The sequence below is a fragment of the Diceros bicornis genome, chromosome 25, assembly GCF_020826845.1.
Source record: "Diceros bicornis minor isolate mBicDic1 chromosome 25, mDicBic1.mat.cur, whole genome shotgun sequence".
NCBI classification, from domain to species: domain Eukaryota; kingdom Metazoa; phylum Chordata; class Mammalia; order Perissodactyla; family Rhinocerotidae; genus Diceros; species Diceros bicornis.
Genome location: NC_080764.1, coordinates 8,484,862 through 8,597,372, shown reverse-complemented (window position 1 = coordinate 8,597,372; position 112,511 = coordinate 8,484,862). Strand labels below are relative to the sequence as shown.

General features: G+C 45.1%; 4 protein-coding genes across 8 annotated transcripts in view; 3 read left to right on the top strand and 1 right to left on the bottom strand.

The window, feature by feature from the left end:
- CENPM (centromere protein M) overlaps window positions 1-10,381 on the bottom strand; it is a 12,373-nt gene extending 1,992 nt beyond the window's left edge. Inside the window, exons 1-6 of one of the 4 annotated variants that reach the window (XR_009223903.1) lie at window positions 10,275-10,381; window positions 9,651-9,730; window positions 6,643-6,735; window positions 4,435-4,514; window positions 3,950-4,108; window positions 3,189-3,251 (exon numbers count right to left, since the gene is read on the bottom strand). Coding sequence is in view for 1 of the 4 variants with exons in the window: in XM_058568254.1 (XP_058424237.1) it covers window positions 3,160-3,251; window positions 4,435-4,514; window positions 6,643-6,735; window positions 9,651-9,730; window positions 10,275-10,331 (402 nt within the window). In the remaining 3 variants the exon portion in view is untranslated. The other 3 variants (XR_009223902.1, XR_009223904.1, XM_058568254.1) reach the window with 3 other exon arrangements.
- A 6,862-nt stretch (window positions 10,382-17,243) lies between these two features.
- SMIM45 (small integral membrane protein 45) lies at window positions 17,244-17,450 on the top strand. Its single transcript, XM_058568257.1, has one exon. The coding sequence runs from the start codon at window positions 17,244-17,246 to the stop codon at window positions 17,448-17,450; it is 207 nt and encodes a 68-aa protein (XP_058424240.1).
- A 15,096-nt stretch (window positions 17,451-32,546) lies between these two features.
- On the top strand, window positions 32,547-51,987 carry SEPTIN3 (septin 3). 2 transcript variants are annotated; one of them, XM_058568246.1, is made up of 11 exons: window positions 32,547-32,787; window positions 37,054-37,245; window positions 40,131-40,259; window positions 41,022-41,103; window positions 42,254-42,391; window positions 43,703-43,820; window positions 44,737-44,832; window positions 46,719-46,815; window positions 48,039-48,090; window positions 48,382-48,475; window positions 50,656-51,987. In XM_058568246.1, the coding sequence occupies exons 1-11, from the start codon at window positions 32,778-32,780 to the stop codon at window positions 50,719-50,721; spliced, it is 1,074 nt and encodes a 357-aa protein (XP_058424229.1). In that variant the 5' UTR covers window positions 32,547-32,777; the 3' UTR covers window positions 50,722-51,987. The 2 variants fall into 2 exon arrangements, with proteins under 2 accessions (XP_058424229.1, XP_058424228.1); XM_058568245.1 differs by having other exon boundaries at window positions 32,548-32,787; window positions 46,716-46,815.
- Window positions 51,988-53,853: 1,866 nt separating this feature from the next.
- On the top strand, window positions 53,854-94,425 carry WBP2NL (WBP2 N-terminal like). Its single transcript, XM_058568247.1, has 6 exons — window positions 53,854-53,915; window positions 68,549-68,657; window positions 68,918-69,059; window positions 69,256-69,348; window positions 73,534-73,644; window positions 94,049-94,425. The coding sequence occupies exons 1-6, from the start codon at window positions 53,854-53,856 to the stop codon at window positions 94,423-94,425; spliced, it is 894 nt and encodes a 297-aa protein (XP_058424230.1).
- Window positions 94,426-112,511: the final 18,086 nt, after the last annotated feature.

Sequence of the window (112,511 nt, the reverse complement as noted above, 5' to 3'; positions counted from 1 at the left end):
CAGAGCCGTCCTTGCCTCTTCCTTCTCTCCTGTCTCACCTCCAGGCCATCAGCGCATTCTGTTGGCTCCACCCTGGAAACACCCAGTAGTGTAAACCACTCCATCCCCTCTTCCCCGGGCACCACCGAGTCCGGGCCACTCTTAACTCTTCCAGAAATAGTCCCCGGCCCTGTCTCCTTATTTCTGCCCCTGCCTCCTTCAGTCTACTCTCATCCCAACACTGGAGGCACCCACTTAAACCCGAGTCAGGCGCATCCCTCCCCCGGCCCACATCCTCTGGCAGCTCGGGTTTTACTCCAAGTAAAAGCCACTGCTTTCACTGTGACCCACAAGGCCCTCCTGCCCTGGCCCCCATCACTCTGCCCATCTCCACCGCTCCGTCCTTTGCTCTGCTGTAGCCACCCAGGCCCCTGTGGGACCTTGAACTCACCAGGCAAGTTCCAAACTCAGGGCCTTTGCACTGCTCTTGCCAAGTGTGCCTTCTATCAGGAGTCTCCATGCTTGCCTTCTTACCTCCTTCAAGTCTTTACTTAAGCGTCACTTTTTTAGTGAGCACCTCCCCGGCCCCGACACCCTATCTAAATCTCACTGCTTACCACCACCTGACAGGTCACAACCCCACTCTCTAGTACGTTCCGCATTCTACTTCTTTACTTTGTTTCTTCCACTAGAATAGAGCTGGTGTTTTTTTTTTTTTTTTTACTGTTTTGTTTTATGCTGCATCCCTAGAGCCTAGAACAATGCTTGGCCCACTGTAGGGATATAAGAAGTATTAGTTGAGTAAATTCTCTTACTCTAAGTTTTGTGGCCTTTGCTCTAAAATATACCCCCAAGCTGCTGCTGCTCAGGCCCAGGCTCCACGGCCTGCCTCCCACAGCAGCCTCGTCCTGGGCCTCCTGCCTCTGGCCAGCCTCCTCCATCCACATATCACACTCCAGAGACGTGGCCCCAAAACCTGTCCGACCACATCACGACTGCCCCATCACCTACAGGAGGGAATGACTTATATCCACTGCCAGGCTTCCAGAGCCCTGCAGATCCTTCTGCTGCTACATGTATTACACGTCAAACTATCTCGCTAGATTCCGAGAGGGCAGGGCCAGTGACTCACTCATCTGTGTTCTCCAGGACCAGCATAGGGTCCTATCGGCAGATCTAGCAAAGAATTTCACTGGGCGATTCCCACACCTCCCTGGGCGTGTTTCCTCATCTGTAAAACAGGGTCAATAATTCCTGCCACGCAAAGGCCTCAAAATGCGGCAAAGCTCAAACTGGATTATGCAGAGGAGGAGTGTGCCCTGAAAAGGACAACATGGATCTGAGGAATGACACTGTCCAAACACTGGGTGCTGCACCCTGGGAATGCCAGGTCTGTGTTCTCAGCAGGACTGCTGCTGGCATAAATAAACCACTGCCACAGGCCTTTTTCTTGAGAGTTCTCAGGCTCCAGGAAGACCCAGGACCTGGTATGGCCTGCCACCTCCTGGCCACATACAGAACTGCACCACCCATCTCAAGGTTAGCGGGCACCACGGCCAGCGAGAGGGCCATCCATGCGCACCTGAGCTGTGGAGCAAAGATTATGATTTCCCTTTAGAGATAAGACTAGGGCTGTGCAGGGAGCAGGAAGTGACTTGTTTAATGCCACACAGTCAGCAGGCTATGATGGGCGTACCAACCTGCTGGCTCTCCCGCTTGCTCACTAGCTGCGTGACTGCAAGCAAGTCACCTCTTCTCTGAGTCTCGGTTTTCTCAGGGTTGTTGTGAGGAAAGCCTGGCAGAGGCCTGGCAGGGGCAGGCACCTCAGGCATGCCTCAGGCCTCAGCGGCCCACCTGAGATCAGAGCGTTGGTCTAGTCAGGGGCTCTTAAAATAGTCACCAAATATGAAACAACTTTGTGATAGAGTAGTACGGGCCTCTTTATGGACGCATGAATAAGGAGATGTAGGGCCAGTCTAGTGACCACTGCAACACTGGAGTGATGAGATAGCCCGAACCATCATGTAACATGGCAACACCTGCCCCTTCTATCGGTAACAGTCACAGATTTGGCTAACACTACTGACCTCTCTTGCCTACATTCATAATCTAAATCTTACCTAGAGATTAGTGAAAAAAAGAAGTAATTTTTTTTCTCATCCAAGTTCACAGATTCCTTGAATTCTACCCTCAGACCAGAGGGGTCCACAGACCCCACAACAAGAACCTCTGGTCTAGATGGTGGTGAGGGACTGTGCGCTGACTCGGTGCTCTCTGCTTTATGTCACTTTGCCTTTGGGAACAGGTACAAGACCCAGAACAGAGCAGAAATACAAATCTTCAAAACGAACCTCAAAACCAATAAACAGACCCCCAAACCAACTGAGCAGGCCTGGTGCACGGGTGGGGCAGCCCAGGCCATGGGAGCCCTCAGCAGACCTCCCAGAGGGAGCAGCAGCAACTCCTGCTGAGGACCCTTTAGCAAAAAGTCGTCAGGATTCATCCAGCAGAAAGAGAGGCTGAAGAGTAAAACTTATCAGCAAAACAGAAATCTGCTTTGCTATCCTCATACTTAGGGTTCACCTCATGAGAAACACCAACAGAAGTGAGCCAGGGCAGAACCAACACAGTATGTGTCCATCCAACCATCTACCCACACACCCACCATACCTGCTGCCTCAGGGACGCCTGGCCCCGGGCTGGGACTGGACAAGGTCTACAATCCAGGGAGGTAAGGGGGACGTCGGGCATTCTGACTGCCGGGGGACATGAGGATACACCAGTTAATGAGACAGACAAGAAGCCGGGGCCTCACAGCACTTACAGCCAGCGGGAGAGTGAGATATTAACATGGACCCACAAAGACATACACAGACTCAGTTACGAGCAGAGAGAAAACAAAGCAAAGGTAAGGCCACAAGTGACAGCGCCTGGCACATAAGAGGCAGAAGATGAAAGCACAGTATCACTCCACTTTACATCTGTGTCCCCCAAGGCTTAAGGGGACCCGCCCAAGGTCACAGCCAGTGAGCGGAAAAGCCAGGATTCAAACCAGGATCTTGTGTCTCCACCTCAGGTCCCCCTCCCCTGGGGACACGATGACCCTCCAAGAAGCATTCCTGTCACACCCACTGTGTGCTGACTGTCCTTTCCCTGCACCCGCATGATCAGTGTCCTCACCTCCAGGTCACAGAAGAGCAGGGGGCTTCGGTAGGTGTGGGCCAGCTTCGCCACGGTGTTCCGGTGAACACTGCAGTGGCTCTCCCGTCCGGCTGCAAAGAAGCGGGAGTGCGACGGGCTGAAATTCAAGAGGCCCTGGGCAAAGTAATCCACTTCCCCTCTTGGGGCCTCCGTCTCTTACTAGTCAGTGGGAGACAGTCCTGTTCACTTTCTTCTCAGGGGAGTCAAGATCATCAGATTAGAAAATAAGGCTGAAAGGGCTTTGAGAGAGTGCTCTATGAAAACATGAGTGTCCTCATCTATAAAATGAGCATCGTAACAAACCCTACCCCTGAGCTACTTAGAGATTCAGTGAATGAATATATAGAAATGACCTGTAATTCATTTATTCACTAAGACTTATAGAGTATAGTCTGTGGCAGGCCCTCCCCCAAGGAGCTCCCAGTTCAGCTGGGGGGCAGACAGGTCACACACACCACAGGTGTAGGTGGACAGGTAGGGTTCTCTGACAGAGGTATGCGTGGGATGAATACCCTGAGGGCCCAGACTGTAGGGTTGGTTGGCGGGCATCCCTCAGAAGGCAGAAAATAGGGGTTTGTTAGATAAAGAAGAGGAAAAGAGAATCTGCAAGAAGCCATATGGTATAATCATGAAGGGCACAGGCTGTGGACTATGACTCCCTAGGTATGGACATTAGCTCTCCCACTTTTTAGCTGTGGGGCCTCGGGCAAGTGACTTAACCTCAGGACTATAATTTCCTCAGCTACAAAACGGAGATAATAATACCCACCTCAAAGGGTTGTTTGTTGTGAAGATTAGGTGATACGGAAACAGCACTTAGGACAGTGTCTGGCGTACACTGAGTGCTCCCTAAGGGTGAGCTACTATGATTGTCACTGTGAAGATCACCAAGTCTCAGGAACAGCAGGGCTTGTTAGAGAACTATAAGCTGCACCAGAGAATGGGAGAGTAATAGACGAGACTGGACAGCAAGGCAGAAGCCAAATTGCAAATGCTTGTGCCTTTACAGGAGTTTGGAATTTACTCTGAAGCCACAGGGAACCACTAGGCAATTCTAAGTAATTATCTCAGCAGAATTAACTCAGCAGAATGATCTGCTCAGATTTGCTTTTAGAAAGACTGACAACAGGTCATATTCCAAAGTCCATGTTCTTTCCATCAGCCAGGCTGCCTTAGCAAGGAGGCCACTACAACGCCCAGCCACACACTGCCCTTGGTGCACGGTGGGCAGTGGCAGGTGGGGGATGCACTTACCGCCTGTGGCGAGGAAGCCCACCTTCCCCAGGAAGAAGGCAGCGTCCACATGGTGCAGGGACTCCTCCACGTTCCGGAGGCTAGGGTGGCCAGGCCAGGGCGAGAAAACAAACCAGAGGACAAACCTTACAACAGAGAAGGCAGAAGCCCTTGCTCCTCATTCCAGAGGCCAGAGAATGGAAACAGGAAACAGCCCTAGAGGAATATTTTGTCCTTTCCTTTTTCTTTTAACTACTTTTAATTACAAAGTGACTCAAGCCTGTAAAATAATCAAATAGTAAATATGGACGTGTAAGAAAAAAGTAAGTCCCCCTCTTCAGCACCACCCTTCGATCTCAACTCCCCAGAGGTAACTGCTGCCAACAATGCGGGGTGTAATTCTTCTAGAAATTTTCTTCATATGCAAATAGAGACAGTGATACATATAAGTATTGAGTTGGGTTTAGCTGGGTTTGATGTATCTGTTATATTCTTTGGAATGCCCACATAGCACCACAATCTGACTATTTTCCCAGTGATGCCACTGACGTGGTCTCCAATTTTTCCCCATGACAAAGAATGCTGCACGAATATTCTTTTACACATATCCTTCCACATCCAAGCAAGTGTTTCTGTTTCTATAGGACAGAGGCTAGAAGAATGGATGGGTAACAGTATGTGTCTTGTTTTTTTTTGGTGAGGAAGATTAGCCCTGAGCTAACATCTGTTGCCAATCCTCCTCTTTTCGCTGAAGAAGACTGGCCCTAAGCTAGCATCTGTGCCCATCTTCCTTTATTTTATGTGGGACACCTGCCACAGCACGGCTTGATGAGCAGGGCGTAGGTCCATGCCTGGGATCTGAACCCTCAAACCCCAGCCACCGAAGTGGAGCATGCAAACTTAACCACTACACCACTGGGCAGGCCCCAGTATGTGTCTTTTAGAAATGTGTACAGGTACTGTTAAATTGCTCTCCAATAAGGTTACAGTATTTACAGTCATATCAATTGTATGAAAACACTCTTTTCCTCTAAACAAGGGCACTTTGACCTTTCAGGCCAAAGCTTTCATTCACTGGTGTCCAGGGAGTGATGAAGGAATCTGTTGTTTCCTGGCCAAAAAGTCATCTTGGTCAGGGGGCCCAAGCCAAGGTTTCAGCATGAATGAACAAGGCCTGAGGCCAGTAGCAACAATGGCCTGCTCCTAAGTGTCCCTTTTGGTGAACACAGAGGTCTTACCCAAAGAGCAACAGACTTGCTGAGCCAGGACCCCCGGCAGTCATGGCAGATCTCAGATCTCAGCCCTTTCTCAGCCCCTCAGGGGCCTAAGTCACTGTTAACTAGTTCCAAGGGGTCAGGTAGCAAGTCTGGATGGAACCCTGATGCTATGGGTATTTGGTGTCTCTATGTCCCTGGTTCCCAGGTGTTTCCACCACAGCCATCCCTCATCCCCCAGAACATGACCAGGTGATTGCCTTGGTTCTTGTGCTGGACCCTGTGCCCTGCCCTCAGTCAGCCATCCCCCAGGAGGGAGAGGGTAGACCTTCCCTCTGTACTCCCTAGGCTGGCTGCAGTCCTGTCCCCAGGGTTTCCAGCATCAAATGGAGGCCAGGCCAGCCACAAGCATCACCACCACTCACGCTGCCACTGCCACGGCCCCATACTAGACAGGCTCCTGACCTTGCACAGGCCCTAACATCCCCCAAACACACTGCGCTCCTCTACCCCTTACATTAACCCTTCACCTGGAACATTCCGCTCACTCCCATCTTTACCTGGCTAACTAAACCTGGTCACCTACACCAGAAAGTGTACCCTGACCACAGTCCTGAAAGTCAGAGGTCTTGTTTAGGCTCTCACAGCCCAACGCTTCCTTCCTTTACAGCACACATCCCACGTACTGGAACTGTTCACAAGTCTAGCCCCCGCCCAACGGGACAGGAGCACCTTGAAGACAGGGGTCTGGTTCATTCATCTCTGTGCCTGCTATCAGTGATAAAGTTGGCCTCAGAGAGCATCAGCTAAATGACTGGTGACACTGCTGGGATTTGTCAGTGTCTTTTAAACATTGCGTACTGGCCACTGGCTCCCTCCTTCTCATCCCCTAAGTTAACCCCAGGCAGCCTCTCCCTGTTTCCTCTCCTTCTCATCACAAGTGAGGTCACCATCCCAGCACACCCCTACGCCAGCTCCTCTTGAGCCCTGACAATCCCCATCCCCTGGCTCTCACCTGTATTTGCTGTGAAGGTTGACCACGAACACAATCAGGTCAATTCGGGGCCGAGTCACATTGGAGGGGAGAGGGAGGGACTTTGCCAAGTGGCTGAAAAACAAGAAATTGCAGGACTAGATATCCGTACCCATATCACAGTGACCTTTCATAGGCTGCCCTTTCTAGGGGAAGAGGCTGTCAACGGCTCTTCACCTATTCACCTGATGCCCTTGTGGGCAAGGCTCCTAGGTGAGCACAGGGGCAAGGCAGAGCTAGTCCTGTCTACACCACTCCTGTCTGACGCCCTCTGCCAGGAAAGAGCTCTGGTTAGTAAGTGCCTTGGCAAGAGGGAGTTTTGGATATAAGATGGCATGGGGCTATGTGCTGGGAGGGAGACCAGGCTCAGAAGATGGGGTGTTGGACTGTAACATTTAGGGGTTAAGACTGAACCTCTCTGGAGTGTGACAAAGTGACCTCAAGTTCCAGTTCAGTGCCAGTTACCAGCTATGTGACCTTGGGCAAGTCACCCTCATCATCCTCGTCTGGACTTGGTCTCTGGTTGTCAAATACCCACCTGAAGGTTTTTCTTGAACCCTCTACTTCTGCCCATTTCCTCTTATTCCTATTACCCATCTCCTCTTACCCCCCAGCTTATAATTCAAGAAATACCAAAAAGTACAAAAAATACAAAAGTTAAACACACACACACACACACACACACTCCTAAAAGTCCAGTTACCTAGAAATTACTATTAACATTAGAACATTTTTCTAAACATCTCTTCATGTACATAATGTATACACATTCAGATACTTGGATATAATCTAAAACAGAATAGTATTAATTTAATTTTATTTGAATTTAATGGATAAAAAATAACTAAAGTAGAACTGGAAAAAAATAGATAAAAAAATGAGTAAGTTAGTATCATTTTTAAGTTAACATCATTTTAATATGTTTCAATTTTATCTATATTGGATTGAGTCTCTAGTATGAAAAGTGAGAAAGTTAACAATCCTATAATTTAGGGCACAACTTAGCATTTGGACATGACTTACAAATGTATGTTTACATTATTATCATATATATTTATATTTTGCTCTAACTATAACTTTGGATCCAGGCTGATGAAGCTGCCTCTCTGGAACACTGCTGATTGCCATGGGAGAGGCAAAGCGTGCTGAAAAGGGTCTCTCACTGGCAATTAAATGCTTCAGCAATAAAGAGACAATCAATTTTGCTCACAACTCATTGGTCAGAACTGGTCACATGGCTCTACACACCCACAAAAGGTCAAATGCTCCAAATGTGGAGAGCTGGAAAAATTTGGCAACAGAATGAACAGATGACCGTATGGGTGATTTGCTTTTCTTGCCTAAAAGACTGAAGAATTATTTATCCTTGAAGTTCAATAACTTAACTAGGATATAATGTGACATAAAGTGTTCTGTATCCATTTTCCTTCTTAATGGACAAATTCAACTCTTCATTCATGTCAGGGAAGTTTTCTTCTATTACATCTTTGAACACTTTTACTGTGATTTTCTCAACTCTTTCTTTTCTGTAAATAATTAAGTCTTCAACCACATCTACTCTGATCCTTGCTGTTTCTATGCATCTATTAGATAGATCTCATATGGTATTATTTTGGGCCCTTTTTGCCCTTAGCTCTGTAATCTCCTTTTCCCTCTCATTCTGTTGTTTTATCATTTGGTCTTTGAATGCTTCTTTTAAAAATTCATGTTCTGGGCCGGCCCGGTGGCACAAGGGGTTAAGTGCACACGTTCTGCTGTGGTGGCCCGGGGTTCGCTGGTTCGGATTCCGTTAGTGCACCGACGCACCGCTTGTCGAGCCATGCTGTGGCGGCGTCCCATGTGAAGTGGAGGAAGATGGGCACGGGTGTTAGCCCAGGGCCAGTCTTCCTCAGAAAAGAGAGGAGGATTGGCAGATGTTAGCTCAGGCCTGATCTTCCTCACACACGCACACAAAAATTCATGTTCTTATCAAATTTCTCAATGGCACAAAACACTGAACAGGAGCTTTCTTCTCCTTTTTCTGTATCTTTTTCCAGAGCGGGTACTTTATCAGATTTTTGCATGTCTTGTGACTAGCCCTTTTCTGACAACAGTTTCCATGACACTTCTTTCCATCTTGTTTATGCTCAACGCAGGCACTTTTGTCCACATTTTCCATTTACTCTGATGCTAATTAAACGAATTTTTTTTATCCTTTCCTATTTCTGAGCTAAGGTTTGAGATTGTTGGTTATTGTGTCTGATGTTCTGTAGCATAAGAGCCTGGCAAGACAGGTGGAGCACAGATGCATGTATGAACAATCTGTGTTTAGAGGGAAAAGGTTATGCTCATCAGAGATTCTATAAAGTGCTGTAACAGGGCTTATTCTACCTAGTAAAGGGCATTTCCAACTCACATGGGGGAAATACCCTCTAGATTTGGATCTTTCTCGTTCAACATGGACTCCTGGAGCTTATCTTTCCATCAGGGAGAATGACACCCACCTATATTCAGTGACTTGACTCCTGCCAGCAGCTGTTTCTACTCCCCATCAGTCAGAAAGAGGAAAACTAAATATACTTATTTGGTCACCTGTTCTCCAAATATGGGGTGTATCTGAACATCAACTCTGTGCCAGGGTATGCTCAAGGCACTGGGGACTCACCCGAGAACAAAAGTCAAGGTTCTTGCCCTCAGGGGCTGACCCTGGGGTCCGCGGGGATGGCAGACTGGAAACAAGTAAACAACAGGTGAACAAGGAAATTTCTTATGGTGACAAGTGCTAGAGGAAGACAGAACAAGTGTGTGACAGAGGGAGATGGAGGATGCCTAGGACGAGGTGCTGACATGTGAAGACAACGTGAAGGAGCCAGCTACCAGACGCCTGCAGGGTCAGAGAGGACCGACCACGCTAGGATGGAGACTCCGAGGGGCTGGCCTCTGGGGCGGCTCCTCCCCTCTCTTTCATGCCCACAGCCGAGAGATCGGACATCCCAGCCTCAGCTACTTACACCTTCAGGTCAGAGGCGCAGTCCTCCTTGAGCATCGCATCCGCCAGCTGCTGCAGAAGAGCATCCTCCGTGCCCACCAGCTGTCCAGAGAGAGAAGGCGGCCGACTGATACCTGGGCACAGCAGTCCCGCTGGAGGCCTGGGGACCAGGCAGCGACCGAGGGCGGCCGCGACTCCCAGGACTCTGGCTCCGGCTCCCGCCAGGCACGGGTTGAGGGCCCAAGGTCTGCACCTGCTCGGGTTCTCTCCGCACAGAACTTACTACCTCCCCAGACCCTCCCTCGGACAGCCTGGGCTCTCCCGGATGTCCGACCCTGCGACACGCGAGCACCAAGTCCCAGCCCTGAGCCGAACTCAGCCACCCCCTCCCCGCCCCGTCCGCGGTCTCCCAGCCCAGCCGCCCACCAATCAGAAACTGGGAGAGAGCCCGTCGCGCATCTATTGGTGGGGGCGTCCTTCAGCCTCAGAGGGCGGCTACTCCGATTGGCTCCGCGCGTGGCTCTCCCGCCCACCACACGCCGTCCTAATTGCCCGCGCCAGTACCTCAGAGAAAGCAGAACACAGCGCGACTGAGGCGCAGCCAAGGAAGAAGAGCGGGCGGGGGAAGCGGCGTACTGACGCTCACCAAGATGGTGGCCGTGTTCAGGCCAGGCAGCTTGTCCAGCGGCCGCAACACCGACATCCCAGCCGCAGGCCCAACCGCAGCTCTTGTGCCGGGCGCCCTGCTTTCAAACCGCTCTGAGGCCCGCCTCTAGTGCGCGACCGAGGGGCACGTGACCCTCTTTAGGCGGGGCTTTGTGGGGGTGGGGGTGGGGCCCTCTTAAAGGAACCGCTACCTCATTTTCTGAGGGGGAATTCCAGCGCTGGCCCCAGGCACTTAAGGTGCTGCCCATGAGACAGGCCTTTTATTTCAGGTCTTGGAGAAAGAAGATATTCAGTGATTCATGTGTTCATTTTCGTTCATTCATGGTCATTCACCATACTCTATTTTTTTAATAATTTTATTTATTTATTTATTTTTCCCCACAAAGCCCCAGTAGATAGTTGTATGTCATAGCTGCACATCCTTCTAGTTGCTGTATGTGGGATGCAGCCTCAGCATGGCCAGAGAAGCGGTGCATGGGTGCGCACCCGGGATCCGAAACCCGGCTCGGCAGGAACGGAGCCTGCACACTTAACAGCTAAGCCATGAGGCCGGCCCAAGTTATTCACCATACTCTTGATTCCTTCCAAACCTGCCCTTCCCACATCTTCTCCGTCTCAGTTGACTCCATCCTTGCAGCTGCTCAGAACAAAATCTTGGGGTTGTTCTTGGCTCCTTTTCTTCACACCTCGCATCCAATCCGAAAGCAAGTCTGTGGATTTTATTCTTAAAATACATCCAGAAGCTGACCACTTCTCACCACCTCCACTCCACTACCAGGACAAGCCACTGTCATCTCTCACTGGGACTATTCTAACAGCCTTCTCACTGGCTCCCTGCTTCCACCTGGTCCCCAGGGCTACCGCTACTTACCACACAGAAATAAGAGTCATCCTTTTAAAACAGAAATCAGAGCAGGCCACTTCTCTGATCAAAACCCACCAGAGTTCCCATCTCACTCAGAGTATGTTACAAACGCCTTCCATGGGCTTTGAGGCTCTGCGTGTTCTGGCCCCTGACAATCTCCCTGGTCTCATCTTCTGCTCTTCTCCCTCCAACACCCCTCTAGCCACATGGGCTTCTAGGCTGTTCTTCAAATATTCCAAGTATCCTCTGGCCTCAGGACCTTTGCCCCTGCGGTTTCCTCTGGCTGAAATGCTCTTCTCCCAAGTAGTCACATGGCTTGGTTCCTCACTGTATTCATGTTTCTGCCCCAATGTCATCTTCTCAGAGGGGCCTTTCTTAATGACCCTGTCTAAAATAGCAAGCCCTCTGTTATATACTATCTCCCCTTTTCTGCTCTATTTTCTCAATAGTACTAATCTCTAGTTCATATATTGTCAAGAAATGTGCAGCCTCCAAGATTTTACCTTACTTACAAACTAATAAACTGTTACTGTTTATTACTGTTTAGTAATATTCTGTTACTATTTCATGGATGCTGGCAGAAGACATGAAACTCCTGGTTCAGAGACAAAGGACTTCATTACTCATGGTAAAAGCAGTAGCCAGGTTTGTTTGTTTGTTTGTGTCAGGTCCCCTGAAACTCTGCAAAGGACCATTCATGGATGCCCGTACATGTCATGGATGGCATTACAGGAGAGGAGCACAGAGATTAGAGATTCACCTCTTCTATGGTGAGTGGTAGGCATGCCTGTTCTTTGTCTGGGGGGAGATGTTACTCCATCCTGCAAGGTTACTTGCTGCGAACACAACCCTGAGAAATGGCCCGGGGGTAAAGAGCTTTCAGGGCCTTGCTTTCTTGGCATACCCAGCAAGAACGTGCAGGGACGCTCAGAGCCCATGGCAGATTGCTTCTTCCGACAGTTACATAATTACTTGCTCATTGTCTGTCTCTCTAACTAGAGCATAAGATACATGAGGGCAGAGACTTTGTCAGTTTGCACGTCCAGCACTTTAAAAAGTGCGTGCTACATGGTAGTTGCTCAATAAATATTTGTGGAATGAATGAATTGATTTACATCCATTCATTCATTCTCAGCAGTGATTCATTCACCATTTCCTAGGGCAAACCCAATGCCCCACCCTGAGAACATGGATGAACCAGACATTATTGATCAACTCAGTGTGATGGGGGAGTCAGATGGTGATCACACAGTGTGCTCATTGCTGTGACATCTGGGAGAGCAGAGGCAAACTCCCTGTCTAACCGAAATCCTCACTGCAGACTAAACTAATTACATCTTGCTTAGAAAGAGCTGGAAGTAAATGGCTTCATGGAGCCCTTGCCCCAGCACAGATGGGGCTTTGATTCCTCACAACATGCGGTGTGGAGGGGGCTCCCTGAAAGTCAGGGAGCAGTGAGTACTATGACAATAAGGTAAGGTGGGTGGGGATAAACAGAGATGGGTAGGAAGAAGCTCCTTTGGGTCAGGGGAGGCCCCTCTAAGAAGGGGATGTTTGAGCGGATGCCTGAATTCACCACCACAATCAAGATAATGAATATATCCATTACCCCTAGAAGTTTCTCCATGCCTCTGTCATCCGTACCCCAACCCTTCTCGGCCTTCCCACTCCAAACTATTGAAAAGCACTTTGGCAGCTTTGCCATAATAGTCCCACACTGGAAACAACCCAAACATCCCTCGGTGGTGAACAGACAAACAGGTTGTGGTGTGCTGATACATGCAACACCATCAACGAATAGCAAAAGCATTGAGCTGAGCAACAGAGGCCAGACACAAAAGAGTATGTACCATATGATTCCATTTATATGAAATACAAATACAGGCAAGACTAATCTATGCTGATAGAAATCAGGTCAGGGGGAAGGGGGTGACTGGCAAGAGGCAGGAGGGCACTGTCTGGTGATGGAAATATTCTAGTCATTGATCAGGGTGGTGGTTGCACAGGCGTACAGACAGGTAAAAATTCATCACTTAAGATTTGTATTGTACTGTATGTACCTTATTTCTCAATAAAAATCCCTCTGTGAACTCAAACTCGCTCCCCTTGCCCCACATGTGCCGGAGAGGATTTACCACCTTTGCAGGGACCCAGATGGTCCTGGAGCTGGCAGGGTGTCTGTGGGGTGGGGGACCCAGAGTCCTGTAGCCATCTCACTCACAGCCTTTCCCACCTGCCCATCCTCAGGTTTCTGGGAATGGACTCCCGGGGAGGTGGTTCCTTGAAGCCTCTTTCCTGCCCGTGGGCCTCCAGGCCCACTCTCTCCTCCTGAGACAATGACCGCTGCTGTTTATGGAATGCTCACTGGGCGCCTGACGCTTTGCAGACACTCTGTCTATAGAACAGGAGGGAGGACTCAGGCTTCGGATGTGGGCCCCCCACCCCCACCCCCACCCCCACTCCCTGGCTTTGTCAGTTAGAAGCTGAGTGACCTAGACAGAGAGAGTAAGCAGCTTCACCTCTCTGAACTGTAGCTGCCTCATCCCAAAATGGGCTCTCAACACCAACCAAGCTGAAGAACTGGACGAAGTGATGTGGGGGCCATGCCTGGCACATGGGGGTGCCCAGTGCCTGGGAGCCACAACTATTTCAGGCTATATCCCAGCAGGGGGGCTCTGGGGCTGGTAAGGCAGAACTGGGAGGGGCCTGAAGGCCAGGCTAGGGCTCCGACCCTGGCATTGCGACTCTCTTGCCGTGTGACCTTGGATGATGCATAAATGAGTTAACGTAAGTAAAGCACTGAAAGCAGAGTCTGGCACGTAGTGATAAACACTACATTGGACCAATGCGTCCAGACTCTCAGTCTCAGTCTTGGTTCTTCCCTCTATAACCTCATATATATGACCCTCATTGGCTCTACTGGTCACTGTTTCTGTGTCCCCACCCACTTGCAAGGGACTCCAATTTCTCCCTACCCTCAAATGGCAACCCTCCAACCCCTCCAGCTATTTCAGCCAGGGCACCCCTCTGCTCTAGGCCCAGCAGCCTGCTGGGTGGCTCCCATCCTTCTCCAAATTCCACCAACCCTGCCCTGCCTGTCATCTCTGTACCACGTGCACAGTGCAAGGGATCCAGAAGAGAAGACTGGTTGCCAGGGGCAACGGAGGATAAAGCCCTTGCTCTGCGAGGCTGCTGATTGGCTGAGAGAGGTCCCGCCTCCTGCCATCCTGAGGGTTGGGGGCAGAGGAAAGGGTCTCCTCTGATGGGCAGGGAGAGGTACCAAGGTTCCAAGCCATCCCAGGACGGCCTCCTCCTGGCCCAGTCAGAGCCCCTGGGCCTGAGAAGCTCTGACTCCTGTGGAGGCCATTGGCTTCACCCTTTCACTGCCTCCAGTACCCAGGGCGGCCACAGATGGCAGTGTCTCTGGGGACAGAAGCTGTGACTGAATCCACGGGCTGACGCTGAGCTGCCCAGGCTGACGCGGTGCGCTCAGCGCAGAGCTCCCGGAACAGGCATCTGCAGGGTGTGGGGTGAGTTTGTGGGCTCGCGGGGGGCCACCGAGTGGTGTCAATGGCTTGGGAGGCAGGGAGAGGGGCTCTGCAACCCTCTCACTGTCCTGGACAGGACCTTGGCTTGAATGGGTTGAAAAATTCCTTATAGATCATCTGGTAACCCCCACCTCCACCTGTCACTGTGCATGGGGAACCCTGAAGTCCAGAGAGAGTGACCAGTGGCCCAAGGTCACACAGAACGCCAGTAAGTGTTTTGCTTCAGCTAGGCCAGTCCCCTGAGGAGCCAGGAAGAGGTCTAGGGGTCCTCAATCTGCCCTAGAATGCTTGGGATTTTGTTCACAGGGATGGAGAGGTTGGGGGACCCTGAACTCGGTTCCACAGATCCACAACACTGCAGCTGAAATGGCTTCTGCTCTGCCCGAGTACCCCATCCTCATGTTTAAGCTGCAAGGAGGCTGGGGTCCTGGCTGGGGCCGGGGGAGGGGCACGAATCACCTTGGCTTAAGTCAGGCTAGTTTGGAGCAGCCTTCCTGCTTGGGGTCCCCTTCCCCAGCTCCCCCAACCCAGGCAGCACCAGGCAATTCTGAACTCTCTCTTTGGTGCTCCAGAAAGGCAGCCGGTCAGGAGGGCACTGTGCCAGCCCTGACTTTGGGCCATTAACACATTCTTTATTTTATTCCTCCATGAATAGGGCATCTTGAGACACTGTGCTTCAGAGCAGCCAATGGGGACCCTGGGGGTCAGGGGAGGGGCTCCGGATGGATGCAGGACTGGGAAGCAGCATCTCTCCCTCCCCCAGATTACAACCCACTTCACAGACTCGCCTGGAAGCAGGGAGACAAGAGGAGCTGGAGTTTGCAGACAGAGGTCCGAGAAGCTGCGGCTTCTCTTCAGCCTGCCCTGGAGGTCACTCCATCTATCCCCCAGAGGCCAAGGTGGGCCCCTGCTCATTTCAGTCTGCTCAGGTGTCTTTCCTCACCCTGGAGGACTCACACCTCAGGACGTGGCTGGGGTTTGGGGTCTGGCTCTGTCACTTCCCAGCTGGGTAACCCCAGGCAAGTTAATGAACCTGTCTGGGCCTCAGTTTCCTCACCTGTAAAATGGGGCCAGGCCTGTTGTGAAGTTCTCTCCCTGCCGAGCGGGCTGAGGTGGGGATCCTCACCCTACCCCTTTCTCGCACCTCAGGGAGGGTTTGAGGGTGGGTTAAATGGGTCCTGCCTTATCCTATTTCTGGAAGAGATGATCTGTGATCTGGCTTTTGAAGTATGAATAGGAGTTTGCCATGTGAACACAATTAACATTCCAGGGAACATTCCAGGGAAAATGAAAGCATACGCAAAGATGGGGACTGCATAACGCGCAGGTGCACGTAGGTGACTGACAAGCAGTTCCATATGATGGCACGTAGGGTGGGAGATAAGCCTGGGGAGGTTGGCAGAGAGCAGATGTTGGCACTTTAGGGCTGTTCCGAGGAGTCTGGGTGTGTATAAGGTTTGTGAAGCACCTTCTACTTTCCTGATTTGCTTGCCTCTGGTTCACCGGAAATCACAATAGTTAATACTCAGAGTGCTGACTCTGTGCCAGGCAGCGTGGTGCTAAGTGCGTGGTAGGCATTGTCTTGCTAAACATTCACAGCAACCTTGAGAAGTGGGTCCTATTTCTATCCCCATTTTACACATGGGGAAACTGAGGCTCAGAGAATAAGAACGAACTACTATGTAGCACTGAATGTGTGCCGGGCACTGGTTCTGAGCATTTTACATAAATTAACTCATTTCTTAGTCACCACAGCCTTGTGACCTAGGTATTATTTTCATTCCCATTTTATAGATGTGGAAACCAAGGCCCAGGGTTTTTGGGTTGGCGCCTGCACCCATATTCTTATAATTATGAGGTTGGGCATGGGCCTGAATTTGGAGCCTCTGTGGACCCTGTTGATATCACCAGGTCCCTGGGGATGGGCATTTGTTAACTAGGCTTTCACTAAGCCACACCTGGCCAGGATGTGGGGGTGGCCGGGGACCTGCTCATCTGTGAAGGGCCTGGCCTGTGGCAGCCTCTGCACTGTCAGGGCCGGGAGGGGCGGCTCAGGGGAGGCATTGCTCAGGCTGTCCCTTACTGAGTGCTGTGAGGGATCAGTCAACTCATTGTATCCCCAGTGGGACCCGTGTGGAGATTCGGTTAGTGTCCTCTTCCACAGGAGATGACGCTGAGGCCCAGAGAGGTTAGGCAACTCGCCTGAGGGCACACGTGCGGGACAGGGACTGAGCCAGGGTGGGCTTTCGGCTATAAGCCTCCATCTCAAAGGGTGAGTAGGAGCTGGGCAGGCTCCCTGTGGTGGGGGCAGCTCTGTGCTTGGTCAGGGGGCCCGGCTGCTACGTCACCATGTGGTCTTGATCAGACACTGTTCCCCACTCTACTGGGCCTCAGTCTTCCCATCTATAAAGTGATGCTCAGACCTCCCGGCTCTGTGAAGGCTGCAGGTCCCTCTCTGGCGGGGAGGTGGGGGGCCAGACGAGGGGCACCTCTGCCGGCTCTCACTGCCCGTGTCTCGGCAGCCGGGGCCGCCGCGATGCCGCACTTCCTGGACTGGTTTGTGCCTGTCTACCTGGTCATCTCAGTCCTCATCCTGGTGGGCTTCGGCGCCTGCATCTACTACTTCGAGCCCGGACTGCAGGAGGCGCACAAGTGGCGCATGCAGCGCCCTCTAGTGGACCGTGACCTCCGCAAGACACTGATGGTCCGTGACAACCTGGCTTTCGGAGGACCCGAGGTCTGAGCTGACCGGCTCCAGTGGCCGAGCTGGGAGGTGGGCACTGGGCACCCTCCCCAACCCTGCCAAGCCTGGAGACCCTGAGGCAGAGGGAGGACGACGACCCCTGGTCCTCCAGGCCATCCCTCTGCAGCCTGGGTCCTCCCAGCAGAGGATCCTGAGTGCTCCGGGGCCCTGGCTTTGGAGAGATGGGGCACTTGAGTGCCTTGAGGTGTTGCTGCTTCTGGGCCAGGGCTTGCTTTCCATGTCAAGCCAGCTCATCCCATGCCCGCTGTCCCCAGCTCTGGGGACGTCCCCCACTGGGCCCCAGTGCCTTTGTGCTGCCCAGCACTCCTGCCTCTCCCTGGAGTCAGGCGCTGCTGCCCCTGCCTGTCCTGAGCCTCCAGATCCCCCATTTCGCCACCGAATCTGCAGTTACACTCAGCTCCCCCCTCATCCCAATGGCACTGACCCTGCTGCTTCACGTGGGGGTCTCCAAAGCTGACCCAGGGAAAGGGCCCCATTGGAGGGATGTCAGCTTGGTCCGGCCCAGCCCCAACCCTCTGGACTCAGGCTTGGCATGGGTGAGTGTGTGTGGTGGGGTGTGCAGAGGGGCAAGACCACAGGGGAAGGAGGTGTGTGTGCATGTGAGTGAGTTTGTGTGTGTGTGTGATGGGGGGAGAGAGAGAGAGAGAGTGTCTAGGGTGAGTGGGCAGGTATGGGGTGAGGAGGAGATGCATGTATGTGTGAGAGGGAGACTGGGGGCCCCAGGCAGGGTGGGAGGTGGTGGGGACGGGGTGAGTTCTGTGGGCAGCGTGCGGGTGCCAGCAGAAGTTCCCACCCCCCTCCTTCTGTTGGACTTCCCTATCCCTCCCCTTCCCCACGGCTGAGGTGGCTGGCAAGAGCCCCCCGCCCTCCCCTGCCCTCTCTGTCCTGTACTGAACCTCCAGGGCCTCTAGAATTCAGCCCCCCCGAGCCAGGCCCCCAAGGTCCCCAACCCCACCCTGGAGCCCCCGAACTGTGTGGAGCACCATTGCCTCATTTGGACATAGATTGAAAACCTGCTTCACTCTCCTCTGGGGCTTCCATCTTAATTTATTACGATAGTAAAGACTTCGTGACTATCTTGGCAGGGCTGTCTCCTTTCCTGAAAGTAGGATCATGTCTATCACCTCACTGGGTCCTCACAAAAAACATGATAGCTCCACATTCCCCATTGTAGGGGTAGGAACACCGAAGCTCAGAGAGGGTAGAGCAGAGTTTCTCAACGGCGGCACTAATGACATTTTGGATCAGATCATTCTTTGTGGAGGGGGCTGTCCTGTGCTCTGTAGGATGTTGAGCATCTCTGGTCTCTACCCACTAGAAACCAGTAGCACTCGCCTCCTCCCTGCGGCCGGACAACCAAAAATGCTAACTGGAATCCCTGGGTAGAGAACCAGTTAGCATATAAATTCAGGCACAGAGATGGAAAACAACAGGGCCTTAAACCAAATAGAATGTTCTTTCTTGCTCATGGTGCAGTCCATGGCGAGGCGTCCAGAGCTGGTCTGGTGGCCGGTTCGACGCAGTGTTCAGGGACTCGAGTTGCTCCTCTCTGGCTGCTTCGATGTTGCCCTGGTTGGTGGATCCCAGAGGGCTTGTCTGCATCCTGAGCAGCAGGGTGGAGGGAGGGTGGAAGGGGCTGCCCCCTCCTTTGGGGACACTTCCCGATGGCTGTACCCCTTACTTCCTCTTACATTCCACTGGTCCATACGTCGTCACATGGCTACTCCTAGCTGCAAGGGAGGCTGAGAAGTGTAGCCTTTAGCTGAGTGGCTGTGTGTCCGTTTAAAAAGCCCACCTCCTTGAGAGGGGGAGAACACGTGGAGACAGCTACCAGTCCATTTTTGTAGGGATTGGCTGAGGCCACAGGCCAGGGGGACCAGGACTCAGTCTTGCACATGCCCCATCTTAGGAGTCAGGGAGGGCAAAGCTGCCGTCTCTCACCTCGAGGGGCAGCGTTGCTCCTCCTCCTGGGCAAACCCGGGAATTGCAGGGGGCTGTCCTGCAGAGCCAGGTTGGAGCCAGGCAAGAGGCACGTCAGGGTCACACCCGAGTGCTCCTTCACTTCTGTGCCCTCAGCGCCTCTCTTGCCTCACCCTAGGCCCCGCCCTGCAGTTTCTGAGTCTCACAGCCCCGACCTCTCACCCAGCAGAGCATTTTGCAGTTCCTGGCGATTTTCCCACACCCCCTCCCACCCCAGGCGGCTTCCCCTCACTGCCCAGGACTCTTGCATGCACAAGAGACAAAACTGAAAACAGCTGAAATAAAAGAGTTTGGTTCCAGACTCAGGCTGGGCCCGAGGGCTCAAGGATGTCACCAGGACGCGCCATCTCTCCATCTCTCTCTCTGTCTCCTCAGTCCTGCTTTCCTCTGTGTGGGCTTCATCCTCAAGTCGACTTTCTCCATGTGGTGGTGAGGTGCCCCGGCAGTCCCAGGCTCACAAGGGCTCAGCGCCTTGATTTCAGGAGAGAGCATGTGTCCTGTTTCAGCTAAAAGTTCAGAGAGTGAAGGGCTAGCCCGGTGGTGTAGTGGTTGGGTTCGCGTGCTCCACTTTGGCGAAGTGGGGTTTGCAGGTTCAGATTCCAGGCACATACCTATGCACCACTTATCAAGCCATGCTGTGGCAGCATCCCATATATAAAGTAGAAGAAGATGGGCACAGATGTTAGCCCAGGGCCAATCTCCCTCAGCAAAAAGAGGAGGATTGGCAATAGATGTTAGCTCACTGCTAATCTTTCTCACAAAAAAAAAGAAAAAAAGTTCAGAGGGTGGACTCCCTTTGGTCCCAGGGTGCATGAGCTCAGGGGATGCGGTGCCCTGACTGCCAGGCAGCTCTTGCACCTGCCACTAGAGCCAGGGGCAAAGTCAGTTTACAGATCACGTGGTCTGAGGGGGTTGGGGGGGGTAGGTAGTGGCTGTTACCTAAAGGAAGGGAAGGGATCCTGGGTGAAAAATGAGAGGGATTGAGGACACTGTTTTATAGAGGAGGCAATAAGCTCAGAGAGAAGTGACCCCCCCCCGTGGTCACCCAGGGGGTTACTGCCACTCTGGGTTTGGGTCTGAGTTGGGGCCCTGAGTCTGGGCTGCCAGGGCAGGGAGGATGTGGCAGAGGTAGGTGGGCAGATGAGTGGGTTCTCTAAGGATTCATTGGAGGGTGGGGCCATTCCAGTGCCTTTCAGATCACCCTGCGCAATAATGGGGGAGGGGACTGGCACCACCCACTGGCCAGTCCCGCTCTGCCTCAGTTTCCCTTGCAGTGCCAGCCCCAATGTATTCTGGGCTCCCTTCCCTGAAGGGATAAACTTCTTACCTTAGGAGGCTTCACGAGTTCCTTCGATGCTAACCTAAGTGAGCAGAGGTGTGAGGCATGAGGCGAGCTGGGAGGCCAGCACCAGAAGCTCAGTGCTGCCCCTGTTTATCAGCAAACTGCTCCTCAGCCATGTCAGGGGCAGGACTGGAAAGGCCCAAGCAGAAGCCACGTGCATGTGCTGGGACTGATGACCGCAAGGGACAGAAACCCTGACTTGACTAGTTTGGGTAAGAAGGAGAATTATTGCCAGGATACGGCACTCCGGCCTGTAGGACAGGAAGGGGGCAGAAGGTCAGGGCTGCTAGAACCAGGCACTTAGACCCCCTTAGGATTCTTTCTCAAACCATGTTTTATTCCTGCTTCTGTGCACCCGCTTTGTTAGCCACCACCTCCACCCCCATCACGGGGGACGTAGCATCCACCTGCTGGCAAGTTACAGCTCCAGCCACTGGAAAGAGTCACCTGTCCTGCTTTCCGGCCTCGAGTGCAGATATCTCAGGGGAGGGATTCATTGGCCTATCCTAGGTCAGCTGCCCAATTTAAACCAGTCACCCAAGGCTGGGGCAGGGCCCCATGGATGGTCCAGCTGGTCAGGGTCCACCTGGACTGACACAACTTGGGCTCTGTCATCTCAGAACCAGGCAGCTCTCTTGGGATGTTGTGGGGGAAGGCTGGGTCAGAAATGATGTAAACTGTTCCCCGCCCCCACCCTGAACACACCAAACAGACCCTGTTGGAGGTGGATTGGGCTTGACTGGCTGAGCTGGGAGGGCCTCAGGCTAGATCTGGCCTGCAGCCAAGTTTGGTTTGTCCAACACGGTGTTTTGAAAAAATGCCAATTAATTGGTAACATTTATGAGTCAGGAGATTTCACATGAAAATCTCTTTTTCTGACTCCTCTTTAAAAATAAAAATTCTGGTCCCCCTGGGTCTGAAGTGTGAATGTGTTGAGGGTTACGAGCTTCATAGCCTCCGCAGAGAGGATGTTGACCATGACCCTGCCCAAGGCCTGGGTGGTGGCCAGTCCTCTTCACAGGAGAGCTGCCCCTCTCCAACGTCTGCAGCAGGGCATCCCACCCCCGGGCTGCCAAGGAGAAGCCTGAGGGTCAGAGAGGGTAGGAGATTTGCCCAAGCCTTCTGCTCTTAAACCTGACCCTTTCCCACTCTTCTCCTCAAGGCTTATTACATAAATGTTTATTTACACTTGCTTTTCCCATAAAGGACCCAAGAAGGTTTCAGCTGAAGGAGCCACATACATGGGAGTGGAAGGAAATATTCTGACTCTGACTCCTGCTGTAACACTCTTACTTGTCTCTGAGCTTCCTGGCAGCCAGAGGGAAAAGGGAAACACAAAGAGGTCATTTTATTCTTGTTATGTGATAGATGGGGGAGATTGACTCTTCATGAAAAATATATTTTCTGGTTCTAAACACTAAAAAGAAATGTCTCAAATGGGATGTTGAGAGCAATACAACAGACTGCATCTTTAGCATTTTTTACAAGCGGGAGGGTTGACCCAGAAGGCAGAGCCTACAGAAACAGGCTAGTGCCCATGAGGCTGATTTTTCCATCTGCCAGCGCATGCCAAAGGACTGTACTGGGAGCAACTTGAGGTCAGGGCCTGACAATCGCATAAAACTGTTCATTTAAACTTCATGCTCTTGGGCAAGTTTCCTTAGCTCTCAGACGCACAACCGAATTCACCAAACATTTCTATGTGCCAGGTACTGAGAATCACAGATCATTAAAGCCCAGATGAATGTCTCCTGCCAGTGCCTGGCATGGTGCTCAATGCATGTCAGGTCCTCTGCAGAGAGCCGGCTGTTTTCACACCACTCCTGCCCAGCCTGCCTCACGGGGTTGTGGCAAATGTCAAAGGAGATGGTGAGAAGAAATCACTGTGAAAATGCTGTGCCTCATACAGCTCTCCTTCCGATCCCTACAGATGCGTGTCATGTCCCTGCTCTGCCCCAGCACTGGGCCGGCCACCAAGAATGCAAAGACCAAGAAGTTAGTCCCTGAATCCAAACAGCTCACAAACTGGAGGGGCAGACATGTGTGTAAACAATTACAAAACCATAACTGCAGCACGAGAAGGATGTGTGAGAAACAGCAAACGGAACTGAAGAGGTGCCTACCTCCCAGGGCAGGGGTTTGTCAAGGAAGGTTTCCTGGAGGATATAACTACTGAGCTGTGTTTTGAAGGATGAATAAGAGTTTTCCCTGTGAAAGAGAGAGGAGCTGGCAAGTGCAAATCCACAGAGGCTAGAGAGAACCCAGGCCTTTCTGAGAACTGTTAGTGGTGTCATGTGTTGAAGCACAGAATGCCAGTGAGTAGGTGGTGGGAGGGGAGACTGAACAACCAGAAAGTGGGTTTTCAAGTAAAGCTTAGGTCCAGGGAGAGAACCTGATGACTTTCCAGCTGCCACTTCCTCCAGGAAGACTTTCCTGACTCCACCAGCAGCTTTCTCCATTATAGCCCTAATCTCGTGTTGTGATTTGGTTCACGTGTCTGTGGAAAGCAGCGATGGCATCTTTTCGTCTCAGCCCATAGCCTGGCTGGCACTGGGCAGGGCCTCCATGAAAGCGTCCTTGCTGGATGAATGGGGCTGGTCTCTTCAGAAGTCTTGCCGGGGGCTACCCGTCTTCCTAGAGACTAAGATTTTAGAGAGGCTTAGAGACTTCCTGGGGGCCAGGCTGTTGTGCAGGTTATTAAAATCCTGTGGGAGGTTTTGCAGAGTCCTGGGGACTTTCCTTTCCCACCATCTGGGAGCTGTCAGGATATGGTGGGTGTGTCTGGGCTGGGCCCAGAACAGGAGGACAGGAGGCGAGAATGTGCAGGCCCCCTGCGTAGGAATGGCTGCAATGTTCAGACTCCAGCCCCGAGGGCGGCACAGACGTCTCATTGTTCCACCCCCTCAGCTCTCCACTCTGGCTGAGCCAGAAGGGCCTCTAAAGGCTGTGAGATCAGCTTTGGGAGAAAAGTAGAGACTGCAGGCTCCCTCAAAAGACGGTCACCCTCTCAGTCAACTTACAGAGAACTCATCAGGTGGGAGGGGCTCAGAATGTGGAGCCTGGAGAGCCGGGTGTCCAGCTACTGATTCATTGTGTGAACCTTGGCAAGTCCATTTCCCTCTCTGTATCTGCAGCTGTAAACAGCTGGAATTGATGTGGAAGTCACAGGAAATCACAAGGGTAAATTAAAAAGGAAATCAGAATTACAAGGCAACAATGTTAATGGCTAACATGGATGAAGCTCACTGCACTTCTCACTGCATTCTCACAGCCATGCAGGTGGGTCAGCAGCGCTCGTCACCAAGCATTTCTGGCTCTTCAGCTCTCTCACATGGCAGTGTCGCCCCTCCCTACCTCTTTGTGATGGATGGGGCTGTGCGACTAGTTCTTGCCAATGAGTTGTGATCAGAGGTGAGTCCAGGCCAAAGCACTTAACAGTTAGAGCACGATTCCCCACTCTCTCCTTCCCTCTGCCACAAGGACCAGCAAGGCTCCAGAGGGTGGCTGTTCCATCAGCCTGGGTCCCAGAGTGAAGATGACATGGAGCAGAGCCTCACTGACCCCAAACCACAGTGGACATGACACACGCATGAGAAGAAAATCTTTGCTGTTATAAGCCACTGGGATTTTGGAATTGTTTGTTACTGCAGCGTAATTTAACCCATCCTGACTGATACGATCCTCATTTTACAGTTGAAGAAACTGGAGCTCAGAGAGATTATGACTTGTTCAAAATCACACAGCTGTAACAAACCCATATTTGAGACCCTAGAGCCTGTGCCACTTGTCTGGGAGGCCACCACAATGATTTTTTACTTTGGTGGAGGTCTGTCCTCTGCGGCCACTTCCAGGCCTATCAATCTTTTCTTCGGTGGGAAGGAGCTATGTGGTGGGAAACACGAGGAGGTCATTTCCACTTTCCACCACTAGAGGGCAGTTGAACCCAGGTAGTGTCCTCCAGGCCCCTCAACACGGGGAGAGAGCGGGACAGACAGGCAGGGGGAGTACAGAGATGAGGGAGACGCATTCCTTGCTCTCAAGACCCTAACAGCCCGGCAGGGAGTGAGATGGAGGAATTCTAGATCTTTAAGCTAGAAGAGACCGCCTGAAGGCATCTGGCCCCTATTTGAAAAGGCAACTGAGGCCCAGAAGGGCAAGCGATCCGATAGAAGTTGCACCATGAGTCGTTGGCCAAAGTAGGGAGATGAGCCAGGGCCCCTGACTGCAGCTCAGGGCTTCTTCATCACAGAGATAGTGCGATCCAGTGGGGGTGGCCAGGAAAGGCTCCCCCTCCTCAGTCTGTCCAGGCAGAACTGTGCCATCCCCTCCCCCAGCCACCTCCGTTCTCCCTCAATTCAGGCTGGTCCTCAGGCCTCAAAGCAGGGAGGGAAGGGGAAGAACTCCAGACAGCTCCCCTCCCCCATCCACCGGACTTCCAGCAGGTTGCCCTGGTAACCAGAGCACAGCCAAGTTTGAAAACCTAAAGCTGGAAGGGAGAGAATGGATAAAAGGAAGGGAATGTCCCAGGTCCACATATTCACCATTCATTTAATCATTTCATTCATTCATTCTATAGAAACTTATGAGGCTGATTCTTGCCAGGCCCTAAGACCCAGAGAAAATAAAACCCAAACCCTTCAGAACTATGCTGTCCAATACAATAGCCACAAATTAAAATAAAATCAAATAAAAAATTCAGTTTCTTGGTACTGTAGCCACATTTTAAGTGCTCAGTAACCGCCTGTGGCTAGTGGCTATCGCAATGGGTAGTGCAGATATAGAACATTTCCATTATCACGGAAAGTTCTATTGGCCAGTGTGGCTCTAGAAGCTCACTCGCTAAGGAGAGCAACACACAGAAAAATAGACCAGACCACACAGCATTGTGTGGACTGCGATGTCCTCATCAGCAAAATACAGGTGACAAGGTGAAGATTAATGGCGATGCCAGGAGAAGGCTTAGCCTAGTTCCTGGCTCAGGTTAGCGCTCGGAGGATGTGTCTACCGTCGATGCTGTATTATAGGTGCTGTGAGGATTTGTTTACATACCCATCTTCCTGAGGAGACTGCGATCTCCTTCCTAGCCCTGGCACAGTTCCCGGCACATAGTAAGAGCTCAGTAAATGGTAGCTAGTATTATCACCATCATTATTATTACTATTGGTATGATAAAGGCAGCCCAGGGTGCTGTGGGAACAGAGAAGAGGGCCCCCAGCCCGGGTGGGCAAGACAGCCTGAGGGTCACAGTCTAAATGGTGTGCAGGCAATGCAGAGGGAAAGCAGAAATGAGGTTGGCGCTGGGATCATCAGTGTGGCCATATTTGGAGTAGCCCTAGTCTTACTGGAGACATCTCTCCAGGGCTCAGAGTCTGTGGGGGACAGAGCAGATTTAGGGAGGGCAGGCAGCAGGGCACCACCCCCCAGGGGGCCTTGAGTCCAGGACAGCCCAGCTGGGTTGTTACAAGCCTCCCATGGCCCTTCAGGATTCCAGAGGCTCAGAGCAGCCATTCACTGACGCCCACTGCTGAGAAGCCAGCCCCTCCCTGCCCCAGAGCCCAGCCCAGCCAGGGATGTAGCCGGTGGGACAGGTCAGGAGAGGGATGGGCCCTAAGCCTGGGGACTGTGGCCTGGAGGCTGAGTGGAAGCCCATGAGGGGGCCAGAGGGACAAGGACCCTGAGCTGGTCACCGTGGCCAGACTCTGGGCACAGAGGAGGTGAGGGGCCCACATCAGTCTGAGGACTGAGGACTACTGGACTTTTCTTGTTTTCTGATCAAGGTAGGTGGGTATTTGTGTGGCGGGGAGGGATAGGACCAAGGGATGGATGGGGTGGGGGCTGTAGGCTCAGTGAGGGGATGGGGATTTGGTGACGTTAGGACAAATAGATCTCAGAGGTCCTGTCCTCTGGCCTGCTATCTGTGTGTGGGTGTGCACATCAAGGGTAGATGTTTGTGGTTAAGCGCAGGGTAAACGTGCACGTGCCCAGGTATGTGTGGTTGAGAATAAGGGCAGGAGGTCAGGGCTGCAGGGACATGTCAAGTGGGGAGGTGATGGAGGCTGGCACAGTCTTGGGTACAAGTATGTGGCTGGAGAGGGATGAGGGGCTGGGACGGCACTGTGAGGGATGATGCAGACCCCCTGCTCCAGACCTTAGGGACCTGGCTACAGGGTCATCTCCCCTCTCCCACGAATCCCTCCCGCTAGCCCTGGCCCGGCCCTCGAAGCATCATTTCCCAGCCTGCTATGTTGAAAGCAACAGAAACAACTTTGTTCCAACCAGTAAATTATATGGAGCCCAGGGTGCACACCAGCTGGTCATCTTGGGGCCCTGGAGCCCCTCTCGGGAATGGCTCATCCCCACAGACCACCAGCCAGAGTCCGCAGGCCGCTTCTCTCCTCAGCTCCAGGTGGCTCATTGTATCTACCCCAGTGCTGCGCCGCCTTCTCCAGGACCACCCCGGCCACAGAGTGTTTCAAGAGTGTCCGCACCACTCTCCTTGCTTCACTTCTGTGCCCCTCTGATCCTTCTTTCACACTGCCCCGGAGGACCGTTCCCACTTGCAGATGCAACCAGGTCATCTTCCAGGGCCTGAGCATCGTTGTGGCCTGGCCTGGGCTGCAGTGCACCTGTGGCCTTGTCTCCCCCTCACCCCTGATACAGCCTAGGAGCCCACGGTGGATTTTCAGAAGGATGCCACACTTCCTCACTTTTGGGCCTGCCATGTGAATTACCCCAGCCCCAGGCCCAGCCTCTCTCTCTTTTGACACCAAAGACTGAGTTAATGCTTCCCCTCAATGCTCCCTGCCCCCGGCGTAGTCCTGCCTGCTTCACCACCTGGCCGGGTCCCCAGGGGCAAGGACTGTGGTGTCCATTGGACAAGTCTCCTCCTGCGAACACTTGTTACTCCACTTCCCCAGCCTCCCCTTCTCCAGAGCCCTCTTCAGCTCTGGCCCTGATTCTGGCTCTCCTTCTGGCTCCAGCAGCAGGCCAGCCCAGGGCTCTTTCCTGGTTCTGGGTAGGAGCCCCAAACGCAGACCCTGTTCCCAAGCCAAACTGGTCATCCCTTAGCCTCCTACCTGGATGCCTGAACTCCTATTTTGGCTGCTGTGGGTGGGAACCCAGAGCCTTCTAGCCCCTTCTGGAAGAGACAGAGGCAGACAGGCTTCCAATAACCACCACCCTCCTCCAGGGTCCCTTGAACAAGGCCCCTTCAGACTTGGCAGTGCTTTTTTTTTTTGCACCTCTAGGCATTTGTGTTTTTGATAACTAGTATAAAACTCAAGCCATTGAGGATCCCACAATTTTATATCCTGATATATTGTCTGTTTTCTCATTGTTAAAAATTACATTTAGAAATTAAGCTTTTATATACATATATTTAGCAATTTTTAAAATTATCAAGTGAACCTCAATTTTAAAAACTATTTCATAACTTAGAGGCTTTATAATATTAAAATAATAAATTATGCCCTAATGAACAATTACTGTATAACATTTCATATGATTTAAATATTTTGCCTTTTAAAATAATGACTTATTTTACAAGACCCTGGCAAACACTGACAAGTAAAAATGAATTTGCTACTTAGCAAAGAAGTTGTCATGCTTTTTATTAACTAGGAATCAAAGAAATGCAAACTGAGCACCTCACCCCTGCGTGGGCCCTTCTCTGTTGATTCCTCAGGGGAAGACGAAAGACCTGGATGGACCACGATTTTGAGATGCAGCCTCACAGACCCTCCAGCCCTGGAAACTCCATCTCCCGCAACCACCTACTGGGGCGTCCTGCCCACCCCTCAAAGCTCCCTGGAGGGGTGTCCCCCCTCATCCCTGTCCTCAGGAAGACCATCCGTCTGGATGCCTTCCCCCAAAGCCACATCCCACAGACTTCCAGCCGACCGGGCCTTGGAGCCAGAGCCCGGAGTGTGTCCCCACAGGAGACTGGTAATAGCCTTGGGCCCAGGAAGCTCAGCTCCATCTCCTTAACGCTCCGTCAGAACAGCCAGGCATGGTCCCTGGGCCCCCTACCCTCTCACTGGGAAGAGTTGCCCACCCTGGGCAGGGAGGCTGCCACTCATGGAGGAGGGAGGCTGTCCACTCCAGGCTCACGGTCCGTGACCTTAGTGCCAGGGGGCAGAGTCCACTCTGAAGGCCCAGGGAACCCAGGTCTGGCCAAACCCAGTAGGATGCCCATAGTGGAGAAGCCCCTAGTGAGTTCCTACCTGGCCCTACCATTCCAATCCCGGTTAGCCCAGAATCCTCTAGGCCCTTCAGGGTCAGGCTCGGTGGTTCAGAGGCACCCTGTCCCAACAAGTGCCCATGTGCCTACCAGAGCTTCCCCAGGAAGAGGCAAGCCCCGGTCCAGGGGTATCCCGAGACCCCGGCTGCATCTCCAAAGGGCCACCCCCACCATGGGGCCTGCGACGGCCGTGGATTTGGCTACTCTGGACACAGTGAGGTCAGGCACAGCCAGACATTTAGCTACAATGGCCACCAACAGACCTAGCTTGGCTATCAATTTGGCCACACCAAACACATCCAGACTGGACACAGGCATGGAGTTCCCTGCTCTGGATACCAAACTGGGCACAGCCATCGCCTTGGCTACAGCAGGCACAACCAAGCCGGGCATGGTCACGGACTTGGTAACCCCAGAGCCAGGCAAGCTGGGCAAAGTCATAGCTACAGCAGGCACAGCCAAGCCAGATACAACCACAGGGGGCACAGCTGTGCATTTGGCAGCACCAGACCCAGTCAAGGTGGACACAGCCAGGCCAGACACAGCCATGGCTTTGGCTAGAGCAAATACAGCCAAGTTGGACATAACTACGGATTCTCTTGCTCTGGACACAAGGAAGCTGGGTACAGCCATGAGTTTGGTTGTGCCAGTCACTCCAGACCCAGCCACTGGGGAGACCACACTGGACAGTGTCATTAACCTGACCACATCAGCCACCTACACACTGATGCCAAGCAGAAGCATAGCACCAGCCCTGGACCATGCGACAGCAGATGCTGCCACAGACTGGGCCACAGAGCCCGCCACACTGGACCTGGCCAGAGAAACCAAAGGTAAATGCAAAGAGCTTGGCTGGGGATGCACTGGGCTGCTGTGGGGGGATGGGGGGGTGGGGGTGGCGGTTATGGGCCTGGAGATGGATTATGCTTGGATCAATTGGAAAGGGAGGGGGAACTCAAGGTTCAGAGTCTTCAGAGTCAAATGCACTGGGGGAAAAGGGAACAGGGTTGAGGGACAGAACACGGGATACACCCTGAGCTGGGTCTCAACCTGCCAGCTTGAGGTCAGATTGAGGGAAGCTACCAGAATGAAGGTTTATGGGGTAACTTGTGGAGGAGCAATTATGCTCATTTTTTTTTTTTTTGTGAGGAAGATCAGCCCTGAGCTAACATCCATGCTAATCCTCCTCTTTTTGCTGAGGGAGACCGGCTCTGAGCTAACATCTATTGCCAATTCTCCTACCTTTTTCTCCCCAAAGCCCCAGTAGATAGTTGTATGTCATAGTTGCACATCCTTCTAGGTGCTGTATGTGGGACGCGGCCTCAGCATGGCCGGAAAAGCGGTGTGTCGGTGCGCGCCCAGGATCTGAACCCCGGCCGCCAGTAGCGGAGCGGCGCACTTAACCGCTAAGCCATGGGGCTGGCCCCATGCTCATTCTTTTAGTATCTTCCATGGTTGTTTCTTTGTTCCCCGAAGAGCAGGAACGATCAGGTGATCTATAGGTGAGTCCAGCTTTAAAAGCAAACCATCTCCATTAAAACACAGACCAGCACCTCAGTAAGTGGTGATTTGTCTAAAAGACATCCCTGCAGCACTCCTCTGGATGTCAACAGTGACCTCACCTGAGACCTGCTAAATCACGCACATTCAGTATTTTGGGAAAATAGTTGTTGCGTGTAAAAGGTGCCTGACCTGGAATTCTCTTTCTTGGGCCTCTACCCCCAGCCCTTTAGTCCTGAAAGGTGAGTTGGAGACTGGGAGATGTGAAAATCCTCCATAGAACTATAAATAGGTCAACACAAGGGCTACAAGTTCATTTGGTCTCAGAGAGGCTGTGACATGTCTAAAGTCACACAGCTTGTTGGTGGCAGTAAGCTAATGGGAACCCAGGTCTTGGAATTCTACTTTGGGCAGTCTCATTCCCGACATTTCAAAGGCTCAGAGATTCTGGATCTGGTAGATGCTTGGAAGGCATCCAGTCCAATGCCTTAATTGGGTCTTGGGTTGTCAGACTCCTGTGCATTGCACTCTGCACACTGTCTGGGGGAGCTCCCCCAGGCTCTGGTCTTCACTTCTCCCTCAGCAACCTCAGCTCTCCCTCCATCTTCAGCCCAGACCCCTCTCCTGAAATGCAAATGTGGACAGCTAGCAGCCTGCTGGACCCTCCACCCAGATGTCTCTTGAGCATGTCCAGAGGCAGCCCTTTTCTCTCTGAACTGACTCCTGCCTTCCTGATCTCGCCCTCTCAGCTGCAGGCACCGCCACACCAGATACCTGGGTATCCTCTTCCTCATCTTACTCGCTCCTCATCTCATCCAGTCTATTTGCAAGTCTGTTGATTCACCTCCTCAGTGCTTGGCTGTCTGTTTCCTCCTCGCCATCCCTCTGTCCAGTGTTTCCACAGCCTCCCCCCCCCCGCATTTCCCCCAGTGCTCTCCCTCATCCACACAGCTGCCACAAGGACCCACATATTTGATGGCAGCACTTTCGGCTTCACGGCCGTTGGTGACTCACCATTGTCTTTCCTTAAAGCCCAAGTCCTTAGCCTGGCTTCTAAGGCTTCGGACTTCTCCAAACTCTTAGCTCTATATCCCTGTTTGGAATTTTCCCTGCTTCAGCTGCACCAGGAGCTCTGAGTTGTCCACTCACACCCTGCAGCTCTCACCTCTGGGTCTCCTCACCCCTGCTGCCCCCTCTCCACAGAGTGCCCTTCCCTTCTTCTCTCTCATCTCTGTATTTGCCTTTCCATCTTGTCCCTCACATCCTCCAAGAAATCTGCCCAAATGCCTCTCTTCCCAGGATGCCCACCTCCCTGCACTCACAGTACCCCCTGCCTACCCCACCCCACTGCATTAGGACAGTCCAGCTTGCTGTCTCTCTGGTTAGACCTAGAGCCCTTTGTGGATGAGGATGGTGGTCCTCATCCCTGTCCCCCCAGGGCCTGGCAATATGCTGTCCATTATTGTTGACTAACTGCATGAAAGATTTTTCTGATGGGTAAATTGAGGCTCAGGAAAGTTCCTGACCAAGCTCAAGGTCACAGGGCTCATCATTCCCGGAGCCAGGCCTGGAACCCGGTCCCCTGACTCAGGGCTCTACAGCCGCCCGCGCCGGGACAGGACCGCGCTGAGCCAGCGCCAACATCCCAATCAGCGCGTGACTCGCGCGCGCATCGCCGCCCGCTGCTGCCGGCGGTCCCCTGCGACCCCCGCTCCGCCCCAGCCTAAGGGGTAAGAGGCTGGGAGCAGGATCCAGCGGGAGGGACCAGGTTGGGATGCGGGCGCTTTCCCCGGCCCGGCATCCCGAGCCTGCAGGCACAGCGCCCCCGCGCGCCTCCCCGGCCGCCCGCAGCCAGGACCGGGGGCCGGCTCCGGCGTGCGGACGGGCAGGGAGCGGGTGCGGGCGCGGGCGCGGGCGGGGGAGGGGCCCTCGGCGGGGCCGGCGGGCGCGCGGGTCACGTGGTGCGGGTGGCAGCAGCGGCGGCGGGGGCGGCGGCGGCATCGGTGCGCGCGGGCAGGGGCAGCGCGGCGCCGAGCGAGCGGAGGCGAGGTCCCGAGCGGGCGCGGCGGCGCGGGGCGCAGGGGCGGCGCGGCCGGGCGGCGGGCGGGGCGGGTGAGCGGAGAGCGCCAAGGGGCGAGGCCCGGCTGCAGGGGCCGCTCGGCCCAGGAGGAGTCCGCGCCCCGCGCAGCCTTGAAGCCTCGCTCCCTGAGCATCTTCCCGGAGGAACGGAGACAAAGAAGGATTCATGTCCAAAGGTAGGGCGGCCGGCTCGGCCACCGGCGACCGCCGGGAGGAGGCTGCGGCCCGGAAAAGCCCGGCTGGAGGTGCTACCAGGGGGAGGGTTGCTGCGCCAAGGAGCCCACGCGCGGTGACATAGGCACGGACACACGCACACACGGTGGCACACATTCCAGGATATACATGCCCGCAGAAATGCACACACGGGCAAATGGGGAGATACAGAGACCTACGGACACGCAAGCATGGACCCAGATGCGCGCAGAAAGACCCATGCTGGAGCACACCAAGACACGCACACACATGCACACCACGCACAGGTATCAGGGCCTACCGCCAGACGAGGGACCTGTGCTCTGACACAGACCCCTTCCCCCACACAGACAGGCGCACACTGAGACAGGCACCAGCTGGTGGTCTCCAAGGGAACTCCTTGGCCTCCGGAGGACTGGGATGGGGGAAGGAGGTGTCCCAGGGCCCTTTGCTCCTGCGAATGGGAAAGGAATAAGATATCTTTTGTGATTCTTTTTCTGAGAGCCAGAGCTGGAGCTGGGGTGGACTGGAATTGCCTTTGCTTGTGGGGGCGGGGTCTTGAAGGCTGCTAGGGGCTGGGGGCTGGGGAGGATCTCCGGCTTAGGAAGGAAGAACCTCCCCACCGTCCCACCCCCACTAAGCCACGGAGGCAGGTGCTATTCTGGAAAGGTTCCTCCCCCTGCTGCCACCTTCCCAACTGAGGGGTGGGGTTCCTGGGCTAGACAAAGACAAAGCCATTCATTTACTTATGAAACATAGCACCGGGGGCCTTGCTTGGCATGGGGATGGAGGGGTGCTATTTCTGTGGGGGACTCAGCCAGAGCTGAGTCAGGGGGACAGTGCCTCTCCCTGGAGCACTGATGGGGCAGGTGGCTCCTGGCAGGGGATGCTGCAAACAGATCACCTCCTCTCCAGGGGCTCTGGGAGAGCTGGAAGCATCTATCCAGGATGGCATACTTGAGCTACATCCTGCTGTGATCCCATCCTGAGCTCTTCCCCACTTGGGGAGCACCCCTCCAATCCCTGTTGCAGGGGAGGGAGAAGGTCTCTCTTAACAGAGTCTACCGCCTTAGCTGTGTCCTACACGAGAGCAGTTTGCTGGCTGGGGGTCAGCTGCTCTGCAAAGGGCTCAGCATCTGAGGGAGGAGAAAGATGATGGGTCTAAAATGACATCTGCCTCCCTATGAGGCATTCATTCATTCATTCATTCATTGCTGAGTGCCTCTGTTACGCTAGGTACATTGGGGCACAGAGATCAATGAGACGTGGCCTCTGCCCTGAAGAAGGCTGGGAACTAGCATATGTTCAATGCCAGGTAATTTATGTCCGTGCTTTTGTATCACCTTCACAGCAATCCAGCAAGGTAGGTACTATCCACATTGTCCTGAGGAGAAAACTGAGGCTTATAGGGGTCACCTAGCCAGCAGTCAAGCCTGGGTCAGCTGCCCATTTGAGGATGGCATGGTGGGAGCAGAGGAGCTGTGGGGGCAGAGGATGGAGCCACACAATCAACTCCAGAGCAGCATTTGTCCTGGGCCCTGGATGTCTTTGTGTACTTGTCAGTGGGACCTTGGGGGCAAGGACCTTGTCTAGGGTCCACAAGTGTCCTTGGCATTTAGTCTGGGGTTTGGCTGGATTAGGCTCCCATTTGACAGCATATGAAATGGCCTGGATGGGATGGAATGAATGAATGAATGAATGGATGAATGAATTTATTGAGTACCAAGGTACTCAGGGGGCCAAGGCAGCACAGAAGAGGGGCGTCCACATCAGACATGAAAGCAGAGGCTTTCCTGAGGGGTGGTACTTGGGCTGAGTGGTGAAGAGTAGGAGTTAGTCAGGGGCTGGAGTGGGCAAAGGGTCTTCCAGCAAAGGCTGGGACATAGTGACCCGCCGCATGTTTGCAGGACTTGTGGCTGATGAGTGGTGGCTGTTAGCATGTGACTGGCATGTAATTGGCATATGGTTGGGAGGGGCGACTTGCCAGCAGATGCTTTATACTGTGTGCACATGGATGCCAGTAGGTGCCTGCTGGAAGAATGAAGGTAAGATGGCTCATGTCCTGGACCTGCAGCAGGCCTGCTGGGGCCCCTAGAAGTTGCCTGGGAATCTGGTGGGCAGGCCCCTTCTCGCAACCAGGGTCTGTCTTTTGGGAATGATCTTTTAGAATGCTGCAGTTGACGGGCCAGGGAGGACACACGCTTTATAAGAATACTTACAAAAACTCCCTTAATTAAGTACAAGATTCACTTTCCAGGGCTATAAAATGGGGTAAGACCCCCCCCCCCCCCCCACAAACACACACTTAGATGGATCTATCTCACAACACAGGTTGTGGAGACCAAATGGGCTTGGCTGTAGAGGCACGGGGGGACATGGAAAGGGCCAGCCGTGTCAGCAGCTGTGCAGGGAATATGGGGCATTGCTGGCCCCCATTGCAGGTGTGCTGAGTGGGGCCCAGGAGCCACGTGCGGAGAGTGGAGGAGCAGGCTGGGCTGCTGAGAGTCAGCTGCTGCGGGGCTGAGCCAATCTTGCTGCCGTCTGGCAACAGCTTCCTGGGAAGCAGGAGGGAGCCACGCCAGGCCCTGGGGAGATCCCGAGGCTTTGTCAGATTTGGCTGTGCCTGGGAGTGACAAGGACAGAACAGTTTCCCATTGGGGGAGAGAGTCTTGCCAGGACTGGTGGAAAGACCAGGTGGCAGGGGTATAAGAACAGACTTCTGGCTGGGTTTGGGGGTGGGGGAGGGAGGTACTCCTGTCCCCTCTCCCTCTTGCCCATCTGCTGCTCCATCAATCCTCCCTGTAAGCTCGAGACTCTGCAGGGCCGTAACCATGAACCATAGGATTTTAGAATGGCAGCACTGGAAGGGGTCCTCAAGAGATCGTGAGTCCAATAACTACGCTGTGTAATTAGCATCCGGGGCACCTCCCTCTAACAAGTGTTTTCACATGCTTTGCTTCACTTCCCCTCCTGACAAGCCCGTAAACGTGAAAGGGGGAGAGGCAAGAGGGTCTGGAAGTGTGAGGCGCTGTGCTGGGTGCTTCCAGGCATCGTACCTCATGTAATGCTCACCACAGCCTTCATCATCATCCTAACCATTTTACAGATGAGGAAGCAGGCTCAGAGCGGGGAGGTGGTTCGTCCAAGTCCACAAAGCTGGCAAGTAGTGGAGGCAGGCTCTTTCCACTTTCGACACACACTCATTTTGTGGGTGGGGAAATGGATGCTCTATCCTGAAACTCACCCTGGTGGACAGTGTCCTGATGAGGAATCGCACAGATTTCTCTTGTGTGTGAACATACCCATGATCTGCTAGACCCAGGGGGGGCCTTTCCCTCAGCCTCCCCTTTGTTCTGCCACCCACCATCCAAGATACACTATGTCATCTTAGGCAAGTGACTGCCCCTATATGGGGCTTATCCTCTCTCTCCTGGTCAAAAGGTGAGACTTATTCCTCCCATAGATTTAAAACTATGGCTAGGAGGGTGTCTGGGGTTCCTCAGGGCCCAGACACCCCTAGTTTGCCTCAGTGCTCATGGAACAGAGGGGACACTGAGGCTGGGAGACAGGAGTGGTGCTCACTCTGCAGAGAGTGGGTAGCCCTATTTGCTTCTGAAAGACAAAGCAACTGAAGTCAGTGGCAGACAGTCCATAGATGTTAGGTCCAGTATCCTAAAAGGTCTTTGCCCTTTATTTGGGGAGGCAGGACTCAGGTGAGAATAACCCCAGACATCTCTTAGACCAGTAGTTCTCTACTGGGGCAGTGTTGCCCTTAGGTGACATTTGGCACTGTCTGGAGATATTTTTGTTTGTCACAACTGGGGGGCTACTACTGGCATCTACTGGAGGCCAGGGATGCCAGTAAACATCCTGTGGTGCACAGGAGAGCCCCCCACAATAATTATCTAGCCCAAAATGTCAATAGCGCCAAGGTGGAGAAACCCCTGGATCAGACATACAGATGTGGTGCTTTGTAGCAATGAGGTACATTTGAATTTCCCCAGCAACTGGAGAATCTGGGTACTGGTCCAGATTTTGCATCTGACTTGCTGTGTTCTTAAGCAGGTCCTAAGAACCCTTTCCTCTCTAAGCCTCAGTCTTTTCATCTATGAAATGAGGGACCTGTACTGGATGACATCTAAGGTCCCTTCTGGTCCAACTCTGTATGATTCTGATCAAGAGAATAATACTGTGGCTTCCATGTGACCTCTGCTTTCCTCTAACCCACTCCTCCTATCTTGGCTTTACAGGGCTCCCAGAGACCAGGACGGACGCAGCCATGTCAGAGCTGGTGCCTGAGCCCAGGCCTAAGCCGGCAGTGCCCATGAAGCCTGTCAGCATCAACTCCAACCTGCTGGGCTACATTGGCATCGACACCATCATCGAGCAGATGCGCAAGAAGACCATGAAGACTGGTTTCGACTTCAACATCATGGTCGTTGGTATGAAAGGCTGGGGGCGGGGGTCACTAGAGGCCCTGGTGGCAGGCAGCACTGAGGACCCCATTTCTTTCCCTAGGATGGCCTCAGCCCCGGCTTCTCTCGGATGAGCTCTTTCTAGGAGGGAAGATTTCATTGTGTTGATTGCAAAGTCCTGAACCTCCTCTCCCTTCAAGGCTAGCTGATCCAGGGGTGGGAGCTTTGGGTGGATGGTCGGCCTGGCCCCATCACCAGCTGGGTGTACACAGGAAGCCTCTAAGCCATGCTCAGCCTGCTTTCAGGTGTGTGGCATGGGGGAGTCATCAGTGTCCTTCCCCATCTCCAAGAGCTGGGTGGCTTCAGGATCAGAGCTTGAATATCAGATGAAGGATAGTTTTATGTCTGATCTTTTGTAGTGCTGTAAAGCTTAGAGAGAATTTCCAGGACATGGATTGGTCACTAAGCAGTGTCACTGGGTCACAGAATGTAAGAGCAGGAAGGGACCTTTGCCCAATCTCAATGAGATATTTACTCAGTTGCTGAAACAGAGATCTAGGCATCATCCTTCTTTCTTCCTCCTTTATCCCCCGATCCAGTCATCAAGTCCTGTCCATTTTACCTTGTAAACATCTCACAAGTCTGTCCACTCTCTCCATCTCCACTGCTACCACCCTAGGCCAAGGCAGATCTCTCACCTGGATTGTCATGGCGACCTGACCCAGTGCTGCTCAAACATAAGGAGCTGGACCAGAGTGTAAATCATCTAGAAAGTCTTGCTATAAAAAACATCGGCTGAACCAAACAGTGTGCTTAGTGGTGTAGTTGATTTACTTTCTGGTGCAAACTTCTTATCTCAGGAACCAGTAGCAAATGGTTCATGGACCCTGGCAGCTGGGCCACGGGCCACAGTTGGAGTGGTGCTGACCCTCCTGGTTCTCTGTCTCTTTTCCTTTCAATCCATTGTCCACCAGTGACCAAATAGTTTTTCTAACCTGCAAAACTCATCAAGTCACCCATCCTTAAAACCCTTCAATAAGTTTAAGGGTTTAAACTCCTGGTCTGGCCTGGGGCTACCTCTCCATGGATCTCCTACCACTTCCCGTGTAGCATTGTACTCCTCACTTATAATGAACTTTTCTTCTGGACTTGCCATGATCTTTCCTACCCTAGAGGTAGGAAAGCGCATGTACTGTTTCCTCTATCTAGAACTCCCTTCCAGCTTCTCATGGGTCATTTGAAGTTCTTCAGGTTTCAGCTTAGTTGTTGCTTCTTCCTAGGAGTCCTCCTCGATCCCAGAGAGAGTGGATTAGATTCCCTTCATTACACTGTTATAGTACCCTGTAATGATCTCTTTCACAGTGGTTATTACAACATATTGTAATTGCTTATGTTTTGGTCTCCCTCACACTAAATCACTCCTTGAGGATGAGGATGATGTCTTGTTCCCCCCTCTACCTCCAATTCTAGCACAGTACTTGGCACTCAAGAATACTTAATGAACAATGACCTTAGAAAACATCCAGACCAAGAATGGCAAGCATAAGACCTGTGGGCTACGTCTCTCCTCAGCAGCACCTGTGGCCGACATCACTGATCAATCATGGCACGTGTTTAGTCCTGAGCCCATATGTAGCCTTTTTAACACATCGGTGTAGGTGGTTACTACCAATTGATCAGTTGGAAGAGAAATGCACCTTATTTGCCATCCCTGGTCTCATCCAATTCCCTCCCTCCTTACCATCTTATCAGTAAAGAACCTAAGGCCCAGAGGGGCAAACACAGCTGGTCCAAAGGCATTCAGTGAAACAGCACAGTTGGGTCTAGAACCTTAGGCTTTTGTCCCCCAGCCTGGTCCTTTTCCTAATATACCACAGGAATGCTCTAGACTAATGCTTCTCAGACTTTACTGTCCATGTGATTCATCTGGAAGTCCTTTTAAAATGCAGATTCTGAGTCATAGGGGTGGGGTGGGGCCTGGGATCCTGCATTCCTACAAGTGTCGGGTGATGTCAATGCCACTTGTCAATTGCCAGGCTCGCGGCTGTGATTCTTGTGCACCATTAAGTTTGAGAAACACTGCTCAGACCAGTGGTTTTCAAACACTTTTTAGCTGTGGAACTCCTCCTTGGAATGAAATCCAGAACTGCATGTGTAAAACAGGTCAAAAGGGAGCCATCTTGCAGGAAGTGGAGGTGAGGGGCTGGCCCTGCTAGCTCAGCTTCCTCCTCCTCTTCCTCCCACAGTGCCCCCTCGGGCATTTATCTCGAGGAGATACTAACTGCTACATAGAATAAAGAGTGGATATGGAGCCAAGGGGTTCCTTGGGTTCAAGTCCCTGGTCTTGCGTTTATTAGTTATGTGACCTTGCACATATTTTATGTTGGGTAGGATTTAATCTCTCTAGGACCACCTCACCTGGGGATAAAGACAGCTCTGCCGTGGGATTCTCAGGGCTGATATAAAGGCACATTTTGTTAACAGATGTGAAAGTGCATATGCACTGTGAGGCAGTATCAGAATGCAAAGTAATTCTGTTATTACTTTTAGTATTATTAAAGACTATAAACTTAAGTCAAGCAAAAACAAGACAAAAACCTGCTATGCTAGGCAAATGCAGAGGTTGTCTGCTTTCTCACTGGTCCTGGGGCTCTAGGAGGGTGAGAATGTGGAATTCAATGGACATTTCCCCAAGTTCTTCTCCATGATCAGTCATGGAGGAAAGCAGGAAGCAGAAAACTATTGCCACCTTCCTGCTCTCCCTACTCAGCCCCTCCTCCGCCAGTGAGCCGTCAAACAAGAGATTGGCCTGGATCACAGCCCTAGAATTCTGTAAGCCCAGGGGAGAGCTATTAGGCTCAGGAGGTGGACATGGGGTCTCCCTGCCTTCTCCTCCTCTTGCCTTTCTGCAGGTCAGAGTGGGCTGGGCAAATCAACACTGGTCAACACACTCTTTAAATCTCAAGTGAGCCGCAAGGCCTCCAGTTGGAACCGGGAAGAGAAGATTCCCAAGACAGTGGAGATCAAAGCTATCGGGCACGGTGAGGACCAGGGAGGGACCCCTATGGGCATTGTGCAGAAGGGCCTCTGCCAGAAAGGAAAAGAATGGGGCTTATTGGGGAATGAGACAAATGAAAGGCAAGTTCAAGACAGAATAGAATAGGGGCAGCCCCGTGGCTTAGCGGTTAAGTGCGCGCGCTCTGCTACTGGCAGCCCGGGTTCGGATCCCAGGTGCGCACCGACGCACCGCTTCTCCGGCCATGCTGAGGCCGCGTCCCACATACAGCAACTAGAAGGATGTGCAACTATGATATACAACTATCTACTGGGGCTTTGGGGAAAAGGAAGGAGGAGGATTGGCAATAGATGTTAGCTCAGAGCTGGTCTTCCTCAGCAAAAAGAGGAGAATTAGCATGGATGTTAGCTCAGGGCTGAGCTTCCTCACCAAAAAAAAAAAAAAAAAAAAGAATAGAATGAAGAGCTAAACTCTATGGAGCCACCTCTTTAGAGTGCCAGTCCAGAAGAGGGAGGGAGGGAGGGGGGTTAGAAAGGAAAGAATGGGGCTTGAACTGGATGGTAAAGCACGGGTGGGATTTAGACAGGCAGAAAGTAGGCTGGGCACTCCAGGTGCAGGGAACAGCATGAACAAAGGTGTTGAAGTGGGGAAGACCCTGAACTTGACTTTTCCAATAACTGGTCCTGAAGAAGGAAGGAGGCTGGGTCTCCCTGGCTGGTAGGCAGCAGGGCACCTGGCATGAGCTGGAAGAGTGACCTCCCTGGTGCCTTTTCTGTTCATCCCCCAGTGATAGAGGAAGGCGGTGTCAAAATGAAGCTGACCGTCATCGACACCCCGGGCTTTGGAGACCAGATTAACAATGAAAACTGGTATATGTCTGCCTGTGAGATTTCTGCCCTAAAGACTGCCAGGAAGATACCGAATGCGGTGCAGATTCATTCACACTGAGAACCACCTCCACCCTCCATACTGAGGGGTTAGGCGGGAAGACTGCTACTTGCTAAAGGATGGGAGAGGGGATTTGTAAGGAGGCAAGGAAAGAGGCCCAGTGGGGCCAGGTGTCGGGATGGAGGGGGACAGTGCAGAGGGAATTTCTACCAAGGGATTGCCTGGAGGTGGTAGCAGATCTGTCACGGTTGGCAGCGGGGCAGGGCAGACAGAACCAGGAGAACTAGGTTGTGAATCCAGGCTGACCTGAAGGCTGTGGCAGAGAGCTTGGCCTGTGTGCCAGATGTCACACCCAGGACAAAGAGAGGAGGAGTGAAAAACAGGAGAGAGGGGAGTCCCCCGTGAGGAGAGAGCCTCTGGGAATCCACAGAGCGAAGCTGCAGTCAGCATCCAGCCAAGAAGGGGGTGAATACGCTGCCCAGAATGAGATGGAAGGTTCCAGGCAGAAGTTTGCTCCCAGATAGGGATAGAGACCATTGTACCTCTCTGAGCCACAGACAGGCAGGGCTACCAAACAACTCAGAGCAATCTTGGAAAAATGACTGGTTGCCCTCTTCTCTGGTTATACACATGCCCGTTGATGGAGAAAGGTAATAACAATGACAACAGTCGTGATAATGATGAGTTGTTGCCATGACTGAGAACTTTCTATGTGCCATTGCTATGTTAAGTACCGTACATCTGTTCTTTCTAATCCTTACGTGAATCCCTCCAGGCACCTATTGTTACTCCCATTTTACTTATAAGAAAAGCCTCATGGGGCAGAGACTTGCCTAGAGCCTCTCAGCTAATGGAGGTGGCAAAAGTGTGTTGCTTTCCGGAGTTGGGTGTGGTTCTTCAGGTTCCAATAGCCCAGTCAGAGGGCCAGGTCCCCCGGGGAGCTCTAACCTTGCTCACAAGGAAAGCCATCCACAGGGGGCTGAGGGAGAATGGTCAGCAGGTACTCTAGACCCACCAGAGGAGGTAGGAAATGAGATGGATGTGAGGGGACTGCTACTTGACCATGCCTAAGATGAGCTCCCAGGGCCTGTCCTTCTGGGACATCCATCTGCTTTCTTCCCACCCCGCCAGCTGGGAGCCCATTGAGAAGTACATCAATGAACAGTACGAGAAGTTCCTGAAGGAGGAGGTGAACATTGCCAGGAAGAAACGCATCCCTGACACTCGCGTCCACTGCTGCCTCTACTTCATCTCCCCCACAGGACACTCGTATGTACCAGTCCCACCCTCATTGTTGGGCCTGCCTCTGGTTTGCATCACCTGTGCCCATTCTGTAGTGGATAATCGATACCTGGACTCCACTGGGAAGGGCCAGATGGGCCCCAATATAGTCATGGCGGGGACCTTGGGATTCCCCAGACTTTCCCCAAGAAAGGCTGATTTTCTTGCCAGGAGAGTAAAGCTGACCACCAGCCCTCATGCTGCCCACTGGTGTTCCTGCACCATAGCATGACAGTGCCAGCAGCGAGAAGTTGGTATAAGTGAGCAGAGGGCTCCTCATTTACTCAATAGATACCTGCTTTGCACAAGGCTGGGATGGGGGTGGGACAGCAAGAAGGGTGAAATGTGGACGGACAGGGCTACTGGATTGGGTTGGTGTTTGGGTGGGTGTGGGACCCAGCTGTGGGCATCTGGAGGGTGGAGCCAGGTGCCTAGAGATGAAGGCTGGCCACAAGCGAGGCATGCTGGGAACTCTGGTTGTGAGTAGCAGGCGAGGCTGCGTGATAGGGAGTGCCGGCAGAGGATGGAGAGATCCAAGTGGGTGAGCAGGCAACCTTCCTGTTGGGGGAGGTCTCATAACTTAGTACTGAGCCTGGCTGCTGGGCCAGAGGTCAGTTCCTGAGAGGATGGCACAAACAAGGCAGGCCCCAGATTTTGGAGGAACCAGGTACTCAGCAGGTATTGATGGTGGGGCCCAGGAATTCAATAAAAAGGCTAGCTTTACCCCTCCCTAGAACCTGGACCCAAGGTCAGAGCAAGCCAGCAGACAGCCTGACTTAATGAGTCCCCTGGACTTGGAACTGGAGCCAGATTGGGGCCCTAGAATCCGTGGGGAGCTGGGCCCTCAAATGGAGAAGGGGCAAGGCCCCCAGCTGGGCCCCTGCAGGACTAACTGGGAGCTGGGAGGAGGCCTGTCAAGAAGTGCTGTCCTGTAGGCCAAATAAGAGACATACAAGTAACCATGACACAAGGACCTGTGGATGGGGATGACAGTCCACAGCCATTCCCTGGAGAAAGAAATCCCCAGGTCAGAAAAGACGTTGTGAAGGAGTGGTTTGAATGTGGCATAAAGGGGGCCAGGATTTGAAGAGACAGGGAGATGGAGGACAGCATGTGGGCAGAGTTGGAGCCTGTTCTATAGATGGTAGGTGCGTGTCAGAGATGAGAGGGAGCAGCTTCTTGGCCTCAGCCAGGTTCCCAGCCCAGTCTTCCTGTCCCAAGGGTGACCCTGGAGTGATGGCAGTGGCTGAGTGGGGGAGGGCAAGGTGGCTCTGACACCTCACCTTCTCTGGGCCCCAGCTTGCGACCTCTTGATCTGGAGTTCATGAAACACCTCAGCAAAGTTGTGAACATCATCCCTGTCATTGCTAAGGCTGACACCATGACCCTGGAGGAGAAGTCTGAATTCAAGCAAAGGGTGAGAAGGCCCCCTCCGCCTTTTACTGTGCCCATCCCTCCTTCCCCTCCTCCGGTCCAAGCCATCTCCTATCCCTCATTATTATATCCCTCACCTCCACACCTTCCTCCCCAGCTCCTGTTTAAGAGTTAAAGAGGCTGGGCTGGTGGTGTCTGGGGACCAACAGGGAAGAGAAGTTAGTGCAGCCTCAGGCTGTCTTCTTCTCACCTTCCAAACTTACCGGTGAAGACCACTGAATACATAAATCATCATGAACACGAGAAACCACTCCTCAATATTAGGTTGCTTGAAGGACTAGACTAATTGATCAAGGCCTGCTAGTCCTTATTGGTATCTTCTATAATCTCCGCCCTGTGCTGGATGCATGGGGTTTGGGGGTGGGGGGATGTGAGAGAAGTATAAAGACAGTTGCTGCCTTCAAGAAACTTACAATCAAGTAGACCACTGAAGAGGTCCTGGATGGCTTCCTGAAAGAGGTGCGACTTAAGCCGAGCTTTGAAAGAGGGCAAAGAGAGGCTTGGGGTGGGGGGACTCACCTTTCTTCCCTGTAGACAGGAATATGACACGTGGCGGCATGAGCACTGTCCATGTGGAATCTGGACTCAGCTGTCCTGCTTGTCTAAATCCTAATCTTATGGATCCTGAGATGAGCAAGCTGCACCCCCAAACTATGCCTCATTTTAGGCTGGGCTGTGGTAATGGTATGACTGGGGCTCGCTTTTATTCAGGATCTTCCTGCTGCCCAGGGCCTCAGAGTTCAGAGATGACTGGGGATTATCAAAGGCTGCATTCATCCCTCTGACTTCAGCATGTGCGCACACACACACACGCTCACATGTGCACACCCCCCCCCCGCCCCCACCTCTCTCCCATTATTCTGACACTTGGCTACCTTGCTTTTCCTCCTCACCTATAGGTTCGCAAGGAGCTTGAAGTAAATGGCATTGAATTCTACCCCCAGAAGGAATTTGATGAGGATTTGGAGGACAAGACGGAGAATGACAAAATCCGGGTGGGTGCCTGGGGCTCTGTTCATCATGCAGATGCCCCCTTGGTCCCGTGGGATGTGTATCGTGTACTGCTTCTCTTTCCACCCACTTTTTCCCTTCTGTACGCCCTGCCCCACTTGCCTGACCCAGACCAGAAGTGATGTGGGAGAGGAAGAGGACTAGGGGCCCTGGCCATCACTGTGAACCCTGCGTCCAGGAAGCCCACGCTCCCATCCATCCCCAGACCACACAAAAGCCTCTTCTTCCCCCACAGGGCCTGGCAGAACCAGAGTGGGGGTGAGGAAAGCCACAGGCAGGAAGAGCATCAGGCTGGGGTCCAAGGCATCCGTGCTCTAGTCAGAGCTCTGCATCAGTGTCCCCCTTTATAAAATTCAGAGGTCAGAGTAGGTGAGTGGCTTATAGGCTTTTTTCCCCCTAGAAGAAACTTTTAAAAAAAATTAAATGTCAGACATAACTCCAATATGTAAAACATAAAAACAGAGCTGCTTTGGCTAAGTGACACAGGGTCCAGAGCCCTGCCTTCTCAGCAGCCCCTGCGGTATCTCCTGGGAATCTCAAGGCTTGTAAGCCATCAGCCTATGTGATTTCTAAGATCCCTCTCAATTCTAAACGTCTACAAATCTGGGATTCTAAATTTTTTTTTTTAAATTTTATTTATTTATTTTTCCCCCAAAGCCCCGGTAGACAGTTGTATGTCGTAGTTGCACATCCATTCTAGTTGCTGTATGTGGGACACGGCCTCAGCATGGCCAGAGAAGCGGTGCGTCGGTGCGCGCCCGGGATCCGAACCCGGGCCGCCAGCAGCGGAGCGCGCGCACTTAACCGCCAAGCCACGGGGCCGGCCCAAATCTGGGATTCTACATCAGCATCCTGAACTCCACTCGGGGCTTTTTAACTCACCGCTGTAACCTGGGGCAGATCACTCACTCGCTCTGGTCTTGAGTCTCCTCCTCCATCAAGTGTGGGCATCTTGTAGAAGGCCCTTATCTGATGTGGTTGAGACAGGTACTTGGTCAGTTAATTGAAAAAGTCAATTGAAGTGAAGAAACCATTAAAAATATGATACATACAAATCCTCAATGTTTTAAAATAAATATTTTACTAAATTATTCAGTTAAAATAATTTAAAACATATGTCACATTTATTAAACATTATTTTCATATAGAGACAAGGCCTCTTCTTTGAGGATAAGTCCCCTCTTAATGCAAAAGCAACTCACCTTTATCAAGTCTTTCTGAAACATTCAACTTAATTTTCAGAGACAAAACTCTCCACACGTATGTCCTCAGCTTATATAATACTTAATTTATCCAATTACGATAACAATACACATCAGTCAAATAGATTTGACGACAAACAGCTGACTCTTGGTGAACATACAACCCACCTGGTGGAGCAGAGGAGCCTGTGCACATCAGAAAGTGCCCTTCGAGCTCTGGGAGGTCAGCAGACGCTGGTCTCTGTCAGTAGGTTTTATGGGAGACAGTGTAAAGCATCAGTACTTTGGCTGTTACTGGGTGGGTATCATTTAAGAGAGGTCTGTCTAGCCTAGCTAGCTCACAGAGTTGTTCCCGATCAAAGCAAATATGTGTTAAAGAGCTGTGAAAAGTGTGAAGCATTCTCCAGTTGAAGGAAAGCTGACTTACTGAGGTTAACCAGCTAGGCAGGGGGTATAGAGGACTTTGGACTCCCAGTCCAGCGCTCTTTGTGAGAGACAAGAGCCTTGCCCTTGCCATCAATGGGATCACTGAATGAGCCTCAGAAATGTGCAGTTCAAGGCTAGAAGCCCAGGACCATATCCCATCCCGCCCTTGGAGGCTCAGGTCGTAAGAGGATGACGTGCATGCGTGTCTCTGGTTTGTCTTTCTGCCCCTCCCCCTCCAGCAGGAGAGCATGCCTTTCGCTGTGGTGGGAAGTGACAAGGAGTACCAAGTGAATGGCAAGCGAGTCCTTGGCAGAAAAACACCCTGGGGGATCATTGAAGGTAATTCAATGCTTCTTCTTGAAGAACTGGCTGCTGGTCAATTATGCTTACTTACTAAGCATCTATAGGTCAAGGCACTGTCCTAGGTGGTAAGATATAAAATGAATGCCTGCCACAAGGAGCTTCCTATCTAATTGAGAAGATGAGGCTCATAGGCAGGGAGTAATAAAAGACTGATTCAGCATCTAACTGGGAGGCAGTCACATGTCAAAGGAGTGCAGAACATGGAGAGATTAATAAGGACTGGAAAAACCAGAGAAAGGTTTTCACATGAAGGAGGACATGATCTGACAACCGCTGAAGGGTTGTTCAGATGTTGCCTTTTTTTTATTATGAGTGGATGTGACCTTGGGAAGGTCATAACGATTCTGAAAGTTCAAAGAATCACTTCAATGATCTCATTAATACGCTAACCCTCTGAGGGGAGCAGGCTCGGCGTGACTGTTCTCAGAACATCAGCTGCTGAGGGACTTGAGTCTCAGTCAGGTTAAGTGTCTTGCCCAAGATCGCATGACTTGTTAGTGGTGAAACTTGGATTTCAGACCCAGATATTTTGATTCCAAAACCAAGTTCATCCCATTGTATCACATTTATCATATGTCGTCTCTCATTTTCCTATGACCCTTTGTTTGGATTTTTAAAAAAAATAGCATTTTCTCATCATCTGCCTTGAATTGGAATTATTTATGAGAATGTCTGTCCTACTCATTAGATTGTGAGACTAGAGGGTTTATGTCTTAATCCTCTTCTGCTCCCACAATCCTTGGCAAGTGATTTGCAAATAGTGGGCATTCAATCTATGTTGAATTAGATTTATCATGTAGTGCATGATCTTTTAAGATGGTTCGATTGTCATTTTCTATGTGTGTTACTGTCTTCCAATCAGATTATTAGCTCCTTTAAATAGGAATTGTGTTTTAGGCCTTGGGCAAGTTTCTTAGACTCCCTGTGTATTAGTTTCCTTTTCTATAAAATAGGAAATAGTCCCTATTAGCTATTATTCCACAGAGTCTAGAACAGTATTGTGCCATTGTAGCTGCTTAATAAATATTTGTTGAATGAATAAAATCCAGTGCACTGAGTGCCCAGATGAGCAAACCTCTGGAAGGGTCACAGTAACCTGTCCTGTGGCTCTCTCCTAACGCCTCCGTGACCTGAATACACGTTCACCCATGGGTGTGGCTGCATTAGTGAAATGACCACCTGTTTTGTTTTGTTCACAGTGGAAAACCTCAACCACTGTGAGTTCGCCCTGCTTCGAGACTTTGTCATCAGGTAAGATGCACTCCTCCTTCAGATGTCAGTTTTATTATTTGGGGTCAGGAGGCCATCAGTTGAGATCCACTTCCTCAGTCTCCAGGCCTCTCTGACAGAGCTTTCTGCCCCAGTTCCAGCTCCCTTCATGAAGCAGAAGGGGCTGAGAGGTATTCTGGGCTCTCTGGAGTGGGTCCCAGTGATTGGGTCCAGGCCATGGAAGCGATGTACTAACTAACCTCAGATATGGTCACCTCTTCCTCCTCCCGCCCCTAATCGCGTCCCTCTCTCTTCTCACCCTGTGTCCATCAGGACCCACCTCCAGGACCTCAAGGAAGTGACACACAACATCCACTATGAGACCTACAGGGCCAAGCGGCTCAATGACAACGGAGGCCTCCCTCCGGTGAGCGTGGACACAGAGGAAAGCCACGACAGTAACCCATGATGACCCTTTCTCTGTATCATCACACATACCCACTGCTCCACACACACACATCCCAAATACCACTACCAACCACCTTCTTCCTTTCTACTCTGTCCCACAGGCCTGTCTGGTATTTGTGGAGCATCTTGTCTACAGTATGTGTGTGTATGTATGTGTATGAGAGGGAGAGAGTGTGCCTTGTGTGTGTGTGAGCGTGCGTGTGCAGGGGTGAGGTATTTTCAGTGCCCTCCCTGGTAAGTCCCTTGTAAGTTTGGTTCCTCCATGGCTGTCCATTATCTGTCTCCTTTCCTTGTGTCCCAGAACAAAGCCGTGTGCTTCACTCAAGAGGTCTGGGGGAGGTTTCATTTAAAAATGATGGGAGCAGGTGAGCCCCAGGTAACTCCTTCTTATCTCTGACCCTGCCCACAACCTGGGACTGCAGAGATTCTCCAAAGACAGGCTGCGGAGCTAGACCTGGGATGGGGGTGAGGAGTTTGGGGCTTAACCCTCCTTGTCAGCCCTGGGTGGTCTGGGGTAAGGCTGGGACTTCCTGGGAAAAGGAAGGTCAGGGAAGAGCAGAGGAATAGGAAGAGCTGGGCTCCTGCAGGAAGAGCTAGTGCCTAGAAGTGGAGAGGAGAGCTCCACCCTTCAGTCTGTGTCGCCTTCACTGTCCGGGAGCTACCACTTGTCGCTGTCACAGACTGGCGCTTTCCACACTCACCTCACCTCACCTGCCTCTGCTGCCACTTTCTCTCTTTCCCCTTCTCGTCCTTTCTTCATCCTGCCCTCCTCTGGACTTCCTTCACTTCCTTGTATACTAATTCACTTTAGCTACATTTCTATATTTAGGATTTATGCCCAGTCTACTTCCAAAAATGACTTAGGCCACCTTAAAATAAAATTACAGCTAAAAGCACAGGACAGTATAAACTGAGATTACGAGAGAAATTGGATCCATAGAGAGGAATGGGAAGGAAAGGTCTTTCCGTCGAGCGCTGAAATTGGCCCTGAGCTTGTGGGCAGCCCAGGCAAGGGAGGAAACACGGAGAGGTATGCGGTTCCCAGTATCCGGTTACAGAAGCACACATGCTGGTCAAGTGAGACGAGCCTTTTTTTAGGCATTAAGTTCTAGAAGAACTGAGTCTAAAGAAGTATCAAGAACTATATACAATATTTATCTTTCTTGGTGGTTTGGCTTCAGAGACAAATTTTAAATATCTCCCTTTTCTCCGTCAGGATTCTTCCTCCTTAACGCTAGCTTCTCTGTTGCTCCCTTCTTCTCATCCATACTTGATCCCCTCTTTCCTTCCACACTGTTCTCTCTCACTCTTGTGCTGAAGCTAATTGCATTTTTGTCTGTCTGTCTATCTGTTTCTGTCTTTCCCTGATTCCCCCTCCTGACTCCTGTAGACATTCCCAATGACACTTACCATCAAACATTTAGACTCTTCTTGCCTTTGCCTTCAGCCCTGTATTTATTAATGCATATATATCCCCTGTTTGTTTCACAAACAAGTTACTCTTTCTTCTCTAGTCTGTAGAGTGGCTGACATCTGGGGCTGGGGAAACACTTTAGCCTTAGGCAACGGAAAACACCAAGTGATACAGTTTACAGTAACCTCATAAAACCTCCTGTCCCATCTCCTGGTCCAACCTTAGGTGTTTTACTGGTCCTCTACAAATCTCAGCATTTATAGTCCCTTATCACTCAGGTGCTAGGAAAACACATAGACTGAAGACCAGGATTCAGTGGACCAGGAGAAAGAGGTGGATGATCAGATCGCCAGTGACCCCAAACCAATGGTCTCAGTCTTTCCTGGAGGCTCTTTACCAATTTCATCCTGCCTTGCCCCCAAAGTTATGCCAGGGTAGGCACTTGTCAGGATAGGACGGCAGCAGGGTTAGAGCCCAGAGATTGCTATATTTCAATGTAAGAGGGATCTCTGGCTTATACACGGAGCAGTCTTGTATGGAGATGTGGGCCTGGACACCTAGGACTAGCAGGAAAGGTCTAGGATGGTGGGCATTGGAGAGGCTGACTAGGAGAATGATGCTTGGCGCCCCCAAACCATGATCTCAGCCTCCCCGGAGAAGCTGTTTTATATGTCTGCTGCCAGCTGCTGGTCTCCACACCTCAACCATTCTCAACCCCCCTGCAGGGAGAAGGCCTCCTGGGCACTGTCCTTCCACCTGTGCCAGCCACCCCCTGCCCCACTGCTGAATGAAGGCCATTTCAAGCGCTGCTTCTCCCTCCATTCCTCTCAGCTGTTATTGCTGCAGGGCCATGCCCTTTTTAGTGCTGTGCTTGTCCAGACCACCACCTCAGCCCCTCTGAGCCCTTAGCAGGTGGGAGGGGCCAGCTGCCTCTTTAGGACAGTTGCTTCCTCTGTTTATCCAAACCACCCCTCTTCTCCCAGTGGAATGGAGTTCGTGCCAGCACTGCCCTCCTCCATCGTCTGTGTCAGCCGGTCCCAGCCCATCTGTAGGCTGAAAGAACTCATCAAGAGCTTCTTCTGCCCTTGCAAACCCATACGAGCTACTTGTAACCATCTCCAAGGGAAATGGCATTGCTCCCTCTCCATTCATCTGCATGAGCTACTCTTGGCTTTCTTAAAGGGTCAAGAAAGCAACTTTTCTGCTTGTCAGATTTGTTGACGTCAACTGTGTGAGCCCTGATGTGGGACAAGGGTGTCTCCTTCATTGCTTATAGCTTATTTATAAGGATGGGTCACTACAGATGTGGGGGAGCAAGGGCTAGTGTCCCTTTTTAAAAATCACCACTTGTGGCTGGCTCAGAGGGTGGTTTCACACCCCCCCCCCATAATGCAGCCACTTAGGAAGAGTGGTTTTCCTGAAGAAACATTTCAGGAGTTGACTTTCTTATCCTCAAACTTAAAAAAAGAACTAAACACAGACAAAAGACTCCAGAAACCCATGAGATGTGCACTCTAGGAAGAAAAACATCCTTCTGTCCACTTAGCAATAAGAAGGATCTCTTCCCACCTACCCTGACTACTCCTACCCCACACCTCCACCCTGTTAATGTGAGTAATGAATTTCCCTGGCCACAGTTGGTCACTGTAGGCTAGTAGAAAATGCCCAATGGAGGGCAAAGCCCCCTCATCAGATGCATGAATGTTTGCGAATGTCGGCTGCCACTGCCCCACACACTGTGTCTTTATGAAATCCCCCCTTCCCCCCACCCCCCCGTCTCCACCTGGACACAACTTGCTTAAAGGCTGGTGACTTGTGGGCCATTCATCTACAACAAGTCTTGATGGAGCAAGAAGCCCAAGCCTAGGGGATGCAAGAACGACCCATTTCTTAAATGTTACCAGTCCCAGCCAACCTTTTGGTGACATTATGGTTAAATTTCCCAATTGAAAACAAGCCAACAGACACTCAAACTGGTTGTGTAAATGTTGCTAGACTTTATGTGTTGTACAACTAAACATTGCTGTTTGAACAATAACTGTTTGGCCTGTGTCTTATTTGCTCTCCTCACTCTTTGGCCAAATCAGCCATTACACCATCTCACCTATGTGTGGAGGGTGAGACAGGGACCATCTTGGTAAGAAGTAGCCACAGAAATTAGAGATGGAAAACATTTAATGAGGTCGTTGTTTGTCTTCAGTTGGCATGAGGTTGGATCCCAGTCATTATTTCCTTGGCTGTTGTATCCAAGATGAGTGATGGAGCTATCACGCTTGACCTTGAGAGATGCAGTGCTCTGCATAGCCTGTCTCTTTTTATGAAAACAATGTTTATTTTCATTCACTTAATTTCCTAGCTTTTCCTTTCCTTTCTCCAGAAGGCATAAAAACCAAGTCTATGAAAGGAGTGGACCCATGTTGCCTAGATTCCTGCCTATTTACAGTGAATAATTTAAGAGTTAAGAATTTAAACTTAAAGCATTGGTTTATCTCTTGTCTTTTTTGAACTTAAACCAATCCTTCCTTTCCTTGAGGTTCCTGCTCTCTTCTGTAACCAGCAAATAACACAAGTCTCACTTGTATATTATGTCTGTGAATTTGAATGTGGTGACCATATATGCAATTGTGTTTGGGGCCTCAATATTCTGTAGGGTAAGTGCAAGGTATAGATGAACGGGCTGGGGGGGGTGGTCAAGACTGGAGGAAGACAAGTCAGGAGGCCCTTGGAGTCATTCAGGTAAAATGATGAGGGCCTGAACTAGAGTGGAAATGCCACACGAAGATGGAGAGAAGTGAGAAGATTTGAGTGATAGAGCAGTTTTGTGAACTTATATTACAGCTAAGAGAAGAACTAAGAGTTCTTCTAGTCCAATGCCTTCATACAGATATGGAAATTTAAGTCCAGAAGGCATAACTGTCTTGCTCAAAGTCGCACACTTAGTTACCAACGCAAGATGGGGGCCACATCTCAATGCTCGTTCCATTGCTTCACACCATTCCTACTGTATTTCATTTATTCTTAGTCTTGTACATATATATATATTTCTGAAATCAGGATACAGCTTACAACTGATGACGTCAGTTTATTTGGCAACTTTTCTTCTTAGTGGTACATTTAAAAATTTTGCATCTTATAACTTATAGCATCTTAAATTTGATGAAATACAGTAGTCCAGAAGATAACATCCCTTTGTTTGAAGCCATCTGGTGCTATTTGTGAAGTTTAAAGGAAATAAGAATATGTACAACATTTTGGTCTCCAGAGCAATTCTGGTATAATGTATCCCCCCAGATCCTTCCCCCTTTGGGGGAAGCAGGGCAGATACGATGGGTGACACAGGCCCTCTCTATCTTGGAGCAGGCACGGACTCTCCTGACCCAGCTCATGCACCCGTTCCTAGATGCTACCTCACAGGAAACCGGCCCTGATTCCAGGCTTTCTCTAGTGGAAAAAAGTTCTGCCTGCCTTATAAGAGGCGAGGAATCATTCCGGACCCTTTCTGCAAAAGGCAGCAGCTCTTTGACCTGAGCAGGGAGGGGGCAGGAAAGTCCTGCTTTTAACTTTGATTCCTCACAAGACCAATTCAAGGCCATACCCGTGGGCAGCAGGGGAGCCATGCGGGGGCCACGACGCAGGGGCCAAGAGGGTGAGTGGAGGTCGACCAGCCACCTCTCATTCACCCCTCTGCGCTCTGGGGGTGGAGTCAATCCTCTGGACCCGCCCCTTCCCCATCAGGGGCGTGTCTCAACTCTGACTCCGCCTGGTCCTCTGACCACTGCCCCTCACGTGACCAGACGCCTCGCCCACTCACTCCCCGTCCTTGCGCCATAATCTCCGCCCTCCCCTTCAGAGCCCCGCCCGACGGCTTGGCGCAGGCCCCGCCCCTTCCCATCTGAGGGGCGGCAGGAGGGGGCTGGAGCAAGATGGCGGTGAACCAGAGCCACACCGAGAGCCGCCGCGGGGCCGTCATCCCTTTTGGCGAAAGGTGCCTGAGGGGAAGCCCGGGGTGCGGCCAGAGGAGGGAGGAGACGACGGAGTAGAGCTGGCGGCTGGCAGACTCTCAGCGAATCAGACACTTTCCCGCCTTTTCCGGGCGCGTCAGGCTTACTCCCTCCCCTACCCCCGAAGGGCGCGCGTCTCCTCGCGGATGTTGGGGATACGGAGGTGGTTGAGGCGGGGCCTCGCACGTGTGAGAGGTGGGATCACTCCTCCGGGTGTGAGGACTCGCGAGCGAGCGCGCCGCCACCCGCGGTCTGAGGACGGCGACGGGAGAGCTGGGCGAGAGGCGCGCGTCGCCTCAGGAGAACGATGGGAGCGCACTGGCGGTAGTGGAGTCGCGCCGCCACTGTGGGTGGCGTGCGGCTGCCGTTGGGAGCGTGCGACCTTTGTAGAGTGACGGCGGTGGGGGGGCTGTGGGCGCTCCCCTCCCCCCACTTCCCGGAACTGGGTCCCGGCCTCCGGGGAGGCGGAAGAGGCATGAGTGTGGATCTTTCTGGAAAGATCCCAAACAGTTGGGGGCCTCTTCTGGCCCTCAGAACTTTCAAAGGCCCCCTTTCTTCTTCGTCCCAACCTGGGAGATAGATGACTGCTCTTACTTTATGGAAAAGGTCGGGACCAGAAGAGGAGCCGCCGAGGAAGAATTAGGCTCCCTCTGCCTCGCACCGTCGCTTTGCGCGGTGCCTTGCGGTGCCCGCCGCTCCCCCTGTCCTCTGGCCTCGGTCATTTTCACCTCTCCACCTAATGCCCCGACTCCACTCCGCTCCCTCCGTAATTCCCCCGCCCCCAGCTTCCCACGGCCACGCTCCGTCTCCCCGCAGTTCTTAATCCTGCTCCTCTCTCGGCGGCGACTCGCCCTCGTTTTCTTTGCTCTCGCCCAGCAGGGAGCCTCTGAAACCCAGTGCTGCGCTCGGGGGCGACTGTGCACGCCTGGGTCGCTTTGAGTGCATTTGTCGCGAAGATCCAGGAAGACGGTACCAAATGCTGACGTCCAGATCTTTTTTCTCCGCTTCCTTTCGCGGAATATTTTCTTGGCAGATTTATATGGGCCGTCAGGGCAGTACGTCCTCCCTTGCCCTCGAAGGACCTCTGCTGCTTCGTTCGATTTCGCAGTTGGGGGTGATTGCTCGCCACTCTGCCCGCGGTGTCTGGTGCACACCGGCCTAGAGCACTTCGACCCGAGTGCCTGTGGCTCTGTGCCCTGAAGTCACGTCTAATCTACTGTTTGGGTATCTTTTTACTCAGGCTACGAGTTTGTCTCTCTGCTTTTCTGTTTGTGTATTGGAGGCAGGAATGAAGCATGTTTTTAAAAAATTATAACAGAAACACTGATTTTATGGTCCTTTGAATTATTTTTATGGGTTGCATTCTGTGCTCTTGAGTACTTAATCATAGCCAAGCCTTATGTTTATAACTGCTCTATCTACAGTGAGGATCGGTAGTATTTCCCTCATTTCACAGGTGGGAAAACTGAAACAGAGAAGTAATTTGCTTAAAATCATATGGCCAGTGCATGTGGGAGAGCTTTGATTTGGGTTTGAACTTAGGTACTGTGCATTAACTTCTCTGCTCCAGCTGTTGCTCCAAAAGGAAAAGAACTGCTTCTCTGCTTTCTCCTTATCAAAGAAGGCCCTGTCAGTGCTCTGGCTTCCTGGATAGAAACTGCTTGAAAGAAGTAGGTTGAGATGGAGAAGATTGTTTATGTTGTGACTTCTCCTGCCTATTCACAATACAGCTTGAGAAATTCATCACAGCTTGGCTGTGTTTTGTGGAGATCTTTTTCTTATCTCAGCTGAGAAGTCATAAATGTATGGGTTGGACTCTACTGGTAAAAAGGAAAGACATTGAGGGTTTTTTTTTTTTTTTAACCCATATTCTAAAACTTGTGCAGATTTTACCATATGTGTTTTTTGTAGAAAAGTTAGAAAAAATTTTAAATTACTCCAGATTCCAACAGCCAGTGCTTTTTACATTTTGGTATGTATCCTTCTGTACTTTCCCCTATGGAAATATACACATCTTCCGCACCCCCCCCACCGCCCCAGACTGCTTTGTAACTTGGTTTCCTCATTTATCGGTATATTGGGAATGCTTTCCTGTATCAATATCTACATTGTTATTTTCAGTGGCTGGTATTCAGTATGCATAAATATTTGCTTAAGCTCCTATCTGGGATATTCTGGTTTTAATTTGTCATTGCTATAAACATAGCTGCCATAAACATTTTTGAAAACTTATTTTTGGCCATCTGTCAAAATGTTTCTTTGGAATGTATTCCTGAAAGTGGAATTGTAGGATCAGAGGACACAGACTTTTTAAAAAAGAGTAACGATTTATTTTAAAAAATATAAAAATTCTTGTCAAAAATGTTTTAAAATATGTAAATATATATAGAGATATATTTTTTGCAAAATTGCCCTACAGAATTATATCAATTTACGTTCCTCTCAATACTCTGAGTGCCCATTTCACCACACCCTTGCCAACACCTGGTGTTAATCTTTGATATCTCTGCCACTCTGATAAGTAAATAATGGAATCTTTAAAAAAATTTTTATCACTAGTGAACTTATTTCTTTATGTGGTTATTGGCTATTTATATGTCTTGGGTAAATTTTCTTGGTTCATAAATTTTCTCCATTTTTTACTAAGTTCATCATTTTTTTGTATGTGGTAAAAAAACAGAATTTACCATCTTAACCATTTTTTGAAAATAAAAATTGTATATATTTAAAATATACGTGATGATTTGATATGCATATAGTGAAATGATTGCTATAGTCAAGATAATTAACTTGTTATCTCTTCACATAGTTACCATTTTTTTGGTGTGATGAGTGCACCTGAAATCTACTCTCAGCCTATTTCCAGTGTTCAATACAGTATTAAGTATAGTCATTATGCCTGTGCTAGATCTCTAGACTTATTCTTCCTACATAACTACACATTTGTATCCTTTGACCAACATCTCCCCATTTCCTGCCCCCAGCCCCTGCTAACCACTATTCTACTCCCTGCTTCTATGCATTTGACTTTTTTTTAAAAATTCCACATATAAGTGAGATCATACAGTATTTGTCTTTCTCTGTCTGGATTATTTCACTTAGCGTAACGTCCTCAAAGTTCATCCATGTTGTAGAATGCGACAGGATTTCCTCCTTTCTCATGACTGAATAATTCCGTTGTATATATATATACCACATCTTCTTTATCCATTTGTCTGTTGGTAGACACCTAGGTTGTTTCCATGTCTTGGCTATTGTGAATAATGCTGCACTGAACATAGGAGTGCAGATATCTCTTTGATATCCTCTTTTCATTTCCTTTGGATATATACCCAGAAGTGGGCTTGCTGGATCATATGGTAGTTTTATTTTTATTACATTGATTGATTTTCATATGTTGAACCATGCTTGCATTTCAGGAATCAATCCCATTTGATCGTGGTGTATAATCCTTTTAATGTGCTGTTATATTCAATTTGCTAGTATTTTATTGAGGATTTTTGCATCAGTATTTTTCAGGGATATTGGTCTGTAGTTTTCTTGTCTTGTAGTGTCTTTTTCTGGCTTTGATATCAGTAATGCTGGCTTCATAGAATGATCTTGGAAGTGTTCCCTCTTCTTCAATTTTTGGGAAGATTTTCAGGAGGATTAGTGTTAAGTTTTCTGTAAATGTTTGGTGAATTCTCCAGTGAAGCCATCTGATCCTGGGCTTTCTTCATTGGGAAGTTTTTGGTTACTGATTCAGTCTCCTTACTTGTTATTGGTCTGTTCAAATTTTCTGTTTCTTCATGATTCAGTCTTGGTAGGTTGTGCGTTCCTAGGAATTTATCCATTTCTTCTAGGTTATCGAATTTGTTGGGATACAGTTGTTCATAGTATTCTCATATAATTCTTTTTACCTCTGTGGCATCAGTTGTCCTCTCTTTCATTTCTGATTTTAGTTACTTGAGTCATCTCTCTTTTTAATTAATCTAGCTAAGGGTTTGTCAATTTTGTTGATCTTTTCAAAAAACCAACTCTTAGTTTCACTGATTTTTTCTTTTGCTTTTCTTTTCTCTCTTTTGTTTATGTCTGCTGTAATCTTTATTTCCTTCCTTCTGCTAGCTTTGGGTTTAGTTTGTTCTTTAGTTTCTTGAGACATAAGGTTAGGTTGTTGATTTGAGATCTTTCTTCTCTTTTAATGTATACATTTACAGCTACGAACTTGCCTCTTAACACTGCTTTTGCTGCATCCGATAGTTGTGGCATGTTGTGTTTTCATTTTAATTTGTCTCAAGGTATTTTCTAATTTCCCTTGTGACTTCTTCTTTGATCCAGTGGTTAGATAAGAATGTTTTAATTTCCACATTTGTGGACTTTCCAGTTTTCCTTATGCTATTGATTTCTAGTTTCATTCCATTGTGATCAGAAAAGATACTTTAGATGATTTTTTTTTTTTTGTGAGGAAGATCAGCCCTGAGCTAACATCCATGCTAATCCTCCTCTTTTTGCTGAGGAAGACCGGCTCTGAGCTAACATTTATTGCCAATCCTCCTCCTCCTTTTTTTCCCCCCAAAGTCCCAGTAGATAGCTATATGTCATAGTTGCACATCCCTCTAGTTGCTGTATGTGGGATGCGGCCTCAGCATGGCCAGAGAAGCGGTACGTCGGTTCGCGCCCGGGATCTGAACCTGGGCTGCCAGTAGCAGAGTGTGCGCACTTAACCGCTAAGGCACGGGGCTGGCCCTAGATGATTTTAATCTAATTGAATTTGTTAATGCTTGTTTTGTGGCCTAACATGTAGTCTATCTTGGAGAAGGTCTATGTGCACTTGAGAACAATGTATATTATGTTGTTGGGTGGAGTGTTCAGTATATATCTGTTAGGTCCAATTTGTCTACAGTGTTGTTCAGTTCCTCTATTTCTTTATTGACCTTCTGTCTGGTTGTTCTATCCGTTATTAAAAATGGGGGTATTGACGTTTCCTACTATTATTGTGTTACTGTCTATTTCTCCCTTTAATTGTGTCAAAGTATACTTCATATATTTAGGAGCTCTGAAGTTGGTTGCATAAATATTTATAATTGTTCTATTTTATTGGTAAATTGACCTTTGGATCATTATGTAATGTCCTCCTTTGTCTCTTGTAACAGTTTTTTTTTTTTTTAAGATTTTTATTTATTTATTTTTCCCCCAAAGCCCCAGTAGATAGTTGTCTGTCATAGCTGCACATCCTTCTAGTTGCTGTATGTGGGACGCGGCCTCAGCATGGCCGGAGGAGCGGTGCGTGGGTTCACACCTGGGATCCGAACCCGGGCCGCCGGCAGCCGAGTGCACACACTTAACCGTTAAGCCACAGGGCCGGCCCTTGTAACAGTTTTGTTTTTTTTTTAATTTAAAGTCTGTTTTGTCTGATATTATTAGGAGAGCCACTCCTGCTCTCTTTTGGTTACCATTTGCAGGGAATATCTTTTTCCATCTTTTTACTTTTAGCCTATGTGTGTCCTTAGATCTAAAGTGAGTCTCTCGTAGACAGCATATAGTTGGATCCTAAGTTGTTCATCTTTTGATGGAGCGTTCAAATATCAGAACCATTTCTCTTTAGTTAGGAGCCTACTTACAAATTGTAAATAAAAAGTGTGCAAAATCTTTGTGTATTTAGTATCTGGAACTTAGGGCTCAATGAATGATAAGTACATTAACTCAGATTCAGTTGATTAACTATTGGAGCTTGAACTTTTGCCTGAGGTTCTAGTTAGTGTTGGCAGGATAGTATTTGATAGCCTTAGCTAAATGGTGCTGTGAATTTTTTTTCTGAAGTTTTTACCCCTTTCTTAGAAATCTGTTCTTTCTAAATTATAATGTTTACCAATATGGTGAAAAATCATTCTTTGTTTCACTGTACTACACTTTCATTGAATTTTTGCAATCAATATTCCATCCTTGTAGGACAGTGGTTCTCAGTCTGGGACGATTTTGCCCCCAGGAGACATTTTTGGTTTTCACAATTAGGGGCGTGCTGCTGGTGTTTGGTGGGTAAAGGCTAGGGATGCTGCTAAACAATCTACAATGCACAACATAGCCTCCCAAACAACAAATAATTATCCAACGCAAAGATTGAGAAACCCTGTGTAGAAGATGCCAACCCAAGGATTTGTCAGAAAGGAATTGCTAGAGTACTCCTTCCCCCTGAACATTTCAACATGTTTAGAGCCAAATTTATGTCCCCACTCCCCAGTAAACTTCTTTTTCTGATTTCCCTATTTCTTTGGAGGCAAAGGTCACCTTTGATTTCTCATGATCTTTTTGTCTCCCAAATCCAATGAGTTACCGAGCTCAGGATACTTTCTTCACAGTCTTTTAAATTAAATTTATTTTTTTATTGAGGTTTCACACAATCTATAAACTCACTTTTTTTGATTGAGGTAAAATTCACATAACGTAAAATTTTCCATTTTAAGGTGTACAATTAAGTGGCTTTTAATATATTCACAATATCATGCAATCATCACCATTACCTAATTGCAGAACATTTTCATCACCCCAGAAGAAACCGTGTAACCATTAAGCAGTTACTCCCCATTTTTCACTCAACCCAGCTCCTGACATCCACCAATCAATTGGCTTTCTCCCTCTATGGATTTGCCTGTTCTGGACATCTCATATAAATGGGCTTATACAATATGTGGCTTTTTGTGTCGGGCCTTTACTTAGCATAATATTTTCAAGGTTCATCCATATTGTAGCATGTGTCAGTACTTCATTTATTTTTATGGCTGAATAATATTCCATTTCATGGATATACCAAAGTTGTGTGGCCATTCATCAGTTGGGTTGTTTTCAGTTTTTGGCTATTATGAATAATGCTGCTTTGTACATTTGCGTACAAGTTTTGTGTAGACATGTATTTTCATTTCTCTTGGGTATATACGTAAGAGTGGAATTGCTGGGCCATATGGTGATTCTATGTTTGACTTTTGTTGTGAGGCAGATTAGCCCTGAGCTAACATCGGTTGCCAATCCTCCTATTTTTTGCTGAGGAAGATTGGCCCTGGGCCAACATCCATGCCCATCTTCCTTTACTTTACATGGGATGCTGCCACAGCATGGCTGGACGAGCAGTGTGCCGGTCTGCGCCCGGAATCCGAACCTGCAAAGCCCAGGCCGCTGAAGCAGAGCATGCAAACTTAACTGCTATGCCACCGGGCCGGCCCCTAATTTTTTGGGGAACTGCCAAACTGTTTTCCATAGCAGCTGCACCACTTTTCATTCCCACCAGTGATATATGAGAGTTCTGGTTTCTCCAGATCTTTGCTAGCATTTGTTATTTTTCCATTTTAAAAAATAATCATAGCCATCCAGTTGGTGTGAAGTGCTATGATTTTGATTTGTGTTTCCCTAATGGCAAATGATGTTGAGCATTATTCATATGCTTATTGGCCATTATTTATTTACTTTGGAGAAATGTCTGCTCAAGTCCTATGCCTATTTTTAAATTGGGTTGTCTTTTCGTTGTTGAATTGTAAGAATTCTGTATATATTCTAGATATTAAATCCTTAGCAGATATAAGATTTGCAGATATTTTCCCCATTTTTTGGGCTGTCTTTTCAATTTTATAGTGTACTTTAATGCAGAAAAGTTTCTAATTTTGGTGAAGTCCAATTTATCTATTTTTTCTTTTATTACTTATGCTTTTAGTGTTATAGTTAAGAAACAGTTGCCTAAGACAAGGTCATTAAGTTTTGCACCTATCTTTCCTTCTAATAGTTTTATAGTTTTAGCTTTTACATTTAGGTCTTTGATCCATTTTGAACTTATTTCTGTATATGGTGTGAGGTAGGGGTCCAAATTCATTCTTCTGCAATGTGGATATCAAGCTGTCCCACCACCATTTGTTGAAAAGACTATTTTTCCTCATTGAATGGTCTTGGAACCTTTGTCAAAAATCAGTTGACCATAGATGTTTGAGTTTATTTCTGGACTCTCAGTTCTGTTCTATTTATCTATATGTCTATCCTAATACCAAGAACATGCAGTTTGATTATTGTAGCTTTTAGTAACTTTTGAAATCAGGAAGTGTGAGTCCTCCAAATTTGTTCTTCTTTTTCAAGATTGTTTTGGCTATTTGGGGTCCCTTGCAATTCCATATGAATTTCAGGATCAATTTGTCCATTCCTGCAGAAAAGCAGTTAGAACTTTGATAGCAATTGTGTGGAATCACTAGATCAATTTGGAGGAGTATTGCCATCTTAATATTAATTTTTTTCAGTCCATAAACATAGGATGTCTTTTCATTTATGTAGGTCCTTAAAATTTTTCAGCAGTGTTTTGTAGTTTACAGTGTGCAAGTTTTGTATCTCCGTGGTTAAATTTGTTCCTGAGTATTTTATTCTTTTGGATACGAATGTCAATGGAATTGTTTTCTTAATTTCATTTTGATTGATACTTGCATAAAACATGATTGATTTCATTTTGATTGATACTTGTATAAAAAATGCAACTGAATTTTGTATGTTGCTCTTGTATCCTACAACTTTGCTGAACTCATTATCTCTAGTTCTGTGTGTATGTGTATGTGTGTGTTCTTTAGGATTTTCTATGTGTGAGATCATGTCATCTTCAAATAGAGATAGTTTTACTTCTTTTCCAATGACGAATGCATTATATTTCTTGTTCTTGCCTATTTGCCCTGGCTAGAACCTCAAGTACAGTATTGAGTGGAAGTGGCAATTCCACAAATCTTTGACTTGTTCCTGATCTTAGGTGGAAAGCTTTCAGTTTTTCAAAATTAAGTATGATGTTACCTGTGGGTTTTTCATAAATGCCTTTTATCAGGTTGAGGACGTTCCTTTTATTCCTAACTTGTTGAGTTTTTTTTTTTTTTTTACCTTAAAGAGTGTTGGATTTTGTCAAATGCGCTTTTTTCCTTCATTCTATTTATATGGTATATTACCAGAATAATTAATTAATTACCATACCATTGATTGATTTTCATATGTCGAACCTCCCTTCCATTCCTAGTATAAATCTCATTTGTCATGGTGTATACTTTTAATATGCCACTGGATTTGGTTATTTAGTATTTTGTTGAGTATTTTTGCATCTATATTTATGAGATATTGTTCTCTAGTTTTCTTTTGTTGTGATTCCTTTGTTTGGCTTTGGTATAAGGGTAATACTGGCTCATAGAATGAGTTAGAAAATGTTCTCTTCTCTTCAATTTTTTGAAAGAGTTTAAGAAGGGCTGGTGTTAATTCTTCTTTAATGTTTGGAGAATATTCCAATAAAACCATCTGATCCTGGGCTTTTCTTGTTGGAAGTTTTTAAATTACTTATTCAGTCTCTTTACTTGTTAGAAGTCTATTCAGATTTTCTTTCTTCTTTAGTCAATTTTAGTAGTTTGTTTCTGGGAATTTGTCCATTTCATCTAGGTCATCAAATTTGTTGGCATCTAATTGTTCATACGTTCTCTTATAATCCTTTTTATTTCTGTAAAGTCTATGATAATGTTCCCACTTTCATTCCTAATTTTAGTAATTTGGGTTTTCTCTCTTTTTTCTTGGTCTAGCAAAAGGTAGATCAATTTTGTTGATTTTCTCAAAAAATTAAGTTTTGGTTTCATTGATTCTCTCTATTGTTTTTCTGTTCTTTATTTCATTTATCTCCACTGTAATCTTTATTATTTCCTTCCTAGTAAGCTTTGGATTTAGTTTGCTCTTGCTTTTCTAGTACCCTAAGGTAGAAGGTTAGATTATTGATTTGAAATCCCTTTCTTTTTTTAAATGTAGGCATTAAAGCTATAAATTTCCCTCTTAAGCACTGCTTTTGCTATATCTCAAAGTTTTGGTATGTGTGTTTTCATTTTCATTCATCTTAAAGTATTTTCTAAATTCCCATGTGTTTCTTCTTTGACCCACTGGTTGTTTAAGAGTGTGTTGTTTAATTTCCACATATTTGTTAATTTACCAGATTTCATTGTTATTATTTCTAATTTCATTCCATTGTGGTCAGAAAAGATACTTTGTGTGATTGCAGTCTTTGTAAATTTAGTGAGACTTGTTTTGTGGCCTAACATATGGTCTGTGCTGGAGAATGTTCCATGTGCACTTGAGAAGAATGTATGTTCTATCTTTATAGGTGGAGTGTCCTTATATGTTAGGTCTAGTTGAGTTTTGTTAGGTGCATCCATGTTTATAATTATTAAGTCTTTTTTGATGATTGGCCCTTTTATAATTGTGTAAGATTCTTCTTTGTCTCTTGTAATAATTTTTGTCTTCAAGTGTGTTTTTTTCTGATATTATTATAGCCACTTCAGTCCTCTTTTGGTTACTTTTGATGGAATATCTTTTTTTATCCTTTCATTTTTAACATATTTATGTCTTTGGGGCTCAAGTGAGTCTTTTATAGACAGTATACAGTGGTATCATGTTTTTTAAAAAATATATTTTACCAGTCTCTGACTTTTAATTGGAGAGTTTAGTCCATTTACATTTAATGTAATTATTGGTAAGGAAGGACTTAACTTCTGCTCTTTTGCTATTTGTTTTCTATATGTCTTATATCATTTTTGTTCCTCAGTTCTTCCATTAGTGCCTCCTTTTGTGTTTAATAGATATTTTCTAGTGTACCATCTTGATTCCCTCCTCGTTTCTTTTACTGTATATATTTTAGTTATTTTCTTTGTGGTTGCCCTGCAGATTACATTTAACATCTTAATTTATAACAAGCTAGTTCAAATTAATACCGATTTAGTTTCAGTTGTATGCAAAAACTTTGCTCCTATGTAGTTCTGCCCCCTTTATATTGTTATTGTCACAAATTACATCTTTATACATTGTGTACCCATCACTGTTGATTTATAATTATTGTTTTATACAGTTGTCTTTTGTTGTTGTTGTTGTTGAGGAAGATTTGCCCTGAGCTAAGATCTGTTGCCAATCTTCCTGTTTCTTTTTTGCTTGAGGAAGATTCACCCTGAGCTAACATCTGTGCCAGTCATCCTCTATTTTATATGTTGGTTGCTGCCACAGCATGGCTGCTGATGAGTGGTGTAGGTCTGCGCCCGGGAACTGAACCTGGGTCACTGAAGCAGAGCATTTGGAACTTAATTACTAGGCCACGGGTCCAGTCCCTACACAGTTGTCTTTTAAATCATATAGGAAGAAATGAGGAGTTCCAAACCAAAAATACATTATTACTGACTTTAATATTTACCTATGTAGTTATCTTGACCAATGTTCTTTATTTTTTTGTGTAGATTTGATTTACTGTCTAGTATCTTTTTACTTCAGGCTGAAGGATTTCCTTTAGCATTTCTTATAGTTCAGGTCTACTAGTGATAAATTCTCTCAGTTTTTGTTTATTTGGTAATGTTTTAATTTCCTCTAAAATTTTGAAGGATAGTTTTGCCAGATATAGAATTCTTGGTTGACAGAATTTTTTTCCTTTTAGCACTTTGAATATGTCATTCCACCATCCCCCACCTCCATAGTTTCTAATGAGAAGTTGGTTGTTTGTCTTATTGAGGATTGCTGGTGCATGATGATTCACTTCTCTTGCTGCTTTCAAGATTCTCTGTATTTGCCTTTCAACAGTTTGATTATAATGTACCTTAGTGTGGATTTCTTTGAGTTTATTCTACTTGGAGTTGAGCTTGGAGGTGCAGATTCTTGTCTTTCATTAAATTTGGCAAGTTTTTGGCCATTATTTCTTCAGGTAGTCTTTACGCGTGTTTTTTTCCTCTCCTCTCCTTCTGGCACTCCCATTATGCATATGTTAGTATGCTTGATCATATCCCACAGGTCTGTTAGACTCTGTTCATTTTTCTTCATTCTTTATTTTTCTGTGACTGTGGTAGTAACTGTTATTCTCAACTGACCTATCTTCAAGTTCACTGATTTCTTTCTTCTGCCTGCTGAAATCTGCCATTGAGCTCCCCAATATTGAATTTTTCATTTCAGTTATTGTAATCTTCAACTCCAGAATTTGTATTTGGTTCCTTTTTATAATTTCTATCTCTTTATTGATATTCTCTACTTTGAGACATTGTTCTCATTCTTTCCTTTAGTTATTTAGACATGATTTCCTTTAACTCTTTGAGTATACCTAAAACAGTCCATTTAAAGTCTATGTCTAGTTAATCCAATGTCTGTTCTAAGGGGCAGTTTCTATTAATTTCTTTTTCTCCTGTTTGCAGAAGAAGTTTGGGCCATACTTTCTTGTTTCTTTGCATGCCTCATGATTTTTTGTTGAAAACTCTACATTTTGAATGTTATAAGTTGGCTACTCTGGAAATCAGATTCTCTCTCTTCCTCAGGTTATATTGTTGCTGCTTGTTGTAGTTATTGTTTATTGTTTAGTAGCTTTTCTGAACTATAAATTTTGTAAAGTTTATATTCTTTGTCATATGTAGCCACTGAAGTCTCTTTTATGTTAACTTAGTGGCCAACTAGTGACTTGACAATTTACTTACATGTCTGGAACCAAAAAAATAAGTATCTCCCAGCCTTTGCACATGGGCTCTATGTGTATATGTTGGAGCATGTCTTTATCACTCAGCCAGGCAGTTCACAATTCTGTGTTAGCTTTCACTTCCTGCTGGAGCAGAGCCTCATTGTCAGTCAGAGGTGAAAGTTTAGGGCCTTCTCAGGTTTCTTCTGAGCATGAACCCAGCCCTGGGCATGTATGCATGTGGCTTTCTAGATTCCCGTGAATATGTCAGAGCTTTTCAAGCCTTTATTCCCCCAAAGCATCTCATTCCCCAGCCTTTCCTCCCTAACTTTTCCATTTGTTTATTATTTGCACAAAATGTTATCCTTTGCTCCAGGAAGCAGCAATGAATTCAGTTGCCTTGAAATGTTTTTGACAAATGTACCCTGGGTAGTCACCTCAGTCCCGGGAGAGTTCTGAATTAGGCACACACCCTTTGAGCCAGTCCTTCAGGGAGCCACTAGACAGGTCAAAACAAACAACCACAATTCTTTGAGAATAAGGTCTGTTCTGCTCCCTTTGTACTTGGTACCTATATAAGAAACGTGAGTTTTTGTTTTCAAGGCTGTTGCCTAGTTGGGGAGTGGAGGATGGTACCAGGGTAAGTTAAAATACCACAAAGCTCTCTTATTGGATTCAGCTATTTTTTCTTGATTAAACATTCCCTGAGTTGCTATAAGCTTTTGATTAGATTCCAGAATTCTGGACTCACTTTTGGACTTCCCTATTCTACCATTTTTGCTGACATCCTGTATTTTCATAGTCTTTTAAAAAGCCCTGTTTATCCACACACCACCACCCTAGTTCCAGTTCTTATTACCTCACATCAAGACTTTTAAACTGGTCCCTCTTGTATACACCACTTCCTTGATCATGTCACTACCCTGCTGAGATAACTGCAGCTCACAGTTTCTCCTTACCTATCAAACAATGTCTCTAAATTCTAGTCCCAGCATGGCTTTCCAGTTTTATCTCACCATTCCTACCAACCTCACTTCCACGCTGTTTTGATGAATCTACACAGGTAGGCTACTCTCAAGTATGCAGTTTGCTTTCCACTGCATACCTTCATTGTTCCCTACCCTCACCTCTGCCTACTGAAACACTATTCATCTCTTAAGAATCAGCTGAAATTTCCCCCTTTCTATAAAGTCATTTCTAATTACTTCAACCAAAACTAATCCCTCCTTCCACTAAATTGCCATGACATTTTTGTGTCATTTATGTATGTCATATATTGCTTGCATTATTATTTGTATTCATGTTTTCATTCACTCATTCTTTCAATAAATATTTAGTAGCACCCACTGTTTGCTGGGGCTACAGTGGCAAAGAAGGCAGACATTGTCCCTAATGATCATTAGGGAAGACATTGAACAAATAAACACATATATATTATAATAATTACTAAGAAAGAAAAAAAACCCAAAAGTATTCTATGAGTGAGAATAGGATGAGTCCAAGTTTTTCAGGTTAAGAATGAGGGGAGAGAGGCTGGCCCGGTGGCGAAGCGGTTAAGTTTGTGCCCTCTGCTTCGGCGGCCTGGGGTTCGCAGGCTCAGATCTGGGGTGCGGACCGACACACTTGACTGCTTGTCAAGCCGTGCTGTGGCGGTGTCCCGTATAAAGTGGAGGAAGATGGGCATGGATGTTAGCCCAGGGCCAATTTTCCTCAGCAAAAAGAGGAGGATTGGCATCACATGTTATCTCAGGGCTAATCTTCCTCACAAAAAAAAAAAAGAGTGAGGGGAGAACATGACAGGCAGAGGGAACACATCAGAGGATTCTGGAGCACTCTGTGAACACCTTACCTTCTTTACCAAAGTCAAAGAAACACTTCCACTAGCACAGTGCTTTATACTTACTGCACAAGAAGTATAAGAATTAACAAATAAACATTAAGAACAGAAGTAGGTTTGATTAAAAAAAAAGAATCCAGTGGTAAAGAGGGAGAAGAATAAATGTGAATTGTTAGAGAACAAGATCATTTAAATTCCTTTCTATTTCAATAAAGTAGTAGTTGTAGTCGTAGTAGCAGCAGCTAACACTTATTGAGTGTTTACTCTGGGCTAGGAGCTGTGCTAAGGTCTTTCTGTGTGCCATTTTATATAACGTCTAAATTGTGTGCTGTCTGCCCTTTTTTCTGCAGTGTCTTGCAGCAGTGTCAGGATGTGGACCTCTCCTTCCCACAGCAACCAGGGGGATCCAATCTCTTTAGTGGTACAAAGAGGGGAACATTATTTCTCACTTCATACCGGGTAATTTCTACTTGTACTTTGATTTGATTAACTCTACATTTGTTTTCCTTAAAATGGAGAGAGGTTAAACATTGACTTTCAAAGTGTTTTAAAACATTTGTATTTTGAGATTTTCCGTGTTGAAGAGTGATGGAAGAAAATGGGTGGTGTTTCTCAATTGGGCCAGGATGCCAAAGCAGCCTTGACCTTACAATTACTCTTGTATGTCTCAATATCTGGACAAATTGCATTCCTTTCCCAAAGTTTTTTTCCTCTCTTAGGTGATCTTCGTGACTTCACACTCAGTCAGTGATCCCATGTTTTCTTTTATGATGCCATTCGATCTGATGAGTAACTGTACCGTTGAACAGCCAGTCTTTGCTGCCAACTACATTAAAGGGATCATTCGGGCAGCTCCAGATGGTAAGTGTTCCCCCTCAGAAATGTATTTTTTTCTCAAAAGCTTCCAGAAGGTTTAAGATTAAGACTTGGCTCATGTTGGAATTCAAACTAAAGCTGCCCTGCTTCTTTGCATAGTGCTTCTGTCAGTGTTTGTGGCAGTTCTTCTGTTGCCAGCTGTGCCCGCCTCTTAGTAAGTTTGTGCTATTTCTTTCCCCAGGTGGCTGGGAAGGACAGGCTACTTTTAAGTTAAGCTTCAGAAAAGGAGGTGCTATCCAGTTTGCCCAGTTGATGATGAAAGCTGCCTCTGCTGGTGAGTGGTAATGATAAAGATATTAAGCACTTTGAGGCCTATGAAACTGAAATAGAACTGTTACCCAGTCCAGATTTTCTAGCCTCTGTGGTCAGGCAGTTGGTAGTTACACATGTATTCAGCAGACATTTCCTAAGCCTACCTACTATGTGCCAAGTACTATACTACATGGTGGGAACACAAAGATTATTCAGTCCCTCCCTGAGTTTGCAATCTGGTGGGAGCTTAGAATCAGACACCTGAATGACTGCTTATACCTGATTGTCTTTTGTCCATCTAAATGCTGGTGTCATATATCATTGAATAGTCTCTTTTTCAGATCAGGGAGCCCCAGTTGCCTTAGCTCTTCTTCCCCTGGGATGCCTTTTTGGCTTCTCTCCTCTCTGGCTTTGCTGTCTTCTCTCTAGCTTTGCCTTTGCTTCTCTTAGGTTTAGTTCCTATCTTCCTTGAGAGGAGGGAAGAGGCACTGTCAGGCCTTACAGCCCTAATCCAATGGATGTGCCAGAAAATTCTTTCAAACTTTGAATACAAATAATATTTTTATGATATATTTTTATTCAGTCTAGCCTCACTTCATGCCCTTCATTCTCTCACCTTTTGTACTCCAATCCAGCTAGACTTCTTTGTACCTTGTTCTCTCATCTCTGAGCCTGCATGCTATTTGCAGTCTGGAATGCTCTTCTCCTTTCTCCCTTGCCTTCCATCCCCAACTCCAATCTAGTTGAGACAAACAAAATTTAGTAGAGACAGACATATGCAAATACATTATCCTGTCTCAGGGCATGTGCTGTAATAGAGGCATGAACAAAGTGCTGGGGACACACGGAAGGATGGAGTGAAGTTTCTAGCTTAGAAGACTGGCTGGATCATGATGCTGTAAACCATGGTCAAAAATATAGGAGACAGTCTAAGTTGGAAAGGAAATAAGTTCAATTTTAGACATAATAATACTAGCTAACATTATTGAATACTTACCATATACTGGGCAATGTTCCAAGCCCTTTACGTGTGTCAGTGTATTTAATCCTCACAAAAACCTTATGATGTAGGTGCTATCATTATCTTCAATTTATAGCTGGGGAAACTGAATCAGTGATGGTTATATAATTTACCAAGGCTATTTAGTTAGCAAGTGATGGAGCGGGAATTTGAACCCTAAACCTATTCTTTCTCTTTTAAACTTTTTATTTCGACAAAAAAAATCAAATTTATAGAAAAGTTGCAACAATATTACAATGAACTCCCATGGATCCTTCATCTAGATTCACCCATTATTAGCATTTTCCCACATTTGCTTTATGTTTTTCTTTTTTTGCTTTCATTTTCACTGAACTATTTGAGAGTAAGACACAAAGATCATTTCCTTCATTTCTAAATATTCAAGTGTGTGTCTCCTAAGAACAAGGGCATTCTCTTATCTAACCTCAGTATGTTTATCAAATTCAGAAAATTTAACATTGAAATAATACTATTATTTAATGTATAGTTTATATTCAAATTCAGATGATTGACTCATTACTGTTCCTAATTTTAATAGCACTTTTTTTTTCCCAATCCAGGATCTAATCCCAGATAACACATTGAATTTAGTTGTCCTATTTCTTTGGTCTCCTTCAATCTGGACTCAGCCTTTCTTTGTCTTTCATGATATTGACATTTTAAAAAGAATACTGGCTTATTGTTTTGTAGACTGGCCCTTAATTTGGGTTTGTCTGTTTCCTCATGATTATATTCAGGTCATGCATTTTGGCAGGAATACTCTGTAAGGGATGTTGTGTCCTTCTGAGTCTCCACTCTTAACCTCTGCACTGTATTAAGTGTGAGGTACATGGTAATGCTAGAGGCCAGTGGACATTCAGCTTGGAGCTCCAAAGATGAACTGTATCTAGAGACTGATTTGGAAATCCTCAGCACACAGGTCATCTCTGGAGCTATGTGAGTGATAGGCTCATTCAGTGAATTAAGGATGGCATTCCAAGGGTCCTCAACATTTAAGGTATGGGCAGAGAGGAGTGACCTGCCATGAAGACTGAGAAGGGGCTGACTGAGAGGTAGGAGGAGAATCAAGTGTTTATTGTCCCAGAAGTCAAGGGAGGAGAAAGTTTCAAGCAATACTGGGTAGTCATCTGTGTCAGCTACAGCAGAGATGTTTGGGAAAATAAAGACTGAAAAATGTGCATTGCATGTGGAAATTTGAGTTTGTTGGTGGTCTTAGCAAGAGAGATTTCAGTGAAATGCTGGAGAAGAAAGGTGGTGGAAGAGCCAATTTATAGGAAGTTGAGTACGAAAATTTTTTAGAATTACCTTTAATTATAGAGTGCAAAGATAGAAAGGCCAAGGAGTTCACAAACCGTACCCAACTGAGGGCTCTTCATGGTCCAGAGGGCAGACAGCATCTGGAAGCCTGACACTGGATAACATGATGTCTTGGCAGACAGAGGGGGTACAGCTATGGGAATTTGCTACAGATGTCTGGGGAACTGAGGACAATGGCTAGGTCTTGAATTCACTCTTATTTTTACCCTCACAGTACTCAGTGGGGCTTATTTTTAGGATTAGGGGCTAAGGGTCAGGCAACTTCAGGGGACCCTCTTTGTGTTCTTATAAGTTCTGCTTCTTGGCCTGCAAAGCTAGGTTTGGAGTTCCAGTAGTCGCACAGCCCCTTGGAAAGGATTTAGGCAACTTATATGAACTTTTCCCAAAGTCTGGAACTGCTCCGGGTCTGATTATATCATGGCTTAGGTGTGAGAACCTACCCCTGCTCCCCCAGCAAGAGTCAGGGCTTGTGAGATGGGCTTCCTTGAGGCCCTTGGAATTAACTACTCATCATGCTTCATGATCTGATTGTTTGACCAGGAAAGATTTCCTTCCCCTCTGCTGAGTTGATTTGTCAGAGCTCTTTGATTTATTTATAATATATATAATATATTATATATATTTTGACAAATATATATCAAATACCTATTGTGTGCCAAATGCTAGGCAAGATGATTGAGAATACAACAGTGAATAAGACATACATAGTCCCTGCCTTTGTTAAACTTACAGTCTTGTGAGAGTCATATAAGAAATACACGAACATGTAAGTGAATAAAATAATTACTTCTGGCAAAGGATACTAATAGGATATTGAAAAGAAGAGTGAAAGGGGTAAGGAGGACAACTTCAGATTTATAGTGAATTAGTTAAGATAATGCTAGTATTGAAACAGATAAACCCCAAATTATCAATGGCTTAAAGACAATAGATATTAGTGCTTATGTAAAGGCCAATCAGCAGGGGTAAAAGGGAGTTCTGTTCCACATAGGCCTTCAGGGGCTCAGGGTAATAGAGGCTCTGCCATCTTTAACACATGGCTTCCATGGCCTCTTTGGATAGCCAGCAGAGAGGAGAAGAGAGTAAATATGTCACCTGGGAAGTTTTCATGGGCCAGGCCTGGAAGTGGTGTGTATTACTTATGGTCATATGCCATAGGTCAGAAATTAGTGTGGTAGGCTGATAATGGCTCCAGAAGATATATCCATGTCTAATCCTCAGAACCTGTGAATGTTACCTTATTTGTAAAAAGAATCTTTGCAGATGTAATTAATTTAACGATCTTGAGAGGAGGAGATTAGCCTGGATTATCCAGGTGGGTCCCAAATGCCATCACAAGTGTCCTTATGAGAGAGATGCAGAGGGAGACAAACAAACAGAAGTGCTTTCTTCTGTACCACATTGCCGTTACATTGGTCTTCAATGGATGTATCTTGCCAACTTGATAGAATCCTCATTTGGAAATTTTTTCTGAATACCTCTTCTGGTAGGGACTATGAAGGCAGGATTCTTTGGAAGAGACAATAATGCTGGGAAAAGTAGAAGGCAGCAGGAAAAGAGCTTAGAGGACAGGACATTGTAGACATCACTCATTCATAGGTTCTCCATGAGTTGGAGCTGACTTGATGGCACATAACAACAATGCTAGGCCCTGAATAAGCACAGGCAAATAAGACACAATCTCTGCCCTCAAGAAGCATACAGTTTAGGACAAGCGTGGTGTATATTTTTTTATCTTGTATCCTGGGAGCATTGTTGGACACATATGAAGGGCAGGGTTAATACTCTGTTAATTATTTGGTTGATATCTCTTGTACATATGACTTAAAAGAATTAAAGAGTCCCATTTTGCTAAACTTGTCTTCTCAGCTGCCAGAGGAGTTCCACTTACAAGTATAAATTACTGGTTCGGTGCTCCAGGACTGTATGTAGTCACCGGGCAGGGAAGCATGGTGTGCACCCAACGGATGCCTTGTCCAGGTAAGGTTTGGCAGGGAGGTTCTTCCTGGGCGATGGAAAAGTATGCCGCAGGCTCAAAGATCTAGTCACTGCTAGCTCGCCTCCAATTCTGCTGTAGGAGAAGCAGCACAAGTTTGGGGGTTGGAAAATGGTTGAGTCCATGACTTTACTTCCAGACTGAAACCTCCTGGCAAGTTAACAAGTGACCGGGCTTCAGTTTCAGGCTTACTTTTAACTATAACGTACAAACATGGAGCATACCTGGGCAACTCCCATTAGTGGGAACAGTCACTTCCTGCTTACAGCCTGAGCAGGAAACGTATGCTCCTGCCCACTTCCCCCTTCCCATTTTACACAAGCATAGCCACCATGCTTGTGCCATGCCCTTCAACCTCACGAAAGACTCCAGCCCTGAGCTGTATGCCCTATGCCCTTTAACAGTTGTGCCTGTCCACAGCTGCTGAGTCACATTCCTGGGAAGAACACGATAGATCAGTGATTCTCAAATGTGGTCCATAGTCTACTGGTGGGCCACAAAGGGTCTCCTAACAGGCTGCCAACGGACCCCAAAATGTGGGACCTTTCTTGAGTTCTCCTTAGAGCATGATGTGCATATCCATCAGCTTTTAGTTTTGTATACCACTGAAGGATGCTTATTTGTAACCTTAATAGCTACCTTAGTTTTTAAGGATTATTAAAATCTAATATTCAAAATCTAAAAGTAAGTGTTGCTAAGGTTTTATGAAAAATTTTTTTATTGAGTTGAAATTCGTATAACATACAATTAACCATTTTAAAATGTATAATTCAGTGCTTTTAGTGTATTCACTGTGCAACCATCAGCTCTTTCTAGTTTCAAAACTTTTCCATCACCCCATAAAAACAGTCCCTACCCACTAAGTAATCATTCTCCATTGTCTCCTCCCCACATCTCTCTCATCTGCTTTTTGTCTCTATGGATTTGCCTATTCTAAGTATATCATGTAAAAGGAATCACACAGCATGTGACGTTTTGTGTTTGGCTTATCTCACTTAGCATAATGTTTTCAAGTTCATCCAAGTTGTAGCATGTATCAGTACTTTATTCTTTTTGTGGCTGAATAATATTCCATTGTACATATGTACCACAATTTGTTTATCCATTCATCCATTGATGGAATTGGCTTGTTTCCACCTTTTGGCTATTATGAATAATAGCTGCTATAAAATGTAAACATTTGTATATAGGTTTCTGTGTGGACATATGTTTTCATTTCTCTGGGGTATATACCTAGGATTGGAATTATTGGGTCATTATGGTAATTCAATGTTTAACTTTTTGAGGAACCACTAAACTGCTTTCTACAGCAGCTGCACTATTTTATATTCCCACTAGCAATGTACAAGTTCCTATTTCTCCACATCCTTGTCAACACTTGTTATTTTCCTTTTTATTGTTGTTGTTTATGTTAAAGCCATCCAAGTGAGTGAGGTGGTCTCTGATTGTAGTTTTAATTTGCATTTCCTTAATGACCAATAATATTGAACATCTTTTCATGTGCTTGTTGGCCATTTGTATATCTTCTTTGGAGATATATCTATTGAAGTCCTTTGTCCATTTTTCACTTGGGTAAGTTCTTGTTGAGTTGTAAGAATTCTTTTTTTTTTTTTAATTTTTTGTTTATTGCAGTAACATTGGTTTATAACATTGTAAAAATTTCAGGTGTACATCATTATACTTCTATTTCTGCATAGATTACATCATGTTCACCACCAAAATACTAATTACAACCCCTCACCACACACATGTACCGAATTATCCCTTTCACCCTCCTCCCTTCCCCCTTCCCCTCTGGTAACCACCAATCCAATCTCTGTCCTTATGTGTTTGTTTATTGTTGTTATTATCTACTACTTAATGAAGGAAATCATACGGTATTTGACCTTCTCCCTCTGACTTATTTCACTTTGCATTATACCCTCAGTGTCCATCCATGTTGTCACAAATGGCTGGATTTCATTGTTTCTTATGGCTGAGTAGTATTCCATTGTGTATATATACCACATCTTCTTTATCCATTCGTCCCTTGATGGGCACTTAGGATGCTTCCAAGTCTTGGCTATTGTGAATAACGCTGCAATGAACACAGGGGTGCATGTACCTTTACGCATTGGTGTTTTCAAGTTCTTTGGATAAATACCCAACAGTGGAATAGCTGGATCATATGGTAGTTCTATCCTTGATTTTTTGAGGAAATACTGTTTTCCATAGTGGCTGCACCAGTTTGCACTCCCACCAGCAGTGTATGAGAGTTCCCTTCTCTCCACATCCTCTCCAACACATGTTGTTTCCTGTCTTGTTAATTATAGCCATTCTGACGGGCGTGAGGTGATATCTCATTGTAGTTTTGATTTGCATTTCCCTGATAGTGATTTTGAACATCTTTTCATGTGTCTATTGGTCATCTGTATATCTTCTTTGGAGAAATGTCTCGTCAGGTCTTTTGCCCATTTTTTAATTGGGTTGTTAGTTTTTTTGTTGTTGAGATGCATGTGTTCTTTATATATTTTGGAGATTAAGCCCTTATCAGATGTATGGTTTGCAAATATCTTCTCCCAATTGTTAGGTTGTCTTTTCGTTTTGTTGATGGTTTCCTTTGCTGTGCAGAAGCTTTTTAGTTTGATGTAGTCCCATTTGTTTATTTTTTCTATTGTTTCTCTTGCCCGGTCAGACATGGTGTTTGAAAAGATGTTGCTAAGACCGATGTCAAAGAGCGTACTGCCTATGTTTTCTTCTAGAAGTTTCACAGTTTCAGGTCTTCCATTCAAGTCTTTAATCCACTTGGAGTTAATTTTTGTGTATGGTGTAAGGTAAGGGTCTGTTTTCATTTTTTTGCATGTGGCTATCCAGTTTTCCCAACACCATTTGTTGAAGAGACTTTCTTTTCCCCATTGTATGTTCTCGGCTCCTTTGTCAAAGATTAGCTGTCCATAGATGTGTGGGTTTATTTCTGGGCTTTCGATTCTATTCCATTGATCTGTGTGTCTGTTTTTGTGCCAGTACCATGCTGTTTTGGTTACTATAGCTTTGTAGTATATTTTGAAATCAGGGAGTGTGATACCTCCAGCTTTGTTCTTTTTTCTCAGGATTCCTTTAGCTATTCGGGGTCTTTTGTTGTTCCATATAAATTTTAGGATTCTTTGTTCTATTTCTGTGAAAACTGTTGTTGGAACTTTGATAGGGATTGCATTGAATCTATAGATGGCTTTAGGAAGTATGGACATCTTAACTATGTTAATTCTTCCCATCCAAGAGCACGGAATATCTTTCCATTTCTTTGTGTCTTCTTCAATTTCTTTCAGAAATGTTTTATAGTTTTCGGTGTACAGATCTTTCACCTCTTTGGTTAAGTTTATTCCTAGATATTTTATTCTTTTTGTTGCAATTGTAAATGGGATGGTATTCTTAATTTCTCTTTCTGCTACTTCGTTGTTAGTGTACAGAAATGCAACTGATTTTTGTATGTTGATTTTGTATCCTATAACTTTACCGCATTTGTTTATTACTTCTAAAAGTTTTCTGGTGGATTCTTGAGGGTTTTCTGTATATAAAATCATGTCATCTGCAAATAGTGACAGTTTCACTTCTTCCTTTCCAATTTGGATCCCTTTTATTTCTTTCTCTTGCCTGATTGCTCTGGCTAGGACTTCCAGTACTATGTTAAATAGGAGTGGTGACAGTGGGCATCCTTGTCTGGTTCCTGTTCTTGGAGGGATAGCTTTCAGTTTTTCACCATTGGGGATGATATTAGCTGTGGGTTTGTCATATATGGTCTTTATTATGTTGAGGTACTTTCCTTCTATACCCATTTTATTCAGAGTTTTTATCATAAATGGATGCTGTATCTTGTCAAATGCTTTCTCTGCATCTATTGAGATGATCATGTGATTTTTATTCTTCATTTTATTAATGTGGTGTATTACGTTGATTGATTTGCGAATGTTGAACCATCCCTGCATACCTGGAATAAATCCCACTTGATCATGGTGTATAATCTTTTTAACATATTGTTGTGTGCGATTTGCTAGTATTTTGTTGAGGATTTTTGCATCGATGTTCATCAGTGATATTGGCCTGTAATTTTCTTTTTTTGTGTGTCCTTGTCTGGTTTTGGTATCAGGGTAATGTCAGCTTCGTAGAATGAGTTAGGGAGCTTCCCCCCCTCCTCAATTTTTTGGAAGAGTTTGAGAAGGATAGGTATTAAGTCTTCTTTGAATGTTTGGTAGAATTCACCAGGGAAGCCGTCTGGTCCTGGACTTTTATTTTTGGGGAGGTTTTTGATTACTGTTTCGATCTCCTTACTGGTGATTGGTCTATTCAAATTCTCTACTTCTTCTTGATCCAGTTTTGGAAGGTTGTATGATTCTAAGAATTTATCCATTTCTTCCAGATTGTTGAATTTGTTGGCATATAGCTTTTCATAGTATTCTCTTATAATCTTTTGTATTTCTGAGGTGTCTGTTGTAACCTCTCCTCTTTCATTTCTGATTTTACTTATTTGTGCCTTCTCTCTTTTTTTCTTGGTGAGTCTAGCTAAAGGTTTGTCAATTTTGTTGATCTTTTCAAATAACCAGCTCTTGGTTTTATTAATTTTTTCTATTTTTTTTTTGGTCTCTATTTCATTTATTTCTGCTCTGATTTTTATGATTTCCCTTCTTCTATTGATTTTGGGCTTTGTTTGTTCTTCTTTTTCCAGTTCCTTTAGGTGCATTGTTAGATTGTTTATTTGAGATTTTTCTTGTTTGTTGAGATAGGCCTGTATCGCTATAAACTTCCCTCTTAGAACCGCTTTTGCTGTATCCCATAAATTCTGGCATGTCGTATTTTCACTTTCATTTGTCTCCAGGTATTTTTTGATTTCTTCTTTGATTTCTTCGTTAACCCAGTCGTTGTTCAGTAGCATTTTGTTTAATCTCCACGTATTTGTGGCTTTTCTGATTTTCTTCCTATAGTTGATTTCTAGTTTCATACCGTTGTGGTCAGAAAAGCTGCTTGGTATTATTTCAATATTCTTAAATTTATGGAGACTTGTTTTGTGGCCTAATATGTGATCAATCCTGGAGAATGTTCCATGTGCATTTCAAAATAACATATATTCTTCAGTTTTTGGATGGAATGCTCTGTATATATCTACTAGGTCCATCTGTTCTAGTGTGTCATTTAAGGCCAATGTTTCCTTATTGATCTTCTGTTTGGATGATCTATCCGTTGGTGTAAGTGGAGTGTTAAAGTCCCCTACTATTATTGTGTTACTGTCTATTTCTGTTTTATGTCTGTTAATAATTGCTTTATATATTTAGGTGCACCTACATTGAGTGCGTAGATATTTACAAGTGTTATATCCTCTTGTTGGATTGTTCCCTTTATCATTATGTAATACCCTTGTCTCTTTTTACAGTTTTTGTTTTAAAGTCTATTTTGTCTGATATGAGTACTGCTACCCCAGCTTTCTTTTCATTGCCATTTGCGTGGAGTATCTTTTTCCATCCCTTCACTTTCAGTTTGTGAGTGTCTTTAGGTCTGAAGTGTGTCTCTTGTATGCAGCATATATATGGGTCTTGTTTTTTTATCCAGTCAGCCACCCTATGCCTTTTAATTGGAGCATTTAGTCCATTGACGTTTAAAGTAGCTATTGATAAGTATGTACTTACTGCCATTTTTTAACTTTTTTTTTTCCTCAGTGTTTTAGTAGTCCTTCTCTGTTCCTTTCTTCTTCTATACAGAATTGGTCACTTTAGTTTGACCTCTGTCTGAAAGCTGTACTCTTTAACTCCCCTCCTCCCTCCTTTTATGTTTTTGATATCATATCTAACCTCTTTTTTGTGCATTTGTATCCATTACATTTTTATCATGGAAATAGATAATTTTTCCTATTTGTGGTCTTCTCTTTTCCCCTTAAATCAGTCCCTTTAACATTTCTTGTAGCACTGGTTTCTTGGTGACAAACTCCTTTAATTTTTGCTTGTCTGGGAAATTTTTGATCTCTCCTTCCATTTTGAATGATAACCTTGCTGGGTAGAGTATTCTTGGCTGTAAGTTTTTTCCTTTTAGCACTTTAAATATATCGTGCCATTCTCTTCTAGCCTGTAAGGTTTCTGCTGAGAAGTCAGCTGATAGCCTTATGGGGTTTCCTTTGTATGTAACTTGACATTCTCTTGCGGCTTTTAGGATTCTCTCTTTATCTTTAATTCTGGACATTTTGATTATGATGTGTCTTGGTGTGGGCCTCTTTGGGTTTATCTTGTTTGGGGCTCTCTGTGCTTCCTGTACCTGGATGTCTGTTTCCTTCCTTAGGTTAGGGAAGTTTTCATCTATTATTTCTTGAAATAGATTCTCTGCCCCCTTGTCTCGCTCTACTCCTTCCGGGACACCTATAACATGGACGTTAGTGCGCTTGATGTTGTCCCAGAGGTCCCTTAGACTGTCCTCACTCTTTTTAATTCTTTTCTCTTTTACCTGTTCACCTTGGGTAATTTCTTCTAGTCTTTCATCCAGCTCACAGATCCGTTCTTCTGTATCTTCTACTCTGCTTTTGAGTCCTTCTAATGAATTTTTCATTTCCAGTATTGTATTCTTCATTTCTGATTGGTTCTTTTTTATATCTTCCATTTCTTTGTTGACATTCTCACTGAGTTCATCTATTCTTCTCCCCAGATCAGTCTGCATCCTTAACACTCTTAGTTTGAACTCTCTGTCGGGTAGGTTGCTCATTTCTGTTTCACTTAGTTCCTTTTCTGGGGTTTTGTCCTATTCCCTTACTTGGAATGTATTCTTTTGCCTTCTCATTTTGCCTCTTTCCCTGTGCTTGTGTCTATGTATTAGGTAGGTCAGCTACGTCTCCTGCTCTTGGATAGGTGACCTTATGTAAGTGATCCCTTAGGAGGCTTCCAGTGTGCTTCCCTCAGTTCTCAGTGTTCCAGGGGTGACCCCTATGTGGGCTACGTGTGTCCTTCTGTTGTGGCCTGTTTGTTCTCCCTGTAGGCGCCCAGGGAGGCCGAGTTATGCTCCTGGCCAGCTGTTGTAATGCTCAGCTGCTTGTAGTTGTTGTGGGCCCTTCAGTCTCTTTATCAGGTGTGGGGAGCCCCAGCACAGTTGGCTGCAAGTTCTAATACCACATTTGTGGTGCAGTATTTCTTTTAAGTGAGTAGGCCCCCAGCGTGGCAGGTTGTTAGGCTCAGGGTTTTACAATTGCTGTAAGCCTCTAGCCTATTAGGTCTCTTGTCAGCTCTCTGAGGATTGCAGCTGGGTGGGGCTGGCCTCAGGCACGGGAGTACCCAATTGTTTCAGGCTTTGGAAGGTGGGGCAAACCCCCTACATGGGTCTTTGAGAAGCACAAGTCTTCTGCAGCTGACAAGCCCTGCCGCCCACAGGTCCACACACACAGTCAACACAGTCCTGCCCCGTGTGAGCGCCCCTACCTCCCCAAGCGGACTCAGTCTCTCCACGGCGGGAGCCCCACACACTCCGCCACCGCCCCACACTCTCCACCCGCTCCTTGTGCACACCCTGCACCGCTAAAGTCAGCTCAGTTGCCAGGCTGCAGAGAATCCAGTCACCAATCTATGCAGGCCCACAAGTTGCCTGAGGGCTTGTTGTTGGGTGGGGCCAGTCTCTAGGGTGGGCTGCCTGCCCTGGCTGAGCTGGATTAAATCGGTGCTCTAGCGGGTGGGGCAGACCCTGGGCTAGCAGGCCCCAGGGAGAACTCCAACGGAGTCTGTGTCAGCATGCCCACACCAGGCCACAACAATGGCCGCTGCCAATGTCCCAGTCCCTGGAGAGGTCTCACCCCTCACCGAGATGCACTCAGGGCCTATCAGGTGAGTCTCTTTTCACCACAGCACTGTGCACCTTTCTTTCTGGTGATTTTCGGATGCTTTCGGAAGTGGGTGAGTTTGCGTGCGGGCCCTTTAAGAGCCGGTTTTAGTTTCTTTGTGAACCGGGTTTTCTGGGGGTACTCCCCAATGTTTTAGTAGCAGGCAAAGTCAGATATTATGCCACTGGTCTTGATTGTGCTGGGTCCACAAAATGCCCACAGCGGGGGCGCTTCCCAGCTCAGGGCCCTGCGCCTCCAGGGAGGGCTGCGTACCTGTGAGCTGCTCCCGGCGGCCGTGAAGCTGGCGGCTTGTGAAGGCGGCATTTTTCCTCTCCAGAAGGGAGTCTCTGCCTCTTCTACCTCAGTTAGGATTGTCCGTTGTTGCAGGAGTTCCTCTCATCCAGTTTTCAGTTCTGTCTCAGGGGTAATTTTTCCACGAGTAGTTGTAAATTGGCTGTGTCCACGGGAGGAGGTGAATTCCGAGTCTGCTTACGCCGCCATCTTGACTTCCCCGTAAGAATTCTTTATATATTCTGGATACTAAACCTTTATCAGATATGGGATTTGCAAATATGTTTTCCCATTCTGTAGGTTGTCTTTCATATTCTTTATAATGTCCTTTGATGCACAAAAGTTTTTAATTTTTTATCCAATTTATCTATTTTTTCTCTTGTTACTTGTGCTTTTAGTGTCCACTGTCATGAAAATCTACCCCTATTGTTTTTCATCCAAGAGTTTTATAATTTGGCTCTTATTTTTAGGTTATTGATTCATTATGAGTTAATTTTTGTATATGGAGTGAGGTTAGAGTGCAACTTCATTCTTTTGCCTGTGGTTACCCAGTTGTCTCAGCATCATTTGCTGAAAAGACTAGTTTTCCCATTGAATGGTCTTGGCATTCTTGTTGAAAATAAATTGGTCATAGATGTTTAGGTTTATTCTTGGACTCTCAAATCTATTCCATTGATATGTAAGTCTACCTTTATCCCAGCACCGCATTGTTTTGATTACTATAGCTTTGTAGTAAGTTTTGAAATAGTAAAGTCTGAGTCTTCTTATTTTGTATTTCTTTTTCATTATTGTTTTGGCAATCCATGGTCCCTTGCAGTTCCGTATGAATTTGAGAATCAGATTTTCCATTTCTGCAAAAAAGGCCATTGGAATTTGGATAAGGATTACATTGAATTTGTAGATCACTTTGGGGAGAATTGCTGTCTTAACTTAATATTAAGTCTTCCAATCCATGAATAAGGGAAGTCTTTCCATTATTTAGATCTTCTTTAACTTCTTTCAGTAATGTTTTGTAGTTTTCAGTGCACAAGTCTTTCACCTCCTTGGTTACATTTATTCCTAGGTATTTTGTTCAGTGGAATTGTTTTCTTAATTTCCTTTTTGGATTGTTTATTGCTGGGACTATGGTTTTTTAAATTAAACTTTTTATTTTGAGATAATTGTAGATTCACATACAGTTTAAGAAATAATACAGAGAGATCCCTTATACCTTTTACCCAGTTTATACCACTGGTAACATCTTGCAGAACTATAGTACAATATTACAGCCAGGGTATTGACATTGATACAATCAAAATGCAGAACATTTCCATCACCACAAGGATCCCTCATGTTGCCTTTTTTTTTTTAATTGATGTTTTAATGGTTCCTAACATTGTGAAATTTTGGGTTGTACATTTTTGTTTGTCCATCACCACATATATGACTCCCTTCACCCCTTGTGCCCACCCCCCACCCCCACTGCCCTGGTAACCACAGTCCAGTTTTCTCTGTCCATGTGTTGGTTTATATTCCACATATGAGTGAGATCATACAGTGTTTGTCTTTCTCTTTCTGGCTTATTTCACTTAACATAATACACTCCAGGCCCATCCATGTTGTTGCAAATGGGACGATTTTGTCTTTTTTTATGGCTGAGTAGTATTCCATTGTATATATATACCACATTTTCTTAATCCAATCATCAGTCGAGGGACACTTAGGTTGCTTCCACTTCTTGGCTATGGTGAATAATGCTGCAATGAACATAGGGGTGCATAAGCCTCTTTGGATTGTTGATTTCAGGTGCGTTGGATAGATTCCCAGTAGTGGGATGGCTGGATCATAGGGCATCTCTATTTTTAATTCTTTGAGGAATCTCCATACCGTTTTCCATAGAGGCTGCACCAATTTGCATTCCCACCAGCTGTGTATGAGGGTTCCTGTTTCTCCACATCCTCTCCAACATTTGTTGTTTTTTGTCTTGGTGATTATAGCCATTCTAACGGGCGTGAGGTGGTATCTTAGTGTTGTTTTGATTTGCATTTCCCTGATGATTAGTGATGTTGAGCATCTTTTCATGTGCCTATTGGCCATCTGTATATCTTCCTTGGAGAAGTGTCTGTTCATTTCCTCTGCCCATTTTTTGATCGGGTTGTTTGTTTTTTTGTTGTTTAATTGTGTGAGTTCTTTATATATTATGGAGATCAACCCCTTGTCAGATGTATGTTTTGCAAATATTCTCTCCCAGCTGGTTGGTTGTTTGTTCATCTTGATTCTGGTTTCATTTGTCTTATAAAAGCTCTTTAATCTGATAAAGTCCCACTTGTTTATTTTTTCTTTAGTTTCCCTAGTCTGGGTAGGCATGTCATCCGAAAATATTCCTTTAAAAGCAATGTCAAATAGTGTGTTGCCTATATTTTCTTCTATGAGTTTTATAGTTTCAGGTCTCACCTTCAGGTCTTTGATCCATTTTGAGTTAATTTTTGTGAATGGCGATAGCACATGGTCCACTTTCATTCTTTTGCATGTGGCTGTCCAGTTTTCCCAACACCATTTATTGAAGAGACTTTCCTTTCTCCATTGCATGATCTTAGCACCTTTGTCGGAAATTAGCTGTCCGTATATGTGTGGTTTTATTTCTGGGCTTTCAATTCTGTTCCATTGATCTGTGTGTCTGTTTTTGTACCAGTACCATGCTGTTTTGATTATTATTGCTTTGTAGTATGTTTTGAAGTCAGGGATTGTGATGCCTCCTGCTTTGTTCTTTTTCTTTAGGATTTCTTTAGCTATTCGGGGTCTTTTGTTACCCCATATAAATTTTAGTATTCTTTTTTCTATTTCTGTGAAGAATGTCATTGGGATTCTGATTGGGATTGCATTGAATCTGTAGATTGCTTTAGATAATATAGACATTTTAACTATGTTTATTCTTCCAATCCACGTGCATGGGATATCTTTCCATTTCTTTATGTCATCATGGATTTCCCTCAATAATGTCTTGTAGTTCTCATTGTATAGGTCCTGCACCTCCTTGGTAAGATTTATTCCTCGGTATTTTATTCTTTTTGATGCAATTGTAAATGGTATTATCTTTTTGAGCTCTCTTTCTGTTAGTTCATTATTAGCATATAGAAATGCAACTGATTTTTGTAGATTGATTTTGTACCCTGCAACTTTGCTGTAGTTGTTGATTGTTTCTAATAGTTTTCCAACAGATTCTTTAGGGTTTTCTATATATACAATCATGTCATCTGCAAATAGTGAGAGTTTCACTTCTTCGTTACCTATTTGGATTCCTTTTATTCCTTTTTCTTGCCTAATTGCTCTGGCCAAAACCTCCAGTACTGTGTTGAACAGGAGTGGTGAGAGTGGGCAGCCCTGCCTCGTTCCTGTTCTCAGAGGAATGGCTTTCAGTCTTTCCCCATTGAGTATGATGTTAGCTGTGGGTTTGTCATATATGGCCTTTATTATGTTGAGGTACTTTCCTTCTATTCCCATTTTATTGAGAGTTTTTATCATAAATGGATGTTGTATCTTGTCAGATGCCTTCTCTGCGTCTATTGAGATGATCATGTGGTTTTTATTCTTTGTTTTGTTGATGTGATGTATCACGTTGATTGATTTGTGGATGTTGAACCATCCCTGCGTCTCTGGTATAAATCCCACTTGATCAAGGTGTATGATCTTTTTAATGTATTGTTGTATTCGGTTTGCCAATATTTTGTTGAGGATTTTTGCATCAATGTTCATCAGCGATATTGGCCTGTAATTTTCTTTCTTTGTATTGTCTTTGTCTGGTTTTGGTATCAGGGTGATGTTGGCCTCATAGAATGGTTTAGGAAGTGTTCCATCTTCCTCTATTTTTTGGAATAGTTTGAGGAGGATGGGTATTAAATCTTCTGTGAATGTTTGGTAAAATTCACTGGAGAAGCCATCTGGTCCTGGACTTTTATTTTTTGGGAAGTTTTTTGATTACTATTTCAATCTCTTTACTTGTTATTGGTCTATTCAGATTCTCCATTTCTTCTTGGTTCAATTTTGGGAGGTTGTATAAGTCTAAGAATTTATCCATTTCTTCTAGATTGTCCAATTTGTTGGCATATAATTTCTCATAGTATTCTCTTATAATCCTCTGTATTTCCATGGTATCCGTTGTAATTTCTCCTCTTTCATTTCTAATTTTATTTACTTGAGCCTTTTCTCTTTTTTTCTTAGTAAGCCTGGCTAAGGGTTTGTCAATTTTGTTTATCTTCTCGAAGAACCAACTCTTTGTTTCATTAATCTTTTCTACTGTTTTTTTGGTCTCAATATCATTTATTTCTGCTCTGATTTTTATTATTTCTCTCCTTCTGCTGGCTTTGGGCTTTGTTTGTTCTTCTTTTTCTAGTTCTGTTAGGTGTAATTTAAGGTTGCCTATTAGGGCTTTTTCTTGTTTGTTAAGGTGGGCTTGTATCGCTATGAGTTTCCCTCTCAGGACCGCTTTTGCTGCATCCCATATGGTTTGATATGGCATGTTATCATTTTCGTTTGTTTCCAGATAGTTTTTGATTTCTCCTTTAATTTCATCAATGATCCATTGGTTGTTCAGTAGTATGTTGTTTAATCTCCACGTTTTTGTCACTTTCCCAGTTTTTTTTTCATGGTTCATTTCCAGTTTCATAGCCTTATGGTCTGAAAAGATGCTTGTTATGACTTCAATCTTCTTAAATTTATTGAGGCTTGCTTTGTTTCCCAACATATGGTCTATCCTAGAGAATGTTCCATGCGCGCTTGAGAAGAATGTGTAGTCAGCTGTTTTTGGATGGAGTGCTCTGTATATGTCTACTAGGTCCATCTCGTCCAGTTTTTCATTTAAGTCTAATATTTCTTTATTAACTTTTTGTCTGGATGATCTATCCATTGCTGTAAGTGGGGTGTTAAGATCCCCTACTATTATTGTGTTGTTGTTGATTTCTCCTTTTAGGTTTGTTAATAGTTGCTTTATGTACATTGGTGCTCCTATGTTGGGTGCATATATATTTATAAGTGATATGTCTTCTTGATGGAGTGTCCCTTTTATCATTATATATTTTCCTTCTTTGTCTTTCTTAACCTGTTTTATCTTGAAGTCTACTTTGTCTGATATGAGTATGGCAACACCTGCTTTCTTTTGTTTGCCATTAGCTTGGAGTATTGTCTTCCATCCTTTCACTCTGAGCCTGTGCTTGTCTTTAGTGCTAAGATGTGTTTCCTGAAGGCAGCATATTGTTGGGTCTTGCTTTTTAATCCATCCTGCCACTCTGTATCTTTTGATTGGAGAGTTCAATCCATTTACATTTAGGGTAATTATTGATATATGAGGGCTTAATGTTGCTGTTTTGTCACTTATTTTCTGGTTCTTTTGCATTTCCTTTGTTTCTTGTCCCATTTGTTTTGGACTGCCAATTCGGTTTGGTTGTTCTGTCTTATGATTCTTCTAGTTTTCTCTTTGTTTATCATATGTAGTTTTGCTGTGATTATTTGTTTAGTGGTTACCTTGAGGTTTGGGCAAAAAATCTTGTGTATGAGATAGTCCATTATCTGATAGCCTCCTATTTCCTTATACTGAGTCAATTCAGTCACTTTCCTCTTCCCCTTCTAAGTTGCTCTTGTTATACCTTATTCTATCTTGTGTTGTGGCTGTGTGTTTACAGTGATGAGGTTAAATTTATTTTTGGTGAATTTCTTCCTTTGATCTTTGAGTTTAGTATTTAAGTGGTTGCTAACCTATTCCAGTAAAGATCTACTATTTCTCTGATTTTGTCTACCTACTTTTCTCCTTCCTCCAAGCTTTGTGTTCCCTTTCTCTTCTTTTTTTCAGGCCTGAGGGCCTTGTTGAGTATTTCTTGTAGTGGGGGTCTCGTGGCCATGAACTCCCTTAGCTTTTGTTTATCTGGGAGAGTTACTATTTCTCCATCATATTTGAAGGACATTTTTGCTGGATAGAGTATTCTTGCCTGAAAGTTTTTGTCTTTCAGTATTTTGAATATATCATTCCAGTCTCTTCTAGCCTGAAAAGTTTCTGTTGAGAAATCCGCTGAGAGCCTGATGGGAGTTCCTTTGTACGTTATTTTTTGTTTTTGTCTAGCTGCCCTTAATATTGTTTCTTTGTCGTTGACCCTGGCTAGCCTTACCACTAGGTGTCGTGGTGAAGGCCTTTGTCTGTTAATATATATAGGTGTCCTGTTGGCTTTGCTTACTGGTATTTCCTGCTCCTTCCCCAGATTTGGGAAATTTTCAGCTATTATTTCCTTGAATAGGCTCTCTGTTCCTCTTTCCCTCTCCTCTCCCTCAGGAATACCTATAATTCTTATGTTACATTTTCTAATAGAGTCAGATATTTCTCGGAGTCTTTGTTCATTTCTTTTTAGTCTTAGTTCTCTCTCTTCTTCCATCTGGAGTGTATCTGTATTCCTATCCTCTAAAGTACTAATTCTTTCCTCCATATTGTCAGCTCTGTTCTTTAAAGATTCCAGATTCTCCTTTATCTCCTCCATTGTGTTCTTCATCTCCATCAGCACTGATTGGTTTTTCTTTATGATTTCAATCTCTTTTGTGAAGAACCTCCTAATCTCATTGAATTGTTTGTGTTGTCTCATATTTCGTTGAGTGTTTTTATGATAGCTATTTTGAAATCTCTGTCATTTAGTTTATGGATTTCTGTGTCTTCGGGGTTGATTTCTGGGTGCTTGTCATTTTGTTTCTGGTCTGGTGATTTCATATATTTTTGCATTGTGGTTCCTGTGTTAGTTTTGTTTTTCCTCATCCTGGAAGTCTCTGGTTGCAATTTCCACCTGCCGCCACTGTCTGGTGGTAAAGGGCTGTGTGGTCTAAGCCCCCTGCGCTCTGCCCCGGTTTTTCTGCTGCGATCTGCAGTTTTGTTTTTTTTTTCCCGCTGCGATCCACAGGTCCAGTCGTTTGATCAGGTCTGCCTCCGATCGCTAGGTCTGGTCTGGTCGAGCTGCAGACTCTGGGTTGCGGGGAGGGGGGAGCTCTCTCTTTTGCCCTCTGGGTCCCTGACGTGGGAGGCTTCTCGTTTGCCCCTCTTTATCCGCTCTCTGGGGTGCTCAGATGTTGATGGTAGCCCTGTGGCTCCTCTGAGTCCTCTGTGCGGGAGTTTCCCACTGGCTGAGAGAGTCCGAAGAGGCACGGTTTCCCCGCCAAGGGCCGCCCCTCCCCCCTCTCTGGGAGCCGCGTGGACCGGGATCGCTGATCTGTTGGGGAGGGAGCGGAGTTCTCCTTACCTCTCCCCACTTCCTCCGGGGGCCCAGCACGTTCCGCTCTCAGATGTGCGGCAGTGTGGATCCCTCCGCTCTAGGTTTTCACTGTCTGGGATTCCGTTGTTGGTCTGTGGCTGTTGCTTTTGTTGTATCTTGTCGGGGGAAGAGTTCACGGGAAAGCTCACTCCGCCATGATGCTGACATCACTCCCTCATGTTGCCTTTTTATAGCTACACCTACTTCTCTCTCACACCCTCCTTCTCTTTAACTTATGGCAACCCCAATCTGTTCTCCATTTCTATAGTTTTGCCATTTCAAGGATGTTATATGAAAAGAATCATGCAGTATGTAAGCTGTTGGGATAGGCTTTTTTTTTTCACTCAGCATAATTCTCTTGAGATTCATTGAGGTTATTGCGTGTATCAATAATTTGTTTCTTTTTATTGTTGAGTAGTATTTCACGGTATAGATGTACTACCATATGTTTAACTATTCAGCAGTTGAAGGATATCTGGCGGGCCGGCCCCGTGGCTTAGCGGTTAAGTGCGTGCGCTCTGCTGCTGGCGGCCCGGGTTCGGATCCCGGGCGCGCACCGACGCACCGCTTCTCCGGCCATGCTGAGGCTGCGTCCCACGCACAACAACTAGAAGGATGTCCAACTATGACATACAACTATCTACTGGGGCTTTGGGGGAAAATAAATAAATAAATAAATAAATAAATAAATAAATAAATGGCAAAGGAATTAAAAAAAAAATCTGGGTTACTGCTATCTAGGTTTTGGTTGTTATGAATAAAGCTGCTATAAACATTTATGTACAGGTTTTTGTGTGAACATAAGTTTTCATTTCTCACACCCCTCGGGATGGCTACTATCAAAACAAAACAAAACAAAACAAAACAGAAAACAAAACACCAAACCCAGAAAACAACAAGTCTTGGCAAGGCTGTGGAGAAATTGGAACACTTGTGCACTGTTCATGGGAATGTAAAATGGTACAGCCACTGTGGAACACAGTATGGAGGTTCTTCAAAAAAGTAGAAAATAGAATTGCCATATGACCTAGCAATTCCACTTTGGGGTATATACCCAAAAGAATTGAAAACAAGGTCTCAAAGAGATATTTGTACTCCCATGTTCATAGCAGTATTATTCACAATAGCTAATAGAATGAGTTAGAAAGTGATCTCTCCTCTTCAATTTTTTGGAAAAATTTGAGAAGAATTAGTACTAGTTTTTCTTTAAATGTTTGGTGGAATTTACCAGTGAAATCGTCAGGTCCAGGACTTTTCTTTGTTGAGAGATTTTTGATTAGTGATTCAATCTCCTTACCAGGTCTACTCAGATTTTCTATTTCTTCATGATTTAGTCTTAGTAGGTTTTGTGTTTCTGGGAATTCATCCATTTCCTCTAGGTTATCCAATTTGTTGATGTACAGTTGTTCATAGAACTCTATTATAATCCTTTTTATTTCTGTAGAATCAATAGTAATGTCCACACTTTCGTTTCCGATTTTAATAATTTGAGTTTTCTCTCTTTTTTATTGGTCAGTTTTGCTAAAGATTTGTCAATTTTGTGGATCTTTTTGAAGAACCAACTTTTGGTTTCACTGATTTTTCTCTATTGTTTTTCTATTCTCTATTTCATTTTTCTCTGCTCTAATCTTTATTATTTCCTTCCTTCTGCTAGCTTTGAGTTTAGTCAGTTCTTCTTCTAGTTCCTTAAGTTAGATTGTTGATTTGAGATCTTTCTTGTTTTTTAATGTAGGCATTTATAGCTATAAATTTCCCCCTTAGCACCACTTTTGCTGCATCCTGTAGGTATTGGTATGTTGTGTTTTCATTTTCATTCATCTCTAAGTATTTTCTAATTTCCCTTGTGATTTCTCCTTTGATCCATTGGGTCTTTAAGAGCGTGTTGTTTAATTTCCACAAATTTGTGAATTTTCCAGTTTTACTTCTGTTGTTTGTAACTTCATCCCATTGTGGTTGGAGAAGATACTTTGTATGATATCTGTCTTTTTAAATCTATTGAGACTTAATTTGTGGCCCAAAATGTGATCTAAGCTGGAAAATGTCCCATGTGCACTTGAGAAGAATGTGTATTCTGTTGTTGTTGGGTAGAATGTCCTGTATATATGTCTGTTAGATCCAGTAGTGTTTTTTTAAAAAGTCCTCTATTTCCTTATCTTCTGTCTGGTTGTTCTATTCATTACTGTGAGTGTAGGATATTGAAGTCTCCAACTATACTGTCTATTTCTCCTTCAATTCTGTCAGTTTTTACTTCATATATTTTGATGGTCTATCATTAGGTGTATAAATATTTTTAATTGTTATATCTTTTTGCTGTATTGAACATTTTATTAATATGTAATTTCCTTCTTTGTCTCCTGTAACCTTTTTTGACTTAAAGTCTTTTTTGATTTAAATTCTGATATTAGTATAGACACTCTTGTTCCCCTTTGGTTACTATTTGCATGAAATATCTTTTTCCATCTTTTCACTTTCATGTGTGTGTCTTTGTATCTAAAGTAAGTCTCTTCTTCACAGCATATAGTTGAATCATGAGTTTTTATCATTCTACCAATCTCTGTCTTTTGATTGGAGGGTTTAATCTATTTACATTAGAGTAATTACTGATAATGGGGTCTTACTTCTGTCGTTTGCTATTTGGTTTCTATATGCCTTATAGCTTTTTTGTTTCTCATGTCCTGCATTACTGCCTTCTTTTGACACACAAAAGAAGTCAACTAAACAAGTTGACTTTTTTAGAGTGAAAAGTTTGAATTTCTTTTTCATTTCCTTTTGTCTATATTCTATAATTATAGAATAGTTTGTGATTACTGTGGGGGTTACATTTAACACCCTAAAATTATAACACTAATTTAAATTTTTACCAGCTTAACTTCAGTAACGTATAAATACTCTGCACCTTTACAGCTCTATCTTCACCCCTTTCAGTTGATGTCACAAAATTACACCTTTATACATTGTGTGCCCAAAAACATAATCTAATAAGTCTTTATGAATAATAAATATATGTAAATATAAATAAATTATGTAGAAAACAAAATATGGAATTACAAACCATTGTTACAATAATATTAGCTTTTATAATTGCCCAATGATTTACCTTTATTGAGATCTTTATTTCTTCATATGGCTTCAGATTACTGTCCTTTCATTTCACCCTGCAGGATTCCCTTAAGCATTTCTTGCAGGGCAAGTTTAGTGGTAATGCACTCCTTCAGCTTTTGTTTATCTGGGAATGTCTTAATTTCTCTCACTCTTTTTTTTTTATTATTATTTTTTATTTATTTACTTATTTATTTATTTTTTTTGTGAAGAAGATCAGCCCTGAGCTAACATTCATGCTAATCCTTCTCTTTTTGCTGAGGAAGAACGGCTCTGAGCTAACATCTATTGTCAATCCTCCTCCTTTTTTTCCCCCAAAGCCCCAGGAGATAGTTGTATGTCATAGTTGCACATCCTTCCAGTTGCTGCATGTGGGACGCGGCCCCAGCATGGCCAGAGAAGCGGTGCCTCGTTGTATGCCTGGGATCCAAACCCGGGCCGCCAGCAGCGGAGCGCGCACACCTAGCCGCTAAGCCACGGGGCCGGCCCTGTCTCTCACTCTTGAAGGCCAGATATAGGATTTTTGTTTGACAGTTTCTTTTGGCCTCTAAAGTTCCTGATGAGAAATCTGCTTATTATCTTATTGAGGATCCCTTGTATGTGATGATTCACTTCTCTTGCTGCCTTCAAGATTTTCTCTTTATCTTTGGCTTTTGAAGGTCTGATTGTAATGTATCTCAGTGTGGATCTCTTTGACTTCATTTTACTTGGAGTTTGTTGAGCTTCTTGGATGTTTATATTCATGTCTTTCATCAAGTTTGGGAAAATTTCAGCCATTATTTCCTCAAATATTCTCTCTGCCCTTTTCTCTCTCTCTTCTTCTTCTGGGACTTCCACAATGCCTATGTTTGTCTGCTAGATGGTGTCCCACTGGTCCCCAAGGTTCTGTATACTTTTCTTCAATCTTTTTTCTTTCTGTTCCTCAGGCTCGACAATTTCCATTGTCTTATCTTCAAGTCCATTGATTCTTTCTTCTACCTACTCTAATCTAAAAATTTCTAGTGAATTTTTCATTTCAGTTATTATAATTTTCAGCTCCAGAATTTCTTTTTAGTATTGGTAGGTTTTCTGTCTCTTTATTGATATTTCTGTTTTGTTCATACATTGTTTTCTTGACTTTCTCCACATCTTCTTTTAGTTATTTGAGCATTCTCAAGACAGTTCTTTTAAAGCTTTTTTCTAGTTAGCTTAAATATAAATATGGATTACAGCAAAATAATCTGACAGTTGTCCATTCACCTTGATCCAGTTAAATCACTGTGGGAGTGTAGCCAAGGAAATAAATAAAACCAAAGTCTGTTGTAATATTAATTGGAAAGTTGGAAACAACATGCTCTTCTACAACAGTAGAATTAAGTAGCACCTATCCATATGATAAAATATTGTCCAGCTTTTAATTTATGAAATACATTAATAATATAAAGAAGTTCTTATAATGTCAAATAAAAAGAGCCAGATAAAAAATTGTATGGTTCTTATAATCATTATTGTTTAAAAAATATTAACAGAGATCCTACAAAAAATACACTAAAATATTAAGTTTTTGTCTTTGATGATGGAATTATAGATGACTTTTAAAAATTCATCTTTTGTCTCTTTTCCAAATACGTATTCCTCATTGAGCATGTATTACTTTTTTCATAATAAAAACAAACTTTATTAAGTAAAATATATATTGGTGCACAGCTGTAAGTAATGTAGAGATATAACTGTAGTGTTGTTTTCGTGTTAATTTGAATCCCTCCACGACAGGAAATGATAAAGCCTTCAACTGGTGGTGGCTGAAGGGTCTGGCTTTAGCATTATTCTGCCTGAATTCTCTTCCTTTGTCAGTTTGCTTCAGCATTATTTTTTCTTACTCTTTCTTCTCACTGCTTCCTTGTCCACTCTAACAAAGATGAGTAATTGATTTTTTTTCCTTCTCAGCATACCCAGTTGTTGTCTATGGACCCCCACCAGAGGGATATAGAGCCCCCCTGGAGGGATATGGAGCCCCGCCTCCTGGATACGGAGCCCCGCCTGCAGGATATGGAGCCCCACCTGTGGGATATGGAGCCTCACCAGTAGGATACGTAGCCCCACCTGCAGGATATGGAGCCCCACCAGTGGAATATGGAGCCCCATCTGCAGGATATGGAGCCCTACCTAGTGGAAATGAAGCCCCACCTCCAAGAGATGAAACTGCACCTGCTGGAAATAGAGCTGAATCTCACAAATCTGTGGCAGCTCAGCCTGCTGGGTCTTCGGCTTCTCTTCCCTCTGCCTCATCTTCTCAGGCTCATTTACTACCTTCTAAGAAGTAAAATTTGAAGACTCACCAAGCAAAGTGGCGCCCTAAAACTGAAGTCAGGATAAGAAGGAGGACTCAGGTACGTGATTAAAGGTGTCTCAGGTAGTTGTTCCATCCTTTGGAAGGGGAAAGTGAAGCTTTACTTCCATGCCTAGATTTTAGAAGCAGAGTCAGTTCCTGATTAGACAGGCTAAAGAAGTAGAATTGTAGGGCTAATTCCCCCATAATTTGGTTGACATCAGGCTGCATTTTTTAACATGCCTTGAATGTCAGTGTGGAAGAACCTTCCTGCCTTTCTCCCCTCTGCCATTCAAGAAACACTTATGGTGCTTAGTTTGCTAGGCCCTAAGATATATATTAGAAATATCAAGTGGAACACTTAGTTGTTTTCCACAGCATTATTTATATTAATGAAAGGATGGAACAACCTAAATTTCTAATAGTGAGAGAGAATTTCATAAATTATGGTATATCCATACAATGGAATATTATACAGCCATTGAAAATGATGAGGTAGAGAAAGCCTTCTTTAAGAAGACCAAAAACTATGAAGCAATAAAGGAAAACAGTGATAAATTTGACTATCAAAATTTTAAACTTCTGTATGACCAAAGTTAAAAGCTAAGCAACAGACTAGGAGAAAGTAATTTCCAACATATGTATTAAACAAACAAATAATTTATAGTCAGAATATATGAAAAACTCCTAAAAATCAACCCCAAAGAAAAAAAAAGGGCAAAAGATATGAATTCCAATTAACTAAGGCAATAGAATGGCCAAGAAATATTTGAAAAGATATTCATTCAACTTGAGTAGTGTTAGGGAAATGCAACTTGAAATGAGAAACAATTTTTATCTCCAAAGATTTACAAATATTAAAAAGATTGAAAAACTCAAGTGTTGGAAAAGATGTGGAGAAAAGGTTATTTTTATATACTGTTGGTGAGAGTGTAAGTTGGTATGCCTTTTTAGAAAGAAATTTGTCAGTACCTTTTATTTATTTATTTATTCATTTTTGTGAGGAAGATCAGCCCTGTGCTAACACCTGCCAATCCTCCTCTTTTTTTGCTGAGGAAGACTGGCCCTGGGCTAACATCCATGCCCATCTTCTTCCACTTTATATGGGAGGCTGCCACAGCATGGCCTGCCAAGCGGTGCGTTAGTGCACACCCGGGATCCGAACTGGTGAACCCCGGGCCTCCGCAGCAGAGCGCGCGCACCCAACTGCTTGTGCCACCGGGCCGGCCCCTGTCAGTACCTTTTAAAGGTTAAAATACATCTACTCTGGATTTAGCAGTTTTACTTCTCAATATCTATCCCTGATGTGCATATGTGCACAAAGATGTATATGGGAAGATTTCATTACATTCGTTGTTTCTAACAGCACAAAATTAGAAATAATCTGTATGTCCACTAATAGTAAATATTTAAATAAACTATAGTACATCCATGCTACATATGTAAAAATTTCTAAGTCTTATTGTTAAATGAGAAAAGCAATTTTTAGGGAGTATATACTACAGTGATTTTCAATCTCATCAGACTGAATGCCCCCTTTTACAACAAATATTTTGTAATGTCTCATTTACTTCACCGGAATGAAATTTGTAGACAATTGCACATGATTCTGCATCATTTCAACCCAAATCAGTACAATACCATAAATGTGATATAAAGAAGGAATAATAGAAAGGTAGTTTGTGGTAAAATTTTAAGTATTTTAATATATAAATGCTCAGATTCCACCATACTAGAAGACAAAATGAAGTAATCAAGCACTCACCCCACTATATGTAGATTCACCATAGTTGTAAACATGAGAATGTAAATACTAAAAATGCCAACTGATATGTGTATGTTGTATTGGTGACTTAAATACCATGGTGGCATTGCCATTGGCAGTGTCATTTTCCAAAATGATGCACAATTCTTGACAAATTTCCAAATAAAACGAAGTTTAGTTTTCCCTTGATTTACACAGTGGTTGAATTCCTGAAAAATTCTGTATATATTAAAATCATGTAAAAGAAGGTTAGGCCTCAAATGATTGTAAGCATGTGTTTCACCTACATCAATGGCCAGAGATTTGTAGGATGATTCTTTGTCGTGAGGGGCTACCCTGTTCCTTTCAGGATGTCTAGCATTCTTGACCCCTCACCCATTAAATGCCAACAGTGGCCTCCAGTTGTGGTAACCCAAAATGCCCCCACTTATTCCCTAATTGCCCCCTGGAAGGCAATGCCATCCCTACTGAGAACTACCATTCTAGATTATTCTAGACTATTCCAAAGCTTTCAGCCTCTTAAAAGCTCACGCTTCTTCCACTCTGACCAAGTTCCTAATTTCATTGGCCTTTCCTTCCTTCCTTGCAGGCTCATCAAACCACCTAAAAGTGAGGCCTTAAAAATATTATATCAAATATTTATAAATATTACGTAGCAGATGAGTTTCAAGAGCTCTAGTCCAAGATATTACCAGACCCAAAAGATGTTTAAATCAATATATTTTTCTACACATATTTTGTATGTAGTTGAGAACATGCTATATATACAGTGTTTCACCTGACATTTTATAAACATTTTTGTAGTTTTTTTAAACGGCTTTATTGAGATATAGTTTATTAAAAGCTGAATATATTTAATGTATATAATTTGATGAGTTTATAGGTTTTTGAGAATTTTTCATAAATATTGTTAGCAGCTACATAATATTCTGATATGATTGCACCATTACATATTTTCTCAATCCCTATTTTAAGATATTTTAGTTGTTTCCAGGTTTTTGCTATTACAAACAACATTGTGATTAACTTCTCTGTATAGAGCTTTTTTTGAATTTTGGATTATTTCTTTAAAACTGATTAGAGTTATTGATTGATCCTCATTGTAACATTTAGGAAACCAAATGCTCCTGTGTTCCTAAGGACCTAAGGACAGCTTTTCCCAGGGAAGTCAGGTGGATGTTTATGGGTATTATGTGAAAGAGGGGGTTATTGAGTCATTTATATTTGAAAAAGCCAGATAAACTGATTTCTTTACTTCTTGACTTCTCAGCATCTTGAATATAGTACTGAACATCATAAATTTTCAAGGAGGAGAGATTTTCAAAATATCTTTTTTCAAAATTATTTGACCTTAGACTATTTCATTCACTAAACAGTTTGGAAAAACTATTATTCAGTGAAACAATCTTTGGAAAACACTTTTTGGAATGATAGGATATTAGAGTTAAAATGGACTTCAAGTGTCTGGAATATGCTAGACCTTAAAGCTCTTTCCAACAACGAGGCAAGTCAAAGACCATCCTTCCTCCCATTCCAAGAAAAAGAGCTTTATGTCCAGTTTACAGAGAACAAGACATCTTGAAGAAGATATGTGATAATATAGAAAGTAAATAAAAAGAAATAAAAAGGGAAAACGTAGGTATAACCCTTTTCTAAAGGTTCCAAATAGAAAATTCAGACCATACTGGATCTAAAACATGAATCACAGGATCTAGATCTCTTTTCCTTAGAATTTTTGGAGGAATGTGATAAGATTTTTTTTCTTGTAAGAGTTTCTTCTTTTCTCGCTTTCAAACCACTGTACATGGGCAAAAGTGACAAGGAGAGGAAGAGGAGGAGATTCTCCAAACTAGAGCAGCAATAAGATTCCCCTCATTCAGCTTTTCAGTTTCTGCTGGAATGTGGTAGTGAGTTGGGAACAGGGTCAAGAGGTGAGGCCTCTTTTACACTTTTTTAGTTTTCTAAATAACTGATATCTAGCAAACATATTCTGGGATTAGAATTCTAAGAGTTATAACTAGACTTTCTCTTCTGCTCTTCACTATAGTTATACCTGTACCAGGTAGATTTGAGGTGAGGTCCAAGTTTCCTGAAGGTGAAATTCCATCATGTTCTCTCCTGCAAAGGGTACCTGTTCACCTGTGCCACCAGCTGCCTGACACAACCAAAGGTTATGACTTTATAGAGACAGGACCAAGCAGAGCCACAATTTGGACCCACATGGCGCTGTGTGGCACACCTACTCTTAGCTGCTGCTGCGTGGTGCAGCAGTTTCCCCAAAGACTCAGTCAGGTTCTTTCTATAAGAGGCACTTCCTGTATGAAGAGCTTTGGGTCCTGTGTATTCAAAGGGACCTGGTTTTGCTCTGCCTGGGACAAATCCAGCGAGAGTTCAGCTGGACCTGCTGTGTGCTCAAAACACTCATGCTGGGTCATTCAGCTCCCCACTGACATTTTGGATACTTCCTTCCTGACTCTCTCCCTGAGCCGGTGGATTTCGTCGTTCTTTCTGTCTCTTCCCCAGCTGCAATGAAGAAACTGCTTTTGCTCTGTTGTCTAGTTTGTCTCCTCATTTCTTATTAGGAATACAAAGGGAAGGGAAGAAGGCCTTTATCCTTGGCCTATCTGGTAGTGGACCCATAAAATAAAGCCCCAAATACTCGTTTTCCTGGTTGAGTGCATGCTTGCCAGCCTGCTGGCGCAGAGTTTTCCTGGCTCAACTGTCCTGAGGAATCAAAGGGAAAATGTATAGTTGGTATGATTTTTCAATCCATAGATTAATATGTGCAGGAAATATTGCATGTCTTTGTTTTCCTTAAATTTAATTCTGTTATCAAGACCCCTACCACTGTCTGCCTTATTGGTGGGCTCCCCCAAACTCCCAAGATTGTGCAAAGGTATCCAGATCTTATGTTGCACCAAGACGCTGGGAAGGCCCTTCCAGTCATCAGATTGCTTCTCAAACAGCCACTGTCCAATCCTGGCAGTCTCATCAAGTTTGATAGCTTGGGTGTTTTCTTATGACCCCAGAATCTTGGGTGGGGCTTGGAACCTGGGTGTCGGAGATTCAGCCCCATGCACCAGGTCACTCCTGAGCACTGGGGAGCAGGACCTCAATGTCCACTCCTTGAGAGACTCACAGTTCCTTCCCCAACCTTCCAGATTCTGCCCTCTCAGCAAGCTGCTGGTCTGCGTCCCCTCTACTTCTTGAGTACCCAGCTTAATCCTAATCTCAGGATTTGAGTTTCCACAAAAGATAATGGAGAGCCTTTGCCTTCACATTGACTTGGCTCTCCTTGCCCACTGCCTGGATGTTTGCTTGAAATTGTGAATATGTGAGTATGTATAGAATGTAAAGACCTGATCCAAATTAATGCTGTAAAAAATTATTCTGGGGGGCTGGCCCTGTGGCTTAGTGGTTGAGTGTGCACGCTCCGCTACTGGTGGCCCGGGTTCAGATCCGGGCGCACACCGACGCACCACTTGTCCGGCCATGCTGAGGCGGTGTCCCACATACAGCAACTAGAAGGATGTGCAACTATGACATACAACTGTCTACTGGGGCTTTGGGGAGAAAAAGGGAAAAAAACGAGGAGGATTGGCAATAGATGTTAGCTCAGGGCCGGTCTTCCTCAGCAAAAAGAGGAGGATTGGCATGGATGTTAGCTCAGGGCTGATCTTCCTCACACACACACACAAAATTATTCTGCTGCACAGATTACCTAGCCATTGGGTGGGAAGTAAAACATGTGGCATCCGTCCTGACCTTTACCTGGAGCATCTTCAGGGGAGGGGAGATGGTGGGACACACTCAACCATGGACTGCTGGAGAATAAACCTTTTTTTGAAAGGTCCTAAATGGATCAAGAAGAAGGGATTCTATCTAAGGAAGAGGGTCTGTAGATTTGACCAGCATTTTGATTAATCTAGGTATATATTTAGAAGCCAGTATAAAGAAATTTGTGTAATATTTAGTAATTAGCATTTATTGTAAATAATCAAACAGAATATTAATTGAACTGAGTGTTAATAAGTAGCTACTAATGTTGAACGCAGTTGGTAAATTGCTTTTAAAGTCTAAATAGTCAGGGCTGGCCCCGTGGCTTAGCGGTTAAGTGCGCGCGCTCCGCTACTGGTGGCCAGGGTTCGGATCCAGGGTGCGCACCGACGCACCACTTCTCCGGCCATGCTGAGGCCGCGTCCCACATACAGCAACTAGAAGGATGTGCAACTTTGACATACAACTATCTATTGGGTCTTTGGGGGAAAAAAAAAGGAGGAGGATTGACAATAGATGTTAGCTTAGAGGTGGTCTTCCTCAGCAAAAAGAGGAGGATTAGCATGGATGTTAGCTCAGGGCTGATCTTCCTCACACACATAAAAAAAAAAAAACTTTTAAAAAAAAATAAAGTCTAAATAGTCATTCAACAAATCTTTAAGTGCCCTAGCCACAGCTACTGGAGCTAGATTTTTGAGTCATGAAAAAAAGAAAGGATGATTTCCTCCTCAGCCTCAGAGAGAGGCAACAGTTGTCTCCTGGGTTTGGAGAAGAGTTACCAGAATGTACCTTGCTCTCCTCTTTCCCCATGTCTGTGCCTAGAATGTTTCCTACCCATCCCTCTATACCCCAATAATCTGCTCCCTTTGGCTGCCTGGCAAAGTCCTATTCATCTAAGTTTTACCCCAAACGCTCTGTGAAACCTGTCTCAACTGCCCAACAAAATCAGATGTTATTCTTCCTTTATCCCACACTATTTTGTGCACTACCCCATTGGAGCATTTACAGAGTACATTGTTCTTGCTGGTTTACATGTCTGTCTCTGACCTGAACTGTGAGTTCTCTGAGGACCATTTTGGGCCATTATTTGGTGCAATGCATTATTCCTAATACTGTAGAGAGGAGACAAAGTTGTTTAAAATATGGTCCCTGTCTTCTAAGAACTTATTAGTCACAGCTGTAGGGCAAGAGGGAGGCAGTTGTAATTGTTTGCCGCACTCTGCCACTCTTCTGGAGGATCCAGAGAAAAGAGTTTCTGGTTATTGTTTTAATATAGTTTTATTATTATTTAGGTATGGTAAGGCAAACAGATCAGGAGACAACTACCATTGAAAAGATAGTTTGTTATACTCACAGATCCCAACGCAGGGACAAGCCATGCCACGGGGGCCACACAGGGAAGCACCAGGGTCAGTTGCGAGGCAGAGGGAGTTGGGGAAACTGGGCCAGAGCCTTTCTTGTGGTTCCCATGGGAAGGAACAGGTGACGTAGGGTAAGCAGGTTTAGGATTGGGCAATTTGAATAATTTCAGTGTGCTCTGGGGCATAGGTGGTGTCCCTGTTATCTAGTACCTTACCCTGGGGTGATTAGAGCAGGTGGAGCCTGATAAAACAGGTGGTTGGGGGAATGGCCTGGATTGGTTGGCTTGCATTTGAAAAGTGCACTTACAGGCGAGTTGTTTACCATCTCTAGAAATTGGCTAACGTTGGTGGGGGCAGTCCCTCCAGGATTAGCAAGACCCCAGATGTCAAAGTATCAGAATACAGAAAATAAAAGATATGATTAATACAGTTATAAAACTAGGTCCCTGGCTTTCTTCATTGGGTTCCCTAACTCTGGGTGGAATCTCTGAAAAACAGGATGAAAAAAGGAAAAGAAAGAGAGAAGGAAACTTCTCTCTCAATTAGGAGTGCCATCATTTACAAGTAAAACCAACTACATTGTTTTAAATACATAGGGACTAATTTTCCTCACATAATGATACTCCAGGAGGCAGGCTGGCCAAATTGGTGCAACAGCACCACGTCATGCAGGGCTCAGCTCCTTTTACCTTCCAGTCTGCTGTCCCTGCTGTCCCTAGCATGTTGGCCTATTGCTTCATGGTCTTGTCTCATGGTCGAGGTGGCTGATCACCTCCAGGTATCATGTCCACATTCAGGGAAGGAGAATAGGGGAGGGCAAAGAGCTGTGCCAACTGCAGCTCCCTTCCTTTCTCCAGGCCCCAGCCAGAGCGCAGGCACCTTCTGCAATGCTAGTCTAAAACAATCTTAATCTCTCTCATTGGAGTACTGCAGGGTTGTTAAAAAGAATGTGGCAACTGAAGATGTACCAATAGGGATAATCTCCAAAAGATAATAAATGAAAAAAGCCACAAAACTGTGTGTTTACTGTGTCACCATTCTCTGCCTTGTGCAAACAGTGATTGAGTGGATCTCTGGGGAGATCTACAGGACAGTGGTAGCAAGTGTTACCTCTGGGTTGGGGAGCTGCATGGCTAGGGGAAATGATTGGGAGGGAGACTTAGTTTTTTCACCATAAACCCTTTTGGACCTTTTGAATTTTGTACTGTGTGCATGTGTACCTGGTGTTTCTATTTTTAGAAATGAATAATTTAAGAAATAAATTAATAATATGCTAGGTTCTACCTTGCTTATACATTTTGTAATGGCTCCTCACAGCCTTCAGGATAAAGTCCAAACTCCTGGTTTTCACATGTACATGGATCACATCATGCTCCTTAGTATTCAAGGCCCTGTGCAATCTGGCCCTTTCAGTGACCTCTCCAGCTGTGTGATCCAGCTGAGCAGATGAAACACAGACACCTGGGTGTGGCCTTTGCCTCCTCACCACGTTCTACTCATTTTTCAAAACAGCCCAGAAGTGCTTTCTTCTGAGAAGCTTTTTCTGAACTCCCTTTCTAGGGTAATTGCCCTTCTGCTGAGCTTGTATTGTACCCCCGGCATGTTTCTGGTGAAATACTGTGCTAGTCCTACTGGGATTGTTTGTGTGCTCGTCTTTCCCATTACCTGTGAGCTCCTTGAGAGCAGAGGCTATATCCCATTGCAGGGTTGTATCCTGCAGGCTGTATCCCATGCAGAAACATGGCACAGATTGGGTGTCTAGTAAACATTTGTTGAGTGGATAAAGACATGAATAAATTGTTTCTCGATTTATGATACATACATACAACACATATATACACCACTGAGTTCTGGTCACCAACGGAAGATTATAATTTGCAGAATTGGTTTGACAGACTGTTAGAGAGGATTAGAAATTAAAATTTGAGGTTTTAGAGGAAGCTGTCCCCTCTCTGGCTGGTTGAGTTGAACAGTCCTGAAGGCACGGTTATGGTTCACCTCTTCCTACCTCACAGCCTTGGTTTATATGGTTCCTACTGGCCAAAGCCACTGCTGGCAAGGTGGTCTGATAGGACTCATCTGGTGTTTAAAGGCCTTTGAAAATGACTTAATGGTCATTACTATAGTTGGATGCCAGGCAGTGTGCTAAGACGCTTCATAAGCATATCTCCCTTAATCCCCATAACAGTCCAGTGAGGTGGGCACTGTTAATGTCTTCATTTTACAGTAAGCACACTGAAGCTTGGAGAGCTTAGGGAACCAAAGAATCCACAACTATTGAGTGTTGGAGGCAGGACGTGAACCCAGGCTGGCTCCAGAGCTTGGGACCCTAACCTCTGACTGGGGAACTTGCTTCTTAGCATCCTCTTTTCATCCCACAGGTGCCAAGCAGTAGGAGGAGTTTCCTGTGTATGTAGTGGCCTGATCTTCTTCACACATCTGTGAGGTCCTGGTGAGCTCTGAGTCCCTTCCCTGTTGCGGGCTTGATCCCTGGTGGTCAGAGGACTTAGAAAATCAGCTGTGTCAAATGTGGTATAGTACTTCAAAGGAGGGCTCAGATTTCTCACGGGGCCCAAGGTTGGTTCCAGATCTTCTGCTGCCATATAACTGGGGGGTGGGGTTGCTGAGAGCCTGAGGCCAGTTGCTCTAGAGTCAGCCCAGCTGGCACAGGAAAGAGAATCCTGAGATCTTTGAGCTTTTCACGGCCTCGTGCCCTCATCCCCTCATCATAGCCCCAGACCTGAAGGCTCTGCCGCATTAATTGCCTTGGTGATGCCCCTGAGTAAAGGGTACTTATAAGAGATGGAAGGTGAAGAGTTTGAGGGGGTCAATAATTATGTCAATTGGCCAGCCATTTATTAACTATCTGCTCATGTCAAGCACCGTGCCAGGCACTTCACATGCATAATCCAGCAAGGTGGATGCTTGGACCCAATCTCATAGATGAAGAAACTGGGGCCGAGAGGGAAGCAAATTACCTAAGGCAAATAGCTGGAGTAAGTGATGGTGGGATCAGAACCTAGGTTTCCCTTTTCATTCACACACTTATCTATTGAATACCATTTATGTGCCATTTCTGTGTGCTTGGGATATCAGTGACCAAAACAGGCAAAAATTCCTGCTCTTATGGAGCTTACATTCTAGTAATACTAAGACACAGTCAACACATATTGTAAGTTATATGATATAACTAGGCATATCATATTCAAACTACAGAAAAAGCAAAGACAGAGAAGTTGATAAGAGCTATGAAAAAATATAGAGCAAAGTAAGGGAGATTGGGAATGCTGAGGGAGCCCATTATAATAAAGCCTTGTTGAGAAGGTAATATTTGAGTAAAGATTTGAAGGATAAAGGAGGTGAGGGAGCTAGCCATGCAGATATTTGGGGAAGAGTGTTCTAGGCAGAGGAAACAGCTAGTGTAATGGCAGCTTAATTCCAAGGTGCCTTCCCTTACACCCAGTGCCTCAAAAGACAGATGAATCATGTGAGAAGACTTCTTTTCTCAAGGAAGGAAAATGCTTGAAAACAGATTACAAGCGAACCAGAGTGAGAGAGATCTGAACCAGTCCACGTAAAACAGCTTGGGGATGGAGACTGATTTCTGGATTCTTGTTAGAAAACAGGCTTCCTTTCTGCCTGTGTTCTCAGAAGAAAAGGGAAATTAATGTAACTGAAGAGGCTGGGGTCATCCTGGTTTTACACCCTTGATTAAACTCTGCTTGCTGTCACACAAGCTGTGGGCTTAGTCTCTGTTTTCCAGGGTATCTGTGATATGCTTTGCCTGGTGCTGGTCCGTTTGGGCCACACAGTAGGGCAGCTTGGATGTGTTCAGGCTCTCAGCTTCCTGGCTAATCTCTGTACTTATCCTGCTTCAGCTGTTCATTGTCTGGTTCCAAGAGAGATGGATCTTCTCAGTGCTGAAGTCTCTGAATCTCCATGATGGGGCACTTGCCTAAGTCAGAGAAGCCTGTTCTCTGACTCTCCATGGAGAGGAGGGCCAGAATAAATTGATGTGAGAGCTTGTGGGCTGACTACTTGCTTGTTGTGCTGCCCAATATTGTGCTCTGGGCTTCCTAAGGATCAGTTCAGGTCAAGTACTTACTGGGGCTACTCTGTGCCAGCCTTGTGCTCTGAGGAATCTAACATGCCCTGATCTCTAGGAGTATACAGACTGCTTCAGAGAGAGACAATTTCATTACATTTTGCAAGTGTCCACCCTGTCCTGGACCCCACCCACCCCTAAAATATAGGATGGGAGCAGGTAGGTACTGCACCCTTTGTGTCATCCCCCTGGGGGAGGTTGTCTGGACCTCTTCCTGTCGGCTCACTGTGAGTCTTACCTTCCCTGGTCCTCAGACCTCTGTTTGGGCCTTGGTGTACTTCAATTTGGGAACTATTTTAGAAAGATTTTTGCTGAAGCATAGGCTTCTCCCTTGGACCCAATTCTGGGATTAGACCTCTGGCTTTTACCCAATGACCAATAAGAGAGAGACGAGAGACTCCTAATTTCTGACAAAAGTACAATGATAGAGGTCTGCACAGGGTTTAGAGGAGGGCTTCTGACCAGCCTAAGGTAGTCCTGTAGGCTTCCTGGCAAAGGGGATGCCTGTGTTGTTCTGATTTTCCAACCGGGAAGGCCTTTGGTCTGGGCATATGGTCCAGCCTTAGTAAGGAGACCCCTTGTCCAAATATCCTTTGCCCGAGAATCCTTCTGTTCCCTTCACAGATTGATTCCCAAAAAGGAGATGAGGGTTTTCTTGTCCAGCATGTAAGGGGCTTAGAAGTCAACACTGCGATCCTCACAAGAAAAAAGCTGAACACATTGAAAATCAATTACTCTTCTTAGATCCATCAGAGAATTGAACTTATGGGGCAAATTGCTGCTCATAAAACTGGAGAGACAGGTAGATACAGAGAATCACAATTTACCAAAAGCAAAAGCTCAGGAAAGGAAGCCACTGATGGAGCCAGTACCTGAGTAGGAAAACTTAAACTGTAATTGACAAATTTGTGGAGGCTCTGTGTAGACAAGCTTGCGAGTTAAAAAATTTGGGGGGGGGGGCTGCCTCGTGGCCTAGTGGTTAAAGTTCCGCATGCTCTGCTTTGGCTGCCAGGGTTTGCAGGTTCGGATCCTCAGCACGGACCTACACCACTTGTCAGCAATGCTGTGGCAGTGACACACGTGAAAAATAGAGGAAGACTGGCACAGATGTTAGCTCAGGGCTAATCTTCCTCAAGCGAAAAAAGAGGAAGATTGGCCACCGATGTTAGCTGAGGGCTAATCTTCCTCAGCACACAAAAAAAATTGTTAGGGGGCCCAGCTTAGGGAGGATCCCAACATCTTTGTAAGTTTTACCTCCAGGAGCCCTACCAGGTCCCCACAGTAGAGAGTAAAGAAAAATCTCTTTGTGTTTCCAGCAGGGGGAATGGAATAGTAGCTATTTTGAAAATACATCCAAAGCATTCTGTTCTCCTTAACATGGCCTATCCTCAAGAGAAACTGTATAACCAGAGCCTAACTTACCCAGGGAAGAGAAATACCCAACTCCAGCCCACTGCAGCCTTTTACATTTGGGAAGGGAAATACCCAAGCCCAGCCCTTTAGCCTTTCTGCCTCAGCTAAGCGGGGCGGGGGTGGGGGGAACCCAACAACTGGAAAACACTTGTGAAGGTCAAAGCCCAGGGGCAGAAGCTCAGTAGAAGACTGACACCTAATTATAGGACTATAGAGTGCTTCCCTTCCCCCAACACCTTACTACCACATCAACAAAGCCCCTGCATAATAATTGGATTACAACGGAAAGAACTGCACATCTCAGACATCATTTAAGAAGTCTCTAGGGAAACACAAAGACAAAAGAGGAGACAAAAATAAGGACACCAGAGGAGATTTTAGCCTCTAATATCTACAGCTATAGCAAACAGTAAGCACAGCCTAACTCCAAGCCAGGTAAGCAGAAAGCCTCACACTAAAGGCCTATTTACCTCAGTTCCTTTTATGTAGTATAGCATGTCTGGCTTTCAGCATATAACTACAAGGCATCCTAAAATAAAAAAAAAAACACAACTTGGGCAGAGCAAGCATCAGAACCAGACTTAGACATGGCAAATATGTTGGAATTATCAGACTGTGAATTTGAAACAACTGATTAATATACTAAGGGCTATAATGGAAAAGGTGGACGACATGCAAGAACAGATGGGTAATGTAAGCAGAGAGATGTAAAATCCAAGAAACAATCAAAAGGAAATGCTAGAAATCAAAAACACTAACAGAAATGAAGAATGCCTTTGATGAGGTCATCAGTGGACTACACAAGGCCAAGGAAAGAATCAGTGAGCTTGAACATACATCAATAGTAACCTCCAAAACTGAAATGCAAAGAGGAAAAAGAATGAAAAATATGGAACAGAATATCCAAGAACTATCAGACAACTACAAAATGTGTAGCATACACATAATGGGACTACCAGAAGAAGAAAAAAGATAGAAAGGAACAGAAGAAATATTTGAAATAATAATGATTGGAGAATTTTCCAAAATTAATGAAAGATACCAAACCACAGATCAAAGAATCTCAGAGACTACTAAGCAGGAAAAATACCAAAAAATCTACAATTGGGCATATCATATTGAAACTGCAGAAAAATTGAAGACAAAGAGAAAAACCTTGAAAGAAGCCAGAGGGGAAAAATCTTATCTATGGAGGAACAAGGATAAGAATTACATCAGAATTCTCCTCAGAAACCATACGAATAAGAATAGAGTGGAGTGAAATATTTAAAGTATTAAAAGAAAAATAAAACAATGTAGAATTCTGTACTAGCAAAATTATTCTTCAAAAATGAAGAAGAAATACTTCCCAGATAAACAAAAATTGAGGGAATTTGTCACCAATGGAGCTGCCTTGCAAGAAATGTTAAAAGAAGCTCTTCAGAGAGAAAGAAAATGATATACATCAGAAACTTGGATCTACATAAAGAAAGGAAGAGTGTTAGAGGAGGAATAAATGAAGGTAAAATAAAATCTTTTATTCTTCTTATTGTTAATTGATCTAACAGATACCAATTTGTTCAAAATAATAATAACAACAATGCATTCAGTGATTATAGCTCATGGGTAAGTGAAATGAATGACAACGATGTTATAAGAGAAGGGAGGAATTGGAAATACTCTGTTATGAGGTACTTGCTCTATCTGTGAAGCAGTATAATGCTATTTGAGAATGGACTTAGATTAGTTGTAAATGCATACCGCAAACTTTAAGGCAACCACTAAAAAAAGTTTGAAAAAATAGTATAATATTGTAAGAGAGGAGAGAAAATGGAATCATGTAAAATGCTTAATTAAAACCAGCTAAGGCAGAAAAAGAGTAGAAGTCAGAAAGGAAAAGATAAAAAGAATGAGGAGAATGGATAGAATGGATAGAAAATAGTAAAAAATATGGTAGATATTGATCCAACTATATCAGTAATCATTTTAAATACCAATAGTCTAAATACACAAATCAAAAGACAGAGATTGTCGGAGTGGATTAAAAAAGCAAGACTCAACTATATATTGTCTATAAGAAACCCACTCTAAATATAAAGACACAGATAGATTAAGAGAAAAGAGATAGAAAAAGTTCTGGTGATTGATTGCACAACAGTGTGAATATACTTAAAACTACTAAACTGTACACTTAAAAATGGTTAAGATGGTAAATGTAATGTGGATTTTATCACAAATATTTTAAAAAGAAAAAAATTAAAAGGTTGGAGAAAGATATACTTCATTAACGGAAATCAAAAGAAAGCTGGAGTAGCTATATTAATTTCAAGCAAAGCTGACTTCAGAGCAAAGAAAATTATCAGGGAGAAAGAGAGGCATTATATACTGATAAAAGAATTAGTTCTCCGAGAAGACATAACAATCCTTAATGCATGTGCATCTAACAACAGAGAACCAAAATACATGAAGCAAAAACAGAGAACTACAAGAAGAAATAGACAAATCTACTATTATAGTTGGAGAATTCAACACCCCTCTATCAGCAACTGACAGATCCCACAGACAGAAAATCAGTTAGGACATAGTTGAACTAGATAGCGCTATCAAACAATTAGATCTAATTGACATTTATGGAATACTTCATCCAACAACAGCAGAATACACATTTTTCTCAAGCTCACATGGAACATTCACCAAGATAGACCACATTCAGGGACATAAAACACACCTTAACAAATTAAAAAGTATAGAAATCATGCAAAGTATACTCTCAAACCACAATGAAATTAAACCAGAAATCAATAAGAGAAAGATAAGTGGAAAATCCCCAAATACTTGGAGATTAAACAACACACTTTTAAATAACATATGGGTCAGAGAAGGAGTCTTAAAGAGGTAAAAATATATTTTCAACTAAATTATAATGAAAATACAACATCAAAATTGTAGGACATAGTAGAAGTATTGCTTAGAGAGAAATTTATAGCATTAAATGCATATATAAGAAAAGAAGAAGGATCTAAAATCAACCCTCTAAGCTTACACTTTAGGAAACTAGAGAAAGATCAAATTAAATCCAAAGTAAGAAGAAGAAAAGAAATTAGAGCAGAAATCAGTGGAATTAAAAAGAGAATCAATAGAGAAAAACAAAACCAAAATTGGTTCTTTGACAAGATCAATAAAATTTATAAACCTCTAGCCTGGCTAACTAAGAAAAAAGAAGACACAAATTTCTAATATTAGAAATGAAAGTGGGTCAGTCACTATTGATCCCATGGACATTAAAAGGATAATAAGGGATATTATGAACAACTCTATGCCCACACATTTGATAACCTAGGTGAAATGGACCCATGTTCCTTGAAAGACACACTCTACCAAAACTCACACAAAGAAAAATAGAACATCTGAATAGGGCTATATCTATTAAGTAAATTGAAAAAAGCGCTAGGCCCAAGTGGGTTAACTGGTGCATTGTACCAAACAATAAGGAAGAAATGATACCAATTCTGTACAATCTCTTCCAGAAAATAGAAGCAGAGGGAATAATTCTTAAATCATTCTATGCAACCAGCACTATCCTTATACTAAAACCAAATAAATAAATTACAAGAAAAGAAAACTACAGATCTCTCATGAACATAAATGCAAAAATCCTCAAAAAATATTGGCAAATTGGGGCCGGCCCCGTGGCTTAGTGGTTAAGTGAGCGCGCTCCACTGCTGGCGACCCGGGTTCGGATCCCGGGCTCGCACCGACGCGCTGCTTCTCCGGCCATGCTGAGGCCGCATCCCACATACAGCAACTAGAAGGATGTGCAGCTATGACACACAACTATCTACTGGGCTTTGGGGGGGAAAATAAATAAATAAAATCTTTAAAAAAAAAATTGGCAAATTGAATTCAACAATATATAAAATGAATTATACACCATAACCAGGTGGAATTTATTCCAGATATGAAAGGCTGGTTTAACATTTGAAAATCAACTAATGTAATACATCATATCAACAAGCTAAAGAAAAATCATATGATCATATCAATAGATGCAGAAAAAGCGTTTGACAAAATCCAACACCCATTCTTGATAAAAACTCTCAGTAACCTAGGCATAACGAGAACTTTCTCAACTTGATAAAGAACATATACGGAAAACCTACAGCTAACATTAAACTCAATGGTAAGCAACTAGATACTTTCCTGCTAAGGTCAGGAACAAGGAAAGGATGTCTCCTCTGATCATTCCTGTTCAACATTGTACTGGAAGTCCTGGCTAATGCAATAAGACAAGAAAAGGAAATAAAACGTATACCAATCGGGAAGGAAGAAATAAAACCGAGTTTGTCACACATGACATGGTTATCTGTGTAGAAAATCCCAAAGAATTGACCAAAAAACCCTCCTGAAACTAATAAGTGATTATAGCAAGGTTGCAGGATACAAGGTTAATATACAAAGGTCAATTGTTTTCCTATATACCAGTGATGAACAACTGGAATTTGAAATAAAAAATGTGATACCATTTACCAAAAAAAAAAAAAAAAAGAAATACTTAGGTATATATATAACAAAACATGTACAAGATCTATATGGGGTAAAACTACAAAACTCTGATGAAAGAAATTCTAAATAAATGGAGAGATATTCCAGGTACAGGGGTGGGAAGAATCAATATTATCAAGATGTCAGTTCTTCCCAATTTGATCTATAATTCAACAAAATTCTGGTAAAAATTCTAGCAAGTTATTTTGTTGTTATCAACAAATTGGTCCTAGATTTTATATGGAGAAGCAAAAGACCAAGAATAGCCAACACGATATTGAAGAAGAACAACAAAGTTGGAGGACTATCTCTGTCTGACTTCAAGATTTGTTATAAAGCTACAGTAATCAAGACAGTGTGGTATTGGTGAAAGAATAGACAAATAGATCAGTGAAACAGAATAGAGTCCAGAAACAGACCACACAAGTATAGTCAACTGATCTTGAAAAAGAAACAAAGACAATTCAGTGGAGAAAGGATAGTCTTTTCAACAAATGGCACTGGAGCAACTGGACTTGCGCATGTAACAAACGAATCTAGACAAAGATCTTTCACAAAAAATATCTCAGTCTGCATCAAAGACCTAAATGTAAAATGCTAAGCTATAAAACTCTTAGAAGATAACATAAGAGAATACCTGATGACCTTGGTTTTTGTGATGAGTTTTTAGAAACAACACCAAAAAACACCATTCATGAAAGAAAAAATTGGTAAGTTGGACTTGGTTAAAATTAAAACCTTCTGCTCTGCAAAAGACACTGTTAAGAGAATGAAAAGACAAGACACAAACTGGCAAACTGGGAGAAAATATATGCAAAAGACATCTGGTAAAGGACTGATATCCAAAATATACAAAGAACTCCTCCAACTGAACAATAAGGGGGAGAAATGACCCAATTAAGAATGGGCAAAAGATCTGAACAGACACTTCCCTAAAGAAGATGTACAGATGGCAAATAAGCATATGAAAAGATGCTTGACATCATATGTTGTTAGAGAACTGCAAATTAAAACAACGAGCTGCCACTACACATCTATTAGAATGGCTAAAATTTAAAACACTGACCACATCAAATTCTGGCAAGGATGTGGAGCAACAGGAACTCTCATTCATTGCTGGTGGAAGTATAAAATGGTAC

Bases quoted from the DNA above. Each gene is read 5' to 3' on its own strand.
- SMIM45 (XM_058568257.1), top strand. From the start codon at position 17,244: ATGCCGCACTTCCTGGACTGGTTTGTGCCTGTCTACCTGGTCATCTCA.
- SEPTIN3 (XM_058568245.1), top strand. The intron at 42,392-43,702 runs GTATGTACCAGT...TCTGGGCCCCAG, and splicing joins ATCTCCCCCACAGGACACTC to CTTGCGACCTCTTGATCTGG. The intron at 48,091-48,381 runs GTAAGATGCACT...TGTGTCCATCAG, and splicing joins CTTCGAGACTTTGTCATCAG to GACCCACCTCCAGGACCTCA.
- WBP2NL (XM_058568247.1), top strand. From the start codon at position 53,854: ATGGCGGTGAACCAGAGCCACACCGAGAGCCGCCGCGGGGCCGTCATC. The intron at 69,060-69,255 runs GTAAGTGTTCCC...TTCTTTCCCCAG, and splicing joins CATTCGGGCAGCTCCAGATG to GTGGCTGGGAAGGACAGGCT. The intron at 73,645-94,048 runs GTAAGGTTTGGC...TTTCCTTCTCAG, and splicing joins CCAACGGATGCCTTGTCCAG to CATACCCAGTTGTTGTCTAT.